The sequence below is a fragment of the Hippopotamus amphibius genome, chromosome 10 (genome assembly GCF_030028045.1).
Source record: "Hippopotamus amphibius kiboko isolate mHipAmp2 chromosome 10, mHipAmp2.hap2, whole genome shotgun sequence".
Classification (NCBI taxonomy): domain Eukaryota; kingdom Metazoa; phylum Chordata; class Mammalia; order Artiodactyla; family Hippopotamidae; genus Hippopotamus; species Hippopotamus amphibius.
This window is the reverse complement of record NC_080195.1, coordinates 75,374,904-75,519,082: the sequence shown is the minus strand read 5'-3', so window position 1 is coordinate 75,519,082 and position 144,179 is coordinate 75,374,904. Positions and strand designations below refer to the sequence as shown.

Here is a 144,179-nt window from a genome sequence, read left to right as displayed (position 1 = left end):
GGTAACAACATTTGTTAACCATCCACAAGTGTCTGCACTGCTTGGGGAGGAGGATGAAGAGGCGCTGCATTATTTGACGAGAGTTGAAGTGACAGAATTTGAAGATATTAAATCAGGGTACAGAATAGATTTTTATTTTGATGAAAACCCTTACTTTGAAAATAAAGTTCTCGCCAAAGAATTTCATCTGAATAAGAGTGGTGATCCATCTTCAAAGTTCACTGAAATCAAATGGAAATCCGGAAAGGGTCTGATGAAACGTTCAAGTCAAACACAGAATAAAGCCAGCAGGAAGAGACAGCATGAGGAACCAGAAAGCTTCTTCACCTGGTTTACTGATCATTCTGATGCAGGTGCAAATGAGTTAGGAGAGGTCATCAAAGATGATATTTGGCCAAATCCATTACAGTACTACTTGGTTCCGGACATGGATGATGAGGAAGGGGAAGGAGAAGAAGATGAAGATGATGATGGGGGGAGGAAGGAGGGGAAGATGAAGGAGAAGATGACTAATGGAACACTGATGGATTCCAACCTTCCTTTTTTAATTTTCTCCAGTCTCTGGGAGCAAGTTGCAGTGGTTTTTTTGTTTGTTTTGTTTTTTGTCTTTTTTTTTTTCTCCTCTTGTGCTCAGTTGCCCTGTTTTTGAAGTCTCTTTTCTCCTTTATATCATGATTTACAACCTATTTGGGGGGGATATACCTTGAGCAGAATTCAGTGGGAAAAGAATCTCTACCCCTTTCTGCTCCAAATTCATCTTTATCCCTGCCTGTCTTAACAAAAACTTTATGGAATCAACACCACCATGCTCTGTGGGAAAAAAAAAAAACCCTGCTTCTCCCTTGGCTCTGCTGGGATCTGGAGGGTGCTAGGCCCCTGTGTAGTAGTGCATAGAATTCTAGCTTTTTTCCTCCTTTCTCTGTATATTGGGCTCAGAGATTACACTATGTCTCTATGTGAATATGGACAGTTAGCATTTACCAACATGTACCTGTCTACGTTCTCTTGTTTTAAAAATGAAAAAAAACTTAAAAAAATGGGGTTATAGAAGGTCAGCAAAGGGTAGGTTTGAGATGTTTGGGTGGGTTAAGTGGACATTTTGACAACATCGCTTCTCCTTTGGCACGTTTAATAGTGATGTTTAATGGACATCCTTGCAGTTTAAGATGACATTTTTAAAATAAAATTCTCTCCTAATGATGACTTGAGCCCTGCCACTCGATAGGAGAATTAGCAGAACTTATAGGATCTTATTGGCAATTGCCATTCTCTATTGTAATTTTGTTCCTGTTTAATTTAAAATTTTTCTCTTTGTTTCACTGGAAAGGAAAGATGATGCTCAGTTTTAAATGTTAAAAGTGTACAAGTTGCTTTGTTACAATAAAACTAAACGTGAAAAAAAAGAAAAAAAACTAAATGTGTACACACACACACAAACAAGCAAACAAACAAACAAAAAAAAACAAGTACTAACGCTACTTAAGAGAGACTTTAGTTTGTAAAATTCAAAAACTGAATTTCAATAAGGTGGGGAAAAGTATGATAGAACCTTCAAGTTTAAATGAAAAAACTACTATTATCATAATCATAACTTTAGAATATACATTAGTTTTACAAACTCCAGGTTTAGCTAAGATGTAATTTGCAGAACCTGGATTGCAATAAACCAATAGCATTGTTTCACCAACAATGGGAATCAAAGTACTATCTTAAGCAGTACATTTCTGTTTCTGAGCCTTCTTAATTTCAAAACTTACATATGGAAAAGGAAGGAGTTGAATCATTCTTTGGTGGAGAAAAGACTTGGAAAATTTAAAGTACTTTAGTGAGCACATGCCGGCCAGACTGAAAAGTTTATTTGTGCCACACAAGAATTCTGTAGACTTGGGACAAATTGAATGAAGTCTCTGAGAAAGAAAAACTAGGACTGCCAGCAGTAAGTTACAGAGTATTTACCAGAAGTTTCTCAAGATATATACATTTTTTCCAAACTTTTCAAATTGGTGATACACTAAATTACTCAAAATGTCAAGAGTCATCTATGCATATAGCTTAATGGCATGTAGAGGAAATATAAAAAGAGATAGAAAATAAAATTGAAACTAGGGAGATGGGTGTTACGATGCTTCTCAGATGGTAGAAAGATAGTCTGAAGTGTTTACTTAGGAATCCAAGATACCAATGCTAAATGAAGCCTATACTTCCCAAACACAGGTTAGTCTAGGAAATCTGTTACTGTGTTATACATATGCATATCCTGAGCTCATGAAAAGTCTTAAAGGTGGTCAGCTGAGAAAATGTTCCAGAACCATCAATATTATGTGAAATAATGTTATGAAACATTGTTCACAGATCTTAAGAAGGCAATCTGACATGCAAAAAGGGGAGGGGGGAGCGTGAAGACAAACACAGAAAAGATAAAATAAATATCAAAGACATGGCACGTGTTAACCTCCTCTACTGCATGAATGTAGTGTTGAAGGCAGGATTTCCATTTTGCTTAAAAAAAAACCAAAACAAACAAGCAAACAAAAAGCTGAAAGCCAAATGCAGCAAGCTCCTGTGGTCAACTGGAGACAAAATCTCAGCAGGATCTTTTCAGATTGCTTACAGTTAACCATCTTTTAACTCCCCACAACCATTCTTTAAGCTGCAAATGGCATCCCTTTTTATCACTCCAGGCATTATTCAATTATATGTCTCTTTCTAAAAGCCACAGAGAGCATCCAAGCCAACCCTGGCACAAACGAAAGCTGGTTGCTGGAACTTGTTGGAATCCATTGTGGATGATACAAGGACAGAACTATTAGCCTCTAATAGGAGGCTGAATAATATAGATCTTCCGATAACTCTCATGTTTCTTTTATCCAAGAGTTTTTCCTGTTCTTCCTAATTTCAAGGCAGAGCTGCCAGCAGGAAACCAAGTAGACTGGTTTTAGTTTTCTCTAGTCTTTCCTAATTTAGTTACGAGAGAAAAGATTAAGAGTGTCAGAAAGCACAAAACATTATAATTAGGCATTGAATATTTCAGAATGGATTGCAATCAGACTCACTTCTATTTTGTTAGTACACAAAAATTCCCATGATACTTCAAAGATTCTGAATAAGGGCAGATCTCTATGGGCTCAGAGAAGACTCCAAGCAGCCTCTGTGTGAGTCTGCCTAATCTAAGCTATAAGCGTAACAGGCTTTTCATTCCCCGCCCCCCCACCCTTTTACGTCTTGGTTCAAACTTTGGAAATAGGCCAGCAAAAAAGTAACAATAATGAATATTTATTGAATCTTTAATGATGTGCTAGAGATTGTGCGAAATAGTTTATATGTTATTTCATTTAATTTTCAAAATAGCACTTTGAGGTAAATACTGCTATTCTATTCATTTTACAGATTAAAAAAAATTACAAAATAAGGATCATAAAGGTTTAGAGTAAAGTTACCTGAAGCTCTTCAGTGACAGAGTCCACCAAGGACAAGGCAAAGGGCACTGTGTTACCAGAAACCAAGGCCAACATAACACCAGTGCCTGATGATGGGCGAATAATCAAGGACACATTTACTTGCCAAGCCTCGGGACTGGATACAGTCTCTGTTTAAAGAAGGAAACAGAAGCAGGGTCAATGTACTCCTAAGGTGTACCAAAAGGAATCAACTGTAATCTTATTAATAGTCAAAACCATCTTTGTGTGATACTACAGATTTTAGTTCTCTTTCTCAGTGATCTATATAACATGGGCAAAACAAAGCAAAAGAAAAACAGTTTTTAATGCAGGCAAGAAACACACAGATGGAGCCTCATCCTTTTGCTCTTCTTCCTACAATAGAATTCTGGATTGTGGTGTTCAGGACTATCAAGAATTTTCCATTTGTTCTTTAATAGCTCTTCCTTCTGTCTTACATACTCTCCAGTGCTCAAATCTCAGAGTGGTTGTTATAAAGTACATGTGAGAAGAAAGTTCAACAAGTTTATTGCAATATTTCTGAGGGAAAATTTGGGTATAGCTGCCACCCCCACCCCATCACTCCTCTTTCATTTAGGGGTCAGATTAGAGCGGTGGGAAAGAAAAGTATGATTTCTATGCATAGGGGTGTGGGATGGTTTGATAGTAGAGAAATACTCTGAAGCCAACAGTTAACTTTGAAATTCTAATAGGAACTCTTCTGTGATTCTCTTACCATAATACTTAGAGTTCTTTTCCTTTTTTTTTTTTTTTTGTGGACATTTTTTAAGTCTTTACTGAACTTGTTACAATATTGCTTCTGTTTTTGTTTTTGTTTTTGATGCTTTGTTTTTTGGGGTTTTTTGTTTGCTTGTTTTTCTGGCTGCAAGGCCTGTGAGATCTTAGCTCCCCAACCAGGGATTGAACCTGCACCTCCTTCATTGGAAGGCAAAGTCTCTACCACTGGACTGCCAGGGAAGTCCCAACGTTCTTTTTCTTAATTACTAAGTCAATTGTCTACCCAACTAGAGTGCAAGCACTACGTGTCTCTACCATCTCTGTTTTCCTCAGTAGTCACTTAACAAATATTTGTTGAATTAATATGATTTTAAAATAGTTTGATTTCTGAAAATATTAGTTTACAATCTGAATGCAGTCTTCCTCACTTAATATAAAGTAATGTATAACAACAGCCCAAATACCACTGGAGGCTTTAAAAAGATGAATGTGAATGGAGAAAATAATTTTCCTTTGACAAGACGTTCTTCCGTTTAGCCACATCTAATGCTATTACATTTTTCTTTATAATCCTTTAATTTCCACCCAAGAGAAAAAAAAGTACATATAATCATTTCAAAGTAAGTAAATTTACTTTAAGATATTAACAAACTCAAACTAAAATGAACATGCAAATGTATAGAAATTATAATGTAAGAAATTACAATGTAACTAAATATTAATTATAAAGTAGGTCACTTTCATACTATCTACGAAATAACTAATTACTTATGAAAGTAATTTCTTTCAGGTGCAATAGAACTCTTATTTTCATTTTCTTTTCATAGATTTTTTTTCCTTTGAACAAATTGTGGGCCTAGTTTTTTCCTATATTCAGTCATCAACTCAACTTAAACATTTTTTTAAAAAAAACCTTCATATATAGAACAGGGCTAAAGTTAAAGACGTATTAATTTATGTTAGGAAAACAGAAAGCACTAGGTAACATGCTTCCTTAAAACTGTAGTAATACTTTTTAAGGCTGCAAATAAAAAATTTTAAATATGTTTTTTTCTTAAAGCAGGGATATAAAATTAACACTAAATTTATAATGCAAACTGTTTGTAGCTCAAATAATGAACTCCTAAAACAGAAAAATACATAAATGCCAGTAAAATAATTAAGATACACAAATACCTAATAAACATATGGTGAGATATTCAATGTCAGTGGAAACTGGGATAATAATTAAAACTATAAGATTTAATTTTTCAACTCTCAAATTAGAAACAAATCTCAAGCATAAACTTTCTTCTGTTAGTAAAAGTATAAATTGATAAATCATCTTTGGAAGAGAACCTGATTGAGTAGTAGGAATTACACCTTCGCATAACATTTGATGGAGAGAATCTCAGGTTTAATCACATAAGGGTACAAGGATATATGTCCAAGGATATCCCGGAAGCATTATTTGTAAAGATAGAAACCTGGGGTCAGTATGGCAAGAGTTAGAAAACTGCAGAGTACTGTTCCCATCCTTAAGACAACAACAAAAGACCAATTATCCATATAAACACAGCTTTTCTTGAATTATCAAAGAGCTGAGGTTACAGAGCAACTAACTAGAAACCTAAAGAAAGACAGGTGCTTTCAGGGAAAAACAGGAGGAGAGTACTCTATTACCCAAGGCAGAAAACAGACACTATACAATTTGGTAAAAAAAAAAAAAAAAACTAGATAAAAATTTTAACAAAACACTGCAGTCCAAGTAGGGGCTGATGTGAGAATACAGAAGCCAGAGAAAATGCAAACACATGGGAAATTCATAGCCATTCAAAGGATGTTACTGGTGCTCAAGAGAAAAACTGGGAGCAGAAAAAGAGATTAGAGAAAGTTTCCTTCCTAGTGTAGGCCCCAGGGGAAAGGAGCAGCACCCTGCAGGAAAGGCACAAAGTCTCACCCAGATCATTTTCCGTCTGCTCTAAGCAAGACTTAAAGCATTAGGGGAAAGGCAGCAAACTTTGTCACTATTAGGACATATGCAAAGACCCACTGTACCTACAGATTAGGGAATTAAAATAGCAAAAAACAAAGTAAACAACAACAACAACAAAAATCACTTACCCTGGGGAAGGAGCAGGAGTACACCTTGAGTCCTGACCATTAGATATCTCCCTTACTGGTGCGCAGGAGGCGACAACGAAAAGTCCACACCCCTGAGACCCAGGGATATAATACCTGTCTAAGACTGAATCTACACCAGAACATTAGAGAATGCTCCTCTGATCCCCAGACCCCTCTACCGTGCTAGCAAATGTCAAGTAATAAGTAACAGCACTCTTCTGGGAGTGAGACAAGACCAGGGAGAGACACTTTCTTGAGGTAAATGAAAGGACTAACTAAAGCTGAGGATGGATCAGCTGTTAAGAAAAATCCTCTGGCAAACCAGCCACTACCCTAAGCACAAGGTATATGAAAAGAATTTGAAGGGTAGTCATGGAAATAAGAAACTAAGCAGCTAAAGTCTTGACTAGATTGATTCAAGGTCCCTCATTAAACATCTAGCAGAAGGAGAGATGTGCTCATCTCCAAATGTAAATATTATTTATCTCAGCCTCTACTGTTTTATCTGACACCCATCGTGAGGCCAAAAATTATTAAATACAGAAGGAACCATGGAAAAACAACCCTTAGTCAAGAGGAAGAGCAACCAGTATGACCAGATTTAGATATGACACAGATGTTGGAACTATTAGACAAGGAATTTAAAATAAGTATGGTTAATAAGTTGAAGGCTTAGGTGGAAAAGATGGACAACACATAATGAACAGATGGGAAACTGTCACAGGGAGGTGAACATTTTAGGAAAGGATTAAATGGAAATGCTAGAAATAAAGATAAATCCTTTTGATGCATTAATCAGTAGACTCAACACAATTGAGAAACTGGTGAACTTTAAAACAGGTCAATTGAATTTACCCAAAATCAATCAGATTATGTGCCAATAAACTTTAAGTAATTACATAAGCATATTCAACTACATTTTTTCTCCCAATATACTAGGAAAATTTCTATAAAAAATATATAACAGTATGAATAAGCCTAACACTATGTCTGGCACATCGTAAGTACTCAACAATGTTTACTGAAGGAATTACTGCTGTTAATGAATAAATTTAAACAGCAATGAGAAAAGAAAGATAAAATGGGAAATCACTTACTATAATCTATGCTAAATTGAGCAACTCCAGAACCAGGATAGTAGGAACCCTTCTCCACAGTGACAAAACAATGCTTATTTTGTTTTTCTTGCATGATTTCCTTTACTCCTGAAGCTCCTTGATTCATCAAATTCCAGCCTCGAATACATCCATCTAGACGAGGGTTAATCTAACAATTTAAAATGTAGATCAATGAAAGCATGTTAAACTTAAAAAAGACAGGTTCATAAGTGAAGTGGCTTAATTGATTATAGATACAGGTTTTCACTTAGAGGCAAAATTCTTTTTTTGACATCTTAAAGTATTTAAAATATTTTGAATTTTATCTATATTTTTTTCAAGGTATCCTTCAGATGGACAGTCTTTTTCAGTAAAAGTGAGTTTATGTCATCAGAGACCTCCACTGGAATCCTAATGATTTTTAATACCTCAAGCCCCACCTGCCTCATCTGAATCATCCAGCACTATCTTTTCTGCTGTCAAGTTCCATATATGCTTCTAGCTATGGCCCTGAGTTCTAAGCTGCTTTCTGTTTTTCTCTAACTGCATTTACAACATAGGTTTGTCTTGCCATCAGTCACTAAGACTCTTTAGGAACAAAAGTGTTTGCATTCTTTAGTTTCACCAAAGCATCCAGCCACACTCAAGACATGTAGCCATTTCATAAATAGTTGATTCTTTTTGAATAATTTATTTTACTTTTAAAATGTCTTGATTTATCAATTTCAAAGGACAAGTACATTCACTCTGACATGGATTAACTAATTCAGGTTTTATATCATATCACAGAAATCTTTTAAAAGCTAAGGTAACTGAAAGATGGATATAAAATAGTAAATATTTAAGTTAATAACCAAGTGTAAAATTGGCAGACCCATGGCTTCCAATGAAAAATTTAAAACTCTTCAAGGTCATTGATTAGTCTTCTTCGTGAAACCTTTTCCATGGAAGTTAGTCAGACACCACATACAGAAAATCATCTATTATATGCAACTTCAGTTTATGACAGGCTGCAGTTATATTCCCACCAAAGATTTTTCTTTTTAAAATGTTCCACCTCATGTGCTATTCTTATCTCCCAAATTTTAGTCCTAAAACAGACCTAAGAAAGTTATTTGATTGGCTTCTACCAAATAATGTACTTTTGGACTCAAATATATGTATTTACATGTTTAATGACTCAGTATAGACTATTATGATGTTAATGTTGAACTGATGCTTGGAGAATTTTTAAAAATCTACTTCTCTATTAGCAATGCTGGCAATTTAAATGAGCTCAAAAACACTACATTCATCTTCTTATTTCCTTAATACAATTTCAAGGGTTGATAATATTATTTTTCCATGTTCAATTCAAGTTTTCACAGTTGGTGTGCTCAACAAAATAACTTCATTTGACTCTCAGAAAAACACATTTTCCAGTCTATTACAGATGAAGGAATTCATCCATGATGAATGATATAAGCTTGGATCATTACCGGTCTAATGAGTGAATTCTCCACTTTTCGAGGCATTCCCGCAAAGTATACTTTGGTTTCTAGAAACCCATTGGTAGCCTTAAAAAGGCTTGCAGGTTTATTTATATTCATTACAGCTTCTTTAGCTATTTTTACACTAATACTGTGTTCTAATTCTTCCACAGAGACCTACAATTAAAAAGACAAAAATTATCAAACAACCAAATATTAACCGCATTTCATTTGAAACACTAAGATTAAAAAATCCTGTTATTATTCCAGTACATAATTTTCCAAAGTAATCATTTTAATGTACTTGTTAATTTGTTCCAATACATTTGGAATATCAAATTAGTACAAGTGATAAAAATGTGTTTTAGCATGATAATTCTTGATCAAAAATTAAATTGACACCATATTTTAAAGTTTAAAAATCAGTATTTTTCTATTACATTTAAACTTCCATTCATAATATATATCTTTCAACCCCAGTGTGCCATAAAATTAACAGTTTAAAAAAGAAAATAACTCTACAAAATCTTAGAAAACTTTTAAGTGCCCTTATTTTGCATTTGTCTGATAGTATAAATATGAAATCAATAATGTAAATAAGTTTTTAATATAAATTAAGAGAAGTTAGTACATTCAGTATTCTGTTCATTACACATAAATTATATTTTATTTCAAAATTCAAAAGTAGTTGAGATCATAGGAAAGCACAATACATTAAATTAAATTGGATTTTTCCAATTTTGAAAGTAGCTTGGGTTCCTAAAAAAGATTGGAAGTAGTGGTCAATAGTGATTAAAAAAAAAAACAAAACCCTCCCATAAAGGCAATTTGAAGAACCATTGCTGCAATCTCCTTATGTAAAACTGTAGGACTCAAAATGCCAACTCTTCATTTACTTATCAATCAGGGAAGCCAAACAAAAGACACATTAAACCACTACTACAGAAAGGGTAAAACTATGCTCTAAAGTAAAATAAATTTGGTAATATTCACAGATTTATAGTTGGTCAAGGCTCTGTCCTTAATATAACCAGTTGGCATCATTTTATTCAAATGATTATTCCCTCCTTGAAAGATGTTCTTAACTTAGCCACCAGGACCTCATCTGACTTGCTTCTCCTCCATACTCTTAATACTCCTTCTCATTCTCCTTTGCTGGATCCTCTTCTTCTCCACCTCTATAAGAAGTCCCAGAGCTCAGCCCCCAGACCTCTTCCCTCTAGTCATGCAAATATTTTGAAATGGGGTTTTACTGCCCCACTCTAGGGCAAATTTGGGGGTGGTGGGCACTTTTAGTTTTCACAGTAAGAGATACGCTGACATTGCAAGATGCTAGACACCCTGTAATATGCAGTCTGGTCATGCAAATTAAATAATAAAATATCCAATATCCTATAAATTTTCTGAACATTTCTGCTAGATATCATGTAGGGTATTTATAATTACCTGTGTTTGTATGTAATATATACACAAAACATTTGTTGCACCATTTCAGTATTCACTGAATTTTTCAAAAATGTAATATTCTTGTAAACCAAGAATACACTGATGTTTGTTTTGTTTAAATCTTTATCAAGATTTTCTCACAATTTTGGAAAACTACTATTACTGATGGCAATATCATTTACGTACTTATGATGTTTAAGTTGCCAATACATCACCCCAGCATAAGTCTTCATTTGTAGCTTTCATGTTACTCTACATATAGGAGCAAGCTTTGACAAATACACTTGAACTTGAGCATTTACATATTGAAATATATATTACTTTTTACAAATTATTTTTTATATAATAGAGCATTATATTGGATGTGATAGAGTTTAAAACCACGGATTGACAATAACCAATCTCAGGGCCTTTAAAGCCCTCTTTATGCTGAATATCCAAGTTTTTATGAGCCTTAAAGTGAATGCTGGACCTTAAAAATATATACAGATTCTGACCACTTCTCACCACTCCCCCTATCAACACTCCAATCAAAGCTGCCATCTTCTCTCCACTGTGCTATTGCCATAGTCTGCTAACACCATATCCTGTTCTATCCTTACTCTACTGTTTCCACAAAGCCATTAGGTCCTAAACAGGATTATCTTTTAATGTGCAAATTAGATTATGTCACGTCTCAAAATCATCTAAGGTCTTTCTACTTAAGATAAAATCCAAGTCCTCACTACAGTTCTCGCGCTCCAACACGATCTTATTCCAGACCACATTTCTGACCTCATTTTCTACTCTCTCCCTCTCTCACTCTGCTGCATCTACACTGACCTTTGTGTTGTTCTTCAAATACAACAACACATCCTCTAGCCTGAGACTCTGTACTTGCTGTTCACGTGACACAGAATTATCTTTCCCCCAAAATTTCTCCTGTCTTGTGCCCTCAAGTCTCTGGTCAAATGTAATCTCATCAGAGATAGCTTTCCTGATTCTGTATACACACGCACCATCATCATTCTCTATTGCCTGGCCTTGCTTTTCTTTTTCCTCATAGGATTAATCACTATCTGACATATCTATTTGTTGATGCATTTGTGGTTTTTATCTCACCACCAGAATGCAAGCTCCACAAGAGCAAGGACTTTGTTTTATTCACTGTTGTATCCCCACCACCTAGAAGAAGGAATAGCACATAAAGTGCTCAATAAATATTTTGTTGAATAAATGAAATTATGATACAAATTATATACTTTCCACCAATATTATGATTATACCCAACTATGAAATATAATAATCACTTACAAGGTAGCAATATTTATTCCTACAGGTTATAGCCATTCTAATGACTTAATCATCACACATTCAATTTTATTTATATGAATTACAAAACAATTCTAAGTTACATATTTTAATTTTAATTTCTTATTTTTAAAGTATTTTACTTGAAATTTTAAAATAATTTAAAGTTTAAAATTACTGAAACAATTGCTATAAAGTGAATAGTCCAGTTTATAGATTAATTTAACTACTTTATGATTAATTAAAATTAAAATACTTAAAATACTTATTTATTCAAAATAATTTCTGTGCTGCATAAATTTGTTTGAAACAGTATAATTCATTAATAAATCATCAGCATTGTAAGCTGGTAAAACTACCATGCTACCATACTATCTTTTAAATATAAAAGATATGGAGTGAAAAAAGAAATCCAATTTATTGGGGAGGAGGGGTAAAATGCATAAATTGTTAAAATATTGAATTAGAATTTAAAGAAAAACAGCCAGTACCAAATTTATTACCAAAGTTTTTCTCTGACTTGCTTATTGTTCTTAAACTTTATTAAATAAACTTGTATTCAGTTTATAAAGGGAGATTTTAATTTAAGTGTTTTAATTAAAACATGAGCATATCATTACATAGCAGTTTCTTTTTAACAAGAATCATAAACATAGGAGACAAATGACTGAAACTGAACAGCTGCCTTCCATCCAGCCCGAATCCTGTCCTTAACAATATCACTCACGATACTTGCAACTCATGATAACTTCACAGATGAATATTTACCTTTTTCTTTACATATATTATATCCTACCTAGAAATTTACCTAAATTCACCTTCAAACAGCTGATATTTTCAGTTTGCACAAACTCATTAGAAAAATAATTCTGTTCACTCTCTTCCTGTAAAAGTGGTTTTAACGGTTTTAGATAGGTGATTTAGGGATGGTAGGCATTAAAATGTATTACTCAAGCACATTGGAGGAATAGCTATATGCATCAAATATTCTAGATACAGATGTGGTAGGAAAGATGGAGTAACAAATATACACTAATAAGCATCAGAAGTCAGAATTTTAGTGACTGCTCTGACAGTTGCACTTGACCTTGTGAAGACACTATTCTTTTAGAGTTAGGAGCCCTAAATCCATGGCTGCCAAATGACAGATAGCCCCCTTTTTGGTGACCCACATCTGCACCCAACTGTTCTTTACTACCACTTTCCTGTAACATATTTCACATTACACTGTATTAGTTCATAATGCAGCATCAGCTACTAAACTGTGAGGTACTAACCTCAAGAGCAAAGTCAATCTCTCGCAATAGTTTTAGTGCCTTGAACTCAGGAACGTAGCACTTTAAACATGCTCACTCCCAGAACCAAGATCCTTACACAGCAGATCTCAGGAGGGTCCAGAAATCTGCATTTATAATGAGCATCCCAAGTGATTCAACTGCAATTGATCTAGGACCATGCTCTGTCCAGAGCAGCGGCTTTCAAATGTCTCTCACTATAATCTACATTTAGAAAGAAATGTTATAGCATAAGCCATGTGCACACACACCCATGTGCACACACACACATACAAGGTAGATGAAAAAAAAAAAAACATGCTCACTAAAAGCTTACTGAGAATGACTGCAAGGGTGGATAAATATAAGAATGAAATAATTTGGTGATTATTTACGTGGCTACTCAGCATGGACCTCTCATCAGTTTCCATACACTTAGAAAGTGTCTCTTCGGGGCACCACATTCTAGGGTCAAGCTGATCTTCTCTCTGCTATTCGCTTCTGAAAGTAGCATTGATTTAACTGCAGAAAGGAACTCTCCCCTCTGTACACTAACAGTAATCCCTTCTCCAAGAAAAGTTCCATTTTAATATAGTAGATTAAAGTGCTGTTCTCGATTATTAAAATAAAGGCTCACTTTCAGGGATTATCTAAAAATGCTAGTTGCTAAGCACTCTGACTGGTGCTGTATCCTGTTTGTACAAATTGATTATATCTATACAATAATATTTAAAATTAAATTAATTTTTTTATTTTGTTACTATGTGTATTTCCCTTTTACATTAAAAATATTGATGGCTATCCAGTGTCGATATCCTTGATCAGTGTTGTCTTCGCATAACCCCTGACCAATCGGAGCAATATCACTGTTCACCCAGTGACAGCCACTAAGAAAGGTAAAAAGTTAAAGACAAAGTAGTTGTCCTTAGCAAAGCAAATAACTGAAAACAACTTCATATGGGAAATTCGCAATATATTGAGAGAGAATAATTTCTCAGGCTGTTTCAGGGATTTACAGTGTGTTGAATATACTTCACACAACATCAGATAAACCCAAACCTATTTTGGTTTGGTATCGCTATTAAAAAAATGATAAATGATTTCATACAAACTGTATCAAAGTGGAAAGTTTCTTTATGAATTCTGCAAAACGTACCATATTCCATAAACCATCATTAATAACTTTGCCTCCAGTTGTGGTTTTGGCTGCATATTCATTCTTAAACTGAATTTCAATCTTTCCCTCTCGAAGTGCAATCAGGAACCAAGCTGAGTGATCAGAAGATTCTGCATACAGGATAACACCTTCTGAATCATATGTCCGGAAATCAAATTCAGCTGAAAATCTGAACAATGAACAGAGAGAGAGCCTTAATAGCAAGAAATATTGAAAACTATGTTATTCTTTTTTTCTCATACTGGCAAACAGCAATATGTTGAAAGAGTCAACTGTTACTTTGCCTGGAAAAAAATAAAAGAGAAGAGCAGGATTAAGCTGTTCTTGTATTATCTCTGGCTTCCATGTGTGTTTAAAATCAAGGTATTACACTTTCTTGCTTATTCGTGGAGTCTTTTTTCCCAATGAACAGATGCTTTGATAATTTTTCATTTTTGGCATTTGTTTTGAAGACACTCTTTAAAATGTTGGAATACACATGTACAAATATTAGGCATAATGTCTCTCCTGGAGCCTTTTATGCACTATGTAATCTGATATTAAGATTCTCTTTTTTTTTTTTTTGCTGTATTGATATGTGATTAGTAAAAGATGTTACAAGTCCATGATTGGTTTATCCATCAAAAGCATATTTTCCCTATGATTTCACATATGTCAGGAAGGAATCACTCACAGAGATATACAAGATAGTATCTGGATGACTGCAAACATAATAAGTCTTCATGTGTGGTAAAGGAAGGTAAAGTCAAAAACTTTTAAATGTAACTGCTTGTTTAATTTCAAAAGCTCTCCAAAACTCTAATTGCATAAACCACTATACTAGAGAACATGGAAGGAGAGCTTAAAAGATACAGCCATGCAGTTAGGGCTATCTGAGCTTGCTGCTATTAAGACTCTGCACATATATGTAGCCACTACAGGGGAGGAAAAAATCTTAAGGATGCTGGACTAAAAAATAACATATATCAATTCAGTGCCCTTAGGATACTTTAATGAGAATCAGCACTAAAATTTCCAAGGGACCAGCAAAGATAAACAGGGAGTTAAGTTAAAATAAAGGTAATTTAAGTTAAAAAATCAAGACATCAGGTAATTACTAAATAAGGCAAGAAAGAATCCCTCACTCTTCCTTATTCCGCATATAATCAAACGGAACAAAGAAAAAGTGATAGAATAAACTTTCTAGTCTTTAGAATTCCAAGGAAATATTATAAAGAGGTAAATGTGAAGTAAAGTGTGTTGTGTAGATAACAATGTAGTAGGAATTTACTGAACTCAGATTATAATAAAAAGAACCATTTTGCCTCAAGTAAGGACTTCTATTCTCTTTCATATTCATCGCATTTTGCTGATGTGAAGCATATATCATCTTGCCAAAACCTGAATCTGTGTATGCTCAGGATCTTCTAGAAGTTGATCCTATTATGGAGATAATTTCCTCCTCTTTGTACAATCATGCTAAACCAGTAATTCAAAGAGTCACCTTCTGCATATTTTCTGTCTGGAATACATCAGCATACTGATTCATTACACTGGGGAATAATTCATTCTTTTTCAGAAGTATTGTGGAGTGAAAAAAAGTGAATTTGTTAACTTAGGGATAGGGTAGGTATTTGATCAAGGGAAACAAGCTGAAGGAATGTGAAAAAAAAAAAGGAAACAAAACCAAAAAGCATTAGCTGTTCTTTCTGTTCGTTACACAAGTGGCAGCTTATAAAAATTCATCAAGCTGTATGTGTAAGATACATGTATAGTTCCGTGTATATATATATATATATAATATATATATATAATGTATATAAAATACTTTAATAAAAAGTTTAAACTAAATATATAATAAACAAATAAATACTGAAAGAAATAACTGTTTGGCCAATTTGATTCAATGCTAGAGCCCAAGCTTCTGAGAACTGTGAGAAATGAATACTTCTGAAAGTGCTTGAAGGTATGTTATAATTAACTCTCTCTCTCATTCTTATTTTCATAGCAAGGAAAGGTTGTCTACAATCTGTATCACTAGAAGATATTATTTGCTTTGAGATGTTAAAGGGGAAAGCCACATCTTGGGGGAAATAAGAGTGTCGAAAGAGCACATTACATCAGTGAGTAAATTTCAGTGTTCCTTAATGATAAAATTTCTATGAATTGAGCTGAATTATTTAATGAATAATCACTCATATATCTAATGAATTAAATTCTAAATATGCATGCTTATCTAATTAAAATATTTTAAAATTTGGACTCTATAATTAGTCTCAAATGTTTCCTTTCTATTATTCCTACCAAATTCTGATTTTTCTTTCCTAGTTCTAACATGTATGCCTCTGAGAAAATTTGATAATTAGAATCATGACTCAAAAACAGAAGCAATTGGGACTTCCCTGGTGGTGCAGTGGTTAAGAATCCGCTTGCCAATGCAGGAGACACAGGTTCAATCACTGGGCCAGGAAAACCCCACATGCTGTGGAGCAACTAAGTCCGTGTGCCACAACTATTGAGCCTGCATGCTGCAACTACTGAAGCCCGTGCACCTAGAACCCGTGCTCCACAAAAATAGAAGCCACCACAATAAGAAGCCTGCACACCGTAACAAACAGTAGCCTGCTCTCCACAACTGGAGAAAGCCCGCATGCAGCAGCAACAAAGACCCAATGCAGCCAATAAAATAAATAAATAAATAAATTTATTAAAAAAAAAAAAAAAAACCAGAAGCAACTACTCCCTCCCTAAGGTCAATCTAACTACAGGAATAGCAGATAACGTGCTCAGATAGTCAACTAAAATCATGTGATGCATTTCTTTAAAATACTACTTAAGCAATCTTATATAGTTTCCTTAATAATTATGAGTATAACTATATTTTAAAAGCAATATTTTGAATATTTCTCATTAATTATTAATAACATATAAAGAAGAAAGAAAATTTCACAAATACATTAAATCTACTTTCCCAGCTTCTTAGTAAATAGGTATCCTCTAGAAAAGGAAAAACTATGGATTAAGATAAAATGATCATTGGAGAAGATCAGTCTAGAATGACCCCAAATGATTTAAGCATGAAAATTATGCGTAAAGGAAGAAATGAACTTTAGGGCACCTCATATCATCTGATTGATAATACACCTTAATTATCTGATTGTTAATAAAATTTCATACTTTTTAAACCTTTCAGTCACTTCTTCTGTCCTGATCTGCTTATCTCTAGAAATTATCATTGATATTGGTACCTCACCTGGTGTTTTCCGGCAAACGAAATTTTAAATACAAAACAACCCCTACAAACTGCTCTGCCAAGTAAAGCAACTCATAATTTTTGTCAAGGTTCAAAGGAAGGCACACTGGAACAACCTGGAGAAAAGGCAACAAAACAAACAAACAAAAAGCATAGGTTACTGCTTGGTGTTTGTGTCAGGATATTATTCTTTCTCTGTTTCCTGGTGTTCTCATCAAATGTATCCTCTGTGATACACTAAAATAAATTAAGACTATCCATGGCAATAATAAAGCAGTATCTTTTACTTCCTTACATAGTCCATCAGTATTATCTCCAAGACCATGTATGTTTTAAAGTCTTATTAAGCCAAAATTTTTCTGAGCAAAAATGTTCTATCTAGATAATAAAGGGAATGCTGGAAAACCTGAACAGGATAAATATAAAGTAAGATATCATTGAAATCACCAAGGAATCCACACACAAAAAAAGTGATTTAGAGTCATTTGATCTAATATTAAGATTTTTTTTTTCTTCTAAGAGTAAAAACAAACATTGAAATGGAAACCTTTTTAAGGGAGAAGTTCTTGGGCATACCTATAGGGATATTCTGGGGGGAATTGTGTAAATAGCACTGTGTTAAATTTGGTTCAGAAATAGTATCTCATTTCCTCTCAGAACTTTAATAAATCTATTCCAAGGTAGATGGTAATGTGTAACTACAACAAATAATGAAATAATAGGAAACCACGTGCACACAATACATTTCAATGAAGTACTGCCAAAGTTACTATGTATGCCAACTAGCTTACCTTAACTTCCTTTACCAAGTAGGTGGCATAATATGAAATGCTACATTTTTTGGACACACATAGCTTTTCCTCAGTAGCAGATATAGAGGTATGTGTAAATCCATGATTAAATCATTATTCAGTTTAGGGGGGTTTTTTGTCTTTGTTTTTGTTTTTTACTGTCTGCCTCATAAGCATATGAAATTTCACTTTCACTTTTAAAAATTCAAGAATTGGACTAAAGATCACTGACACGTGATCCTTATTTAGGAAAAAAAAAAAAGAGCTCCAAATGTTGACCTATTTATTTCAACGGAAGAAAAACTAAAACCTACCCCCACCATTCAGTTTCATTACCAGTTATGAATTGAATCTGAGTAACTAAAAGCAAGTTTGAGAGATACAGATTAACAAAACTGACCCCTGAATTTCACACACTGAAACCCCAACTAAATCCTACTCTGACAAAGTTGTTTCCACCTGAGATTTTATGAGCACTCTTGCAACTACTAACATGCCTACAGTATGATCAAACTTGTCAGAGTGGGATAAAGAAAAGTAGACGCTGGAAAATGTTTCCTCTAAAGTTTCTATGAAAGATTTTTTTCTCACAAAGAGGAGTATAAACCTCAGCTTTTCTTAGTTTCTTAAGTAAACACACTTTGCATTTTATAAATGTACAGGCTATACAGATGAGCACTCTCTGAACTGTGACCCTGCAGCCTTTTTTTTTTATCCAGTCACTAATTATCCAATGTTTACCACTTACGTGACCAAAATCAGTAAATAGATTGTGACTTATAGCCTGCTTTGAACTACAGCAATTATAGTAGACATCTGTATATTCTTGATTTACCTCATCTGTGTGGAAATAATTACCTGGTTCTCTCATTTTAAAAAAGAGATGGGAAGGTTAGCATTGCAAAATGTTACCTCACAGCTCCTATAATCTTGGGCAAGTTTGAATCCTTTCTTCCCATCACAGTAACAAGAGTAACCTCCAGGGTAATTGACACAAAGTTGAGCACACACGTTCTCGGTGCATTCATCCACATCTGGAGTAAAAGAGAACATAAATTTTAATATCTCCTAAATGTTCAATTCAACAGAAAAAGGACTATTTTGATTTTAGTATGAGATAATCAGTGATAATAAATCCTCAGCGAAAGAAATTCCTTTGACATCAAATCACATGTATTATACACTTGCCATGGAAATTTAAATGTTACAAGTATAATTTCTATTTATCTATATACCTGAACCAACAAATTTAATGAATAATTTTCAGTAATTAATAATTGATAAAGATATAACAACTATACTAATTTTATGATTTTGAAGGAAAAAAGACTGTCTCACTGTAACTGTCACATCTGATCATATGAATTTCACTGACACTACTTCTTAACTCTTTGAACAAAAGAAAAGGAAAGGAAGGGGAGAGGAGGGGAGGAGGAGGGAGGGGAGAAGAGGAAAGGAAGATAGGGAAGGGAAGGGAAGAAAACATCTTTTTAACTGAAGGTTGATATAATTGGAGATTAAATGATCACATCAAGAAAATTCCACTTTCCATAATGCAATGACTAATGGTGGCAATAAATTTAAGGGTATATCTTTATTTCTTAACTTATGTAAACAAACAAAAACAAACAAAAAAACCAAAAAAATAAAACCTCACTGTGCTATTACCTCCCATATTGTGAAATCTACGTGGCCTCAGTCCCCGCTCCATATTTTCAGAAAGTCATTCTTGAAAAGCTGTAATAAGATGCTTCAGCTAAAGTACACTTCAGAGCTACATAAGATCCTTGACCTTTTTGATGAATACACCCTGTGATCTTTGAAAATTCCCAAACTCATAAATACTATTATAGCATATAAGTTCCCCCTTAAAATGCCTTAAAATAGACTCCCCATATTAGTGAGCCCTCAGTACCATTAAAATTGAATAGTATAATTAAAGTAATAAAATATTATATATATGTCACATTTATATCTTTTTTTTAAAAACCTGTCATTCATTGAATATAACTACAATATTGATGATGAAGCTGGCTAATAATAAATCCACCCATGCTTAGGGTAACTCCCATCTGGAGTGGTGGGAGAGTAGGAATGGTGTGTGGGGGGGATATTTTTCAGTGAGTGCATGAGGATATAAGACATCAAAATCTCAAAAAAAGTATAAATAGTTGAAAAAAACCTATTCTAAGATTATTATCAATCTTAGGCAAATTCATAGACACAAAGTAGGTTGGAGGTTATCAGGGGTTGGGAAAGGGAGGAGGGGGAATTTATTGCTTAACAGTGACAGAGTTCTGTTTGGAAAAATTTTGGAACAGACAATGGTAATGGCTGCATAACTGTGTGAATGTAATTACTGCCACTGAATTGTACACTTAAAAATGGTTAGGACCTCCCTGGTGGTGAAGTGGTTAAGAATCCGCCTGCCAATGCAGGGGACACCAGTTCAGTCCCTGGGTGGGGACGATCCCACATGCTGCAGAGCAACTAAGCCCATGCACCACAGCTGCTGAGCCTGTGCTGTAGAGCCCGCGAGCCACAACTATTGAGCCCACATGCCACAGCTACTGAAGCCCACGTGCTTAGAGTCTGTGCTCCACAACAAGAGAAGTCACCGCGCTTAGAGTCTATGCTCCACAACAAGAGAAGTCACTGCAGTGAGAAGCCCATGCAATGCAATGAAGAGTAGCCCCCACTTGCCACAACTAGAGAAAGCTGTGCACAGCAATGAAGGCCCAATGCAACCAATTAATTAATTAATTAATTTTTAAAAAAGAGGCAAAATAACCTTCAGTGGCCATTGAATAGAGATTTTTAAAAAAATGGGTAAAGGGCACATATCTTATATATATTTTGCCACAATAGAAAAATTACTATTGATATGATTAGTTTTAGCCATGGTATTAAATTCATTTTGCAATTTTAAAAAATTCAAAGGAGGATGTGAGATAATATGTATATATCCATGATTTAAAAAAAAAATCCGTCTAACACATCTAAGCTACCCGAGGCACACACGCCAGCACCGCTGGAGCCAAACGAAGTAACCACAAATCTCCAAGGGGCTCTCCCAAATCCACAGGCACTGACATTACTAATCAGTACTTCTCAAGGTTTTAAAGCTTGGTTATCATTTGGTTATGAAGAGATTTTCTTTTACATGTATTCAATTATAACAGAACTAGGTCATTTACTATTTTACAACAAATGGCACACTGATATATGCACAGAAAATCATTGAAAAGTTTGATATAGAACTGAAGGTTTCTAATCACCCTTGTTGTAACACCCACGCGATTTTTAAACTTGCCTTTCTTGTGTGTGTGTGTGTTTTTCCTTCCAGCTTGAAGTTCTTTTTAGCTTTGGATATTATAAAATGTTTCTTTTGCGTCTATCATATATGGGAGGTCTCCAATTCATATACAGCTTAGAGGGCCAATAAGATTGCATAGCACTAAAGAACCAGTGCTGCTCATACCAAATCAGGGTGCAAACTCACCCTCTTCACCACCAGTGATACCACCAGAACTTTACCTTCACAAGACTTTGATAAGGGATTGTATCTGTAGCCTTCAGTGCATTCACATTCAAAATCTCCCTGGACATTCCTGCACATAGCTGTGCCACAAATGCTGGGCTTCACAGAGCATTCATCCACATCTATAAATGAAACCAGTACATTAAAAAACATTTCTTTCACACCAGAAGATACTAGCAAAGAACCCTTGATTTGTGTTTCCCGGACTAGTTTAATATATCTAATGAGACAACACAATGGCCTGGGAATAACAAAATATTAATAATCTATCATCATATTTTAGTTCACTCAATATGATTTTTTTATGCACATGTATAGGGAATGTAACTGATGTTTGCCATTTCCTTTGTAATCACATAAAAAAAAAGGGGGGGGCTTTAGTTATTTTCTTATCTACCAGGATACGGTATGAAAATAAACGGAAGAAGAGACTCATCATATTCTTAATATATATTCCTACATACGCGTTTCTGATATATGGTCTTAAAAGCATATTTACTCTATAATACAAATATAAAAAATGAAAATGAGATGGCTCATCTGCCTCATCTTTCCTTTGGAAATGGACAATAGCTAAACCTGCATACCAGTATTGCGGCTTAAAGTATTTGAGTGATTCAAATTTAAAATGGGATCAGATAAGGTCTTAAGGTATTTCTAAAGCCACAGCTAATTCAGCATAAATTTTAGTGTTAAATTACTACTCCAGAACTTTCAGATGCGTTTATTATATTACACAGCATAGGAGACAAAGTACTGATTGCAACTAGTTACTGAATAAGTACCTGTGAGAAAAGCAAAACAAGTGACAGAAATAGTTCAATAGAGATGTAATTATTAGTGAACTTTTCTCATCTGTACTCTCTGAGGAAAGACAAACTCAGAATGAAAAATATATTTTCTACTCTAAAAAGTTGATATTGATAGTTTAATTTTTCCACATACTAATAGCCAAATTTTCTAACACTTCTCTATTTAAAATAACCTGCACAAAAATAAATGAATCAATCCCTTGTGGTAAGTGAATTTTTCTGAATCTTGACTGTCAACAGAAAGTGAAAACATATGACTAAATTTACTTGGTTTGAAGCATATCACAAGGACTCATTTAAATTTAAATTATATGAGTGTAGGTTATAGCACATACATTTCATGACTCTACACTGACATCTAATGTCTGATGAAAATATTCTTGCATTTTTGGACACTTACTGGCAACTTAATCCCAACATATTCACATTTTAACAAAGGCCCTATTGTAACCGTTGTATACATATTCTTCTCCTAGTTCTGTACTTTATTACTTAGGTATCATGGATAAAAGACTATGTAAATGAAGCATATAAGAACATATATTCTGATCATCAGAGACACTCATTTATAAGAGAACTTTTTGTTAATGTGTATTAACTCAATGGATAAGTATTAAATTCCTATTAATTAAAAATATAAATCACAAATTCTTTAGCAGTACAGACTATTCAAGTATTTAAATGTAGAAGTATGAATGGGTATTATTTGCTATGGAATGCATATGTTATCCCTTCATTTTGATGGTTTTCTATAACTGGTGTTCTAATGATACTCGTATTCTAAATATCTAAACTCAAACGCCTTCAAATAGGCAAAGAAGAAAGATATATAATCTCAAATTGGTTAATTGTTCAAAACAAATGGTTAGTTTATACAGTTCACCTTAGAATCACTTAACTACACTTTGAATGATATTATAGTAAACTATGCTATACTAAACACTACAGTGCAGTGAGGGACAGACCACTCCTTGAATATGAATTTAATTTAAGGATTTACCAAAACAGATGTGAATAGACTTGAACAAGAAAACTTTACATTTTAACTTGCTAAAGTTTTTTACTTCATCACAAGAGGAGGTGGGGCGGGGGGAGAAAGAGAAAAAGAGATGGGGGAGAAGGAGGAAGAGAGGGAGGGAGGGAATAAGGAAGGAAAGAAAGAAGAAAAGAAGGGAAGGAGGAAAGGAGAAAGAAATAAAAACTTGCTCCCATTTTCTAAAGGCAAAATTTAACTCCCGGCTGGAAAATTTCATTTTTAGTCATCCACATACCTAGCACTTATATTTGAAGATTTAGTAAAGAGGGTTAAAGCAGTCTAATGGAAAAGGCATTATGCAGAAAAAAGAAAGGTAAAATTTGGGGGAAAGAGAAAAATAATTTAAAAAAAAATAAATACACCAGTAAAAGGACTTAAATAGCTAAGCAAACCGACAGGAATTATTTAAGTCTGAAATTAAAAAACAAAAAAACAAAAAAACAAAAACCAGTGATGTGATCTTATACGTATAAAGAGAAAACAAACCAGAGTTTCATCTTTTTCAAAACCACAACAGGAAATGATGTACAGGATAAAGGGTTTATATTAGAAATTAGAAAGGTATTTCTGACAAGGAAATATAAAATACAATGAAAGAAGTCATTAAGGATTGTGGTGATTTATTTGCAAACTATTTAACTTATTGAAATAAAAGATATTATAGTGTCTGGAAGAAAAAGGATAAACAATGATTTTGCAAAGACTGTAGTATGCAAGGACTTGTACTAAAACTTCACTTTATCACCATATAGCGAAATTCTTCATTAGAACACGTGCACATGCATGCACACACACACACAATAAGAAGACAACAAAACACTCTGTAAATTAAAAAAATACCCTATCAACAATAAACTAAAGGCAATCCCATAGTGTCACAAGGCTTCAAGGTGGAAAATAATGCATACTTATTACAAGCCCTTATAACCCAAGAATTTTCCATGAATTTCCTGGGGAAATCCTCTAACTGAATTTTGCTCTCACATAGTAAATACCTTTTTATTCTACCTTCTTACTCTTACCTTTGCAGTCCTTTTTATTTGAAAGCATAACAAAACCACGTTTACAGGAACAGTGGTAACTTCCAGGTGTATTATCACAAATCTGGCTGCAACCTCCATTTACATTTAAAGGATCTTTGCATTCATTTATATCTAAAAAAGGAGAAAATTAATTACTTTTAAAGTAATAAAGCCTTCGGAGAACTTTTCAGGAGGCCAATCCAGATGAGCTGGCTGGGTTTGTTATACATACCAAATTCACACTTCTCTCCTTGCCAACCTGATTTACAAATACAAGTGAACGTAGCTTGGCCATCTTTGCAGATCATATATCCATCTTCATTGCATGGCAGGGGATTACACTGGTCTGGAATGGCTAAAGGAAATATATATTTATTTAATTTTTATGACACGCTATGGTAAAATAGAATTATATGCCCTTGAATAGAAATCCTGTGCACAAAGCCTAGGGCCAATGGAAAAAATTACAACTCATTCCTTCAAATACTTTCTCATTAAGAAAAGTGGATCCATTAGACAAATCTTTACAATTATTTTGCAAAAAGGAACTACTTTTAAATTTCCAAATATACACAGTACCTTATAACTGTAATTTAATATTTTTTTCATATATTATCTTATTTGATCCTTAAAACAATGCCATGTGGTAGGCAGAACAATAAAACTACTCAGTATCAATAGAAAAATTTGGAACTTGCAATTTGAGCTAAGATAGAATAACAGGGATCAGGTTTATTCTTTTGCTTTAAATCAATAGAATTCTAGGCAAATGGTTTTCAGACACTGGGCAACAGGTAGCAGAATACTCTGACTCCAGAAGGAAGGACATTTTCTTCCTAAAATGTTACAGCACTTTACCACTATCTTAAACGATATGCCCATTTGTTTCTTGACTTATTTGTGGTCTTTCTCACCTCACTAGACACTGCAAAGGTCCCTAGCTCCTGCATGTCTCCACACCCATTTCTCCAGGCTTCCTAGCTGACTCTGCAAGTTCCTTCCATCCTTCCCTTACATTCTCCTTTGCTTAAGTTAGCAAAGCAAACAGTTATTTGCAAAAAAAATTTTTTTAATCTAACTAAAACATAACTACTGAATTTTTCAAAAAACGTCCTCATAAAATCAAGTTTCTTGAAAATTAGTAATAAGAAGGTGAGTCAAAATTATCCGCACTCCGGTTATATTAAAACTTCTATTGGCCGCACTGGCTTACCAGTGCTTTCCGTTCAAGGCTACTGTCTCCCCAGTCACTGCTGTGCAGGTGTGAACATGTTACATCAGTTCATCTGTAACTGCAGTGTGAGCAAAAATGGATGCCCCACTTGTGATTTGCATGAAAGAAGAGCAGCATGCAGTGATTTGTCTTTTGGGGTCTTCGGGTGTGCACGTCCACACACTTCTGCCCACACTGTCGACACTGCGAAAACTTCGTTTTGCGGTGTTAAAGCATCCTCCCTATAGTCCTGATCTTGCTGCATTGGACATTTGCCTGTTTGGTCCCCTGAAAGCAGCCCTACAAGGACAAAGATTCACTTCTGATGAAGAACTGAAGACAGCAGTGCATTCGTGGCTCACAGCTCAGCCTAAAACATTTTTTAATGAGGGAATACGAAAGCTTGTTGACAGATGGACAAATTGTATTGAAAAGCAAGGAGATTATGTTGAAAAATTATGTATTTGTCTTTTCTAAAAGTTAATTCAAATAAATTCTACAGCCAGAGTGCGGATAATTTTTGACTCACCCACGTATATCAGGTATTAGTTAAAATGATAGAAAACAGGCTAATCAGAAAATTATCAAATTATTTTTGTCCTTTGGTAAATTAAAAAAATAAAGTATGAGCTAAATATACATGTTCAGGCAAACTGTTTTATTTGCATAGTTACAACTAATGCAGATGAATAAATATATCAATAATGCCAATGCTGCATGTAAGATATTCACTGGACAAACATCCAATTTATATGTTGCAATTTCACCTTTTTCTCTCTAAGTCAGGAAATCGATAAACTAGACACAAATAATCTACCAGATTTATCACTAGGCCTTATGTGAACTTCAGAGGGGAAAGGCTAACTGAATATCACAAGATTTCCCACATTTATATCATTGATGCCAAAAGTCAGAAAAATAAACGTTTCCACTTTGACCTGTTAATTAACCGTAACATTTGGTCATAAGTACATGATTATGCAACAATAGCCAAAATAAAGCTCTCGGGAATAAAATTCTGAAGTCAATGACCTAAAGCTTGGCAAACAAGGAACACTTCAATTTAAATGTTAGGTGGAAAATTCATTTTAAGTAAAAGAGCAGCATTTACACCTAAAAAACATTCCTTCAGGGAGTTCCCTGATGGTCCAGTGGTTAGGACTCAGCGCTTTCATTGCTGTAGCCCAGGTTCAAGCCCTAGTGGGGGAACTAAGATCCCACAAGCTGCGTGGCCAAAAAAAAAGGAAAAAATTCATCTTACATGTACATTGCTATATCTGTATATACATATATATTTGATATTTTGATAAAAAGTTTAAGCTAAATAAATAATAAAAAAAATAAATACTGAAAGAAATAATTATTCGGGCAATTTGATCCAGTGTTAGAGCCATCTGGCAAGGCCAAAAAAATAAAAATAAAACAAATAAAAAACATTCCTCAAAATATATTTTGAGAATAATAACTCCTTGATGGGCCAACAGCCCTTCAAGGGCTCATTTGTTGATTTTTAAACATTAGTTACATTTATATGGGTGTACTTCACTTGTAGGTTTTTATTTTGCTTGTTTTTAAACTGATGGTAGTGGTGTTTACCATTGACACAGCTCCTTAGGTCAGGGTAAGCATTAGTTGACAGACGAGCAGCAGTGAATAACCCAGCTCTGAAAGAGCCAAGACAACCTGTAAATACAAACAAGTGTAATCTTAGAGTAGACACACTTATTTGATCTGAAATCATGGTAGAAATTATCCAAAGAGGTAGAATATTTATGCTTCTGTAGATTTACATGACTCAGCATTCAAATGCCAATCCTAAATGTTCCCATTCATTTCTTTGAAAAATTAAAAATCTACAAACAAGATTGCAATAAATACAGAATCATGAAAAATAGATTTATAGAAGCTTCTCTTTGGGAAAGAATCTTAAAGCCAGAAGTGAAAAATATCTTGAATTAGCAGGGAAACTTATTACCACATAAATCCATGTTCTTAATTCTGTAGTGGAAACCTAAATTTACCCTCAAATTTGTAGACCAGAGCCTAATTTAGAAATTGTCTACAATTAAGTCAATAGAATGAGTTAGTATTTCTGGTTGCCATAGGCAACTTGCAATTCTTCCAATGTTGCATAGAGACTAACAAAATAATATTTGTATAATGCCTCAAAATTACAAAGCAGGTTTACTTTATTCATTGTATTTGTCACTAGAACTCTGTGAAATTAGATGTAGCAATCTGGCAGAAATAACAGCTGAAATAGTAGAGATAAAATATATATGTACTTTAAATTAACCAGCGGTCATTTAGTATCAACAACATAACATTTCTTAATAGCCACTGAAGGCAACATTACATGTACCAGCTCATTGTTCAGATAGTCAGCAACTTACTAAAAAGTTGGTGTTTTGGCTATCTTTTGCTGAGTAACAAACAACTCCCAAAATTAGTGGCTTAAAATAATCATTCTATTTTTCTCATGATCTGTGGATCAAATAATTAGAAATGGTTTAGTTAAGCTGTTTGTCTCTGCTGCACATGGGACCAGCCAGTGTGGCTGGGTCTGGAAGATCCACCTCCTGGAGGGCTTTTCACTCACATGTCTGACAGCTCAGGCTCCTTGGCATCTCTATCTCCACACGGTATGCGGTGCTTCAGGGCTTCTCCATATGGTTGAGTTTCCCTGAGTACGCAGTCCTAAAGCAGTCCCTGGCACTGCTTTCATGGTACCTAGCTTCCAAGAGGAAGGAGGTAGAAGCTGCCAGGCCAGTTAAAAGGCATTGTATCACTTCCACCATAGTCTATTGATCAAAGCAGTCTCAGGGTCCACCCAGATTGGGGGGAGAGGGAAAAGGATAGATTCTACATAGTGATGGGGAAGTGGCAAGGTGACATTGCAGAAGAGTATGTGAGATGGGAGATATTTTTGCAGCCATCTTTGGAGAATGCAATTCATCACAGATGGGTTCAAAGGCTCATTTGAAGTTGATGTGGGTATTCCCTTCTCATTGCTTTTTTGACAAATCACAATCTTAGAGGCTTAAAACAACACAAATTTATTCTCTTACACGTACAGGGATCAGAGGTCTAAAATTAAGGTGTTGGCAGGGCTGCATTCCTTCTAGAGACCCCAAGGGAGAATCTATTTCCCTCAGCTTTTTCAGCTTCTACAAGCCACCTGCATTCCTTGGCTCATGGCCTCACCCTCATATCACTGTCAACTCTTTCTGCATCGTCACATATCCTACTACCAACTCTGATCCCTTGCCTCTCTCGTATAAGAACATTTATGACTACATTGGAACCACTCAGATAATAAAGGATAATGTCCCCATCTCAAGATTTTTAACAATCCTCAAAGACAACATTTTAGGTAACATTCAGAGTTTCTGAGGATAGGACACGAACATCTTTGGGGGGGTCATTGTTTAGCCTACCGAGGTAGGTTATAATATTTTCCAATACAAAAAGTACTTTACATCATCGTGATCTTTCTGGAGTCCCAGTGAGACCTAGGCAATCTTAGGTCTTGAGAATTCTTTCCCTAAATTCATTTGTCCCTCCTCTTGAATCACCCACTCCCAGAATTATCTTATTCTAGGTGTGAACATTTCATTAGGATTATTGTTTGTAAGAAAGCCTCATTCTGCACTTCTGGACAAATCTGACAGCCAAAATTCAAAACCCTTAAGCTACAGATTCAGGTGAAATGCTTCCTTTGGTGATTAGGACCCCAGGCCAGACTACAAAGTAGGTTTAACCCATAAAACATCTTATGTATGAGTCCATACTAATATACTCGATAATGTTTTTTTGGCAACCTGCATTTAGAATGACAGTGTGAAGAGCAGGCTGCGTGGCTACTCCAAAGCAGTGCAATCCCGATCCCTTACCTTCCCACTTCTCTTTCTTGCTGCCCAACAGGAATGGAAGACGTTGGAGAGAATGAGTAGGAAGGTGAGAGTTGGAGAGAGATTGTCTTAGTTTTTTGTAGCCTGAGCAGAAGCTCTCCTAAGAAACGGAATTAGAAATAGAAACTCAGGCCATCCGGGAGGAAAGCCTAAGAAAGAGGCACTTTCAGGAGAGGTTCCTGTGGTTGGGACAGAACATCCTAGAAAGAAATCTTGGTTCTAGACTACTACAGTTCCTATACCCATATTATCATATGATTATCTTTTGTAACACTTTATGATTATAGTTTATTTTATAATCTTTATTTTATGATTATAAATCCAATCTATGTTTATAGTACTTCCCCCTTTTATCCTACACTTTGTGTTTTGGCATTTCTTCTTTCCCTTTTTCTCTTTTTCCTTGATTATTCTTGCCAGAGGTCAGTCTAACTTACTTTCCTTTTTCAAAGAATGAGATTTTCTTTTATCAATCCTCTCTTTTGTTTTCCATTTAACTTATTTCTGTCCCTACTTTTGTTATTTTCTTATTTTTTGCTACTTTGGGTTTGCTCTGTTGTATTTTTAGATATATGCTTGATTTGAACGCTTAGTTTCTTTTTTAAATATCTAATCTGTCCTCTTACTGCTGCCTCGGTGGTCAGCACCCCAGGTCCCCACACACATACTAGGTCAAACAGCCTTCAGTCTACCCATGGGTTCTCATATTTCTTGTTGTTTTCATTTTATTTTGTTATTATTAGTGCCTGGAATGCTATTGTTTCTCTTGAGATGATTTTAAGAGAAGTCAGCAGTCTGAGCTAATCCATCAATTTGGTAAGAACTAGAAATTAAAAACTATTTCTGATATTTACATTTTGGCTCCGAATTTAGCATTCTTTCCAAGAACTTTTTCTCCCATTAATTTAATCATCCATTCTACTGGGTGATATTTTAAAGGCCTACATAGATGGCAGAGTTGTTTATTCCATTTTCTAAGGAAAAGAACACAACTTAAAAACTTATCTTTATATAATAAAACCCAGGGTATTTCTGCCCAAATTCCATGTTTTCAGTGTAGTACAAGGATAGAAAAACATGTTTTCTGACCCCCCTACAACTCTAAACCCAAACACTGCCAGAAAGTATGGGTTACTATTAGTGGTCTAATTTCTTGGGTGACCTTATCTCATGGTAAGGAGCTCCCAGCATGAGCTGTGGTAATTAGTAAAATTACCATTAGGTTTATTAGAGGCAGAATTATAAAGGTTTCCCCTCCACCTGCATTAGGACCATTAGCGTACAGAATATACACATCAAATGACAGAAAGGCTTAACTTAGAGTGTTTCTTTTCTGTTTTCAACAGTGAAATTCATCACATATGCTTATAACTAAAAACCAAAATATAAAATGTGAATCAAAAAATAAATCATAATAAACAGTATATTTTTGTTTCATTATATAAGTCAATTAAATAATAAAACTTTACATCTGAAGAAAGTTCAATATAAAAGTATCTATCTACATACATGTACTTATTTGGTATTCCCAACAGCTCTGAAGTTAGAAAATATAGTTATAGCACAACTTAAATACAGAACCTGAAAAGTTAAATAAGTTGCCTAACCTGACACAGTAGAAATTTTTAGGTCTGAGACTAGAGTCCACATATTATTATTATTATTATTACTATTATTATTATTATTATTATGACTTGGCTTTTCTATCATGCTTCCAAATAAGATAGGCAAAGAAAAGAGAAAGTTGGGTAGAAACAATGGAAGTTGAGAGAAATGGAAAGAGAAAAAGAAAAAGATTTTATCTAAGTTTTTCAAAACACATAATGTTGTATTAAAATGTTATTTATGTTTATCCAAATGTACTCTGTAATTAAAGGTATGTTATTTTCCAGAGTGTTGATGCCTGCAGAAGCACTGCCTCTTTACATGGACCTAAGAAACATGGATTAATAATATATTTTTAATGTAAGCTTACAATTTTTAGCAGCCAAATATTGTCTATTTTAATTACAAAGTATTTAAATTCCTACCTATAATGGAGAGACTGAAATAGTCTTGCTAGTCTCGCTTTTCTTGACTTTAACAGTATAAACCCTTAATTTTTGCTTTAGAAAGTAAGGAGTCAAGGCTTAACTTTACAAAGATGAAATGTTTTTCATGGGTGTATATCTCTATTCCATTGCCCTCTTAAGATGCAGCAGCTAAAGATTTTAGAAAGTCTTGTTGAATTTTCATATCTAGACTCATAAATAATATCACTACACAATTTTTGTAGTATCCTCTTTCCAAATTTGAATGAAACTGCCTAAATCTGTTATTAGCATCTAGAAAAGGGAAGGGAAGGAAAGAAAAGAAAATGGGACTAGAGGAGAAGTTAGGTGACAAAAATGAAGAGAACTAGCATGACATATTTTACTAAGCGCTCTGAAAACACTACCTCATTTTATTTCTTGCTAGAAACTTATTAGGTAAATTGTTACTACCCATTTGACAAATGGGCAAACTATAGCTCATAGAGGTTAAATAATTTTAAGATCTTGCAGGAGATAAATGTTGGATTGGAATTAATTTAAAAAATTGTAAGAAGTCAACTGGAAAACACCTAGCAGCCTAAGAACAGAAAAGGGTCATGCTACGGAGTTCTAAAGAGAGATACCACTGAACCGATGTCCTGCAGTTGCTGAGAGGGTGAAATGAGAGGTAGTGTATTACAGCCGGGTCTCCTTGACTCAGGATGTGTCACACAAATAAGATTCCCACCATCGTGGACACTCAAAAACGAAAGAGTAACCGCTTCAGGAACTATAAAAAAAGAGTTCTTGGTTCAGAAAGGGTCTCCTACCCAATAATGTTGGGCTCTTATCTTGTTAACTGTCCTGATGGATAAATGTAAGTACATACCATCAATTTAATGTAAGCCTCCCTAGGAAAGGGGGAAAGGTATAAATAATCCCCTACCTACAAATGGTCTCTGGAATCTCTGCATGGCTAATCAGAAATAAAACAAAAACAAAATGTAATACCCTAAACTGTAATTAAACCCTCAAATTTCAAGAGAAATGAGAGTTTAATAGAAAGAGTCACTTATTAAATTATATTAACAATGTTATGCTGCATAGTTATTAATGTAAATCAGAGTACATTCCTACTTTTTCTTTCAAGGAAGATTTACTTTTCAGTTTTGCAGGCCTTGGAGTCTCACGTTGGCTGGCATGAAAGCGGGGTAGAAAGATGCACAGATGGGGACTATTCTGAGCATAAGGGAGGAGGGAGAGCAAACCTCTGTGGGCTGGTCCTACAGAGAATCTCATCAGAAAGAGGTGTACAAATTATACTCCATTTTCATTCTTCGGAAATGCTAACAAATCTCCCAAAAATATTAATAAAATATTTTTATATTTGTTTAGAACAAACTGTAGCCTATTAATTGACATTTAGTTGAAATCATCTAATCTCTTTAGATATGGAAATATTACCTCAGAGACCAGAACTGTATCCAAAAGCAAAACATGAGTGGGATATTATAGGAAATGAGGAAATGGTGTTGCAAAGTGGGAAGCTGTTAATAATTTCTATCGATATTTAAATGATAATTATGTCATAAGCTCTGGAGAGTACAGAGATCTTTCCTTTCATTAAAAGATAACCCATGAAAATGCATGTACTTACAGAGAATATTCTGGTACCTAAATATGACTTTGCATCAGCTCAATGACTCTTTATGAGAGAGACTAAAGAGTGAAAAAGACTAAAAGTCAAAATGTCACATAGTAATTAAAAGAACCATTCCAAATTTGTCTACATGACTTTAAACAAAAGGACAGAAAATCTTCATCTAGGATGAGATCTTACTCCCAAGGCTCGTGGAATTGTATTGGGTGGAATACATACGAGTGGAGGATTGGACTTCATCATATTTAAGTTTTCTTCCATTTCTAAGATTATATGATTGAGATCTTTTGAACTTACCTAAATATTTTGGATAAAAATATTCCTAGAAAACAAAAAAAAGAAAAAATATATCTTAGCAAACCTAAATTTCACTGTAGAGTTAAAACTTGATTTTAAAATGTGTTTTTACATTAAAGATGCAATAAGTTATATATAACTGTCATTTCCACATTACAATATAACATTTTTTTATAGTAAAATGTATACCAGGAGTAGATGACTAATAACATTAAGCCATAAGATGCTTAGGTGTAAAGCAATACTGATCAATTAAATCACGTTTCAAAGGTTTCTAAACTGAAAACAGGTTCCGCTGAAGATGTTAAATGTGACTATATATGCCCGCTTTTTGTAAATTCTTTAATTTTTCCATGATGATTAGATGCCCATTTGATATATTTCACATCTGCTGATTACACACACCAGATTCATTGCTGAAAAACAGTAACATAATTTGAATTGAAGTGGACACTTATCTTTTAGCATCTTATGTACACGTGTTACCTTATTTACAAATTGGTTATGTACCAAGAATTCTTCTGTATTCAGTCATTTGGACTAAGGAATGAACTTTAGCAAAAGGAGAACAATGTTAAAAATGATTTCTGATGGTAAGGCTCCCAGGCTAGTTCACAAAAGCCTTCTTAAGTCACAACACATCTAATGTGCAGCATTAAGAACTCCTCACGAGAAACCAGTGTTTCTACACAAAAACAACCTCAAGTGCAGAACATAACTTTCATCCAGGACACAAAATTAAAGTCCTCATTCCTTCCTCCTCTCACGTGGAAACTTACACAACACTTATCTACTAGTTTATAAGGATGGTTCAGACTGAGGTGTTGTCATCTACAGAACAAAAGCCAGGACAGAAACAATGATGAATGGGTTCAAGAGGAGATGATGTAGTGGTGAAAGGACTATATTAGGGACAACGGGGAGATAAGCAATAGGTGGTGACTAGGAGTGTGGACCAGGCTAGGAGGGATGTGGGCAGGGAGTGTCTGGGATAGGATAGAAAGTGAGAAGCAATAATAAATGTTGTTTTTGGTTTTTTTTTTTTTTTCATTTCTCCCATTTCTTCCTTACTCTCTCCATCACCTCCTTCTCTTCTGTCAATAACACCATTGTCAGAATGAGTGCAGGAGAGGAAGCACATAAATGAGTTTCTTTTCTCTACTCTTTTCCCGCCCCTCCATGTCTTCTGTCTCACTCCCCATTTGCTACTCAGAGGCTAAGCTATGAGGACATATTTACAGTGTTAGAAATACATGCTCAAGTATTCATGGGTGATATAATAAAATGAAATCTTGGGTATGCAGGCTTGCCTTAAAATGTTGCAGCAAAACAAAAATTAGAGTGGGTGCGGTAGAGAATAGGCAAAATAAGAATGGCAGATTTTTGATAATCATTGAAAGGGAAAGTAGATACATTGGGGTTTAATATATTGTTCTCCCTACTTTGGGATATATTTTCAAATTCAGTAATGAAAAGAAATACGTGTGTCTATGTGTGTGTATGTATCTGTTTCCTACACAATAAGAGTACACTGTTGTATTGTGTGAATACAATATTATTGTCTTGTCAACTGCTTTTCCACAAAAGGCAACAAAACTAAGAAACGTTTTGATTCTATCTTGGAGAGTGTTAAAAAGGAATCTTGGGGGCCTTGGGAAAAATTGTCTTCAAACCTATTAGAATAGGTGGAGGTAAAAGGATTAAAGGGCAATCCCAGAAATTATTACCGTCTCGGACAAGCTCTCTAACTGCAGACAAATGGTTCCTGCTTGTTACTGCTCATCTAGTCTCATGGTCCCAGGAGGTAAGGCAGAGGTAAAGGAGGTACTTTGTGTATGTTTTCTCCCTCATTTCCTTTTGATTATATAGCTCACCTCAGGAAAAAAATCTGAGATAACCCTGAAGATTATCAAACTTGAATTCTTCATGGTAATTCTTAGAGGCATTATTTATATTCTGCTACCTGCAGAACATGTTAGAGAACACCCTTCACTAGGAAAATTAAGGGACTAAAGATCAGACCTAGGGGTCTCATATTTCTGTATTGGTTTTAGGGGTCTTTGTGATTATTTTATTCTAGCCTAACTTGGAAAAATTTAGACACTAAAAATGTAAATTCTAACCCCAGGGATTATTGATGATTTACAGCAGGTTCGGGAAACTTCCCAAGAGCTTATGGAATAAATTAAAAGTACTCTCAGGGAACACAGTACTGTAATGGTTTCTTCAGTAAGCATTCACTGAGTAGCGATTATATGCTAAGCTCTGAATTAGAGGCCCTGTTTTCTAAAGCTTGGTTAAAAATGGCAATAGAGGGAATTAACAAAGCATACTAATAGCAACGTAGTCTCTCTCTCTCTCTCTCTCTCTCTCTCTCTCACACACACACACACACACACACACACTTGAGACACCTTCCCCTGACCCAACACTACAAAATCCTGGTTGGGAGAAAGTAGTTACAAACCATGAGTTCATACTATTTGTGGTAATTAGGTATAAATGAATTACTGTTTGGTCAGAGCACATTGCTTTTGGCAAATAATGTCTCCCTAACAAGCCCACTTTCTTTTGAAGGTAATTCCTCCTGAAATGCTCCAGTGGGTACATGTGGAAGGTGATATACACAATCATTAACTTTAAAAAGGAACACAAGGGGGGCTTCCTAGGTGGCGCAGTGGTTGAGAATCCACCTGCCAACGGAGGGGACACGGGTTTGATCCCTGCTCCAGGAAGATCCCACATGCCGCAGAGCAACTAAGCCCCGTGAGCCACAACTATTGAGCCCGTGTGCCACAACTACTGAAGCCCACACACCTAGAGCCCGTGATCTGCAACAAGAGAAGCCACAACAATGAGGAGCCCGCGCACCACAATGAAGAGTAGCATCCAGTCACGGCAACTAAAAAGAAAGCCCGCGCACAGCAAAAAAGACCGAACACAGCCAATAAAATAAATAAATTAATTAATTAATTAAAAAAAAAGAACACAAGGGAACACAGACTCAAGCTGGAAACATTCCGTCTGTAACTGTAAATCTAGGTATGCTAACTTACCACTTTTCATGAATTCTTACCGTTTCAGGGTCATTTTCAAAGACCTCCCTAGCTTCTTCTTTACTGCACAGTTCTTCAATGCATTCTCTTTCAAGATTACCCTGTTTCGTTTCTTCAAGCAAAGCATTTGCACGGCGTTTCCTAACCAGAACTTGTGAAGCATGTTCCTTCGACAAAACTGAAGGAAAAAAAAAATGTTTACATGAACAAATCTTTCATTTATCCACCTAAAATATTTTATTAAACAATGAGAATTTAAATTATTTTCTGCCTGTAAACTGTATGGCATTTAAAGTTAGTAGGGTTGAACTGAGGAAAAAATGCAGATACATAAGCACATTGGTTAACAACTCAAAGAGCAGTTTCGTGTGTAGCTACAGCACTTATCTAATGATCTACACAAATTATTCACATTTATGCTTGAGGTCAAATACACCAAATGATAATTTAATGTTTACCACATTATGACTACACTGGAAAAAGCATCATGCTGAAATGACTATGTCAAAAGTCATAGCCATAGCATCTTTAAAGTCAGAGTAAAAAACTTTCTCAATTTGAATGGAAAACTTGTATGATCCCTGTGGAGACAGAGAAATGCAGGAGTACAGTCCAATCAGCTATTTGAAAGACACTTGATAGGCTAAAACACTTGGTTATCTATACAAATAAGAAAATAAAAATCCATGGCAAAAGGAAGACTTTATGCAAAGCACAAAATACAGACGGCAACGAGAAAAAATTGGTAACTTTGAGTATATAAAAAAATTTAAGCAGTTGACAAACAACAATAGAAATAACAAAGTTCAACATCAAGCAATAGACTAGAGGAAAATATTTCCATCATATATAATAGAAAGGCTTCCCTGGTGGCACAGTGGTTAAGAATCTGCCTTCCAATTCAGGGGACATGGGTTCCATCCCTTGCCCAGAAAGATCCCATAAAATAAAAAATAATAATAAATAAATAAATTTAAAACATATATAATAGAAAAAATAACATCCAGACTTTATAAACAACTTTTGCAAATTAAAGAAAAAATAAGACAATATGCCAACCAATACAGGAATGCGTGCAAGGTTAAAAACAAAATAAATGATATAAATAAAATATAAACAAAACAATACCACGTAAATATCACTACAGAGAAAATTTAAAGTAGCCAATAAACATGTGAAAAGATTTTCAACACAAATTTTTTTAAAAAATTAGATTTTTGCTGAATAGATTTGCAAAAATTAAAAGACAGGTAATATCAAGTATTGGTGAGTATAAGAGGAAACAAGTATTCCAGTACAATAGTGGTAGGAATATAAACTGATAAGTGTTATTTGAAGATAATTTGGTAGTATCTGAAAATTAAAAGTACATACACTCTTCACTTCAACAATTCTGCTTCTAGATATGGCCTACAGATATGCAAGTGTTGCTGAAAAAGGTATGTATAAAATGTTTATTGAAAGATTGTTTGTATTATCAAAAAATTAGAAATGACCTAAATAACTATCAAGAAGGGAATGAAAAAATAAACTATATAATACATAATGTACTGTGGAATAATATGCAGCTATTCAAAAGAAGGAAGATACTCTTGCACTGAAGATCTCCAAGGTATATTATTAAATAAAAAAGTGCACATTGCAGATGCCACATCTATAGCATAATCCTACGTATACCAGCCATACTTGTAGATGTGTAAACATCATGTGGACAAATACAGAGAAAAGAGCTTAGAAAGACACTCAAGCTACTATTTGCAATTATATTTGAAGAAAAGAATGGAGAGTATGAAGTTTGGGCCTTATTTTAGTATACGAATAGAACATTGTTTTTTAATGAAAACATTTTAAATCACAAGCAAAATCTACAAGTAAAGTTTTTAATCCTGATTTTTAACTACAAAGGGTTCTTTCACTGGGAAGATAAGCAAATAATATAAATAACTGAATTTATTTGCCTCTTATTTCTCTTATGACCCAGTAAATAATAGGTGTTAAGTAATCAAAAGTTGAAAATAGAATGAAGAAAAGGAAAAGCAAAAGGACTAATTAATCAACACTCACCATAATTATCAGTTGAATAACTGAACATCTCTCAAGAGTGAATTACATTTATTTATTTATTTATTTAAATTTTATATGGGTTTTCTCACTTACCAAAACAGAAGTGTAAATGTGATGATTAACTTATGCAAGTGTTTGAGTTATATTTTTAATGCTGTCCCTCACCATCTTATCACTGCTCAAGCTCAAGCTCAAGATTAAAGCAAGGCTGTGTGCACCTAAAAGATGCTATTCTGTGAGCATGCCACACGCAAAGTGTATTCCTAACTGACGAATGGCACAGTGAAGAGTAGCCCCCACTCGCCGCAACTAGGGAAAGCCCTTGTGCAGCAACAAAGATCCAATGCAGCCAATAAATAAATAAATAAATAAATAAATAAATTTATAACAACAAAAAAATTGATAGGGTCTGCATTGCGATTATTTCATTTATTTGAAATAGTTTTAAGCATGCTACTTGATAACAAATATAGTAAAAACTTGGCCCTTCTGGACATCAAAGCAAACATGTGAGTCTTTCTGAAGAAAACAATAACACTTCGTATTAAAGATGAATATATTGATACAATAATAACACAATCAAGGTCAAATGCAGTTGGAAAACAAATCATAAACATCACTCCTTGGCATTTCTACCTTACAGAATATTAAGTTTTAGAATTCAGAGGTGAATATTGATATTTAAGAATATCTCTTTCCCGGGCTTCCTAGGTGGCACAGTGGTTAAGAATCCGCCTGCCAATGCAGGGGACACAGGTTCGATCCCTGCTCCAGGAAGATCCCACATACCATGGAGCAACTAAGCCCATGTGCCACAGCTATTAAGCCTGCACTTTAGAGCCCGTGAGCCACAACTATTGAGCCCATGTGCTGCAACTACTGAAGCCCACATGCCTAGAGCCTATGCTCCGCAACAAGAGAAGCCACGGCAATGAGGAGCCCGTGCACCACAACAAAGAGTAGCCCCCACTCACCGCAACTAAAAGAAAGCCTGCGCACAGCAAAAAGACCCAATACAGCCAAAAAAATAAATAAATAAATTTATAATAAATAAATAAATAAATAAAGTGAATATGCTACTTAAGTGCTTCAGGGATTGAAGACTTGTCTTTAAAAAAAAAAAAGAATATCTCTTTCCCTATAAGGGCCCCAACTGCAGGACACAGACCAGGTATAATAACACATGCTATATTCACGTTTGGGGACATTCTCAATTGTCCAGGCAGAACAACGTGGTGGTTTAAAGGAATGCCCACATAAATTTATAAAACTGGAAGGAAACAAAGTAACCTCCATTATTTCAGAGATAATGATAATCAGGAGCATACAAGATATTTGCTCTAAGTTATAAAGCTACTAAATACCAAAAGTACAGCTTAGATTACAGGCATCCCAAAGCTCAGACCTGTGACCATCCATTACTATTTGCTGCTGTTTCTCAGAAAAGAGGGAAAAGTCTCACTGTCTCCAATGATGAGAGGAATATTAAAAATGAAAACTGTTACACCTCTGACCTAAAGGATAATGAAGCTAGTAATTTAAAAAATAATTTTGTCTAAATAAATTCTGTCTGAATTTGAAAGTTTATGTTTTAGTTCATCTAGGTTCACCTCAGTGATACTTCCAATTGGTATGGTACTTAATAATTTTCAAAGTGTTTATTAATGATTTCCTTTGATCCTCACATAAATAAAGAAATAGATTACAGGATAGAATTATCATCCCCATTTTCCTATTGAAGAAATTGGAGCTGAAAGAGGTTACATGGTTTTTTCAAGGTCATACAGCTACAAAGTGGTGCTAATGGGACAGGCATTTAAATATACCCATCCTCCTAGTCCAGTGCTCTTTCTTCTGTGTATTCTGCCACTTAAATGCCCACAAGGTACTTGATTTAAAAAAATAAATTATGTGGTTGTGTAGTGGACATGTTTGGTACCTTAAATAAGACATTTACTGTCTTTTATAAAATAAACCCATCCAACAGAGTGTGCTTTCAAAGGAGTCTACTATTCTTCGTCAAAAAGATAAAAACATGACATCACAGATTCAAGCTAAAAGCTACATAACTGTAGGATGAGACAAATATATGTTCCAAAGTGCTTTTATTATCTGGCTCAAAGTCTATCTGCCCAAAAATATCTACCCTGCTTGCATGCAGAAATGTCTAAAAAGTTCCATTGTTTATCATAATAATAAATACGGCACCATAAGCACATCAATGCTCTTTCTGCATTATCTCCCATTAATCCTACCATAACTGTTATGCACACGAACAAACTAAAACTCAGAGAACTTGAGTTTAATCTTACCAAGTCACACAACTGAGAACAGATCATTCAAGCCTGCCCCCAAAACCCATTCTCTTTTTGCATTACCACACTGTCTCTAATTATTTGCTTCACTTCTCTAGCTTAAGAAGTTTTTCAAGAAAGTCTTTGTGAAAACTCAATTATGTGCTTGAAAAGTGTTACACTCAGATTCAAATTTTTAGGTTATAATGTTTAGTTATGAGTCTTTCAGGATTAGAAATATGACTGAAACTGCTTGATTTTTTTTCAACTTATCTAAGTCATCCCTTCTTCAAAATAGTGACCATAGAAGTTGAACAATTATGTCAATAACATAACCATTATGCAAATGTTAACTAGAATTCTTTTTCAAAATCGCCTTCACAGGCTTGACATGTTCCCTTCAATATTTTCTGTGGGGACAAAGTTTTTTTCAAACATATATTTGATTATACAACAAAAATAATTTATTGTTGTTGGTACATCATTTAAGCACCAGTAATAAGGATAGTGGGGTTAGCATTGCCTCTATTCACAGGAAAATTCCCTCACTGTTCAATTCAGTTCAACTTTGGCCAAAGGTTAATGAAAAATGTTAAAAGCTCCTTTCCACTTAGTTGTCCAAGCTGGCCACTCTCTGTTCAGAGAGGTCAGGACCACAGAGCTGCAGGCTGTAGAAAACTGATCAGTCAAATGTGGGTGAGGTGGCAGATGGAGGAGGTCTAAGCTTTGGGGTAGTTCATCCTCTGAATCTCTTCCATTCTGCTCTCGTCTTTGCAAAGATGGTTCTCACATTCCTCCCTCCAAAAGCTCATCTCTTTTTAAATTATGCTTTCTGTCTCTCTTTTGGCCCTTCTTATTTGGCATCTCAAGAATGAAAATCTGTCCCTAAAAGAATGTGTCTGAGAAGGGAATTTTAGGTTAGCATTTGGTTTGGCAGAGTGTTTGAATCTTTGTTTCGTCTTCAGTGTGGGACGGGGTCAGGGAAAATGGCATTCAATGTACCAATAGAATGATTAGATGATACTCTGAGACATAATTGTGCCTCCCATGTCTCAACTGTTGAAATGGCATGTTTTGCTTATACAAAGACTGATAAAAATGGAATCCATGATATAGGAAAACCATTAGTTAATAACAATGGGAAATTTTATTTTACAATTTTACAAATTTTATTTTCAATGATCATATATGTTAAGTGTAAAAATCTTTCATTTTTATTATAAAGATATATACCATAGAAAATTTACAATTGAGGAGGGGTATTTAAAAATGTGAAGGTTGCAAGGAGTAAGAAAAAACCAAAGATAGATGTTTAATTAGGCACTCATCAGCTTCCATAATTATTACCAACTTTCAGAAAAGTTTGTTAGCCTTCAGAAATAAATGCTATGTCTGTATGTATGTTATACTTCAATTTTTTTAAAGTTTATTTTGTTTAAAAGAGAGCTAATATACTACCTAATACACTTCTCTACATTTCACACTTTGCTTGGTATTGAGGACTACACTGCTGAGCAAGTGATTCTTCTCATATTATTATATTAAGGGTTAGAAAATCTTTAGAAAAAGTATTCTGTAAAGGTGAACCATGCCTCTGTCCTTCAAGAGGACTAAGCAATAAATAGGCTGATGAGAAATAATTTAAGAAAATCAAATATCATAAAAGGTAGGTCTGGATAGGGTTTAAGTTTGGGAAAGAAAAACAGGAAATAATCTGTGAATTATATGCTGCACATATAAAAGTGAGTCCTATAACATTCAGATTAGGAGGCATGAGGGTTGGCATTTAGGAAATGCCGGTGACACTTAAAAAATGTGACTACTGATCCCCATTTTGGAACAGATCAATGAATGAGTAGGGAAACAATGCTTGAACTGTTTAGCCACAACAGAAGTGAAATGGACCTCTCCTTACTTGAAGATTTAATTGTAACTAATTTACAGCCCCTAGTAGTAAAAAAGAAAAAAAAAACAAGAGTAAATCAAACACTCTACCAATTCTCCCCAAGATTAAACCTTTGCTTTAGCCACAGGCAGAGAAAGCAGTACATTTTAGTTATTCCTTCCAAAACAACAAATACTTGTACCCAAAAGATAGAACAGGCAGCTTATTACCCAGAAAAAAGCTACACTGTCCATTCTGTTATCTCATGTGTTTGCTCTTGGTAAGTGATAAATTAAGGTACTTCTTTTGAAGGAACTCAGAGTTCAGATTTTGGCAAGGTCTGAAGAGGACACTTCTATAGCCCTCTCTTTCCTTCCTCTAGACCACCACCCTGCAAACTGGCTATATTTTCTGAGGCTACAATGGGAGGTCTCTTTTTAGGATGTGCACCAAGATATTCATGGAGTCAGCTTGTTTTGTCTTTTTTATCTCCTACACATTAGGACACCAAAACACCATCTGATTTGATGTAACGTAACAAGAGGTTACAGCACAGTAAATGTTTTGTTTTTGTTCTATTTGACCTATTTCGTTAGGGTGGCATCAATTAATATTATTAGTTCACTGGCCTGTGTCCGTATTTATGTTTGGAAAAGCAAAAGGCAACAATAAGAGAGCTGGCCTAATTCTGCAATACCCCACTTCCTACAACATCTTCCAGATCTCCCCAATAAGCAAGTCTGAAGCGTGTTTAGAGGCTTAGAAAGACTCTAAATCTTAATGGCTTCTCTTTTGACTCTTAGGATATTACTATTTTTAAGTGCTGATGTGGAAATGAGATTATTTGGAATACTGGTAAAGCATCGAGTAGGTGTTTATAATTCAATATAATTTCTACCAGCCTTTCAGAACTCCCTGTCGACTTTCTAAAAGGCTATAAGACACAGTCTAAATAACAATGGAATAAAATAACTTAGGAAAGGAGAGAAAATTACTGGGACAAGGAGTTGAGGAAAAGAAGGAAAATAAAACAAGTAATAAGGAAAGGTGCATTTAACACATACTGTGTGGGAGAAAGTTAGTAGCACAACTAGAAAGAGTCATTTTCAAAGAGTCATGCTCTCCTCACCTTGACAATTGCCCTCAACCAACTTCCACAAAGGCTCCTAAAGAGAAGCCTGCCCAGTTACCTTGGACTGATAACAGGTTTCCCAAACGCAATGTCCTATTAGAAAAACAGATCTCAACAACCATAGTAGAACCCTAAGCCAGCTACCTAGTCAATCTAATCAACTTAGGATCGTCTTCAAAAAATATGAAATAACAGCTAAAAATCACTAGATATTTGCATAAAGTTAATAACATGAAAGAGAAGGGCAAAAGAAACATACAGACCCCAAAGGAAATGGAGGTAACTGAAGATACAGTAGGTAATTTTAAAAAATCTATAACTAATATCCTAAATAAATTGAGAGAATCTGGCATCCTTATAACAGAAATATGGTATGAAAGAGAAGTAGAGAACTAAAATATGATTTCAAACTAAAAAAGTTAATGGATGAACTAAAAAATCGAATGGACTACTCCCCATACCCCCCAAAAGCTCTTTTTCATTCCTATAGCACTGACAAAGATTTGAAAAGTTAATATCCAAAGTTGAGAAAGATGAGAGGAATTAAACACTCTTAAAATCTACTTTTAAAATCAGATTTCCAAGGGAAATCTAAAAATATGTGTCTAAAAAATCCAAAATAGGTGCACTCTAAAACTGTTATAGGGACTTCCTAGGTGGCGCAGTGGTAAAGAATCCACCTGCCAATGCAGGGGACACGGGTTTGAGCCCTGCCCTGGGAAGATTCCACGTGCCACGGAGCAACTAAGCCCGTGTGCCACAACTATTGAGCCTGTGCTCTAGAGCCCGTGAGCCACAACTACTGAGCCCATGTGCCACAACTATTGAAGCCCACGCACCTAGGGCCTGTGCTCCACAACAAGAGAAGCCACTACAATGAGGAGCCTGCACACCAAAATGAAGAGTAGCCCCCGCTCTCAGCAACTGGAGAAAGCCCGTGTGCAGCAACGAAGACCCACTACAGCCAATAAATAAATAAAATAAATAAATAAATTTATTAAAAAAAAACTGTTATATATGGCATGGATAAACAACAAGGTCTTACTGTATAACACAGGGAACTATATTCAATATCCTGTAATAAACCAAAATGGAAAAGAATATGAAAAAGAATTGTATATATACATGTATGTATAGCTGAATCACTTTGCTGTACACCAGAAACTAACACAACATTATAAATCAACTATACTTCAATGCAATCAAAAAAAAAAAGAGTAATTGGGGGCTACCTAGGAAGCTGTCTACCTCAGGCCAAAATGATTTTTCCCTTTGGGTGTTTCCTGTATTTTGTTATCCCTATTGTGTTTTTCCTCTGGGTAGATATTTTTAGAATTTTTCATTACATTTGAGGGTAAGATTTTCCACCAGTTAAAAAAAAAAATAGGCGCACTCTTCAGATATTCAGCTAACAATTCCATTGCTAGGACGTTAAACTGAGGAAATGAACACAGACATATGTAAATAAAAATATATGAATACGTTCATCACAATATTGTTGATATAAGCAAAACACGGGAAATAATTTAAATGTCCAAAAATATGATTTTGGTTAAATATATTATGACGAGCATATATAAAGAAAAATTATAAATCTACTTTAAAGCGTGACATACATTTTAATTTATTAATATAAAAATTATTTTAGGTGCAATATCGAGTTACAAATAATATGTAGAGCAAAATTCCATTCTTTTGCTTATATATTTTAATTTCTAAGAATGTATATATACAGATAAGGGGCTTAGAAGAATATAAAATGTTACACAGTTCTCTTGCTAGTGAAACTACAGATGCATTTTTTTAGCACATTATATTAAGCCTGGATTACTTGAATGGTTTAAAAATGTAAGGAGATAGTAGGATATAGCTAGTAGTTTAAGTTCAGAAAGACTTCCAGTAAGGACAGAAGGTCAAAATGGAACCCCAGGAAACTAACATTTAAGGAAAAGCAGAGATCATTAAAATAACAGAAAAGAATTAATAACACATATGTAGAGAGAGAGAAAATTTGAAGATAATGCTTATAGACATAAAAGGCGGTCAATTTAAAAAGATATGTTTCAAGTGTCAAATGTTGTAAAGAAGTTATTAATAAATTATTATAATTACTACTATTTAGGATGAGAGCAAAAATGTATACAGTCGGTTTAACAATAGGATCACATTAACATCTCAGTCCCCAAAACCAGTGAGAGGGTGAGGAGAGGAGATCTCCAGAATAAACTATTTCTTCAAGAAGATCAAGTGAGAGTAGGAAGAGAAAGAGTGGGTAATGACTTTCAACAGAGGCAGAGGAAAGCTAATGTTTTCCAAAAGTCAGGAAGGTACATCACAGAATAGCTGTGAAACTCAATGAGAAAATGCCAAAGGTGATTTTGAAAGATAGAAAATACCATGTAATTGCAGGAAGTTACAATTTTACCATTTCTATGGAGACTTAAAAGCCAGTGTTCTTGAATGTGTCCTTACTACATTTAGAAAAAACGAAACTGCAACTTTTGAAAAATTAAAGCAACTTTTGCAGTTTAAAGTTGAGCCTTAGAAACCCCAGTTCCTACCAGTCCTCTGTTCACCTCACATCTAACAATTTTTTACTGGAGACCTTCCCTACAGCTGCGTTCGCCAGCCATGTGGCTCAGCTTCTTTCTCCCTTCCGTGACATCCCCTCCCCTTCTCTCACCCTGGCCACTGCCTACTGCCACCCCTGCAAATTTCTGTTCACTTCTTATGCAGAATCATTCATCTATCTTCTCTGCTATGACCTTACAGACCAGAATGATTCAAACTCGATGTGTAGGAATTACCCGAGGGTCCTGTTAAAATGCGTATTCCGAGTCAGTGGGTCTGAAGCTGGGTCAGAGATACGTCATTTGTAATAAACGCCCTGATGATACTGCTGCTGGTGCATGGACCAAACTTGAATAGTAAAGCTAGAGACCATGTTTTGGGGACTTTACTTTCTGAACCTAAACTCATTTTAAGGCAATTTCTGAAATAATAACAGTTCTCACCATAGGGATAATTTCAATATTAACTGTTACAATATATTTTTCAACCTGCCATATTACTAGCCAACTTAATGTCATGATACTAAGTCCTCAGCTGGTCTGTTTGTAGGCATAGTTAATTATGCTCTCTCCCTATCACAGACTTTATTCAGAGAGTTAAAGCAACCTCACATGGTGGAATACATATCACCAAAAGTTTAAATGGGCAACAAGTATTTGTGCTTCTCTTAGAGGAAGAAACAGTAATCTTAACCTTGGAGGAAAAACATCTGTAACAGACACAATGCTGATCAAATATTCCATGTGCTTGCTTGAGTTGGAAGCAGATGTGAGGTTTTGTCACTTCCACACTAAGGCAGTTAAGAACAAGTACACCTCCTCCATTGCTTTCCTTTCTCACAGGGACATTGGAGGCCATGTGTTCCAGATGGTACAACTAGAGATGTAAGAGATTTACACAAGCCACATTGGACTTTACCTGACTAAAAAATAAACTCTTATTTTGCTAAGTCACTAAGATTTGGTGGTTTGGATATTAATTTGAGGATTTGTGGATTAAAGTGTTATCACACCGTAGCATATCTTATCCATATAAGATTATGAAAAATTTAAACTAATGCCTATTACAGGGGCTATTCAAAAATGTGCTAATTTGTTCCTTCATTAATTCTAAAAATAAGAGAGTTCTAGTGAAAGCAAAAAACACATAGATAAGACAGAGTACTTCAGCTTATTCCTTGAATAAAATAACCAATAAAGCAAAAGAATGAAGAAAAGCCCTAAATATATTTAAATATTTGAGAATAACATCAAGAAAATACCAGTTTTCTAAATTATCCTATAATGTAAATGGGGAAATAAAGATCTTAAAAAGTTTCATCACACATCACTCCATGACACACACACACACACACACAAAAAAAGGAACAAAATCTTATAAAGTATTCTAAAGACCCACAAGGCTTAGGACAGATCACCTGGGATAGCTGGGGAGGACAACAGACAGAAAGAGTCTTTCAAACAGGAGGATTGGCATGTGAAAAGACCACAAGGGAGGAGGACAGAGAATGACCCTTTTTGAGAAGAGGGGCAGGGAAAGCTCATCTGGAGGAAAAGACCAGGAAGCCCCCAGATCATGAAGGTTGTACACCAGGTTCAGACTTCAGAAAAGAAGAGACAAAAAGGAGTCACAGATGCCTCCTATTTATTGATCTTTTAGAAGCAAACTGCCATTCTGTGGAGAGGATCACAGGGTGGAAATGGTGGGTGCCCTCAGCAACGGAGGGCCTGAGTTCTACAGCTGCCAGAGACAGAATTCTGCCAATAATCTGTGAGTTTGGAAGAAGGTTCCAAGCTTCAAATGGGATCTCCGCACTGGTGATCCCTTGATTTTATCCATGTCAGAACCTGGAGAGCTCCGTGAACTTATGCCTGGGCTTCTGACCTATGAACCTATGAGATAATAAATTGTGTTGTTTTAAAATGCTAAGTTTGTGGTAACTTGTTATGCAACAATAGAAGACTAATACACAAGGCACATATAATTTTGAATCAGGCTGAATGAATTAATATTGCTAATTTTGTTCCATGTGCTAGCTAGAGCCCCAGCTTCAGTTCTGACAGCTGGCTTGGTTAGCTAATGCTATCCCAGACAAAACCTTGGCACACACTGAACAACACTGAAAAGCCAGACGTTCCTTGACATAATATCAAAGAAAGAATATACAAATAATAGGAGACAGACGTTCTGGCTTGAATCGTTTCTGTGGTTCCTACGTATTCACCTCCTTACATATCCACCCCACTCCCTAATACAGAGAAAAGAATATTATTTTCATGATTATCATAGATTAGTGAAGAAATCACTGGAATTTTTAAAAAGCATTGTACTGGGGACTTCCCTGTTGGTGCAGTGGTTAAGAATCCGCCTGCCAAAGCAGGGGACACAGGTTCAAGCCCTGGTCCAGGAAGATCCCACATGCCATGGAGCAACGAAGCCGGTGCGCCACAACTACTAAGCCTGCATTCTAGAGCCCGCAGGCCACAACTACCGAGCCCGTGTGCCACAACTACGGAAGCCCACGTCCCTAGAGCCTGTGCTCCGCAAGAGAAGCCATTGCAATGAGAAGCCCGTGCACCACAACAGAGTAGCCCCCACTCACCACAACTAGAGAAAGCCCATGTACAGCAACGAAGATCCAACACAGCCAATAAATAAATTAATTAATTTATCAAAAAAAAAAGTATTGTACTGGCTGTTCTCCCTAGATAGGAAGTCCTGTTGGGAGGGGCTGCAGGGAAAATGGGATCCCAGATCTCAGGTGGGATGGGACGAACCTGGGTGGCTGAGTTTAGGTACGAGCCTGTACTGACCTGAATCAGTCAGTAAGTCAGTGATCAAATCTTGGAGAAAGGATTAACAGGCAAGGCTCTCTCAAGATTAGATGGAAAGACAACCCACAGAATTCTTCACTAAGTTTTTCACCCCAAAATTCTCTGGGTTAGCAAATAGAGGCTGTATAGCCACAACACAAAGAAATCACCATCTCGCCTTAATTACCAATCTTTTTTTTTTTTTGGCTGCATCGGGTCTTTGTTGCTGTGCACAGGCTTTCTCTAGTTGCAGCAATCAGGGGCTACTGTTCATTGTAGCGCACGGGCTTCTCAGTGCAGTGGCTTCTCTTGTTGTGGAGCATGGGCTCTAGGCACACAGACTTCAGTAGTTGCGGCACCTGGGCTCAGTAGCTGTGGCTCATGGGCTCTAGAGCACAGGTTCAGCAGTCATGGTGCAGAGGCTTAGTTGCTTCATAACATGTGGAATCTTCCTGGACCAGGAATCGAATCTGTGTCCCCTGCATTGGCAGGCAGATTCTTAACCACTGCATCACCAGGGAAGTCCCTTACCAATTTTGAATCAGTAGATGGATCCAGAACTTCTTGAATGAAGGAGAAGAAAGACATCCTTGAAGAAGCATCTGTAAACTTTTCTTCTAGTTTTCTCCAAAGCAAAATAAATGCACTGGGTAACTGCACTAAGGAAAAAGACTACCAAAACTTTAGTCATTATTACATACCTAAGATCTAAGATCAAAACACCTAAGATCTAAGGTATGCTGTTTAGAATTGAGGTTTATGAGGCTCAGTTGATAAAGGGAACTATAGGCTCAATCTTCAAACTGTGATTCCCTTCGGGCTGCTTCCCCAGGCCTGAGAGCACTGAACTATTTTCAGCAACAATCTGGTCATGTTGGAATATTCCTGCTCAAGTGGGAAACAAGTTGTTATATACCTGGGTGTCTGTCACTAAGATGGAAGAATAGATTTTGATGGATCTCTTATTTTTGAGGCATGTTCCACTTTTAGATGTTGTACTCTGAGCTTTTTACCATGAGTCCAAAAGCTGCCAAGTGTAGGTGGGAACTAAAATAAGTGAATGCTCTCTAGCTAGTTCAAAGTTCATTTCAAGCAGTCTGTCATGTAGCCGAGCCAATGACTCATCAGATCCAATGGGCTCAAATGGTCCATAAGATGGCAGGGTACTCTTGAGATACTGTAACTAGTTCCAGAAGAATTTCAGTAGCGATCGCTTTTAGTTGGGAACAAGTCACATTTTTTTTTTTTAGCAATTATTTTCCCTTTGAGAAACTATTCCTGGTGTCCTTTTGGACTTTCGTGAGGTGGAGATCTGACCACAGGACACTGTGATTTGAACAGCTCATCATGAATTAGACGCTATGTTTTTCTTCTAGCCGTGAATTTAGTTATGACGGCAGTTCCATTGTGAAATGTTCAAACGGTATGAACGGGATGAGCATAAAGCACAACCAAGTGGCCTAGGTCAGCTTGAGCAGCTCACTCTACTGACTTCTTTTCCTCCCTCCAGCTCCCTTTATGGGCCCATGAGGAAAGACCTATGGCCAAGAACGAAATATGCCTCAGTGTGATGTACTAACATGAGCCAGAGGTAGACCTGCTACAAAGCTAGAGCCGGAAATGAACTACAGCCTCTCTCAAGGGTGATCCTGAAGAGCACAGGAGAAACAAAACCTTCACAATGGCCAGAGAGATAAGCAGTATTTCTCATTGTCCACTTTGCTTAGAATGAGAAATCATCTGAGATCAGGATCTTTGCTACTTTCTCAATGGTTACAAATGGTCTGACCAGTTGTTCAGAGACCTGTTAAGAGGTAGATCTCCGGACTATAAGTAAGGAAGTTTGGGCAAGCGTTGCCCCAGAGTTGAGAATATTTGTGTTCCAAGTGAATGTTCATAACACAGCCCCATACCAGAGAAGTTCTTAACTATAAAAGGGGCAGAATGGCCCACTTAATGATTGTCAGTTGTGTTTCTTCTCAAGGTAATCTAGTGCAAGGCTCATAAACTCAAAAATCAACATGTGTCAGGTACCATAAATAAGGGAAGAGAATTTGGTGACAAACAATGAGGAATGCTTGGAACTATGGCAAACTGGAGACAGTATGTTTTATCCAAAGAAAGTAGTTCTGAATCAGCTCTAGCCGAATCTTTTTTTTTTTAAGATTTTTTTGATGTGGACCTTTTCTTTTTTTTTTTTTTCTTGGACCATCTTTAAAGTCTTTATTGAGTTTGTTACAATATTGCTTCTATTTTATGTTTTGTTATTTTTTTGGCCATGAGGCATATGGGATCTAAGCCCCCCGACCAGGGATGGAAACTGTACCTCCTGCACTGGAGGCGACGTCTTAACCACTGGACTACCAGGGAAGTCCCAGTTCTAGCTGAATCTTGCTGTGTTGGAATGTGGGCCCATACAACCAGATCTTCCTTTGTTTTTCAAAAGAAGTCATAAAAACAAGTTTTTAGATGAAATTTTCTGATTTTTAAATTGCTATGAGGACCAACACACAAGTCTGTGGGTATATACGGCCTTCACAGGCTATTGCTTTGTGTCACTCAATTTACTGTCGGTTCAACATTTATAAAAAAAACAGCCACGGTGGTAAGGATGGAGACGACATGCACACTCAACCTTTCCCTCATAAGGGCCACCAGCCTTTTGCTACTAAAAAGAACACCAAATCTGTTCGCAGAACTGCCATTCATTCAGTTGTTGGAAATTGGACAGAATACAAAATCCACCAGTTACCTGATGAATGGCTGACTCATTAGGGTACTTTTCTTATCAGGGAGCAGCAATTTGTACTCAGAGGTGGAGACATTTATTCTTTATTCGTATTTAATTTGTCCATCAGCACCACTACTGGTAGACTTGTTCAATGGTTTATGCTAAGCCACACAACTTTAGAATTAACTCCACAATTAAAGAAATAACCTAATGGGATGATTATTATGGTTTTCATTGGTCTTATTGTGTACTCTAACACTGGAAAGAGCTAGCCTTATGGAATTACAGACTGATCAACTATTGAGGGCTCAGTTATTACCTTTTGAGACACAAAACTATCTTCCAAAATGTGTTTTCTTTTAAAAAGTGGTAGATTCTCTGAACCAAAAATCATTAATATTTGGTGCTCTTTTTCCTAAAGCCGAAATACACAGTCAGGAATGAAAGTAGAAAGGGAAGAAGTACTTGTCATGATTTGATGGTTAGTGACGGAGTTGGATTGCATCCTTTATAAAAATGGTGAGGTCCTAATCACCCAGTACCTATGAATATGACTTTATTTGGAAATCGGAGCTTTGCAGATGATCAAGTTAAGAAGAATAAGAACAGGCCTTAACCCAAAATGACTCTTCAAAAGGGGAAATTTGGAGCAGAGACAGACATGTACAGACGAAAGATGATGTGAAGACACAGGCAGAATGCCATCTACAGGCCAAGGAATGAGGCTACCAAACGCTAGGACAGAGGAATGGAACAGGCCTCAGAAGGAACCAACTCTGCTGACACCTTGATCCCAGACTTCTAGTCTCCAGAACTGTGAGACAAGAAGTTCCGTTGTTTAAGCCACCCAGGTTGTGGTACTTTGTTATGGCAGCCCTAAGAAACTACAGTAAGTCCCCTACCTTTGAATCTTGAAGTTGCGAACTTTCAAAGATGCAAACACATGTTCGCATGTCCAATCACGTAATTTAGTTCACGTGTCTGGCATACAACATGTGTGCATCCTCTACAAGTGGCTGTGCTTTTGTGTACTTTACTGTACAGTACTGTATAGAGTAGAGTAGTACAGTATCTTTATTTCAAGCCCAGGCTGTCTGGAAGCTAGCGTAAAAGCAGCAGTAATGTAGCTGGTACAGCTAAGAAGAGATTCACGACACAGGAAATGGCAAGGGGATTTTCTTTATCTGAGGAGGCACTGTTAGTTTTTGAGGCACAGGACCCAAACATAGAACTGTACGTGAAGGTTGCAGCAGTCATTTAGAAAGCAATCCACTGCTACCATGTCATCTATGATGAGAAAAAAAGAGCTACTACCCAGACATTACTGGATCATTTTTTTCAAGATGGTAGATAGAATTGAATCCAGCAAGGAGCCAGAACCTGTGCCATTAACGTCAGGAGTGAATGAAACTGCAGCCTGTCCTCTGTCTCTTATTGCTGATGATCCTTCAGCTCTACCATCTCCCACCTCCTCCCCCTCCTCCAATCAGTAATTCTTCTTTCTTGTTCACTCAATGCCAGCCCTTGTATGCCAGCTGTTGTACTGTACTACTGTACTTTTCAAGCTCCTGTACTGTAAGATTAAAAATGTTTATTTTTTGTTTGTTTTTTATGTATTATTTGCACGAAAAGTATTATAAACCTATTACAGTACAGGACTACACAGCCGATTGTGTTCGTTGGGTACCTAGGCAAACTTTGTTGGACTTACAAACGAATTGGACTTACGAACTCGCTCTTGGAACACAACTCGTTCATGTGTAGGGGACTTACTGTAATTGAATGACCTATTCTCAAATTTTTTGCTTTCTTTTTTCACAAGTAGGTTCTGTTCATCTAGAAATAGGGAAACTAAGAAGGAATGCATTCACTGTGAAGCCTAACATATTTTCCACTGAATTAGACGCTGAGACTGCTATGCAGCCATTTCAAGTTCTTCACTCCTGTTGGAAAAAAGGAGAGAATTATGCTGGAATGACAATAATCAAGGCAAAATGGTGTTGTTGCCACATACAAATCAGGGTTAGAAGTGCTGATTCTCTAGCATGACTTCTATACACAGGAGAAACTGTAAAGAAGGGATGGATTCAATCATCCATTGGTGGGAACAACGTGGCTCAGATTCTTCCTGAATAAGGGTGTGGTACATCTCACTGAGCAGACAGAAAAATCGAACATGAGGAACTGCCTAAAAGCAAGAGGCATATGAATTGGGTAGTGAAGAAGAAGTCATAAATACCAGCTCTAGCTTAAACCCAAGAGAGACAGGCAAGCACTACAGCCAGTACCTGTATTTCCTTGCTCGTCTTTTTTAAATTATTTTTTGGTATATAGGATGTGTTGGTATACTACAATGTATCATTTCATCCACAAAGCACAGCACATTGACACAGAATTGCGACAGAACTAGAGGAGGCATGGACATCACCTGACGATACTCAACTAAGAAATGGTAGCCTTGAGCCTTCCTCTCTGAGTGTGAATCTCTCAAGAGGAGATCCTTTCTGCTGTACCTTAGTTATTTGCATTATATTAGAAATATCTGCATTATATTTGAAATGTTTTTCAAATGGTGTTCATGGAAAGAAGGGTATGTGTGTATGTTGTACAGCCAATGATTGGAATATGCAGACGTCTCTTGTTTCTGCTTCCTTCCCAGCATCCATTCCTTTGTGGGAGCTGTCCTTCTGGCACTCTACCTGATTCTAGTGAGCTGTCAATGACAGGACTCCAGAACCAAGCTAAGCCAAAATAATAAGGCTCTCTTTTCTAAGAAATTCAATCGTGAACAGGTATATACAGACCTAGAAGGCAGTTAGAACTGAGTCATCTAATGGCAGCTCCTAATATAGTGAGCATGTGGGTTCCCACTATACAGATCACCTAATGCCCAAGTCTCAGCTTCCCTAGGTCTGGTTATTCAACATGCCATTAAGTAGTCTTCCAATAAATCCATTCAGCTTTTTGTTTTTCTCTATATTTCTTTCATCTTTCTTTCTTCCTTTCTTTCTCTTTTTCTCTTTTTCTTTCTTTCTTTCTCTTTCTTTCTCTCTTTCTTCCTTTCTGCTTTAGTTAGCAAGAGTCTTTACTGTTGCTTGTAGCTAAACATTCATTAATATACGTATTATCGGGCTTTTCATATTTTTTCTCACAGTATTTTGAAAGTTTAAATATGCAAATAGATCAATTAGCTATTAAAGAGGATACTGAACTTGATGGACACAAAAGGTCTATTATGAAAAGCATGAGTGTATATCCTAGATAAGATTAATGGCAAGAGAATATGGCATAGGGTGTTGTTGCTGTTGTTGTAGATAATGATGCAGTAAACAGATATTGTTTCTAACTCTTCCAACACCAGCCCCAACTCTAATCTAAGCTTGATAAAATCTCTCCATCAGTGCAACATTTTGGACTCTGAGATAAAGGAAGTTTAAGAAAAGACAAGGATAGATAAACAGTAAAAGAAATGGTCAGAGAAGGAAAGAGGAAAGTAAAAAAGACAAGGAAAATACGAGTCAAGTAATGTCAAGGGTAGACTGCACCTAAGCAGAAGTGGAAGTCTGGAAAGGGCCAAATTAGCACAGCCAGAGGGGACATCCCCTTTCTTCTATTTTTCTTCCCATGGCCTTTAGTGTGGTATACAATATATAGACAATATAAAATTTAAATCCATAGATATATAGATACAGATATATATACAAGCATGTTTGAAAAGTCAGTTCACATCTCTGAACAATTTCAAAAAACTTGAACTGGATGACTTCTCAACTCTCTCAAAACTAAAACTGTGATTTATAAACTTTTTCTTCAAACAGCGACTACATTTCTATGGACTAAATAAATCAAATATTTAGAATTCTAATTCTATCTCAGATTTAAAATCTTAGGGAGTAAACACATTCCATCTGTATCTCAGTTTTCTCATCAGTAAACCAGAAAAGATTTTTAATCCAATTAAACTAGAATTAAAGAATTAATTTATATACTCTATCAGTGTCTATATATAACAAGTGTATTTCTCTATATGGTTTGATTATCTGTGTATGATACACATAGACACACACACATCATTTTTAACTCTGCCTAGATCCAATGAAAATGTAACAACCTCAACAATCTCTACAAAAGAAAGGGTTTAGCAAATTCCTGTGGTGACAAGCAGTAAATGTGGCAAGCCATTTTTGCCTTTTTCTTCTCTCCAAAACACTGGTTATCAGACAAATAAATATTTGATTGTCCTACTGAACTATATAGATAATGAATTAGTGTATGTGGTCCACATATAGGCTTAATGACAGATTTGTAGGTTGAAGTTCTGCTATTGTGGGTCTTTAGTGTAAAATCAACAAATGTTGTTTTAGCCTTTAAATTAGAATTTTAAATCTCATTCATCCTGACCTGTAACTAATAAAAACTAGTAGAATGTTAGTAAATTCCTATTTAATTCTCCTGAAATTATCATCTTTGAAAAGTTTACATTGGAGCTTTAACCAATCTAAAAGCTATGGTGTAATTCAGAGTTTATCTCTCCATTGCCATTTCCTGAGAATAAAACATAGCACAAGTAAGCATTTTTGACCAGTGAGTATGCTTAAACTTTAGAAAACAAACTAATTCACTGACAGCTAATATGTACTAAATGCCTTGATATCCCTACATATATATAGATAGATAGATATCCCTATATATATTTTTTTCTTTTTTAGAGAAAACTCAATATCCTGCCTTGAATCCTGGCATGGGAACATAAAGAACAGGAAACACAAAGCTAAAGTCCAAAGAATTTATGCGACGACCTCAGATCAGTGGCACTCAGTGTCAAAAATACTCAGTACAAAATGATCTGAGAACTACAATATTTAACAGTTCTTTTGATTTCAAGGTTAAAAGATGACATCTCCGTACCGTTATGCAAACCCGCAGTCATCCCCAAACAATGTTGAGATAAGCAAACCAAGCTCAAAGTCCAGGCATTGCAGCGGGGAGGTAGGTTGCAGCATGGGGTGGTAGCTGGGGACAGGCGCTTGTCCAAGGGGAAGACAGAGTGGGTTGTCTTTCCTCTCTACTTTTATACTGGAACGTGCTCATCCTTGTCCTCTGACTGGGGACTTCAACTGCTTGGGGCTCATGAGTACGTGTTCTAACTCCTTCATTGATATTTAGTATCACTCTTGTTCCAGAATCTGTTCTGTAACAACTTGATTCTCAGAGCAGGGTAAATATTGACCCTGCCCCACCATCATACCGCCCGCTAGACCCACGGCTGATGGAAGCGCTTACTGGAAACCTTCTAGGAGGCTGCAGCTCCAGAAAACAAAATCCTCCCAACAGGGCTCCTAGTTCAGCAGGCAATGCTGAGGAAAGCGGACAGACGCTATCGATTACTCACAGTTCGCCTCCAAGACGGGAAGCACTAGGGCGAGGCACGCCAGCAGCGCCCCGGAGCGCCCACCCAGGACCCTCATGGCGAAGCGGGCGGAGGCGCGGGCGGGGACGGCGGCGCGGCGCGGCGGGGACCCTTGCGCTCGGCGTGCCGCTGAGCTGCGACCCGAGCGGTGCTCGCTGAGGACTGCGGCGCGCCGGCGCCTGCGAGCGAGCGCGCCCGCGGAGCAGCCGAGCCGGGGGCGGAGGGGACCGCCCGCTCCCAGCTCCCAGCTCCCAGGCCCCAGCCCCCAGCCCGGCGGGGAATTGATAACAAGGACATTTCCTGGAAGCTTTTCTTTTCGGAGCTGGGGGCAGGGCTCAAAGAGAATGTTGGAGGCCTAGGAAACACTGTCGAGACATCCTTCCTCGCCCTTTCCCAGCCTCCAGCCTTGCGTTCCGATCTCCGGAATGTGAAGTTTGCCAAGGCAAAGAGGAAGCAAACGCAGTGAAAAAAAAAAAAAAAAAAAAAAGACAAACAATCAAAACCACAACCTCCAGCGAGCTGGAGTGGAAGGCTGAGTGGCCAAGAGAACTTCGAGGACTCAGAGGTCGGGGTGTCCAGGCTTAGAAGGAAAAAATCATGAGAGGCTGACGTTGGGGATGAAAATGTTAATCAAAACCTGGAAGCGAACGAGAACCCTAGGAAGGCTACAGAGAACAGAGATAATGGAAGCAAATGTGATAGTTTTTGATCATCTACATTTTTGTTTTGTTTTTGAATTTATAGTGTAAGAAAAGACTATAGCCAGAAAAATGATTGGGGAAAAAAGAGAAAGTATCAAATTCTGTCAACTTCAAACAGCTCGTTTTCGGTTCTTGCATGTGATCTCTGCTTTTGGTGCTTGGGCATGCACATTTGAAATATGTTACTTAATGTTGAAGGCTGCCTTTGGAGCTAAACTGCCTGGATTCAAATGGCAATGCTCTGCAGCTTACTAGTTGTATTATCTGTAAAATGGGGATAACAGTAGGTTTTCACAGTGTTCCCGGAAGAATTTAGAGATAACACATGTGAAGCAATTAGTATGTTAAAGAGTAGCACAAGGACTTCCCTGGTGGCACAGTGGTTAAGAATCCGCCTGCCAATGCAGGGAACATGGGTTTGATCCCTGGTCGGGGAAGATCCCACATGCTGTGGAGCTACTGAGCCTGTGCTCTAGAATCCTCGAGCCACAGCTACTGAACCCATGTGCCACAGCTACTGAAGCCCAGGTGCCTAGAGCCCGTGCTCCACAACAAAAGAAGTCACAACAATGAGAAGCCCACACACTACAATAAAGAAAAGTAGCCCGCCCCCCCCCCCACAACCAGAGAAACCCCGGGCAGCAACAAAGACCCAAAGCAGCCAAAAATAAATAAATAAAATGATAAATAAATCTTTAAAAAAAAAAAAAAGAGTAGCACACACTTAAGGCACTTAGTAGTATCACTTCCGGTATATCTGCCCAGTAAACAATATCAATTGATTTCCTGTGTGGGTGAGTGAAAGTTAATAGGCTGACGATCTTTAAAGTGTGTCTTCCAGCTCTAGCTTTCTGTTGTCCTGTGATCCAGCTGGATGGAAGTTGATATTAGAGTCACTTTTTCTGATAAGAAAATTTGTAAAGGAGTTGTTGAATATACCCACATTCTTCCCTCTTTTAAATTATCTTCCTTCTTGCTATGTCTGAATGTACCATGTCTATCTATTCACCACTTTATTCCCACCCCAAGTGATTTAATTATAAACATAATTCTAATCTTGGTAGAATTGTTTGGTGGGCTAGCAATCACAACATAAAATAAAATGACCTTTACATACTATATTTAATTATTGAATACTTAAATGCATTTAGGCCATAAGTCTTTCCTCATTTGTGAGGAAGAATTACAAGTAGAATATCAATTATGAGATCTTAAAATTTCACAAGGAAGGAAAACTTCCAAAATCATGAATCAACAGCATTCATACCAAATCATCTCCCATACAGATGTTAACAAATATAGAGTATGAAGAAAGGAAAGCTGGAGAAATGCAAGATACTTAAAAGAAAAATCTCTATCTTTCAAAGACCTCAACAGAATGTGAACTTTTAAGTCATTTTAAGACCACAAATGTACATCACAGTGCTAGCAATTGTTGCCAATGCTGAAAACTTGTGTCCTACCTACACTGTATTGTTGAACTTTGAAAAAATAATACTCTGAAATGCTTTAAAATGAAATTTAATAATATATATTTAGGTAAAATTTTCAGGTTTTTGTTTTATTGCATGTTCACTCAGTGAAGATGATTTTGCTTTAGCTTAATATTGACTAACATTTGGTTGATTTCACTTGGTCAAAATTTGTTTTCAGTACCCTTCTAAATATGCAATTAAATCTTATCCAAAATTTACCTGCGAATCTAATCCCCTTTCCTAGTCCTAATTCTAATCCCTTTTCCTCACCCAGTTTTATGTTTCTCCATGTAATCTTTTACTCAAATATTGTCCCATTTACTTATTAATTATGTCTATTATCTGCATCCTCATCCCTCTCCACCATGCCAACTAAAGTATGGCACTTGCCACATGCCTCTACAAAGATTAAGTCGCTCACTAGTGCAGCCGATGACCTTCAGCATACCCTGAAAGGAGTTCAGGGTGGAGATCAGGAATGAGGCACTCTGTGCTCTGGGAAAAACTGACAGAACAAATCTTCAGATAGTTAGATATTTTCAGAAGATTTTATGAACCCAAATTCTTGCATCTTCTCATACCTAGAAAAGCAGTAAAATCATTAACAGTGACACCTGCTCCTCTTCACTAAGCAGCAAGCCTCTGTCAAGGTGTGTGCTTGATTGCAAGTACCTGCTACCTCCTTGAAGCAGTTCCTCAGAGTTATCTGAGATGCTCTCTCCTGGGCTTTAGTCTCATTTTGTCCCAAATAAAACCTAACTCGCAACTCTCACGTTGTACATTTTATTTTCAGTCGACAACTACTAGAATGTAAAATCCATGAGGGCAGGAATTTTTTTATGTTTTGTTCACAGCTGTATTCCTAGTGCCTAGAAGAGTGACTGGTACATAAATATTCAACTAAATTCAATATAACAATATAAGTCTGGGAATATCAACTGGTCATTTTCAGTGGTGGGGTAATGGATCATTTTCTTTCTGCTGATTTATGTATTTTATTTTTCTACAGTAATCTTTAATACTTGTTTTGTAAAAATTAACAGATACTAAAGTAGTTAAACCACAGACATTGAGGACCTGTCTTTTTTATTTGTTTGTTTGTTTTAGGTGGAGTGATTTTTATGGTGTACTTTAAAAATGTTATCTTGTTAAATGTTTACAAATTGGATCAAATTAGAAACCAAGTAACATTTTTTTTAACGAATGTAAAACTATCTATTGACCACTGTTCACCTGTATTTACAATGAAGTAAACAATATACAGTTGAATAACATTCTGATTACTACAAAGTTATTGTATTTCCTGGCTTCTGCTGAACCAGTAACCCCAAATACTGAGAAGACTGAGTGTACATGTAAGAAATGGGTTGGGGTAAAGTTTGAAAAAAACATGCAGATCAAGTTTAGGTTAGAAAAGTTTGTTTACTCATTTATTCCTGCAGATCCTATATTTCCAACATCTCTAACCATCTGATTAGGTTTCCATGAACAAGTCTGAGACATTACATATATCACAGCCTTTCAGTAAATATAGCACAGAGATTTCAACTTCTTGTAAAAGAATGGTTCACCAAAAGGAAACTTTAAACCTCCGTTTAACTGTCTTTCTTCTTTTGGGTTGGGAGGTTGTTGATAGTGATAAAATTTTCCTTTTAGGGGTTTTGCATATAAAAGTACATTTATATGACTGTAGATATGGATGCAGATTCTGATAGGACTGCTTTAAAAAATTATCCAATTTAAATTGTTTACATTAATTTGTCCACTTAATTACAAAATTATTTAATTTGAAAGGTTACGACTTAAATTTTTCATTTTAAGTTGAAGTGATTTCTTGTACTGCTCAAAATGATGGAATCCCAGAAACATGGGCTTATTCATGGTTGTGAAAAGCTGTTTTTGTTTTGGTAAATGTATTTAAACAATAACAAAAAACAAACAAACCCCAAACCATTTACATATATATTTTATGTATACACATACAAAAAATCCAGAATGGTCCTTAGGCATATATGAGTTAAATGCAAATTATAAATTCTGATTGAGTAATGACCATGGAGACTTGCCCAAACATTTAGAAAAACTGTTCTCTAATGTAGAGGAAATAACATACCGTGGTATCAAATGTTCTTTTCTGCTAAAGGAAGCAACTACAGAAAGCTTTTATTTGTTCAAAGTAACCAGTGCTACAGACGCAAAAAGCAAAACAAAAACCCAACAACTTCCCCAATACTACTTTAAAAGAACATAAACTTGATTTTCATTAGAATGTAGATATTTCTTCACACTAATAAATCAAAAAACCAAGACACAGATTTTATATATATATAAATATATATAAAAAGAAATGCAAACAATTATTCAGCTTCATCTTCTGGACAAGAATGCAAAGTTAGTCTCTCTTCATAAAAAGCAATTAGAATTTGAGGACACTTCATATTTGCCTCTTTTGCCAGCACCAAGTCTGCCTCATCTGAATCCTTCCATTTCATAAGAAACATTAATTCTCCACTGCTGTCTGTGGCTGTCGTTCTGGATCAAGACCTCTGGCAAAACCTCTTAGTTTATCAGCAACATCTCTTTTCTTCTTTGATTTGGTATTATCAGATTCACTGTCAGATAAAGATTTTCTTTTTGTTCCATCTTTTTCTTTACCAGCTTTTTGAGAATTAAGAAATGCTTCAATTAACTCTGGACAATCTAAATTTTCTTCAGGTTCCGAAGTATTGTCTGCATCTGTAAATGCCTTCCACTTCAGGAAATACTTCACCTTCCCATTCACTACACGTCGGTCCAGTACTTTTTCTACCACAAATTCTTCAGGTTCTGCCTCTTCAACTTTTTTACTCATTCCATTCTGTTTCTTTCCCATTTTTTGCAATGCAGTTTTTTTTTATAAATTTATTTATGTATTTTATTTATTTATTGGCTGCATTGGGTCTTTGTTGCTGCACATGGGCTTTCTCTAGTTGCTGTGAGTGGGGGCTTCTCTTCATTGTGGTGTGCAGGCTGCTCATTGTAGTGGCTTCTCTTGTTGTGGAGCACGGGCCCTAGGCATGTGGGCTTCAATAGTTGCGGCACATGGGCTCAATAGTTGTGGCACACGGGCTTAGTTGCTCCGTGGCATGTGGAACCTTCCCAGAGCAGGACTCGAACCCATGTCCCCTGCATTGGCAGGTGGATTCTTAACCACTGTGCCACCTAGGAGGTCCTGCAATGTAGTTTTTGTTTGTTTGTTTGTTTTATTTGTTGGCTGCGTTGGGTCCTCATTGCTGCACACGGGCTTTCTCTAGTTGCCGCGAGCAGGGGTCTACTCCTTATTGTGGTGCGAGGGCTCATTGCAGTGGCTTCTCCTGTTGTGGAGCACAGTCCCTAGGCGCATGGACTTCAATAGTTGTGGCACACAGGCTCAGCCGCTCTGCAGCATGTGGAATCTTCCCAGAGCAGGGCCCGAACCCGTGTCCCCTGCATTGGCAGGCGGATTCCCAACCACTGCGCCACCTAGGAAGTCCTGCAATGCAGTTTTGTTGGAGGCCATTTTTTATTGCAGATTTGAAGAGCTATTATTCACCGCTTCCGAGCTGCTCCGGTCCTGGGTCTGAGGCGTCTCCGGCCCTGCGCGCCTTAAGCTCCAGCCACATCCGAGGGGGAGGGGGCTCCCAAGTAACATTTATACAAGAGATAACAAGTGTTGGAGAGGATGTGGAGAAAAGGAAACCCTTGTTCATCGTTGGTGAGAATGTACACATCGGTACAACCATTATAGAAAACAATACAGAAGTTCCTCAAGAAATTAAAAATAGGACTACCATATGATCTGTAAACATGGAGTGTTGACCACTATTCCAGTTCTACAAGTATAAAGTCATTAGCCACTACATTCACTGACTTACAAGTACAAGCTGAAGGGAATTCATGATAAAGTGTTCTGTGTTTTGGACGTATTGGCCCCTAGATAGTTAAGATGCATATCTAAGGAAGAATTTCAATGACCCCAGATTCTTGAATCTTCCTATACATAGACAAGCGCTTACTAAAATCCTTAACTGGAGGTATATGTTTGTGTGATTAGTAGTAATCTTTTACCAAGATGTATACTTGACTACATGTATTTTCCAGCCAAAAAATTCATATATATACTGGCTCCTACCTCTTCAGAGCAGTTCCTCAGAGCTGAGAGGCTGTCTCCTGGGCTACATCCTCAGTAAGACACTGAAAAAAACTAAACTCACAGCTGTTATGTTGTGAGAGGTTATTTCCCAGTCAACAGATCCAACAATTTCACTTCTGGGTACATATCCAAAGGAAATGAAATCACTATCTTGAAGAGGCATCTGTGTGCCCAAGTTTATTACAGCATTATTCACAATAGCCAAGATATGGAAAAAACAACCTAAGTGTCCATCAACAGGTGAATGGATAAGGAGAATGTGAAATCAATCAATCAATCTATCTATCTATCTATCTATCTATCAACTATCTATATGGCATTAGGGCATTACGCTAATTGAAATAAATCAGACAGAGAATGACAAACACTGCATGTAATCACATGATCACGTGTAGAGTTTTAAAAAGTCAAATTCATAGAAATGGAGAGTAGAAGGGTATTTATAGGGGTTGAGGGGGTGGGGAAATGGGGAGAGACTGATGAAAGTGTAAAAACTTTCAGTTCTAGGATCCATAAGTTTTTAGGATCTAACCTATAACATGGTGACTATAGCTAATTATACTGTATTGTATACTTGAAATTTACTAAGAGAGTACCAAATTCTCACCAAAAAAAAAAAAAAAGAAGAAGAAAGAAAGGTAGGGAACTATGTGAGGTGGTGGATGTGTTAATTAACTTGATTGTGGAAATCATTTCACAATATATACATACAATACATCAAATCATCAGATTAAGCACTTCAAATAGATTACAATCTTATTTGTCATTTTTACCTCAATAAAACTGGAGGAAAAAAGAGAAATCAGGTAACATTTAGGATGCAAATTCAACAAATTCTGGGAGATGAAATAAGGGTCTTAATTAGAATGATGACAGCACCATTGTTTTTTTTTCATTTAGAACAAACTAGATTGTACTGTCGTAAAACAGCCACAAAATTATAGCAGCTTAAAATAAGTGTTTATTTCTTGCTCATAGGAAGTCAACTACAGGACTTTCTAGGCAGCTGTCTTCCATGTGTTGGCTCAGCATTCCATGTTGTTTTTATATTGTAATACTTCAGAGCTAAAGTAGGCTTCCACAGTTAACCATTGCAAGGGAAGACAGAACATGGAGAATCGTGGGCCAGCTCTTAGATGCTTTCACCAAGAAGTGTTATAGGGACCTCCCTGGTGATCCAGTGGTTGAGAATGTGTCTTCCATTGCAGGGGATGAGGGTTTGATCCCTGGTCAGGGAACTAAGATCCTACATGCTGCGGGGCAACTAAGCCTGTGCGCCGCAACTACTGAACCTGTGAGCCACAACTAGAAAGAAGCCTTCATGCTGCAACAAAGATCCTGCAACTAAGACCTGATGCAGCCAAAAAAAAAAAAAAGTGATATAACCACTACACTCACATTTCACTGAACAAAGCATGTCCCATGACTTCAGGAAGGTGGGAATAAAAACTATCTCATGTGCTTGTAAAAGAAAAAGAGAACTGGAAATAGAGAGCAGCACATATGTCTACCAAATCACTTAATATATTGAGAAACTAACAGTCAGCTAGTTAACTAACTGACCTGTACGTTGGTACCAGAAATGTTTGGTAAATATATCACTATCAGAATTAGGAAAGACACAAAGTAGAGCAGGGGTTGAGTGTAGTTCCAGAAATGCTCAAGGATAGTAAGTAGTAAGGCTCTTCAGGCACAGAAGTGGTTATTAGGCCCTCCAAGAGAACATGTTTTTTAAAAGGGAAAGCAGAGGGATAAGGTCAGATCTTAGAGAATACATACAGGAAGCTGAAAGAGGAATAACCAGCCAGATCAGAAGATAACCAGAATAGTATATAATTGTGAAAAGCCAAGGGAGGAAAGACTTTTAGAAGAATTAACTATATTAAATATAGTTACAGAGGTATTATAGTGTCTGGACAGGACAGTCTGGGCAGAGGCAGCCTAGCACTGATGAGGAGGGGCTAGTTCAGTTAGGAAAACCAGCAGCGATCATACAGCCTTGAGCAACTGGAAAGAAAATTAAAGTTATCAAGGCAGGACAACGAGAATAGTGAACAAGATCCCTAGCAGTTTGAGACAGAGGTAGGGGGATATGTACCATAAATATTATGGGACAGGTGACACCAACTTCAAAAATCTGCTATCTATTATTTGCTAGAAATTGCACCTGAGCTTTATTTTTATTATTTCATCATCTTAGCAACCCTGCAAAGTAGGTATTTTCATGCTCATTTTACAAATAGGGTACTTGAGTTCAGAGCCAGTAAGCGATAAGAGATGTATATGAGTTTGAATTAGGGTTACATGAGTGAGTAAAAAGCAGAAAATAATTTTAAAACTACATCTACCTTAATCCCAAACCATTATTTTCTCTTGGATACACTGGGCTTCCCAGGGCCCTTTCTCCTTTTACCAGGATTTGCAAATATATATTTAAGTGGAGACTGAATGGACACACGATCCCTACATATAATGCATTCACTTTTTTCTATAAGAATGTACTTGTCATTTACTTATTTCCAAAGAATGTAAAGGAAAAGCAGATATTACATAACTCTTTAAATAAAATAAAACATGTCACAAAACAGCCAGTAGATCATGATCTCCTTCTTGCAAAAACCAAATAGCTAGCAATCTATGTAACTAAAGACCCTGGAAAGAACATACATCAAAATGTTAACACTGATTATCTTTGGGTGGTCAGTGTGAGAGCTTATTTTCCTCATCTTGTTCCTTTTTCAGTCTTTTTCACATTTTCTACAATGAACATATTTCTTTTGTAAACATAACCTCACATACAATAAATATCATACAATTCCACTTCACATTTTATGTAACAAACAGCAATAAACGTTATACAGATTAAAACGCCACTCTCATCTGAACTATTGGATAGTTAGCAAATGAGTTTTTCCCTTGTTCTTAACTTAATTGCCCCAGTGTATTTTTTCTGTAGTTGTGCAGCCAGAGTTTCCTGGAATCCCATAGGATCCTCGCCCTTGCTCCATGAAACAAAACAAAAGAAAACATGCACAAGACCTGAGATCTCTGGATCTCAGTTGCGGTTGGAGACAGACGGGGAGCAGGACTCTTGCACAGCTTGGATGGGTATACAGATAGGTCTTAGCCTAAGATCTGTCGGAAATCCCTCATCTCTGGACGCTTCCGTTGCCTAGCTACGAGAACCCCCTTCGGCTCCGCCTCCACCTCCCTCTTCAAGGCCACGCCTCCTTCTTCCTCCCACCTTTCTGGCGGGGGCGGGAGCCAGGCCGCTTTAGCCACTCAGAGCCCACCCCTCGCGGACCGTCGGGCGGTGATTGGAGAAGTGCATGGGCGGTGCTTGAGACGGGCCTTCGGCGCCTGGGAGGAACGTCAGCGCGTTGACGCCGGGGTTTTCTCTGGCCCGCCCCTCTAACCCTGCTTGGGTGTGTGTAAGTGCGCCTTTGGCCCCGCGGTTCTTGGGCGAGGAGCGCAGTCTTTAGCTCGCTGGCCGGCGTGGCTATTGGGCCTGGTTCTCGGCTGACCGCCCTCACCTCCCTCCCGGCCTCTTCTTCAGGCCCATCCTCCTCAGGGGCGCCTCGGAGCGGCGGTGGCCCCGGGACTCGGCCCAGGACAGCTAGCGGCCCATCTCCGCTCAGGGCTCGGATGGGAGGCGGCGGGAGGAGCGGCCTGGGATGTTCAGTCTGATGGCCAATTGTTGCAGCTGGTTCAAGCGGTGGCGGGAGCCCGTCAGGTAGGCTGGAGCCGGTTGGCCGGGTGCCTTCCTAGGGGAGGGGGACAGCTGCGCCCCGAGGCTCGGACGGGGCGCCGCCTCTCCTCTCTGCGCCGGGAAGAGTCTCCCAGGCCGCAGGGGGATGCTTTCGCTCCTAATTTGATTAATCCCCTCGGGGAGCGATAGGAGGACGTAGCAGTTAAGTTCTCATCCGTAATGCTTACCGTTATAATTTAAATGGGTCCTAATTTCTTAAAAAGTTGTGGATTTTTTGTGTGTGTGTGGAATTGTGTATTTTTCCTCTGGAACTTTTGTAATGGGGATTTCTTTTTTAATAGGGACGCATGGGATAGAGTTTTCATAACGTCCACAAACCCCTTCCAAACACACACACAGTTTTGAGAACTTGGGCTTGAAATCTGGCTCCACTACTTAGTAATTATATGACTTAACCACTTTTGGCCCCACCCTCTTCGTATTAAATGAGAGTGATGATATCTATGCTTTAGGAGTTTTGTATTAAATGAGAATAATTGATGGTAAGTGTTCTTAACTGTCGTGTAGCTTCCATTTTTATGTGAGATCTAGTTAAGCCCTTTAGTTGAAAGAGCCCACTTATTAAACATTTCGTTTTAAATGCTAGATGTATTAATATTTAGAGTCTGCTACTTGGTATTCATTCATTTGTTGAGAAGATACCATGTGCCAGGCACTATGCTAGGAAGAAGTCAGTGAAAATGATGCTTTTAAAATTGAGCTGCTCAACCTATAAAGAAACCTTAAGTTCATTAGTCTTTATAAATAATGTTGATTTTTTATAATTCTGCTTTAGAGTTAGGCCAAGGGTAAATTATGGCAAAAGTTTTGTGTTTTATTAATCATTAACATTTCAAGTAAGTGTTTGCTGTAAGGATGAACTATCCTTTAAAGAATGACTCTGAAAAGCTACACTTACAAGGAAAACTATATGTCTGTATTTGGAAATTTGTTTTAATTGAAACTTTTGAATTCTTCTCCCATTATTAACTCTTAAATGAATGTGAATCTTTTAGATATAAGTGATATATCAACTTATAAGACTCAAAGATGTGTTTGAGTGTGTAGACTCTGATTTAATTTGTTTTAATCATGTTCTGGTCTGATTGCAGAGTCTCTGTCTCTACTAAGACTGGAGGGTCATTCATAATAGATGGCCCCATATGTTTTTCTCTATGTCTGGTTTTTAAAAAATATATATTATTTTTGTAAGAGTACAGTAGTAGCATGTGTCTTTTAACTAAAAAACACTCAAAGACTTTGCACTCCAAAGGAGTTTTCAATTTAATTCATCATTCTTTGTGTTTGCTTCTCTCAGTAGCTATAGCATAATAATCTCTGGGATGACTAAAGAAAAGAGTTTAGAGAACAGAGAATGTACTGATTTCCAAGTAGAACAGATAACTGGATTTGTTTAATAAAGCAGAATTGAAATTTAACCCTATAACTCAGAGTTTATTTTCTTCTTTAATAAGTAGTAGAATCAAGATCTGTGCTGGTCAGTAGGGTAGTGACTAGCTATATGTGGCTGTTGAGCATTTGAAATGTGGCTAGTCGATATTGAGATGCTGTACGTGTATAATTCATAGTGGATTTTGAAGATTTATTATGCAGAAAGGAAAAAGGTAAATATCAGTCTAAAAATAAACCAAAAGAAATGTTTCCTAGTGCTGCTGTAACAAATTGCTATTAATTTAGTGACAAACAAGTTTATTATCCTGTAGTTCTGAGATCAGAAGTCTGAAGTGGGTCAGCAGCGTTGCTTACATACTTTCTGGAGGCTCTAGGGGAGAATGTTTTTCTTTGCCTTTTCCAGCAAAGAAAGAGGCTGTCTGCATTCTTCGCTTGTGACCCTCTTCCTCCATCTTCAAAGCCAACATTATAACATCTTCTCTCTTCTGTGCTCTCCTGCTTCTTTTTCATAAGGAAGGACTCTTGTAATTACCTCAGGCCTACCTGAATATTCCAAGATAAACTCCCCATCCAAGATCCTTAGCTTAATCATATGTACAAAATTCCTTTTGCCATATAAGTTCATATAGTCACAGGTTTCAGGAATTAGGATGTGGACATCTTTGGGAGGTTGTTATCCTGTGTCCCTGCAGCCCTACCCTTCCTCCTTCCCTGTACTCCAGACTTAACAATTGACCGTGGTTGAGTGATACTTTCTCAGCTTCCTCCCCTCTCAAGCATTCCTTAAATTCCTGCATTAGAAGGTTTTCACCCAGACCCTTCAGTTTTTCTTGCTACACCAGATGGTGCCTGGTTATTAAATGCAATTGATGCTTTTCGATCTTTTGGCATCAGTTGACATTTAAGATCACTCTCTTCTTGGAATTCTCTATTTATTTTTCCTAAATTAAATTTTTTTTTTTTTTACCTTTCTGCCTATTTCCTTTTCTCTCTCTTTTTGCCAGTTAGCCTTTCTTCATCTGACTCCCAAGTCTGCTCCAGGTTCTGTCTTCAACTCTCTTTTCTTCTTCTCTATATTCTCCTTTATGGTCAGTCTCAGCATATAGAGGGACTTCAGCTACCACCTCAACACTGACTCTCAAGTCCATATTTCCTACAGAGACTCACCTACCACTTAAGACATATATCCAGTTACCACAGAATCTTCAATCCCAACGTACCCAAAACTGAACTTACATCTTCTCTCATGCTGAATTGCTTCTGCCTTCCTCTTTACCCATGTCAGAAGCCAAGAGTCATTCTGGATACCACTTTGTGCTTTGTTGTGTCAAATCATCAAATCCTTTGGTTTCTACCTACTTAATACCACTTGTGTCTTGCACTCTTTAAGCCTTTCCATACCCACTGCTCCGTTCTAGATAAGGTTTCCATTATTTCTCTCCCAGATCTCTTTGACAGACTTTCCACTATTTCCCTCTGATTAATGCTTGACACTGTCAGTGATCTTTTTAGTATGCAACTGATTTTAAATCTTGAGTCTTTCCTAATTGCTTTCAGGATAACCTCCAAACTTATTACTTACAGGATACTTGCGATTTGACCTGAGCCCGGCTATACTGACTCATCATAAGCCATTTTTTTTCTTCCTGTCATTACAGATTTGGGGTATTTAAGTTCTCTGGTCCCTCCATTCCTCCCTGAATGCCCTTCTTTTTTTTTTTTTTTTTTTGGCTGTTTCTAATAATGCTTAAATCCCACTTAGGAGATTCTCTCCTTCAGGAAACTTTCTTTGAATTCCAGCTAGATTTTCTACCTTGCCTTGTGTTTGCTTTATTAGCCCCCTGTATTGGTCTCTACTTATCCATGTATTGTAATGTTTGTTCAATTTCCCTAGTCCTCCAGCTTGTCTTGTGGACAGGAGCTGCTGTTATTTAAAAAAACATATAAAAGTAATGTATGTTTATTGTTATTTAAAGGTAATGCATGTTTATTGTAGAACATTGAAGGCACAGTTAAGCAGAAAGGGGCAAATTTAAGTTAACTCACAGTCTTACCTGCCAGAGATTGCTACTTTTTGTATTTTGGTGTAGAATCTCTTACATACATGTAAATTTCTTTTAAACAATAGTGAGATAATAGAGTGCTCTTTTACAGCTTTTTATTTATTTATTTTGCCTTAATGCATAGTTAACATCATTTTGCATCATTACATATTTTTGTTCAACATCTTTTTAGTAGCAGCAATGTGTTGTATAGATTCACCAAAGTGTTTTTAATCATTACCATTATTAAATATTTAGAATGTTTAAAATTTTTACTATTATCAACAATGCCTTGGTGAGCATCCTCATATAAATGTCTTTGGAAATGCAATTCTAGCTCAGATGATATGAAAAAGTTTTAAAGTGTGTGGTATATATTGCCAAATTGCTCTTCAGAAAGGCTCTTCTTATTTTTTTTAACCAATTTCTACTCCTGCCAGCAAGGTATGAGAGTGCTTTTTTTCCTCAACAAAATAGGAGCCATCACTTTTTCCAGCTTATAGGGGGAAATGTTATCTGCTTTTAGTTTCTATTTTCTTGATTACTGATGAGGTTAAAAGTTTTTTCCCTTGGGCATTTTTATTTCTTCTTTTGAGAATTTTCCCAGTGATTCCCTTTGCTGTTTTTCTACTGAGACAGGTCCATTTTCTTATTGATTTTTCTAAAAGAGGTTTTAAGTGTTTATACTAGTAATACTTTCTCTCTAGTATATGTTGCAGATATTTTTCTTTCTTTGGTTATGTTTTAAATTTTTTAGTGTTTTTTTGAAGCATAAACATTAAATTTTTTTATTCATATGTATCATTCTTTTAGTGTAATATTTAGGAAGTTCATCACCATTCCAAGATTATAGTTACTTATACTTTTTTTTTCCTAGTACTTTTATGTTTTAATTTTTAACATTTGAATCTCTATTGAAATTTATTTTGTGTATAGGGAGCAGCCTTCATCCAGGGCACAGAACACAAGGTCTGTCAAGCCATGGTTCTCAGTAAATATCTGGACCCGCTCAGCAGGTCCTCACCCTTACATATTATCATCTACATACTCAGAACTCCTATTATTTATACAAAGTAGCTTCTAGTTGATGAAATAGTACATATAACATATGATAGAATATATGAGTTTAAAGATGATTTCCAAGATTTCTAGCAAGGATTGTAAGCAGAATTCTGGAAAGGGTGTAATTTTACCTGGGTCTTGAAGAAATTTGTGCTTCCTGTGCTTTGCATGAGTATGATTTCAGGAATAGCCTACTTAGAGAGGCAGAAAATTAACATCAATTTAAAGGAAGGAATTTTGGCAGCAAGAATTATGTAGTATAATTTAAAATAGTAAAAAAAATTTTTTTAACCAGTATTTAAACAAAAAGAAAAATATAATAAGTATTCATGTGCTCACTACCTAGATTTTACAGATATTAGCCTTTGGTCATCACATTTTAGTTTTTTTCCTAAGAAACAGATAAATCCTCAAAGCTCCCTGCACCCTATTCGTCTCATACCATCCTTTCCCAGAGGTAATCACTAGCTAGAACTTGTTTCTTGCCCTTCTGTGTTTTTCCTTGTAGCAATTCAGCCTACCAAAGCTTTACTTCAGATTTATTAGTAAATTGTTTTTCACTGTGGCTAAGTCTAAAAGAAGAGACTCAGATATCACAGTAAGTAATGTGGATTGGTGCTTTCTATATATCAGTGTGGTATCTGGTAAAACACACCAGGAATTTTTTCAGTGGGGAAATAGCACCCTATTAGTCATTTTTCTTGGTCTAAGTAAATATAACTGTAAATCCTAGACTATTTGTAGAAATTGCTGGTTCTTAATTTCTTAATTAAGCTGTACATACAGATTAGCAAGGATTATCTGATGTGCTATGGGCAGAACTAGAATATCTTACACTTCTTTTTATCCCCTTACAGTTTCTTATTTAATCACAGTAAGAATCTCAGAATTTTAGGAAAGGGATCTAAAGATATTTTGATTCTACCCCTTTATATTTTATTTTATTTTTATTTTTTATTTTTAGATTTTAAAAAATAGTCTATATTTTTAGATCAATTTTAGGTTTACAGAAAAACTAAGCAGAAAGTACAGAGAGCTCCCATATACCCCCCTCCTCCTAGTTTCCACTATTATTAACATCTTGCATTAGTGGGGTACATTTGCTACAATTGATGAACATAGTGATAGATCACTAACTAAAGTCCATAATTTACATTATCCCTTTATGTTTTAGAAATGAACAGACAGTAAGAATTTCACTTGATCAAGACTTCAAAGCTAGCATAAGACCCCAAGTTGCGTCCTCTTTTTAGTGCTTCTTAAATCTAGAGAGTGATTTTGATGCAGTATTATCCTGGACTCTACAATCTGAATTGAAATGTCAGAAAATAGTGCGTTTGTATAATAAAATCACATCATAAATGTTTTTGGTAAATTTTTTTCGTTTATGTTTTTTTGTGGTAGGTTTTTTGTTTTCTCACACATGTATCATAAAACAGTGTTTCCAAGTCCCTTTTCATGTGTATTTGTTACTTGTTACATTGCTCCATGTAGTTTTAAATATTTTAAGTAATAAATATCAATTTTGATGTGTCAAATTTTGCTTCATAGTATTTCAGTGAAGTGTATTATTTTAACTTGTATAACATTTTTGAAGTTAGAAATAGCTTTACATAATTATCTCATTTGAAGTGTTGTCTTCTGTAGTCAACAGATGAGGAAGTTGAGAGTTGTAAATGTTCAAAAGATTATAATAATATCATTCAGAAAAGATTCAGAATTCAGATGTTTTCTCAGTCTAAGTTCAAAGTGCTAATATTATGTGGCTTTTATTTCTGACATACTACTTTGTATATCTGTTGTATAAAAAGGGACCCTGAGACAAAATATATAAAACAGCCTTTGGCTCTCTTATCTCTTAATCCCTCATTTTTTTTTTTTTTGGCACACGGGCTTAGTTGCTCCGCGGCATGTGGGATCTTCCTGGAGCTGGGATCGAACCCGTGATCTCTGCACTGGCAGGCGGATTCTTAACCACTGCGCCACCTAGGAAGCCCCCTCATTTTTTTTTTAACTCAGAATTTTTTTAGTTTTAAAAATATTTCTCACTGTTATTGTCTTGAAACCATATGCATGTAAATTTACTCAGAAAACTTCAGTCAGTTTGATGTAACAAAATAGGTAATTTTAATTACATTCTTTAATACCGAACTGTTACTTTGATGTGAAGATTTATATAAATTAAATCCATTACAGTACGCTCTCAATTTAAAGTTATATATTTTAATTTTACTTAGTGTTTTCTTAGTAAATGGGTGATCAGAAAATATGTTTATGTTTCATTCAGTGAAGATGCATGATATGTGCTCAGCATATTTGATCCTGGGGCTGCAGAATTAAGACAAGTTCTAGTTGGGAAAACTATATGAAAAGTTGCATGAGAAAGTTAAGGTTTATTTGCTGTGATAACATGCATGGTCAGAAAGGATTGGGGGAATCCCCAGCCTTAAAGGCCTGCTAGGGAGTGGCAGAAGAAGAGGCTGCAGAGTTTGGACTTGATTCTGTTTAAGAATTTTAAACAGAAAAATGCCATTGTTGGATTTTCATTAACATCATGGTTAGGTTTTATTAACAGCATGCAATTCATAACCTTACTTAATCTACCTATTACTAGGTAATCTACCTTCTCTTAGCTCTAGGAAGTAGGTTATGATTGTGATAGACTGAACTGTAGGGGGAAAATTCCAAAATATTCTGATGAAAATGAGCCAGACTACCTGGCTGTCTGGTGTATATCTGTCTGTGTGTGTATTTTATCTATATCTATATCTACATAGATATAGATGTATATAAATGTGAGTAAATTTTAGTATAAACAGGATGGTTCAAGTTGCCCTTTAAAATAATAATAATTATTATTTTTACAAACCACTGTATCTAAACTTCCCATGGAAACTGCTGTTGACTAACTTTTATTAACACTGTAACCAGTGGGTAACTTGTATCTGCTCTGCTTGCAGGGACAGCATGAAGATAAATGATAGGCTAAAATAGCTCTGACCTATCAAGACACACTATATAAATTCAAAGCATTGGTATTGCAAGGTTTGAGAAAAGCTGAGAGCATTTATTTCTGAAGTACTTAATTTGTGGCAAGTACCAAAAAGATACTTTTATTTTACAAAACTCTGTAGTATTTGATATTGTCCATCTCTTAACCTTTCTAAAAACTGTTCCCATCACTGCCATTTCTTTGGTGTCATTTCTTTCTGGGTACAATTTTAAAAGTTTCTTCAGAGGTTCTTGGGGTTCTGTTGTCCCCTGTCCCCTGGCTCTTCTTCCTTCTGTGCTTTTTCATCTGTTCCTGTAGTTTTAACTACCACATATATGTCTCATAATCCCAGTCCAGATCTCTCCTCCAGCTTCAGACTTCAGTGTGAGATAAGCACTACTGTCAGCATGAGCAAAACTGAACCCATTAATCCTCCTCCATAATCTGGTCCCTGCCCATCTCTCTGGCATTATTTTGTAGACTCCCTGTCTTGAATTTTATGCTGTAGTACGAGCAGCTATAGGTTGAGCACTTACTGTGTGCTACAGGCATTGTATAGCTTACTTTCATGTCTTATGTAATTTCACCACATCCCTACGGGATGGATATTTTTATTATCCCATTTTGCTGATAAAATTGAGAAGTTAAATGACCTGTCCCGGGTCATATAGCTTAGAATGGCAATTCTGGGACTTGAACACAGGTCACTCTAACACCAAGCTTGTGGCTATTTATCAGAGTACCCACAATCCCTGTTACGTTACTTATTACTAGTACGAACATACTGTACATCTTACAACAGAGTCCTTTCCATATCAGCCTTTCTAGTTTGGTATATAATTCAAGACTCACCGATAACTGTAATAAGAGTGAAGTGATCATTTTCAGCTTCTGGGAAGGTCACATTATTAACTGTTTGATGATAATGGTTCCTTAAGCCAGAAGTATGTCAGGTTCCCTTTAGACTCAGTAGATAGTTGTATTGAGTTGTGATTGTCTATAAATGTAACAAGCATGTTCTCCTTTTATTTAAGGCTGCTATCCTGAGGTGTGCTCTTAATGCTTGGGTCTAATGGGTCTAGCAGCTCAGCACTCTGCCAGTTCTTACCTGCTTGGTGTGATGCCTTTTCAGGCAGGGTTCTTAGTCTGGAACCTCTTCATCCTTCCTCCTATTTTCCCCTTCCCTTTGCTTGGCCGACTTCTGCATTTTAAGAACTTAGCTGAGGCATCATCACCTTGTGTAGGAAGCTTCCCAGACCTTCTCCTGTATCTCTAGACTAAATACAGTCTTCTTGCTCTGTATTCCTTTAGTATATGATGTAGATGGATAAGCATTTTAAACTGTCATAGTGTCACAACGCACAAATATTTGTTTACATTTTAGTCACTCTCATTAGAGGCATTTTTGTGTCCAATATACTCAAGTGCCTGATGTACTTTTATTGAATTACTCTCTGACCAAATGACTAAATGATTGCTTTTATTGCTAATGTCAACTTTCTAGACACTGTAAACCTAAGAACACTGTTTATTATTTTTTCAATTGAAGGTCTGATGTAGTTGATCAATAATCATAAGACTAAAAGACATAATCTTTTATTTCTCTGTTGTTACATAGCATCACAGCCAAACTGTTCCCAGTCAGTGATAATTTATCTTATTTTAAAAACCTGTAATGACATGTACATTTTAAAATGTGTTAGATTGAATATATTCAATGTTTAAAGAGCTCCATAAAATTTTGAGTGCTAGGTGATTGTTAACCTTTTAAACCCATTCTGTTCTGAAAATATAAACTTAAGGCTTTGTTATCAGGTGTTGCAGTAATTCATGCTGTGATTTTCATTTCTACTGCTAATGTGATTTTCATTTGTACTGCTAATTTTATGTTTTTCATTAAGGCTTTAATTACCTCATATATTTAATTAAAGCCATGTTTTTAAGTATTTGGCATAATGATTTTAAAAATTAAGTATGTACTTGCAGGCGTAGTCAAAATAAAAATAGAAATCCAGAGAGGCTTATTTCATGCCAGTCTCAGCATGATTATAATTTTCCAAAGTGATTTTCATGTTTGAAGAACTTTTTTTGTTTGAACCTAAATATTCTGTTTAAAAAAGGAAAGCTTTTAAGGTAAAATCTAACATCCTTCCTTGGTAGCTGCTTTAAGATTAATGTTTCAAACTGTGTAAAAATAATTATTTGGAAAGTGTTTTTTTTTTTTTTTAAACGAAATCTTGACAAGAATGGGGGGAAGACATAAGATGCTACCTGTGTAACAGACAATGAAGGGCCATTTTCCTTAAAAAAGGTATATTTGAGGTGTTTTTACTCTGGCTCATAAGGGATGGGAAAAGGATCCATGATGTTCCTAGGAACTGCTAAGCCATTCGATGTACATTTGTGGTGTGGTCTTCCGTGACTTCTAGGATAGGCAGGGTCAGCTGCTCTGTCTCCCTGTGGCTGCCTGTGCTCTCGCTTTACAACAGTCATCACACATACATCTCTAATACCTCTTTTCTTGCTAGGCTGTAAGGTTTATGATGGCTAGGGATTGTGGGTGCTTGTTTGCTACAGTGTAATAGGTGCTTAATCAACATTTACAGAATAAATGATGCAAACAAGCAGAAAACAGGGATTTGTTCCCCAGAAGTAATTGTTTTGTCATGGTGATGTGTGAAGCACTGTAGATCTTGAAATAAATTATTAAAGAGCAATTGAATTAGCTTTAATATTATGGTCTAATTCATTATATATCTAGTAACCTGAATTATCCAAAATATTGTTTAAATGCTATATTATCCATCTTTTTTTTTGGATAGTCACTTATTATATTTTATTTAAGAAATTATTTTGTACTTAAATCTTGTTCTTTGATATTTGGAAGTTATGAATTCTTCAGACAAAGTAGTGAAGTTATACTCTACATATCTCAAAGCTTCCTTAAGAAGTTAAACATATTTTTTAAAGTTGATAATGCAGGTAAAACTTTCACGTGGATAGAAGTACCTAGACCTCACATACTACCTCAGCCCCATAAATTCATAATCTGCTGTGTGCCTCTTTGGCATTTCCACTGACCCCACTAGTGGCTGACTGAGAATGGGGTGTGAGGGTGCTGCTAATTGTGACTTACTACTGACTCAAGCGTAGATGTACTTTCATTTATTCTTCCTGGTGGATATAGGGATGGTTGAAGCATTTAGAAAAGACTAAAGCTCCTGGATAACAAAGGAAATTAACATGAAGGGTAAATTAATTTTACTCACAAAAACCAAAGTCCTCACCATGGCCTACAAGGCCCTGCGTGATCTGGCCTCTCCTGTGTTTCTGACCTCCTGGCCTTCTTCCCTGTCTCACTGGGCTTTACCATTACTGACCTCCTTGCCTTTGCCCCAGCTGCACTCTCTTGCCCCAGATATTTGCATAAGTAACTCCCTCCTTCAAGGCCTTGCTCAGACTTTACCTTCTTTCTCAGTGAGGCCTGCCCTGATCACCCTGTGTAAAACTGCAGTCCACCTCCACCCCCACTCCTGCTCCCCTTTATCCTGCATTACTTGATTCTTTTCTCTATAGTACTTAATCACCTCTAACATAGGATATAACCTATAATTTACTAATTTCTTATATTTATTATTATTGTTTGTCTCCTGCAACTAAAATGTAAGTTTAATAAGGGAAGGGTTTCTCTATTAGTTTTTATTTTTCATTGTTGTTGTGGTTATTTTAGTAAACAGGTATATCTCAGGTACTTAGAACACTAGTGTATGGTGTACAGAAGAACGAACAGTAACTATTTGTTTAATAAATAAGTCCAGATCCAAGAGAGCCAGGCCTTGACAGATGAAAAAACCCCCTTTCTTGCCATCTAAGTTCTGTTTTTTAACCCTTGTTGGAAAGATTGCCAGTGAAGAATGACTGTACTTGGCAGAAACCCTGACTCTACCCGGTGGGAATGTGGCCTAGTTTGCTGTGGGTTTCTCTCTATATTTCCAAATCTATGGTGTTAATAGGTGGTCTCACCACTTATACCAAGTAGTAGTTAAGCATGAAACAGAAATGAGCTTTAGTGGTGGACTGAATCTCCAAGATGATAGGACCAATATAGTAGGTTTGCTCCTTTATAACCTGCCCCAGGTTTAAGAAGTCCCTAGGAATTAGGTGAATTAGGTTTTGGTTCTGACAGTAACTAGTTCGTTGTCTTATTTTATGACTCTGGGCTTGTGTTTCTTCAGTTGTAAAATTGAAGTGGATTGTATACTTTTTCTAACTCTGTGAAGTTTAGCTGTATCATCAGGAACATTTTCAGCTTTATAATTTAGGAACCCTCTTTCAAAATACACTAATTCTTAGGTTAATAATTATGTTACTATACTATATTTAAGATTTATACTTGGTAAGGTGCTGCATATATAAAAACAGTTGAGCCTGCTAGTAGTGTCTAGAACCTAACAATCATTCTTTTCTTATGTAATTTCACAAGAAAAAACAAATTTGTGCTAATTCTTAGATTTCAATTAACTAGAAAATTGAGTCTTTAGACAAGATAAATAACTCGTGCTAGAATCCACCTCCCTCACTCCCTTTCTCTCTTCTTTCCCTTATTTCTTCTCTATCCTTCAGGTTACCTACTGTACAGTTCCCTTTTTTTTTTGTTTAGAGAACAAAAGGATGACACGTTACAGGTATTTCTCAAGAATTTTGCTTTTTGAATATGTATTTTATTCATCATTGTACCCCCTAGCATCCAGCACATTGTCTTGTATATAGTAGATGTTCCTTAAGTGTTGCTTGGAGGAATGAATTTGCTTTTATTTTTCTCCCAATATTTAATTAACTCAGAAAGTGATTTTTAAATTTTTATTATTTTAAGAAAGGTGACTCTCGTGATGGTGGGACTTGATAATGCTGGTAAAACGGCAACAGCGAAGGGAATCCAAGGAGGTAAGCTTGAAAAAATTTATTATTAAATTATTCTGATTTATTTAAATTGTTTTATTACATATTCATTGGGTGCAGATACTGTGCACTCTGTTACTTTATATTCTTAGTATACTTGTGGCTAATATGGTGAATAGACTCTGGCTTAATAGTACCAGCCTGTTATGTTTCAGGTTTGAATGAATGCAGAGATGCAGAGGCTCCTCGAGGTCTTTAATCAGCTAAGAGGGATCACAGCTGTCTTCTAGCCAGTAGGAAGGAAAAAATTAAAAAAGGACATGCCAGGACTTCCCTGGTGGCTCAGTGGTTAAGAATCCTCCTGCCAAAATCTGGAAAGTGTCTCAACAAGGGAGACTCAAGGGATTCAAAGGCTTGATTAGTCATAAATTGGTTTTAGGGCAAAAGCCAGAGATTGGTGAGAATTTGTAAACTAGGCAAGTTTCTCAACCAGTCAGTGGTCTTTTGAACCCATGAGCCCTGTTAAATCAGTTTGTCTGTGATTTTATCTTGGAGTATGTGAGTCTGAACTAGTTGATGTTCAAATAATTAGAACTTTGTTTGTGCTACATGCCAGTTTCAGAATGTTCTTCTGTTTTACAAATCAGTATGTGTTTACAAGTTGTGGTTTCTTGTTCATTCCTGAGTGGTGTCAACTTTTTCTTCTGTCACCACCTTCTTCCAGATATTTTCGTGGCTCACTCCCTCATTTACAGGATTTCCTCAAATGTCACCATCTCGGTGCAGATTATCCCAATCACCCTGTTTAAAAATCCAACTCTCCCCATCACCTCTGCTCCCAATTCCTTTTATTCTGCTCCATTTTTCCAATAGCACTTACCACCTTCTAAAATCTAACAATTGTATTTGATTATTATGTTTATTGTATGTCTACCTGCATTATGATGTAAGCTCAGTGAAGGACTAGGAACTGTTTTTATCTTTGTTCATTTATGTCTCCATTAAATGCTGCCTGATGCATGGAAGTGCTTAATAAAAAAAAAAAAAAAAGAATCCACCTGCCAATGCGGCGGTCATGGGTTCAGTCCCTGGGCTAGGAAGATCCCACATGCTGCGGAGCAGCTAAGCCCTTGTGCCACAACTAAGAAAGACTGCACACAGCAACGAAGACCCAATGCAGCCATAAATAAAAGAAATAAATAAGTTAAAAAAAAAATACTTAAAAAAAATAAAAATAAAAAGGGCATTCCCTTGCCTTTAAGGATGCCTATCTTCTACTTACATTCTCTTGGCCAGAATTTAGTCACAGGGCTACAGCTAAATGAAAGGGAGTTAGAAATATAGTTAGGCAGCACTGTTCTTTTTGCACCTCTTTTTTTTTTTTTTAACGTGATGTGTAATTTTTACAGTTACGTTACAGATACATTAAAAGATTTTATGTCATTTATATTGCATCTCATTGGATGTATTTATTTAGTCTTAATTTAGTGCTTTGTAACTACAGTATAGAAGTTACTATACTAGTGAGTTTGTTTTGTACCCAGAAGATGTAGCACAGGCCAGGCATTTTGAAGATATGAATTGGGAGAAAACCTAACATATATTTGTTCCTGAAAATGGATGTTGCAACAAGATATCATGCATGACAAATAGGGAGCTTTTATTTATGGAAGTTTATGAAAGAAAATTGACACCTTGCAAAACTTGCTATTGGAGAAAAACATTTTGTCACCCCCAATTCTGCCATGTAACGTAGACACAAACTATATATTATTGTTTGAGGAGTCTTCTAAAGCCTTTTTGTACCCCTCATGCTGTCACCTAGGTTATATCCTTGCAGGGCACTGTCACCATCTAAACCAGGGGTTTGCAAACTTCTGTAAAGAGCCAGATAGTAAATATTTTAGACTTTGAGAGTCATATGGTCCCTTTCTCAGCTACACAGCTCTGGCATAGTAGTGCAAAGTAGCTCTAGAAAATATGTAAACAAATGGGCATGGCCCTGTTCCAATGAAACTTCATTTATAGACACTAAAATTTGATGTGTTATGGAATATTATCCTTTGGGGTTTTTTTTGGAAATTATTTTAAAATGTAAAACACCTTTTTAGCTTGAGGGTCATGTAAAAACAGGTGGCTAGCCAGATTTGGTCTGCAGGCCATGAAACCTTATGTTTCAAAGTCTTCTCTTTTATTCCTTCAAAGCCTTATATTCTAGGGAGCAGGATCCAGGAATTTGCTAATCAGACCATCCAATTATTTGCATATTCTTAGAACATCCTCTTTCGATCAGGCCTTTTTCTTCTGAATCCCACCTTTATATCCATTAGTTTCTGTTTCTGAGTTTAGAAAATGTTCATGGTGTCACTTCATGAACAAAAAGTCAAAGCTGCCTTCAACTTTGAGCTCCCCTCTGGCTCTGTTTTTTTCATTTTGTATTTACTCTTCAACCTACTCCAGTGACTGATTTCTTACCTTTTTTCTTTTTAAAGATTTCAGTTACATGTAACTACTTGAAGTTTTCCAAATTGAAACTTGTGATACCTTTATGTTTTTGTTTATGCTGTTCCCACTTGCCTTATTAAAGAGAATATCAACTTATCCTTAAAGGCAGAATATCTTCTTATCTCTAAAGATGCTTATTTGTCATACAGTCTCCTTCTTTATGAAGTCTCTTCTGATCTCCTGCTGCCCTCACCTCTTAAGACCACCATCAGTACAATTGACTATGTCCTCTGTTTTTGTCTACTCTTACCTGTGTCTACTTGTATCACTACTTAATTGCCCCTCTATTTATGTATCTTGCTACCTCTCCAGACTGTAAGTTCCCCACAGGCAGTTTTATTTATTTTGGTGTCCCAGTTCAGGCCATGCCTCAGGCGTAGTAGTTAGTCTTCCTAAAACATTTCTCCCATGGCTTCTCTTAGCTTATTGCTGGCTCTTCTCAGTCTTGTTTTGTTTTTTTTTGTTTTTTTTTTTTTTTTATTATTTTATTTTATTTTATTTTTTTTGGGGGGTACACCAGGTTCAATCAACTGTTTTTATACACATATCCCCATATTCCCTCCCTTCCTTGACGCCCCCCCGTCGATTCCCCCCCACCCTCCCCGCCCCAGTCCTCTAAGGCATCTTCCATCCTCGAGTTGGACTCCCTTTGTTATACAACAACTTCCCACTGACTATTTTACAGTTGGTAGTATATATATGTCTGTACTACTCTCCCGCTTCTTCTCAGTCTTGTTTTGTTTTGTTTTTAATTAAAAAAAATTTTTTTAATCTTTATTGTAAAATTCCTCCTTTCTTTTCAGATAATCTTCTTTTCTTACTGTCTTTCCGCTAAGTCCAAACCCTGGGTTTAGTGTTTCATCTATAATTTTATCATAGTTTCCTAATCTAAGAGTACTTTCCCTATCTTGAGCTTTACTTCCTTCAGTCACCTTCTCTTCATGGCTGTCAAAGTGATTGCATTAATAGGGTATAGGTTCATTCCTACTAACAAAGGCCTAAAATAACAGTGGCTTAACAAAGTAGAAGTTTATTTCTCTCTCATATTACAGTACAGGCAAAAGTAGTCTAGGGCTGGCATAGCAGCTCTATGGTATTAGGGACTCAAGTTCCTCTTCCTATTTGCTTTGCCATTCCTAGTGTTCTCCCTTGGCTATCTGGTCCAAGGCGGCTCACTACTACATGTGCATTTCAGCTAGAAGGAAGAAGTAAAGGACAAAGGGAGTTTTAAAGTATGTGAACCAGAAGCCACCACATTACTTCAGTTCACAGGCCATTAGCTAGAACTCATGGTGTTTCAGAGCTGGCTCCTACTTTCTCTTATTGGCTCATAGTTGTCAAGGAGAGCCATTTAGGCACCTCTCTTCCCAACTCTGTTCAGATGCCTCATATTGGTAATTTGAAACTGGCCATAGTGGGAAAATTGGCAAACACTACATATCAGAGTTCCACAGCCTCCAAAGCCAGTTAAACATTTAACAGTATACCACAAGCACACCATCTAGAACCTGCTCTCATGGCCACCCCTAGCTGCCATAGAGACTAGGAATTGCATTCTTTATCCTAAACAGCCGGGGGCACAGCTAAAAAACCCGGGATTCTCTGACTTTCCGATATTATTTCCTAATAGTTCTAAGGAACTGTTGTTATTTTGGGTGGGAAAATTCTTCTTTGTGTAAATTGGTCCCTAGCATTATTGACGTTAACACATCTTTATTATATTATAGTTATTTGTGTATATATTTCATCTTTTTCCCTCTATATAGGTGCTCTATAAGGTCAGAAAATATTAATAGATCTTATTAATCTTTGCATATCTAGGACCTTAGGTAGTACTTTGCATATAACGTAAGCTTGATAAATAGTTATTGATTATATATTTTCACTTTATCTTGAACTTTCTAGGCATTGTCTTAACACATATGCTTTACTGAAATCCTCAGGATTAGGGACCGTATGTCTTACTTGGTTCCTGTATGATGCCTGGTTTATAACAGGCCCTCAATAAATGATTATAAGCATGGATGGATGAATATGAAGGCGAATCAAAAATTATCTGCACTTTGGCTGTAGAATTTAACTTTCAGAAAAGACAAATACATCATTTTTCAACATAATCTCCTTGCTTTTCAATACACTTTATTCATCTGGCAACAAGCTTTCGTATTCCCTCATTTAAAAATGTTTTAGGCTGAACTGCGAGCCACGAATGCAGTGCTGTCTTCTCTTCTTCATCAGAAGTGAATCTTCATCCTTGTAGTGCTGCTTTCAGGGAACCAAACAGGTGAAAGTCCGATGGCGCAAGATCAGAACCATAGGGAGGATGCTTTAACACCTCAAAACGAAGTTTTCGCAGAGTGTCAACAGGGTGGGCAGAAGTGTGTGGACATGCAAACCCAAAGACCACAAAAAACAATTCACTGCACGCTGCTCTACTTTTGAGCAAATCACAAGTGGGGCATCCATTTTTGCTCACACTGCAGTTATAAATGAACTGATGTAACATGTTCACACCTGCACAGCAGTGGCTGGGGAGACAGCAGCCTTGAACGGAAAGCACTAATAAGACAGTGCGGCCAACAGAAGTTTTAATATAACCGGAATGTGGATAATTTTTGACTCATCCGCGTATATGGAAGAATGGACATAAAGACAGCAGTCTAAGCTGTCTTAGCCATCTGGTGTTGTAGTATTGAGCAGTGATATGCTTTGAGTTGAGTGCTGAGGATACAAAGATAGTTCCCAGGTATTGGGAAGTTATAGGCTATTGTAGAGACCAGCAAGAAGGCAGAATATTATGATAGACAGTGTAGATGATATTGAAAGTAGGAAGGAATCATCAGAGAAGGATTTGTAGAAAAGGTTCTAACTTTAACATTTAGTCTTGAGTCTTGAAACACAGAATCATGAGTAGGAACCAGAGGAAGGAATAGAGAAGTTGGGGAGGGTGTTCCTTATACCAAAAGAAACAGGCTTTTAAAGTCCTGAATACCTGAATTTGAATCTTGGCTCTGTCTACCATGTAACCTTGAAAAAATTACATAGTATGAATTGGTTTCCTGGGAATAGTGCCATAATTTAATCTGTGCTTGTGTTACTTCCCTGCCTGGAATGTTCTTCTCCCATCTTTGTTATAATTTTTTTTATCTTTTAAGACTTTACTCCCATTTCACTTCCTTTCTGAAACCTTTCTAGGCCATAGCTCACCTCTCCCTCCTCTTTACCCCTTTTCTCTTGAATGCCCTCCACCTTACTTTGGGCTGCTGTAACAGAATACCATAGACTTGGTGGCTTAAACAACAGGTATTTCTCACAGTTCTGGAGGCTGGAAGTCTGAAGTCAGGGTGCCAGTATGGTCGGGAGCTGAGTGAAGGCTCTCTTCTTGTTTTACAGACAGCCATCTTCTCACTTGTATCCTCATGTGGTAGAAAGAGAGAGAGGAAACAAGCTCTCTTATGTCTCTTCTTATAAGGGCACTAATTCCATTATGAGGGCTCCATCCGTGTGACCTCATGTAAATCTGATTACCTCCCAAAGGCCCTACCTCCAAATACCATCACACTGGGGATTAGGGTTTCAACAGATGAGTTTTGGCAGGGAAATAAAGGTGCAGTTCATAACACCTTCACACTGTCCTCTTCAGACTTGTTCACAGAACATATATGTTCTTGTGTTATTCCCATTAATATTCTGTCTCTCTGAATTGTACTGAATGTTCTTTGAGGACAGCAACCCTATTTTATTCATCTTTACATTCTAATGCCTAACAAAGTCCTGGTACTGAGTAAGTATTCTGTATGTGTTATTTCCATTATGTCTTCCTCAGGATAGTTGATTTATTTTCACTGATAATTTCCTGGGGGGTGCCTTTCAAGTTGTACTCAAAGACAGCTGCTTATTTTAAGTGTGAAGCCAGTTTTGGCCTGGACTAGATCCACATTTTTAAATATCTAGTTTAATTCTGTTTCTGGAGTATACGGCCGCTTATACTGCTTCTAAACCTGCCTTTTCCTCCTCAATAAGGCAGGTATTTTAAAAATGTGACTTGTGACGTCTCTGTTAATTTTCTAGGGAGGTGTGTAAACTGCACTAAGATGCTTGCTGAAAGGGAATGGTACATTGCAAGTCTCTTTCTCAGTCACTGCTAAGCCTAGTAGCAAATGCCTTTCAAATTTATCTTTGTAATGGCCGATGCTTTGCTGAATGTGGGAATGATAAGACCCTCTAAACCAGTGTTGTTCAATAGAGCTATTTGCAGTGATGGACATGTTCTATATTGGCTCTGTCCAGTAGGGTGGGCCACCAGCCACACGTGACTTTTGAGGACTTGAAGTGCAGCTAGTACAACTGAGGAACTGAATTTTTTATTTAATTGATTTAAAATTTAAAAGCTTCATGTAGTTTGTGGCCACTGTATCGACCATATAGCTGTAAACAAAGTTCATTGGAGTAATATTTGTTGTGAATTCCAGCATGAGAGAATGGAAGAGACAGACATGAAGTTTGAACTCTTTTCTATAACCATTGAGTCACTTGGTTCTATTAATCTTTCATGAGTTCTCTCTTGCCATTCTTCTATTTTTATTTTTGTACCTCTCCAAAAAGTGGCTCTCACTCTCATTTTCATTCTGTTCTAGAGACTTTTGCAAAGATGAATCTCAGTAAAGGACTACTTTAGTCACCTTAATTATGTTATTGGTCTGCTGAAACACATTCCTTGGCTCCCAATTTTCTATCTTCAGAACCGTCTTCAGTGTGCATTCAGTCTTAAGGATTTACTCCAACTACGATGTTCAACTTGTTCGTACTTCTTGCCTTTGCCATTTCTATTACTTAGATCACTTGTCTGACTGTCTAAATCCTACCTAGCTTTAAGGCCTAGATTCCAGCTCCTAGTGCAAGTCTTGAATCTTAATGATCTTCTTGGTCTCTTTCATTACCACTCTTTGGCAGTTATAATGGTATACATCCCGTACCTTCTTCTTTGTGCTGTCATATGCAGAAGTCCAAAGAAATTCAGTTGTAAACTTATGAAAATATCCTGTATTCTGTTCTTGTAGAAAAAAATAAAATCTACTCTTTATATTTGCAAGCTGTCCTTAAAAGTCTCTTTATTCCAATTATAGCTTTGAGTTAATTAAAAAAGAAAGGTCCTATACTCTTCATAGCTTTTCCCATTATTTGGTTGTTCTAGACTATTCTCTAAATGTTTAGTTTTTCTTTATAACTTCACAGAGGTTGTAATGGTCCCTGGGGATGGCTGTGGTGCTGAAGGTTGAAATTTTTATTGTTTGTCACTTGCAGAGTCAGTAGCCTTAAAGGCAAGAGTTCATTTGTTTATTCTACAGATCCTTATTAAGTACCTGTTCTATGATAGGTATTATTTTAGGAGCTGGGGTTATATCAATAAAAACAAACAAGCAAATGAAAAACAGACAGAAATTCCTATCTGCAAGTAGTGTAAATTCTAGTTGGATATTTTATAGTATCTACCTTTACCCCAAACCAGTGTGCTTAGATGTAATGCTTATTGTGTAAGCAAATAATAAACATTCTATTTAGTACTAAAGTATGATGAATAACCCACTTATGTCATTTAAATTGTGAAGTTAAGTTAGTGTTATTAATTTAAGGTCTAAAGATTCTTTCTTTTATATCATTTGAAACAGAGTATCCTGAAGATGTAGCTCCTACTGTTGGATTTTCCAAAATTGACCTTAGACAAGGAAAGTTTGAAGTCACCATCTTTGACTTGGGAGGTGGAAAAAGAATTCGGGGAATCTGGAAGAATTACTATGCTGAATCTTATGGGGTAATATTTGTTGTGGATTCGAGTGATGAAGAGAGAATGGAAGAGACAAAAGAGACAATGTCAGAAGTGATAAGACATCCTAGGATATCGGGAAAGCCTATATTGGTGTAAGTAATGTTGGTGTCATTGCAAACGTTGAAGCAGCAGCATTAGTCATTAAAGAAATTTACCTAAGTTACAAAATACTGTATAAGCTAAATTGTCACACCCTCGTATAGTAAAGTCTATGTAATTTACTGGGAGTTCTTAATATACCAAAGCCTTATTATAGTGCTATCTGTAGGGATTAAAGGCAGAGGCTATGTAATGAAGAAATCTTATAATTAGATCTCCTGGGTTTTCAAATATAAACTCTTTGTTTTATTTGATCATTTACTTTTGTCAAATTTTGTGAATGATCTGTTAATGAGATTCTAAAATGTTTTTCAATTTATTTTCCTCTTTTAATAACTTATTTATGTTTTGCCTCTGTCCTTTTTTTCTTGAAGAGTGTTCTTGTTTGAAATTTATTTAGATGGTTTATTCTTCTAATGCCATGTTGATTTCTCAGTTTTTATATTTCAAAATTGAACACATGATCTGTCATTATCAACTTAGTTGTATGCTTAGTGTCATTTTGTCCAGCTGCCTGAACATTTAAAAAAAAATTAACTGACAAAGGACTTTTGCACTACCTGCCCTCGTAGCATTTCTGGATAGTAAACACTAGATGGTAGTATAACTTTGAGACATTACTATGTGAAAGTAGTTTAAATGGCTCTTAAAATTGGAGTAAGCAGAATGTGTGCTCTTGCCTTCTTGTCCCTTTTCCCTCGTTCTTGTGTTTCATTACTAATGATTAAAAAAAAAACCCAAGCAACCTATCACATGGTTAAATAAGAAATTGTAAGCAGAGTTTCTCAGTGGTCTTCAGTAATAAAAGAACATTTTTAAATGAGGCAGTTGGGAAGCTCTGATTACAAAAAGTAAAAGTTTATTATATCATTTATTGTTTATTTAGTTTTTATACATTAATTAGAGAAGTTATTTGATATATGTAATCCTCACCTTTATTGAATATGAAATAAACTTTAATAGATATGTACACAAAGAGTAAACTTTGTTGAACCCCATAGGCTGAATTAGTCTCTACAGTTGTTTAAGCAGAGAACCAGTGACTTCTAAAGTGAAAAGTATTAATGACTGATGTTCATTTGTAAAATAATTGTTTGCTCTTTTGTAACCCAATAGTCATTTATTCTTTAATTCATGTATTCTTTCACGCATTTATTCATTCATGCGTACTAATTCAGCAAATATTTATTGAACATCCACTATGTGCTAGGCATTGTTCTGATGATAGGGATACATTTGGGAACAAAAACAATAAAACTCCATGTATGATCTCAGGAGCTTACATTCTAGGAGGTGAGACACACAATAAATGTAATAAATAAATTATATTATACGTTAGGTGATAAGTATATTGAAAACAAGGCAGATAAAAGAAGATCAGGAATCCTGTGGTGGCGGTGGTGACAGGGGCATATTACTCTTACAATGAGGATAATCCTAGTAGGTCTTATTGAGAAGATGATACTGGAGGGGAGGGAGTCAGTCATGCAGATGTGTGGCAGAGCCCTGAGGCAGAGGCATGCAGTTCGTAAGTATCTGTAGTGTTTACTGAATAATCAAATAACTGTCAGCGAAATATCTGCTTTCAGTTCTGTCACCTGTCTCAGCTAGTCAATTCCCAGTATTGGAAAAAAAAGAAACAATTCACAGCTAGGATGATTGCTCACTGTTATAATTTCATAGTCAGTGAGATCTCACAAACACATGAGAATTAATTATGGATCATATAATATGTTTATGAAATATAGAATGGTTTGCCATTTGACCAGTTTTTCTCAAAGGAGTTTTACAACCGTAGAATTTTTATTAATAAAGGTAAACTTTTTGAGATGTGTGTGCTTCAGATATATACAGAATGTACCAAAAAGTACATATTCTTTTTCTTTTCCTTTTCCTTTCCTTTTTTTTTTTGGGCACACTGCGTGGCATGCAGGATCCTAGTTCCCTGACCAGGGATTGAACCCATGACCCCCCGCACTGGGATCACAGAGTCCCAACCACTGGACTGCCAGGGGAGTCCCCCAAAATACATATTCTTAATAAATTTAGAAGATGTAGGAAAGAATGAGGTTTAAAAAGATGATTGAATTATCATGCAGAGCCAACCACTGCTATCATTTTGATGAGTTTCTTGTGCATATTTTTATAAAGCATGTAATGTATACAGTGTTCATATAATACATAAAATTTTCTATCCCACCCTCTTTTCTGTTTATAAATCTCTCTTGAATATCCACCCAAATCTCATATTTGGAAGTTCTCCTGTTTACCTTTTTTCTTTCTGACCTACAATTAATTTGTCTTATTGATGTTACTGTCTTAATATCATTTGAGTCTCTTTACTCCTCTCTATTCCCTTTAATGTTACCTCCTTTCAGCCTTTCTTTACTTTTCCCTTGGTTACCGATTACTCTCCTAACCAGTCTCCCTGCTAGCAGTCTTGCCTATTCTCTAAGCTCTCCTCTATATTGCTAACTGGAGCCCTTTTCTTTATTTAATATTTTTCAAATTACAAAATTGGTACACGCTTTAATAAGTGGAACAATGCAAGAATAGATAAAGTACTTGAGAGCTCCATTTTAAATGCAAATTTGATCATTTTACTTTTCCTCTGCTCCAGGTCCTTCAGGTTGCCTCCATAGCTCCACGCAGATAGGAAAGATTGTTTTAACTGATATAACCCTAGCACACAATAGGTATGGCATTGAAAAGGCCATTGGATAGTAAGTGGGAAGGGCCTCCTGTAGAGCCCTGCTAAGCTGAGTGCTAGGAGCTAGTGGGTGTGGAGCAGTAGGGGAGGATCCCTGAATTAGGAGGCCTGCTACAGTGCTCCTGTTGTATGTAGCTGCTTTCTTTCTGCCAACAGACATCTGGACCTCTCGTTTGCAAAATCCTATTATGGCATCTAATTTCTTTCGTTTGCCACTTGTGTGAGCCTAAGCTAGTTGATTTAGGACCTACAAAGCCTCTTAGAGCTCCGACCCCTTGCTAATTTTCTCTTCCCACCCTCTAATAATGAGCAAACAGAGAACAACAACAGACCTCTGAGAAGATTGTCATTCAACAGAAGGAAATAAATCTGAAGAATTATTATCTTGTCTGTAATCACAAAATTACAAATTGGTAGAGCAGGATTCATTCCTGCTATGGGAAGCAGCATAGAGGACCACGATAGCAGGTCCTGGACACTAGCTCTGCCTGACTTGATTCTGCATGCCAAAATTTGCATGTATCATTGCAAATGAAGCCTCAGTCACATTTCAAGGTTTCTCTTGAAAGGTCAGAATCATAGATCACTAAGGTTCTGTGTTTTATTAGCTTATAAGTTCTTTTTGGCAGTACTATAGTATTTACTGCTTAGTTAGCATAATATTCTAGTCAAAATCTCTGAAATAAGTGGTGAAGATTTGAAAAAACATTGCTTTGGAGAGAAGATGGAGAGTCTGGAACCTGGATTCTAAGAGCTATTGTGTATTTGTTTATGACCCTGGCAAGTCACTTTACTTCTTTGGACTTAGTGGTTAAATACCTCTTCTTTATTAAAAGTAACTGTAAAATACTGTGATTCTGCATTTGTATTGAGCTGTATATTATAATGTGGACCATAGTATTGTCTATGCCAAGAATCCATTTCGGTAAAAAGGTAAAAGTGATTTGTATTCTTTTTAAAGAAAGTAAAAATGGATGCCATGCAAATATTCTACTCTGTTATCATGTTGAGCTGTTTATTTACCTGGAAAAAAACTTTTTTTCTCTCATGTCTACTATAGAATAACTTGAACCTATACTCTGATTAAGATATGAATTATATTACCTACCCTCATATTCTCCCCACCACATATGTACTCTTGCTTTAACCATTTATAATTTAATTATTTATTAAAAGCCCTAATACTAGATAGTCTTGACAGATAAAGAAGACCTTTCCAAGAAAAAAAGTAAACAACCTTTGCAGTGGTATAAATAACACTGAAATCAGTAGTAATTTCAAAATTTAAACTCAGCATTCACCATAGAAATTTTCCATTAATAATACAAGGCACTGTATTTTGATTCCTTGTGGAAAGGACTGAGCTGGGAGGTATTTTAAACATCTTAACCTGTTGAAATTTCCAGCAGCCCAAGGTTACACCAGTGTTATAAGAAAGCACATGTTCTTTCTGCATCTCTTCTTTCTAGTATAGTCTTGAAAGCTGCCCTCAGAGCAATTGTAAATTACCCTTCTTTTTTTGTGGTTGTATCTCCTAATACTTATAACTGAAATAACTTTTTAGATCCACAGGCTAAAATTTCCTCCCAGGATAATAACAATTTTACTTGTGTTAGCGCACTTGAACGCTTGGAGTGGTGCCACTTTCTCATTACGTACTGTCTGCTTTTCTGTGGTCAAATCTCACAAATTAGATGCTTCACAACAAAAGTGTTAAATATATAGGAGTTTCACTCAGGGAAGAAAATATATTATCTCATATGTGATCCGACTAGATGTTATGAACATCTCAGTAAAAAAGAGTATTTTGACCTGGAGGTCTTTGCACCATGGGTGGCTTCCCAGGGCCCTCTGAAATCACATACACAATTCTGAGTGTGTGTGCATTTTTCTTGGAGCAGATTCTAGCTCTCATCAAATACCTAAAGGATTTAATGGCAAGAGAGATTAAAAAAATAGCAGTGAGTTTTTATATTAGGAGAAATAATAAGCAGGGTTTTATTATTGATATTTTTCGGTATGGGATTTTTGTCTCCAACCTCTACGTGCCTACTTGACTCACCTTTCTTCCAGACAGTATTACAGAAGACTGTTAGTTTGCAAGTTTCTTTGAGTCATATTCTTTCTTATAAGTGCCCAAGAGAAGTTAATTAGATTATGGATTATCCTAATACTGTGCTGTCCTTAGAACTTGAGTCAAATGAATGTTTACTAAAGTTAGACCTTTCAGTAAGAAATAGGAGAACCTGGGCCCTTTTCAGAATTCTGGAAACCCATAAGTATGGAAGTATGGACTACCTATGTCACTTAAACACTGGATCCTTAGTTATAGTGGTGAGTCCCTTAATTTACTATTTTTACCATCTGAAACCCCTACTCACTTTATTTATAGGGCCCATTGGCTCAAGATTTCTTTTTTATCAGTCCAAACTTAACCAAACTGTCATCTTTGTCAACTTTACTTAGTTATACATACTGATAACTCACCTCTACATTTCCTTACTGAGGGCTTCGTTTTGTCTCTAATGGCATCCAGCTTCACTAGTAGCAGCTGTAGTTTACAGTAAAGCTTCTCAGATTGTTGACTTCCTAGGTAATTTATGCACAGAGAGCCTGTAGAGGTTCCCATCCTTTCCCTCCCCTGTCCCAACACATTCTTGTAAAACAAAATAACGAAGAAAAAAACCTGCTGACAGTGTTGTTAGGCAGTAAGATGTTATCTAGGGATCACCTGTATCAGCATCAGATCAGACCTGCTATATTTTTTAGGGTGGGGCCAAGGATGCTTCTGTTTTTTCCCACAGGTTCTCCAGATCCCGTTGATGCACAGCAAAAATTGGATCTGGTGGTTTATGGGAAAGCATGGGCTTTGGAGTCAGCCAGGCCTTGAGTGCGTTACTTAATCTTCCTGAGCTTCTATGTCTCCACTTATAAATAAGGATTTTTATATTTGTGTTGTCATGTGAACTCTAAAATAATGTATTTAAAGCATCTAGTGCAGTGCTTTACTAGTGTTCTCTGCATGTGATGGTGGATATGAATAGTAATTGTTGATGATATGCCATGTCTAGGTAGAGATGAATTAGAAGAGCCAATTTTAAAGTGTCTTATGTGAATTCAGGCTACATGAAGCTTTTGATTACAGAAAATGACATGGCTTAGTGGGTAAGAATATGAACCCAAGTGCTCAAAGTAATTTTTATTATTTTTATTATTGCATACTTTCTGAACTGGTAGATTCCTAATAGTGTGCCTCCAATGGTTAAGAATTTTTCCTTTAAGGTAGTAATTTTAAGGAAAAAATGGCTACTTTTAGTGCCTATTGTGTGTGAATGAAATGTTCATCAGCTAGTTAGTTAAATATGTTGTTTTCGTTGCGTAGGTTAGGGTGCTTTTGAACTATAACAGTGAAAATTGTATGTAATATATTGCTCTGCTATGAATCTTTCTGTGACTAAGTCTTGCTTTAAAAGCAGTATGTTCAGATATAAATGCTACTAGAAAATTACTTTTCCGAACCCATCTGGATATAATTATGCTAATAAATATTAAATAGTACTTGATATTCTCAGTTTTCATGATAAACAATTTAAGAACAATTATAAACAAGTATCAGTAGGCACTACATAATCGGATATAGCACAACTTTAGAAGGGACAGAAGAAATATCTCTCACCACCTGATTAGTTGGGGAATTTATCACTAGTTTTAAATTTATCTCTTTTGTAATGTTCCTTAAACATTTGAAGCTGGCCTATGGGGAACATCTTTTTGTCCAGTAATGCTTGTAACCGACACACTAGAAAACTCTTCAATTTCTTTATATTTTATAAGTTAAAAATTATAGTGTTAGGAGGGATATGTATATACATATATACTCATATTCCTGTTCACATAAGAATTCTCTCATTTTCTCACCACCAAAATTTGCACAATTATCTGCTTTTATTCCTAACCTTGTCTTCCCTCCTATAATATGGAATAAGTGTTTCTGCTCCTGTCCAAGGTCAACTTCTCCATTTTTACTCCAGATTCCACCCCTTTCCACTATTGTATAATACATTATTCCTTCCCTTTTTAAAAAAAATTTATTTACTTTAATTGGCTGTGTTGGGTCTTTTTTGCTGTGCACTGGCTTTCTTTAGTTGCGGTGAGTAGGGGCTACTCTTCATTGTGGTGCACAGGCTCCTCATTGCCATGGCTTCTCTTGTTGCGGAGCACGGGCTCCAGCGTGTGGGCTTCAGTAGTTGCAGCACATGGGCTCTGTAGTTGTGGCTCATGGGCTCTAAAGCGCAGGCTCAATAGCTGTGGCACACGGGCTTAGATGCTCCGCGGCATGTGGGATCTTCCTGGAGCTGGGATCGAACCTATGTCCCCTGCATTGGCAGGTGGATTCTTAACCACTGCGCCACCTAGGAAGCCCCTTCCCTTTCTTATATCAAGTTTCTCTGGATCATTTTCATCTGCAGAATGTGCTCTCATGTTTCTTTAAGTATTGTGGAATCCTCTGACTCTATATGTCTCTGCATCTGTTGACTCCTTTTGATAGTATTCTATTCAAAATACTGGAAAGAATTGTCTGTAGTGGATTCTGTACTTATTTATATCACATTCTTTCCTCAAAATACTCCATTTGTGCTTCCATTGCTACAACTCTTGAAACTGCTCTTTTTTGAGTCAACAAATTATCTTCATGTTGCCAAATCCAGTCACTTTGCTGTTCTTATTTTACCTGAAACTGTTTCCTCAGCTTTGTTTTTCTTTAAACACTTTTGCATTGCAGCATACTTTGCTTGGCTTTTCTCCTCCTTCATTGATGGTTTCTTTTTAGTCTTCTTTGTTAACTCCTCCTCTGCTTTAAGTCTAAATTTTAGAATATCCCAGGCTCTCTTCTGGATTTCCAGTTTTTTGCATCTAGATACTTTTGAGACCTTAAATACTGTTTATTTACTCAGATGAACCAAATCTATAGCTTTGACATCTCCCAAGAGTTCCTGCTGATGTAACTAATATCGTAGAAACCTCCACTTACACATTTTATGGTCATCTCAGATTCTACTGGCCAAAATAGAATTTCTTGATTTCCTTCTCACCCCTGGTTTTGAAACCTTCATCTCTGTCCTTTCCTATCTCACTAAATGGTATCATAATCTAATCAGTATCATATAGAGTCTACCTCTTAAATCTATCACATTTTAGTCTAATTTTCCATCACTACAACATGGTATGTAGTAGTTAAGAACTGGTTCTGAAATCAGATTGCCTAGGTTCAAATCCCAGTTCTCTGTGTACAGTGTCTGTTACCTGAGTCAGGTTATTTAACCTTGCACTTCAGTGTGCTTGTCGGTAAAATTGTAAAATTATTAGAACAATGCTGGGACATAGCAAGTATCTTCTTTATCAGCCTTAAGTTGTCAGTACTGCTGCTACCACCATCACCACCTCCATTCCCATCCTAGCCCAAGCCTTCAGCATCTCTTAAGTGGGACCATTGCATTAGCTTTCTAATTGTTGTCTATACCTATGTGCTTGTTCCTCTACTCACCTGTCCCAAATCCATTCTAATCCATTCTCCATACAGTAGACAGGATGATTTTTCTCAAATATAAATTGTATAACATTATTCCCAGGCCCAAAACAGCTTTGCATTCATTACACTTGCTGTAAACTTCAGACTTACAGAGCTTTACGTCTACCCCCTGCTGACCTTTTTTAACCTCATCTCTCGCCTCACTGCTCTTTTCCCACTGTGATGCAGCTATATTGCTCATTCTTCTGTGAACAGAGTAAGTTATACTCTCCTCAGCGTTTTTGTACTGTTGGTTTCATATGCGTGGAATATATGCTTCCCTTGTCCTCATCACTCAGATCTTCATTTATATTGCCTTTTAGAGGGGCCTATATTGACACGCAATCAAAAGGAGCCACTCTGACAATCTCTGTCTTATCATCCTTGTTTAAAATCTCTGCCAGGAACTTAACATTGTCTAATATTTGTATTTGTTATAGGCTTTCTCAACTAGAATGTTAGTTCCAAAACTCTGTCCCCATGCAGTTCAGACTGTATCTCTAGCCCGTAGACTTGTGCCTGGCTTCACAATAAAGTGATGGAGAAACTTCCAAGAATACACTTGCCTTTTATTTTTTACTTTATTTGCCAAGCCTCTTAATCTGTAATACAGTGTCCTGAATGGACCCACGTTCAGGAAAACAGTGCCTTAACTTAGCTTTTTAGGCCTTAAGTTAGTTACCAACTAGACTCTTCATTAAGTACCTAGTTTGGTTTTCCTAGGATTTGTTGACCACTGAGTTAACTGACCTATCTGAACATGAAAGATTTGATACAGCTTCTGGTTTGATTTTGATTTAATATAGCACCCCTTGAAGTCTTGTTTTATACAATTTTTAACAACCAAAATGCTCTTAAATGAACCTAAAGCATTAAGTACTTGTGACTTATTGACATTCATCTTGTTAAGGCATTGGAAGTTACAAAAATATGTAATAGAGCTCGATACCAGTCTAGAAACTTAAGATCATTTATCTCATTTTCAGTAGTCAACCCATGAGTTTAAAGCTAGCATACTATTTTTAGTTTAATAAATGAAGACTTGTTTTATGTCACTAGCTTTAAAAATTTCTGTAATTCTAGTGGGTAAGAGCGAAAGGGGAAAATTATAACAGTGATGAAAGCATGTGAATGGCTCTAGGAAATGAAGAAAAATGATACAAGACACTAAATTATGGCACATCCTTCATTCTAAAGCTGCAGAAGTTTCTAAAATAGCTTCTTTATTTTGAGCTACAGCATGGACAACACCAGCAACATAATACCCTGCAAGGATTTCTTTTTTTGTATTTTACAGCTAGTCCAAATTTTTCTTTAGTAGTGTTAACATACTCTTTTGTGCCATTCACTATCACTTCAATATTGTTGATGCTTTCTCCCTGCTCCTCTACTAAAAGAAATACCTGAATGAAAAGGTCCCTTAAATCCTTTATTTGGTTCTCCAAATTAACAAGTTCTTTGTGTCTCTGTTCTATCTCTGAGAGTTGTGCTTTAGTGATACTGGTTTCTGTAAGTAAGCTTTCATTAAAAACTTCCCATTTTCCTTGATGAAGCATATCATTTACTTCTTCTTCTGGCATTTCTTTTCCAGCAACTTCAAGCTGACGGAAAATAAATGTCCTGCACTTCTCTTGCTTTGCTGCTATTGTGTCATTGTATATAAACATAGTTTGCTGAAAATGGCGAACCATTGCAGCATGCTGAGATTTGAGTATCCTTGTGACCACTGATGATGGGCCATTTTCATCCTCTGACTTTTTAACTTCTTTTACTAAATCATCCAAACCTCTATTAATGTGTTCTGCTTGGATTTTTATCTCTTTCGTAATGCTAGACTCTCTCTTAAGTAGACTAAACCTTCTCATTGAAGCCACCAGACTTTTCTGCTGCTGCCCAAATTTTTGAACATCATCTGTCAAATTGTTAATACTCTCCTGTAGTTTTTGTATCTCATGTAGGTGTCTCTCAGCTACAGGCTCTCTTTCATAAATAACAGCTTGCTGCAGAAACAGCCCTTGTTCCTCTGCTTCTGTAGTTGACACATCCTTGTCTCTAGAGAGCTCAATTTCCTTTGTTCGTTGCTTTAGTTCTTGAAGTCGGTCTTTCATCTTCCCTTTCCTCCTAAAAGCAAAGATGATTGTGTTGAACAAAGAAACATTTGGTATTTCCCCCCAACAGCAGTTGGCTTCACACAGCTAATGTCTGTCTCTCAGGAAAAATCCTCCTAGTTTTCTGAAAAGATGATTAAAATTTAGAAAAACCTATAAGAATTTCCTCAGAAAGATCACTGAAATAGGAAAAGTAATGTAAAATATTTGGTAAATTACTTTACACAATGCAGGGCTTCTATGAGTACCATACAGTGGAGTAAAGTAGCTGAGTAAGCAGTGATAGAGAAATAATTGCCCCCAAATAAGTTCTTCAGTGTCATGATACTGCCACAGAATGGATTTTTCTTGATTTAGGAAGGTATGTCTTAGAATGGAAGATTTGACCATATCTTTTTAGGATTAAAAGGTCTCTCTGAATGTGTCCTTATTACTAACGATACAGTTCCCAGTTAATTTGATGTATGTAATGTTAAAAAATACTTATTTTGCTAAATATGTGTAGTTCATCTAAAACCAATATAGTGAGAGGGCAGATTCCATATGAGAGCTTTAAGCAGTATAGATAATGTTGAAATTATCTTAAAATTTCTCAGGCTTCTGGATTGACTAACACATTCTTTGACATAGCTTTGTTTTCTTATCCATTGCATATACATAGATCTTTGGTTTGATCATGCTGATTTCTCATCATTAGCATTCCTTTGCAAAGATCCAGACTGTCTTAGAAAAAAATTTGTATCGATTCATAATAAGTGATATTTTTACAAACATGAGACTATATAAAATCTTATTTGGGGGACACTAAAAATATTGACACTTATTGTATCCTGTGTTGGTAGTTTTCCATGGAATCAATTTGATGTACAAAATTATATATAGTGATATACATACACATGTATAATTGTATGCATGTATATATATATATAATGAAGTGAATAAAAAGAAATTCTTGTTAATAAAATACTTTCTTTTCACAGCACATCTTGAGTTTAGAAAGGCATTTAAAATGCCTTTCATGATATTTTTGTGGATGAGAAGAAGCTGTTAGGGAGTTACAAGTAGCTCATTGAACCATGCGTAATATCAGTTTCAACTAGAGAAAAAAGTCTCTAATGTTATGCTGTTATGCTATGGAACTCAATGTTTGATATGTTTATGCAAATATTTTTATCAGTTATTTGGATGTCAGAAGGCATACTTATCAAACATTCTGATGGTGTAAAATGTGGAGAGCTCTTTAGTATGTTGAAGTACGTACAGAATTGGGATTTGAAAATTAAAATAGCATAGAACACTATACTAAAATAACAAAAATATATTTAACTGGATAGATGTAAAGTATTGCACCTAGTTGTTTAGAAAACACCTTTTCATGTGTAAAATGGAAGACCCTTGAATTCATAGCAGTGCTTATGAAAATCACTGGAGATTTTAGTTAATTTTGAACTTTACTCAGAATATCAGAATAGTTATTATGCTTTCATGAAGAATAGTATGATGTCTAGATTGACGAAGAGAGATATTTATTCCACTGACTCTATGCTAGTTAAAGCAAATGGGAGAGGAACTATGTTAAGTATGAGGTGAAAATTCATAAATTGGGAATTTCCAAACTGTCATGGAAAGGATGAGATTGGAAGACCATAGTATATGGAGGGTTGTTGAAAGAAATGGACATATTTGCTCTGAAAAAGAGAAGGTGTAGGGAATATCTACAACTGTTTTCTAAAATCTGTAGGTCTGTATGTATAAGAGGGATTAGATTTACCTGGCATAACTCCAAAGGGCAGTAGGTGGAAATTACACGGAGTGAGGTTTGATCTGGTGTAAAGAAGACTTTTCTCACAAGCAGAGCTGTCTGAAGCTGGAATGAACTGCTTCATGAGATAAAAACCTTGCCATAACTAGAGATGTTCCAGATGTTCGTGAATGATGATCCAGTCAAGGATAGTGTAGAAATGATACCTGTATTACATAAAAAGTTAAACTAATATTGTGATAATATTCCTTTGATTTTAAAGAACTAACATTCTGTCAAATAATTTTTGACACTTACTATATGCAAAGTTTTAAATGCTATAGCGTGTATTCAATAATACCTGTCCTTGAGCAGTTACTATCTGAGGGGAGATGGACAATATACAATTAAACAGATAAATGAGATAATTTTAGATCTTGATAGATCAATTAGGCAAGGCCTCTCTAAGGAGCTGTATGAGTGTAAGACCTGAATGTTGAAAAGATGAAGAGCCAAGAAAGTGTATCCTGAGTATTGGAGATGGGGTGCCAGGGCAGTGAGTAGAACTGGTATGTTTTAAGAACAAAATTAATGCCTATGTAAATAGAAATTAATATGAGCATTGGAGGAATGAAGTCAGGATGGTAGTCAGGGATCAGATCACAAAGGGCCTTGTGGGTCAAAGTAAGGAATTTAGATTTTATTCTAGATGCAGTGAAAGGATAAATAGGGTATTGACATAAGATTTATGTTTTTTAAAAAACCACAGTATAGAGAATAGTTTCCTGATGACCTTCAGGAGAGGAGAGATGTGGATGGAAACTAGATGGAATACATGGGAACCATTTGGGATATATTTTGGAGGTAGAAGCAATAGGACTTTAACCCTTCAGCAGCAGTTAACCACCATTACTTCTTGAAACGCTTTTAAGCGTTTCTCCTGGCTTTCCTCTTGCCTCTTTGGCTCTTTCTTCATCATTTTCTCCTCCATGGTTTCTTCTTGTCTTTCCTACCTCTGAATACCAGAATGCTTCCCCATACAGTCCTCTTTTTATCCACCATTCTTTTTCAGTCTCACAGCATTAAATGCTGTCTGTTAACTGATGACTCAAAGCTATATCTCAAGTCTAGACTGTTCTCATAACACCTGTCTGCTCAACAGCTCCATTTGAATGTCTGTGTCTCAAATAAGTTCCTGATCATTCTCCCAACTCCTAAACTGCTGCTCCACCTCAGTAAGCAGCACCACTTCTAGTCTCTTCTTCCAGTCTTCTTCCAAGTCACCAGGCCAAAAACTTTGGAGTCATTCTTAATTACTTGACTACTCTGTTTTGTGTGTTGTCCGCACACCTCCCCTCCCCACCACCTTGTATTGAAACTAACAGCAAATCTTCTCAATCCCTTTTCCAGAGTACATTGGGAGCCACCTCCCTGGTTCAAGTCACCATCCTTTCTCACCTGGTTTATTGCAGTAGTCTCCTACATGGTCTCCTTGTTTCTTCCTTTGTATCCTCGTCTCCTTTGCTCCTTTGGTCTTTTCTTAACACAGAAACCAGGATTAAAATGTAAGTCATATCATTTCATTCCTATGCCTAAAGCCCTCCTTCAGCATGGTCTCTCAGAGGAAAAGCCAGAGCCTACAAGGTCCGATATGATTTTGCCCCTCTGACCGTGCCTCCTACTGCTCCCCACTCCCTTTGCTTCTACCACCCTATGTTCCTGGTTATTCCTCACACAGACCTGGCAGGATCCTGCCTTAGGGCTTTGACACTTGCTGTCTTCTCTGTTTCGAATGCTCTTCCCTGTGTAGTGCTGTCTTATTCCCCCAGCTCCTTTAAATCTTACTGAAATTACAAACCTCTCAGTAAGGCTGTGCTTGGTAACCCTATCTAGAACTGCAACCACCCTTCCCAGCTTTAGTTTTCTTCATAATACTTTTCACTCTATTTTACTTATCTTACTTTATTGTGTGCTGTCTTCTCCAAATATAAGCTCCATGAGGGCAAGGATCTTTATTCATTGTGGTATTCCCAGAACCTCGACAGGTCTCATTTATTCAGGTTCTGATATTGAGCTCTTTATAGTTCATATTTTCTTGAGTTCTTAATATGTGACAGGCACTGTTCCAGGTGTATTGTATTGTTCTTTTAAGAACTCTGAATTAAGTACTACCATGTTCTCTGTTTTATAGACAATGATGTTAAGACCTGATCTTAAGTAACTTAACCAAGATATCAGTTCGTGGTAGAGTTGGGATTCAAATTCAGGCAGTCTAGTTCAAAGGACTCGCTCTTTAGTATGCTATAAAGCCTTTTTCAATGGTGTCAGATGATCTGTAGAGATCAGTTCAGATAAGTTCTGAGAAGAGACAATTAGGTAAGTGAAGAGGTTAGGAAAGAAGCCAGATCACAAAGGATAAGACCTTGAAATCTGTTTTTTTGATGGAAAAAGTCTTTTATAGATATTCAGAGTTTACTCGAGATGTTTGCTGTGTACCTGTATTGCTGAGCATTTTAAGTACTGGTTAGAAACATTTAACAGCAGGTTTTTGTTGCCTGTAGTGCACTTATAGTTTTCTGCTGTTTATTTTAAATTATCTAAATATTTAATTCAAATAGCTTGCAGTCTTTTATTTTACCACGGATTTGCTACATTAAAAGTAAAAAAAAGTTTGTCTGTACAATTTATGCAAATAAAAGACAGAAGAGTAGGGAAAGGGTTTCATTTCCTCTGTCACCCCACCTTTCCATTGTCTGTATTCTACCTTACTTGCAAGGAGTAATATCTCTACCTTAGGAACAGAACTAAGCAAATCTAGTGGTTTACTAAGATATGTGGGAAAAAATAATAAGCTATAATATTAAACCTGGAAAATTTGTGAAAAGATTAGTCAAGGAGGACTATGAGAAGATGGCAATACAGACTGCAGACTTTGGGTGTTAGGAAAGTAGAACAATATAAAACACTTAGTAGATATTGATCCATGTGTTAAGCATATCTTCTAGGAATGTACTGACATTTACTGGCCTTTGTCCTCACAAGCAGGAAATAAGCAAAATAGAGGAAATATATTTAATAGTATGTGAGCATACTATTTTTTAAGTCCTTTATTAAAGTGAAAACAAAGTGATTTTAATTGAGAAAGATTTCAGTACTAGAGCAACCAATTAAATGTGCAGAAAATTTGATATTATCATTTTTAATATTTTTCCCACCTTTCAAATTATAATAAACAAGTTAATTTATAAGTATATATAATTTCATATAATTGTTATTTATAGTTAATTGTAATTAACCTAATATAATCCTTAATATAAATTTCAGATTTTAAAAGATAAATTGTAAAGATTTTTAGCTTTATAAACTAATTTAGGTTGGAATTTCTTGTGAGTTTTAAATATTCAGTTTATGAAAAACTCTGCCTGGTCCCATTTTTTTTTTTTTTTTTTTTTTTTTAATTTTTTTTTTGGGGGGTACACCAGGTCTGCCTGGTCCCATTTTATCAGTCAAGATATGCCTGGTTATGCCACAGTAATATCCAGACACCAAATCTTGGTGGGCTGCAACCACACAGATGTATTTCTCGTTCACATTTCATGTCCATGTTGGGTTAGCAGAGGCTCTGGTTCCCATCTTGGTCTCGCAGAGACCCAAGCTCCAGCTTTCTGGATGTGGTAGGTTGGTAGGGCAGTTGGAAGTACTGGAGAGTCTCTCACTGATATTAAAATGCTATAGCCCTGAAATGATGCATGTCACTTTCCTTTACAACTCCTCGACCAACTGAAGGAGGATGGTATTGATATGTAGACCTCACCCATTTTCCAAAGGAGAGGTGAACCTGGTTTCTTCCACATCTATTGAATGTTGTAATTTGATTCCAAAAATAATCCTTAGAGGTTAACTAATCAATTTCTCGTTTTTCTTATGGGAAAATTGAAAATCAGAAAAGTTAAATGTTTTACCCAGAGCTTGTTGGTAATAGAACTGGTATAATAATGCAAACTTCCTGGCTGCTAGACCAGTGCTTTTTTCATTTTAAGATGTATAATATAAATGTCCTAGAATGTATATGTTATGTAAAGTTGGGGTCATTTGTTTGCTCTTTTGTATTCAGTATTTTATAAATATTTGATGATTATGCTGGTACAGATTTTTAAAAACACCTAAAAACATTGGGAAGTGATTGTAGAAACTTTCTCTCATGTGATAACTTCGAGAAAGCAGAATTACCACCCATGATTTATTATATGCTTCTGGTAAAGACTAATCTTTTCAGTATAGAGGGAGGTAATTACTAAAGTTGGTTAGCTTAATGATATATCTTGAGTAGCTCAGTACTGTTCATTGTTTGGTTTAGTGTTTAATCACTTCCTTATCTGTATGCTCCCCCTGGTATTACCATATTAATGCCGAAAATAAATTCCTCTGCAGAGTGTTTAAAGTGGATGTCATGTTGCTCTTGGTATAGCCATAAGCTTTTTCTTTTTTTCCTTTTTTTCCTTCTCTTCTTTCTTCCCTCCTTCCTTCCTCCCTCCCTCTTTCTCTTAAGAAAGCTTTTCATTGAAGAATTTACACATATACAGAAAGTGTATAATTTGATGATTTTTCACAAAGTCAATGGACCCACGTAACCACTGCACACATTAAGAACCTTGTAACGTTTAAATTTTTCTTGAAATTATTAGTTACCTAAGTTTTTCAGTTGCTTCATTTTGTACATATGTATCACTAATTCATGCTAAAATTCTTCTTTTGAACTGAAAATATTCTCTTAATGTATATACGGTAGATATTCCTTTTCTTTTATTTCATTTTATTATTTTATCTTTTGAGGCTTCTTTCTTGCAACCCTCTAGCATGACGTGAGTTACCACACAGCTGTTGTGTTGGGATTTTTCTCTCCTTCTGTGTATTTTCTTCTTCTTATTCCTGGTTCCTAATCTCTATTTTTGGTTTATCCCCTTGATTTGAGGGCATATCATAGCTTCCTTTTAAAACATCGGTGTGGTGATAACTTGCATTTCTGAAAATGTTTTTATTCTGTCCTTATATCTGAATGATATATTTTCTGCAGATACAGTTCTTACTTGGAAATTGTATTCCCTTAGAATTTTGAAAATTTTTCTGTGTTTTCTTTAAACTTTCTTTGTTACCCGTGAGAAATCTGCCATCTGATTCCTATTTTGTATAAGATGTGTTGTTTTTTTTTAATTTCCTTCCATTAAATTCTTTCCCTTTTCTCTTTATTCTTCATGTTTTGAAATTTTGCAATAATGTGACCTAGGAACATCTTTCTGCATGTATTTGCTAGACATTTAGTGGCTGTTTCCAATTTGGAAATTCATATACTTATGGTTTCTTTTGGAGGGGATCTTAACTTTTAAAAGAACTTCATCTTCTCCATTTTTTTTGTATTCTTTTCTTTGAAATTCCCATTATTTGGATGTTGATTTTCTTACCTACTCCTCTAATTTTCTTAGTATCTGAAAGGTAAAGTGACTTTCCTGAGGTCACACAGCTAAAAAGTGGCAGAGCCTATATTCAGACGTAAGTCTACTTGATTGCAGATCTGTTATTTTTCTCTATTTCATAGTGAATAGAAATAGATTATCCTAGTGAAATATGCTACCAGTGAAGCTGATCTGTATCAAATATTGCATTATATTGTTAATATAAATGCTATGTTTAAAAGAAAAAAGTTCTTGCAGGAGGTAATATAGCATGTTAGAATTATGTTAGCCAGCAGTATTGGGACTTTTTGTATAACCAGACCAAATTAAACACTTTAAAATTTAGAAAAAGAAAATGAATTCGTTCAGGGACTTCCCTGGCACTTCCACTGCAGGGGGCATGGGTTCCATCCCTGGTCAGGGAACTAAGATCCCTCATGCCATGTGGTGTGGGCTGGGCACCCCCCCCCCAAAAAAAAAAAGAAAGAAAAGAAAAACAAAAAAAGAATTAGTTCTGATCTCATTGACCTGTGTCACGGAAAATCTAAAAAATTTTGAATCCTATCCTTGGCACCATATAGATACTGGGATTCTTGTGTTTTCTTCTGCTGTACCTCATAGTCATAGAATGAGATAAGACAGATAGGAAGTGAGGTGTACTGCATTCACCTTTATGTACACAGATTTCTGTTCCCTATTCATGTACTAACCTGTTACTCTGAATTCTTACAACTACAGTATATATAATAGATATGATGTTTGTTGGACTATTTTTTTTTTTTAGTTGACTTGTGTTCCTCATAATATGGGAAAAAGAGTGACAGTATTGGAGGCTCAAATGAGAAATTAGGAAGGTATCAAAACAAAACAGATTTTGATTTTTTTATTTGTGAGAATTAAGTCTTATCTAATGCTAAGTGGCCTAACAAATTTTAAATTTCACAGTTCTCAAGAATTGCAGTGTCTCTAACTTTGTCTTTGGTTGCATAGCTTGGAACAAATTCCAAAATGACCCCTTCTAATATACTTACGGCTAGTTAGGTCTTTCTTTTTTTCATTTTGATTACAAATAAATGAACAATGCCATCAAAAGCCTTTTCCTGAAGCATCATAGTTTAACATTTTTTAAGAAATAGAATATTTCAAATTGATATTCTAACACAATATACTTTTGCAAAGTCACTGATTTTGGAAATGAAGATATTTGACTCTCCCTTATAAAGGTGGTCTTATCCTGGGTTTCTGTGTTATTGGAATAACAGTTTCCTGAAGGAATACCACACTTTCATATTTGAATAAAAGATACTTTAAAGAACTCTTTCAAATATATTGATATGTATTTTATATTCATTAATCTTAATACATTTGCTAGCAAAAAGAAAGTAAATATTCTGAACCTCTTTTTTTTCCCTATAGATCTCTATATGTTACTGATATTAAAGGAGAAACATACTCAGATTTTCTTTCAGTGCTATATATCATGGCATGCATATTATAGTAAATGATGTTTATATAAAATCCATTGTAAAGTTCATACTGTGTTCATCTTGGTGTATGTCTTCATTTCTTCTGAACATTTAAACTATATTTATGTTCAAGATCCTTTTACATTTTTAGGTTATTTCTGGTTTCTTAGAAATAATTCCTTTGTTTATTGTGGCCAACAACTGTTTTTCATAGTGATGGGCAAGTGTATTTAATCAACTTAGTTAGCAGAAATCTTCAGTGGAGAATCATACAAGAATACCCTGAGTGCCCTGCATTATGGATAAGTTCTTAACCCCACTTTTGTGGTTTGGTTGTCACTACTAGGGCCCCATGGAGTTTGCCCATCATAGCCCAGGCAGTATAAATACAGTTAGTCGTCCCTCTATATGTGTGGAGAATTGGTTTCAGGACCCCCACAGATACCAAAATCCACAGATGCTTAGGTCTCATGTAAAATGGTGCAGTATTTGCATGTAGCTTATGTACATCCTCCTGTATATTTTTATGTACTTTAAAAGTATACTTTAAATCATCTCTAGATTACTTATAATACCTAATACAATGTACATGGTATATAAATGGCTGTAAATAAAATGTAAATGCTATGTCAATAGTTGCTGGTGCGTGGAAATTTCAAGTTTTGCATTTTTGGAACTTTCTGGTTTTTTTCCTGAATATTTTCCATCTGAGGTTGGTTGAATCTATGGTTGTGGAACCTGCAGATACAGAGGGCCGACGGTATGGGCCTGATCTTTCTGTAGTGATTTCTGTAGCCCCGGTAGTATAAATATGGGCCTGATTTTTCTGTAGTGATTTTGTATCCTGAGTGAATACCTCACTCCCTGCTGTACTCCTGGACAAGCCAACAGAGACTTTCCTGTTTCTGTGTACAGGCTATGTTCTATTTTTTCTGGTTCACTGCTTCATATAGGAAACTCAGTTTTAGTTCCCAATTATGCAGAAACTCTAAACCCCAGCCTCTAAGATAAAAATGTTTTCTTCTTGTAGCCCATGGAGTTAGCTTTAATTCCTACTCTCCACCTTGGCTAAGCGTGTGTTCCCTCTTCACTTCTGGCACCTGGAAATTTCCCTTCCTTACTTCAAATGTAATGATGTAGTTTAGAAATTTGTCTTTTTTTCCTTCTTAAGATTATATCAAATACTTCTCTATGTTTCTAGCAAGAGGAGGAATTTCTGTATATGTGTATCTTTACTTAAACTCATAGGTGATGATCTTTATAAAGTTAACATAATTCAGAATGTTCCCTAAATCCCTATATTCCTCTGTGAAGAAATTGACTTAATATAGGTGTTCAGGTACACTTACATGCTATATATAAATTGCATTTTCCAGTAGTGGCATACTCATAACTACATGTATAACTGTTTCCAATTTAATTGTTTAATCTTGTATCTTCATAAATTATAATATAAGCAAGGTGAAATATCTAAACATATTAGAATTTAAAAGTTGGAAAAGGCAGAGTTCAAAGGCATGAAATATTAAGCGCATAGTTGTGAGCTCATTTAATTGCTTAGGTAAGTGAAATTGATGATACTACCACTTTGTGCAGTCTTTTCTGTATCTTAAATTTATTTTCTTAATATCAGAAGAGTTCTGTCCAAATATGAGGCATCTTTCAGTATGTTTAACTTGCTTTGATATACAGTTTTGAATTATACTGTTAATAACTGACTATATCTTTGAGCTTAAATGTGATATTTGCAAAAAGAAAGAACACTAATTTATAAATATAGTGATCAAGTTTGACAATTTGTTCTGGGAAATACAAAAGGAAACTTGTATGACTCAAATAAAAGTTTCTCCACTCTATCACAGACAGGGAACATTTCCAGGAACAGAAATACGAATAAAAATTATCTAGTGCTTTAAGAATTATGCCCTGCGATAGATACCTTATAGATTTATATATTTTTAAACTAAGACATTTCTTTTTATAGTTACTATATTGATTAAATATTTTAAGAAATGTAAGCAGTTTTTATTTAACGTAAAATGGAATATTATTTTGCTTTTGTACGTGAAGACATCTTGCAACATTTCTCTAGTTCAAGGTGAAAGGAGCTGTTGTTGGAATATTCACCTCTTTGGCTACTTAAATGAAGAAAACAAACTAAAAAAAAATTATTGCAAATTGTATACATACTACCTAAGTTTAAATTATCAGACTTTTTTTGTAATGCAGCCTTTCAGTGCTTTTTAAATTCCACTTTTTATTTAGTATAAGTTAGTTGTTAAATTAACTCATTTAATGTAACAATAAGACCATTTCTGTTTAAATATTGACTCATGTAATTTTGAACTCTCACTTATCTGATTAAAGTAAGCTGTACATATATAAAATTATTTTTATATTAAATTTAAAACTACGTAGCCACAAATATAATGTGTTCTAGGTATTATATAGCCAACTTTCAAGTTTACCCTTAAAACATTTATTAATAATAATTATTTTGATTTGAAATGGGTTATATATTAAAATCTAACATAACAATTGTAAATAACTTTGAGGAAATATCAAAAAATAAAACATGTTTTGGTTAAGCCTTTATACATTGTTTAATTTTGAAAGTATCAGACCTATCTATGTATGTTGCATTTAAATATTGATTTAAATTTTTTAATTATCAAATCAAATATAATATTGATATTAAATTTTGTAATTTAAGTACTTTCAGTACACTAGCTGAAACATTTAAAAATTGAATACTTAAATTGACTACTTTGGTATTTTACAGTAGTCCTTTTACAGCAAGATTATTTTTTAATTTCCTCAAATTAATTTTAAAAGATTCTGGGAAACAACAGTGAAGAAATTAATTAAGGCCTTGTGGAAAATTATCTTAAATTTTTAAACATACATATGTGTCAAATTGGGCATAGACTTCCTTTCAGAATTAAATGGAAAAGTGTTCTCTGAAGGAAGCACAGTATGACTAATTTATATAGTCTGTTCATGGAAGAAAGAATTTTGTTTGTTTTTTATAGGATCTGATTTTCTAGTGTTTCCAAAATGAAAAGATAGTTTTTTTAAAGGATTTAAAATAAAAAGTTGATTTTGTTTATAGTGGTCTATATCTAGGAACTCTAAACTCAAATCTCATTCAGCATATCAGTACTGTATATAAGCAGATCAGCTGCCTGTACCCTGGTCCAAATCTGAGCAAAACAGGTAACTTTAATTATCTGTTGAGCTCTTTTTAAATGTCACAAATTTCAGTCTCTGGATGTCTCACATTAAAAAGTACAAAAAAGAGTGGTTTGTTTACCTTTGTCTTGTTCCTTTTGTTGCTTTTCCACCTGAGCAGTTGGAGTCCTGCCTGTGAGAGAAAAACTGAGTATCATCTGTAACGTTTTATTCAAACTTTAAGTCTCTGTCTTATAGTTCACAGGATAATTTCTGTATGGTTTTCATTTAGTTAACTTAATTGAAAGCCACATAATGAAGTCAAATAAGTTAAAGGTGTCCTTTTGCTGTTAATATCAAACGAGAAAAACAAATTGCTTACCTCACACCTGGAGAATCCGGTTCTGCCTGTTAGCTGCCTATTCTTTAGATTAAAGGAAGATTGTTTTCATTTGAGCTAGTTGGTAACAGGAAATCCTTGTTAAACTGCCTGCAATGGAATACTTGGCACAGGCTCTGTAGTTCTAGTCTTATATTATGTATAAAATATATTACTCACAAAAGAGGGGGTTCGTAATTAAACAAAGATTACTTTGTTTTCTTTAGGTATGAAAACTTGCTAAATGTATGGAATTTGGAGTAAATAGGAATGGAAAGAACCTTGGATAAAGGCTTTTTTTCAGTTTACTTTAAAATGATTGAATTCCATTTTATTTTAGGGAATTCCAAGGGCTTAACTAAGAAAATTACCAAATATCAGAAATACAACAGCTAGAAAAGAGTTCATGTCTTTAAACCTACCACATTACCTTTCTTTTTAGTATGCCTGCTATTTTTATTTTGTTTCATTGTTTTCAATATCAAAAAATTAAAATTGTGCAGCACTATATGTTACGCTGTTTATTATATCAATATAACAATTTAAAATTAATTTTTACCAGAGTGAAATATTTGTAGGAAAAATCAGAAGTGAAATTTCTCTTGCACAGCTAAATTTTCTTACACTCTCTTTTTCTCTGAGTTGTTATGATTTGAAAGTGAGACATTGCTATAATATCCATCAAAATAACATTTGTATTTATTCTTCGGTTTAGTAGTCCCACTTCCTGGAGTGTGTTCCCAAAGTAGAAAATAACACCTTCACACACTATATTCCTCACAGCCCTCTTTGTAAGAGCAAAACATTGGGATCAACCCATAAGTACTTCAGTGTAGTTCTTCAGTGGCTGAATAAACGACGAAGCATCCATATAATGAACATTCTGCTCACTGATAAAGAATATGGTAATAAAGAAGATTTCTGTATCTGCGGCTGCAGAGTAATTTTAGGATTTACTGTTTTTTGAAAAAGCATGGTGTTGCACAAAAGTGTATATAGTATGCTAACTTTTGAGGAAGGAAGGGAGGGTAGAGATAGACACACACACATAAACACCCTGTAACCAGCCAATAGTAGTGAATATCCATAGTGCCCAAATTATGGTCTTTAAAATACCATTTCCCCCATGTACATGTTTATATTATTAAAAAAAACAAAAAAAACAGTGGGAGAATGAATTAAAAACTAATGAAAGGGAACCCCCCCCCCCATACTGTTGGTGGATGTGAATTGGTGCAGCCACTATGGAGAACAATATGGAGGTTCCTTAAAAAACTAAAAATAGGGACTTCCCTGGTGGCACAGTGGTTAAGAATCCACCTGCCAGTGCAGGAGACACGAGTTAGATCCCTGATCCGGGAAGATCCCAGCCCTTGAGCCACAACTACTGAGCCCACGTGCTACAACTGCTGAAGCCCACGTGCCTAGAGCCTGTGCTCCACAACAAGAGAAGCCACTGCAGTGAGAAGCCCACGCACCACAGCTAGAGAAAGCCTGTGCCCAGCCTCAAAGACCCAATACAGCCAAATTAATAAATAAAATAAAAAATGAAAAAAAAATTAAAAAAACAAAAAATAGAACTACCATATGATCCAGCAATCCGACTTCTGGGTGTACATCCAGAAAAGACTGAAAACTCTAATTTAAAAAGGTACGTGCACTCCTATGTTCATAGCAGCACTATTTGTAATAGCCATGACATGGAAGCAACTTAAATGCCCATCGAGAGATGAATGGATGAAGAAGATGTGGTACATGTGTACAATGGAATATTACTCAGCCATAAAAAAAAGAATGAAATAATGCCATTTGCAGCAACATGGATGGACCTAAAAATTATCATACTAAGTGAAGTAAGTCAGAGAAAGACAAATATATGATATCACTTATATGTGGAATCTAAAAAACAATAACATATAAATGAGCTTATTTACAAAACAGAAATATAGAAAACAAACTTATGGTTGCCAAGGGGAAGGGGGGGAGGGATAAATGGGGAATTTGGGATTAACATACACACTACTATATATAAAATAGATAAAACAGAAGGACAGGGATATAGCACAGGGAACTGTATTCAGTATCTTGTAATAAACTATAATGGAAAAGAATCTGAAAAGTACCAGAGTGAGTCAAAAATTATCTGCACTCTGGCTGTGGAGTTTATTTTAATTAACTTTTAGAAAAGACAAATACATCATTTTGCAACATAATCTCCTTGCTTTTTTTTTTAAAGAACTTTTATTGGGATACAATTGACATACAATAAACTGCATATATTTAAGTGTACAATTTGATTTTTTTCTTATTAGTAATGTATATATGGCAATCCCAATCTCCCAACTCATTCCACCCCAAACACCCCACCCCACCCCTGCTTTCCCCAGTTGGTGTCCATATGTTTGTTCTCTACATCTATGTCTCTATTTCTGCCTTCCCCAGTTAGTGTCCATATGTTTGTTCTCTACATCTGTGTCTCTATTTCTGCCTTGCAAATGATTTGTACCATTTTTCTATATTCTGCATATATGTTAATATACGATATTTTTCTCTTTCTGACTCACTTCGCTGTGTATGACAGTATCTAGGTCCATCCATGTCTCTACAAATGTCCCAATCCTTGGTTTTGAATACACTTTGTACATCTGTCAATGAGCTTTTGTATTCCCTCATTTAAAAATGTTTTAGGCTGAGCTGCGAGACACGAACGCACCTCTGTCTTCACTTCTTCATCAGAAGTGAATCTTTGTCCTCATAGGGCTGCTTTCAGGGGACCAAACAGGTGAAAGTCTGATGGAGCAAGATCAGGACCACAGGGAGAATGCTTTAATACCTCAAAATGAAGTTTTTGCAGAGTGTCAACTGTGTGGGCAGAAGTGTGCGGACATGCACACCCTCAGACCACAAAAAGTGAATCACTGCATGCTGCTCTTTCATGCAAATCACAAGTGGGGCATCCATTTTTGCTCACACTGCAGTTACAGGTGAACTGATGTAACACGTTCACACCTGCTCAGCAGTGACTGGGGAGACAGTAGCCTTGAATGGAAAGCTCTGATAAGACAGTGCAGCCAACAGATGTTTTAATATAGCCAGAGTGCAGATAATTTTTGACTTATCCTCGTATAACCAAATCACTTTGCTGTACACCTGAAACATTGTAAATCAACTATACTTCAATTAAAAAATAATATAATAAAAATCAATAAAGAAAAAAGAAAACTAATGAAAATGGTTACCTGTAGGAGATTAGGGATAATAGTGGAAAGGAGATTTAGAGGGAAAATAATTTTTTTTGATTTCAGTTTGTTTTTATAGTTTGAATTTGGAACCATACAAGTGCTTTAAAAATTAAATCTTGACATAAAAAGTAAAACTATCTTTAAAAAACAAAAGCAGCCTGAAATAAATGAACCTAGTTATATATCTAGGTGGTGGCATAGTCACACAGAGAAGGATTATTTCAAGTAATTTTAACACCAACATTTTAACTGCATCCTTGTGGGATATATCTTTTTTTTTTTTTTTTTTTTTTTTTTGTGGATACTGCCTTCTTTCTTCTTAGGTTTTTTTATTTTATTTAATTAATTAATTTATTTTTTATTTTTTGGGGGGGGTGGGATATATCTTATAGACAAGAATAACCACAAAGGGATCTTAATGTGCCTTTAGTAGTGTTATTTTTAGTAATAATGTTGGTATTCTGTTGAAACTCATATATTATAGGAGACAGCAAATAGTTGATGACATTATTAGAAACTATAGTTTTCAGCATAAGGAAAAAGAGATACAAATTAAGAAGCTAAGTAAAAATTTGGTAATATTTGATTTAAAATGGAAAAATTAGTGTGACCTCATGATTTAATTTTTTTCTTTCTTAAAATCTCTATTTTTCCTAGCTTTGTCCACTAAAATGGTCTAGAAGCAATGGAAAGTCAATAGTGGTAAATGTCCAGAGTGCCCAGGTTGTGGTCTTTAAAATACCAGTTCATACTAGAAGGAGACAGGACTCCTTAGGGAAATGGATGAGTCCAGGTCTGGGTCATTGTTTCTTACATAAAAGCAAAGAAACCAGCAAAGACTTGTTGGAGTTGCACCAAAAGAACACAGGAGCCAACACAAAAGGGATTGACACTGACCCAAAATGGGTAACTTTAAGCCTCAAAAAGAACAGTAACTATAATCCATTGAAACATCAAATATATTTTAAAAATCCATGAGCTCATAATGATATCCCCCACAAACCAAAGACAGCAGCTTGATCACCTTTGGAGGTTAATTATTATTATTAAATTAGGAAATGAAGGCAAAGGATAAAATATTTGTCTTGACTCTTCTCTGAATTGTATTTAAATGAATCACCAAGTAGTTGATGAAAACTTACTTTTTAGCAAAAATTCAGCTAGTTAATGCAGATGGAATACAGAGCTAAAAAAGTCATAATTTTATAAACTCATATAGTAATGGTGTTAAACACAGGTCATTAATGGTTGCTAAAACCATTAGATGAAAGGTTTATGAAGAATTTTATTCTGGACGAATCAGTCTGACTCCAGCCTGAATCCATGGATCCATTTAACCATCACTGAAAGTGGTACAATCAGATATATGCCTCCTAAGTGCTAGCACCATTTGTGAAATATGCTTGCCAAAAGATTTCAACTTGAAATGACCTGTATATTTAACTGCTAGATATAGGAAGTACAGGGTATGTATGTTAAATGACTTCATAAGGAAGATGTCAGCAATATCCTAACCGTGGGAGATTCTGTAGGAAAATGACTTTTGTTTTACAGACAGATGTCATGGCAGAAAAAGAGATGTTGGTTGTAGTGTTGCAGGAGTGGCAGGTGTTGGCGTTGGGGGAGATATTGATTCAAAAACACTTAAAAGAATAAATTGTAATGTGTATCTGGCTTAGATCTGAATTTGGACATAAAGCTTGTAAAAAGTTATTGAGGAATATTAATTGTTTTTTGGAACTTAGGTGTGATAGTCTTGTAATATTTTTTAATTTTCAAATTATGGGGTGAAGTGATATGACTAATGGGGAAAGGAGAAGATACAGAGATGAGCAAGAATGGTATAAAACTGATAATTTTTAAAGACAGGTGATAGGGTTCATTATATTTATTATTCTATATATTTATTAAATAGTATATATTTGCCTGAAACATATATCAAACCCTGGCCAAGAGAGTGTTTTATTCAACTTCTTGACCTCTGCCACCTGATAGACAAATAGTGGTATTTTGTGATAATTCCTATTATTTTTCCTCATAACTTATTTTGTTTTTTTTAATTTGTTGTTCCCCAGTTTGTTCCTAATTGAGTCTAAAGTTTTCTATGCACATTGCTATGCTAAATAAATTAGGTAAAAGTGGCCTCACTTCTCCAGTAATTGCACATTTATGTGGTCACATTCACACACTGGAAATACAGGTGAGCTCAAATAATACAAGCTCTGAAAGAATATTTGGGTATTTAAAACATGATACAGTTTGTATTCTAAGAAGAACAGGACATGGGATAAGAGCCTTTGTATCATGATGCAGTGTATTTTAAGAAGAGAAGGGTATAATTATGTGAAAGTTGGAACTGATGGCTGAGTGCTGTGAAAACTAGTCCACTTCTTTTTCTGTTTCTACTTTTTTTGGTGGCCTATTGACCTATTGCTTGTTTTCTTGACACTTCTCTTTACCTGATTTCCCTTTTATAGGTCAATTCTTACAAACTTATTTTAGCGACAATAAAGGAAAAATTATGAAATTAATCGTATACTACTCTCTAAAATCAGTATTTTCTGTAATCAGTAGGGTTAAAACTTTGGAATAAGATCATGGTCAAAATGTCTAAGTGGCTGTTTGATTATATATTTGCTATAAAACTACTTCATTTACGTCTCTCTAGGTTGGCAAATAAACAAGATAAGGAAGGGGCTTTAGGAGAAGCTGATGTGATTGAATGTCTGTCTCTGGAAAAACTGGTCAATGAGCACAAGTGCTTATGTCAAATAGTAAGTTTTGGGGTTTCTTTTGCCCTATGAATTATGTTCGGTATAACTTAGTTTTTGTAAAGGTGATAAGTAATTAGGGGGTAGTTAGCTAACAAAATAATTTATTACTGTTTTTAAACATGTTTTTTGACCCAGGAGATCATGTTCTCACTGTTCATTTGATATTACTTAACACAGTGATATTTATTTTCTGTTTAGTTGTTACTGACTTCTATAGACTATCTTTCATGATTTCAAAGACTTCAGGTTTGCTTTTTGTTTAAGACACTGCTGATAGGACCTGTAAGCTATAGAAACATGTCATGATATAAGTTTTGTAAAATGGTGAAAGTATGAATACAAAATTTATACTTAGGAGAAGTTTATAATGAATTTTGAAAAATCACATCAGGAGTCTTGAGAAAGATAGATTGAGGATTTAATCATTTATTCTGGTTTCAGAAGAGATTATATTAGGCTGTCAGTCTTAAAAGATGCTTATTGGGAATTCCCTGGTGGTCCAGTTGGTTAAGACTTTGCACTTTCATTGCCGAGGGTGCAGATTTGATCCCTGGTGGGGGAACTAAGACCCCACAAGCTGTGTGGTGCAGGGAAAAAAAAAAAAAGATGCTGCCATAAATTCCCTGGTATAACAAATTAAAAGTTACTGCTATTTTTAGAGACGCAGATGTAGAGAACAAACATATGGACATCAAGTGGAGAAAGCGGGGGGGGGGGGTTTGAGGGGGAATGAATTGGGAGATTGGGATTGCCATATATACATTATTAATAAGAAAAAAAATCAAATTGTACACTCTAAATATATGCAGTTTATTGTATGTCAAATTGTATCTCAAAAGTTTTTAAAGAAAAAACAAACAATAAAAAAGTTACTGCTATTTTTAATAAGTAGCAGTATTGTTCTTCTGTAAGTTCAATTTTGTCTGTCAGTGAGTTTGTTTAAAATTTATCTGTCAACTTCTTGTGTCATAGTCACTCTCAAGGCTTACAGATATCCATAAATTATTTCAACTCCTACATATGTACTAGTGTGGTGATCATTGCAAAGGTGTGTTTTGTAAGTTAAAGAAGCAGGTGCTTCATATCATTGATTTAACGGGTTAATTAATTTTGATTCACCACTATTTATACTTAATGGTTTATGAATAAATTTCTGTAGAGATCTTTTAGTTTTAATCTTTAAGTCAAATAAATTGCTATTTTTAAGGAACCTTGTTCAGCAGTCTTGGGATATGGAAAGAAAATTGACAAGTCCATTAAAAAAGGCCTTTATTGGCTGCTACATAACATTGCAAGAGACTTTGATGCCTTAAATGAGCGCATCCAAAAAGACACAACAGAGCAACGTGCTCTTGAGGAACAAGAGAAACGAGAACGGGCTGAACGTGTACGAAAATTACGAGAAGAAAGGCAAGTAGATTAATTTTGCAGCACAGTGCATATGAAAACTCAAAAACACCACACTTTTATGAATAATTTTTTAGTTTTGTCTATTTAGGTTCCTCTTTTTATATGAAGGAAGACACTAGGTAAATTTTTTATTTCTGTAGACCTACAGAACTTTGGTTGATCGGGTTCTAACTTTCCTGGTGGTATTACAGTAGTTGAATTTATTCCTGAGGTATTTATTACATTTCCCACAGTTTTAAGATTATTGTCTCTTATTTCTTATGAGTACCTTTAGTGCAGTGGTTCTCAATCCACAGGGTGATTTTGCTCCTCAGAGGACATTTGGCAATGTCTAGGAACAGTCTTACTTGTCAGGGCTGTGCAGAGGTGAAACACAATTGGCACCTGGTGGGTAGAGACCAGGAATGCTGCTCAACGTTCTGTGATGCACAGGACAGTTTCCCATAGCAAAGAATATGTCAGTAGACTGAGAAACCCTTCATTAGTCTCAGCAAAGATAGAAGGTAAGCAGTTAGTGGATCAACCAGCTGAAGCAAAATCTGATCTTCAACACTAGGTTTGTTGAAAGTAGACTGAAAGGCACTATTTTAAAATTATTTTAAAAATATGTTCCCTAAAAGGAAATTTTTAGAATAAGTTTAGCAAACTCTAAATCAAAAAAAAAATGTTTATGTAAATTCTACCACAGAATCAGGTATAATAATCTTAATGCCGGAAGAAAGTACTCAGATTTGATTAGACGTTCAATTTAGCTCTTAATCCCAAGATTTCTCTTTCTTTCTTCCCTGGATTGTTATATGGCGGGGGAGGGAAGAAACAAAAAGATTTCTAAGTGAGCTCCCATGAGATCCAAAGTTGTCATCCATCTACCTAAGTAAGATTTGCCTTCCATGTGCTTTAACAGTTGCAGCCTGGTAGGCAAGAACCCACACACTGCCCTTGATGCTGCCTTTGTGAGGTGCTTCTTTACACTGTCAAGGAAGTCCTCTGATTACTGGTATCTTTCATTTAATTCAGAGATAGGACTTAAAGGAAAATATTTGGAGAGAGAACTCTTCTATCCTGAAGTGCTCAATAACATGAGCAGGTCAAAGATCTAGGTCTCTCTTGATACCAATATGAGGTTTTAGTTCCTATGAGAATCTTTGATTTCCTACTCTAGTGTACATTTTCATGATATAAAGCTCAGTACAACCAGTCATTCATACAAATATATTTTCTATGTATTTATAAAAATAAAATATATGGCCACACTTTTCTAAGGCTTCTTTGCTTTTCCACTACTTAGAAAACAACAAAAAACTTGAGTTGGATAAAAGAAATCTAATTAGTCGTTTTTTTTTTCAATTTGTTACTTTTTCCATAAGGTATTCCAGATCATGCTATGGCAGGCTTTTCTGGTACCCCATTCCCCTTTCCTCCTTTCTCTTACCTGTGCCACTGGTGGTCTGAGTCCTCTCCTGTTGAACAGAGACTCCATAATTAAAAGTAAATTTAGACAGGAGTAATTAAAAAAAAACCCAACTTTTTATTGTTAAATACAATGTAATAGGTTTGGATTTTTTTATTCGTTTGGATATTTTTTAAAAAACAGTAAAACAAGCTATTATTGGTATCTAAAAATAGTATATTAATACCAGATACCTGAAATTCCTTACTAATAAATAACATTAATAGTAATGACTGTCCTGTAAGTATATTTATATACACAGTGCTTTCACATATATTACTTTATCTGAAAGAACTCTATGAAGTATGTGTTTTATCCACATTTATGGGAAGTCTGAGGCTTAAATATCTGGATAAATGTCCAAGGTCACAGAAGTAGTAAATTGCAGATCTCTAAATTTTGGCTTCCTAGGTTCAAATGAAAAGATACATCTTTCCATTATAGAACTTAATTAATAAATGCCATAGTAATGAACATTGACATTGTTATACTATTGTTATACAGTCTAGTTGCAGACCTATGATAATCATGTTTCTGTCTTCAGCTGCTGCTTTTCGTAACTTACTACCTTCATCTATGGGGCAACATTAACTTTAAATCACAGAGTAATAAAAGTCTCAGTAGTAGCTAATATAGAAATACTTATTTAATCTGAGTGATATAGGGTAACTTATTTTTATAGCCTTTTCAACTTTGCAAAGCAACAGTTGTTATCTAGTTCATTTATGATAATGATATATAACTAGACACAGCTTTTAAGATGAGGGTTAACAATTGGACTTATTCATCTGGTTAACACCAGTGAAGAGGACAGCATTTGTTTGGGAGGGTAATTAATAAATTGATAAGTGTAAACCCTTGTTACATAGAAAAATAATTAGTATGTATCACTGACATTAAGAAGTCAGTCATAGAGAATGTCATTTTTGTCAGCATTTCTTTCTTTTAAAATTCAAATGATTAATCTTTACATGGGGATAGTGGCCTGTTACCTAGGATATCTGAAAATCTCTCAGTAATTCAAAGCCATGATCAGATGCTTAAAGTACTGAATTCAATAGCCTTAAACCTGTTGCAAATGTTCTTAAACATGGTTCAGCATTTTCTCATAAAGAATTCCAAATTTTTTCCCTCAAACAATAGAGAACAAAGAGAGCGAGAGCAGGCTGAACTCGATGGAACCAGTGGTCTGGCCGAGTTGGACCCAGAACCAATTATTGTTAATCCTTTCCAGCCAATAGCGTCTGTAATCATCGAGGTATGGATGGTGGCAAATGTAATTTTTATATCTTAAGTTAAGAAGTTGGAAGTTAAGAAAGGAGGCAGGGAGCTGGGAAAGGAGGCAGGGAGGTAGAAGTATTTCACCAGAGGCTGATTATTTGTAAAAGAAATTAAATGGGGGAGATGGGTTAGAGGTTTGCTGCTTTTTCTTCCTCTTCAGATTTACCTTCTGCTCTAGTATAAAAAGGGAAGATAACTTCAGAATTAACTGAAAGTGAACATAAAGATTGAATGTAGCAACTCTCATAGTTACTGTTACGATAAATCTTTTCTTGGTCACTTATTTCATATGGTAGTAGTATGTTTACTCTTATTTACATTGTCTTTATCCATGTGTTGCTATTACTATTCCTTTACAGTAATATTTAGATGCTTTGATGCATTATAGGACATAAATGATTTTCTAGTTATTTTCCCAGGATAATGTTTGAAACTATAATAAATTCTCTTATATCTGAATATCATTTATTTTAATTTTAAATGTCAGAAATTTTACCAAAATTAATGTGTAGACTTTAATTGTGAAGAAGTTATGGGGTTTTGTGTGTGTGTGTGTGTGTGTGTGTCTTTGTCTGTGTATCTGTGTCTTTGTTTTCACTTTCTGCTGGTGTTCAGAGTTTGCATTGGCCCTGCTTTAATCACCCTCAGCAGCTATGCCTCCTCAGTGGCAGAGCTTCCTAAACCTCCTCTCCATTCACTCAGAGCTTAAGGTGACAGATGGCTTGCTGGACCCGCCTGTATGTTCTCCATTCCTCTTCCCCTGTCACTGCTTCCTTCCACACAGGTAGTCATCTGGAAAGGTGGATGATTATTTCTTCCTTGGGGCTGCTGCTGAGGAGGGAGGCAGCTCCTCAGGTAAGAAGATGATTGTATAGATTTTGGTATTGCTTTATTTTTGCAAAAATAATTGGTAATATGAGATATTTGGTCTTAAGTTAGATACTAGAAGGTTAAATGTATTTAATCTTTCTATTAACCCCATTGTATTTACCTTGTGTGCTTTTCTAAGTACAGTAAAGCAGTCTTAATAACTTGAGCTATTGTTTTGTGTCCATCCTATTAAATATTGTTTGTCAAATTTTATATTCTTTTAAAATATTGGTAGAGAAAAAGGAAATCAAGTTTGATATTTCACTTTAATTAATTAATTTATTGGCTGCATTGGGTCTTCATTGTTGCACACGGGCTTCCTCTAGTTATGGTGAGTGGGGGCTACTCTTCATTGTGGTGTGCAGGCTCCTCATTGTGGAGGCTTCACTTGTTGCAGAGCACGGGCTCTAGGCACGTGGGCTTCAGTAGTTGCAGCACACGGGCTCAACAGTGGTGGCTCATGGGCTCTAGAGCGCAGGCTCAGTAGTTGTGGTGCACAGACTTAGTTGCTCCAAGGCATGTGGGATCTTATTGGAGCAGGGATTGAACTTGTATCCCCTGCATTGGCAGGCAGATTCTAAACCACTGAGCCACCTAGGAAGTCCCTGATTTTTCACTTGAAACATTAATTTACTCTATATGTGTAATAAAGCTCACCTTATAAATAAAGACCAATTACTTTATAGTACCATGGTTGTAAATTACTTAGAAGGCCTTAGTCTTCTACCAACATTGTATTTTTTACAATATAAAGATATGAACAATACTGGTATACAGCAGAGACTATTATGTGGAAGTCCCTGAATTAATTAGTGGCATGGGGAAAGTACAGTTATTATGCTTTTAAAATACAATAATTTTAAGATCAGTAAAGAAATGAAATAAATGGAAATAAATTATCCATGTCTCTTTTTTACCAAGCAAATTTTCTTTTCTTCCCCATAAAACTTCTCCTTTAAAATGTTACCTTACATTCATTCCTTTGATTTTATCACAGATAAAAATGGTGAGGGATTGGTTCCCAAAAGAGATCAATGAAACAATAGTAACAAACCGAATTATGTATAAGCATTTAGTGTAAGATAAAGGTGGCATTTCAAGTCTGGGAGAAAAGGATATTGGGACAACAGAACAGTCATTTGGAAAAAAGTAAAATTATTGAACACTGTATATCAAATTAGATTTCAAAAGAGTTAAATGCTTTAAAAAAGAAGCCTTAAATATACTCGCACATAATACAGTTAGACATTTGTATATACTTGAAGGGAGTTGAAACTTTCAAGGCAGGACAATGAGGCCACAAATCATAAGGTGAAAAATAGGTAGATCGTATTATATTCAGTTTTTAAATAGATGTTCTACAAATTTAAAAACAAAGACAAACAACAACAACAACAATAAAAAAACCAAACTAACCCCAATGAAAAATATTTGAGACCCATGGGACAAAAAAAAAAAAAAAAAAGACCCTTTTACTGTGTAAATAATAAGACTGTAATAGAAAAATGGGCAATGAGCATAGTTCCTTAAAGAAAAAAATGGCAATAAGGGTATTTAATAACATCTTCAGTAGTAATAGAAATATTCAATAATAAATCAAATCAACACAGGTAAAAAATATTTATTAGTTTGGTGGAGGTATAATATAAAAGATTGATAATGATTAAAAAAGCATTAAAAAGATGTGGCGAGGGGACTTCCCTGGCAGTCCAGTGGTTAAGACTCCGTGCTTCCACTGTAGGGGGAGCGGGTTCCATCCCTGATTGTTCGAACTAAGATCCCACATGCCGAGTGACAAGGCCAAAAAATATATATATATACATATGTACATATGGAATATATATATATATGGAAATGGCACTCTCTCAACCCTTTGCCTGTGATGTAATTTGACTTTAGTTTTTCTGAGGGAAAGTTTGTAGTATTTCACATTTTAAAATATGCTTGCCCATTAATCCAGCAGCTTGACTGTTAGAAATTTATTCTAAAGAACTAATTCAATAATGTATTCTTATAACTGTGAAAAGTTGAAAATGACTTCTTTGTCCATTGATTGTGAATTGGTAAAGTAAGTTATGATACAACCATTCAAAATGATAGTGTAATTGATGAAAGTAATAATAGCTTACACATATAGCATTACATACTTTCATAGCTAACATTGTACTATATGTCATGTACTATTCTAAGCACTTCATATATTCATTGACAAAGAAAGAAATGTATATTCTTAAATTAAAATTTCAATTCTTTTTGTCTAAAAATATACATAACTATGTATGTATAGATAATCACCTTTATGTATGTTTGTGCATGGTGTATGTCTGTACACGTGTGGGGTAGGCAAAGAAAAGCACCTCTTAGTGACTATACATCAAATAGTGGTCATCTCTAGATTGTGGAATTACTGGTAATATTTGTTTTCTTTCTTTATACTATCTCTGTTTTCTGAATGTTTGGCAATTAACATGTTTTAATGATATATTCAACAAATAATTTTTTAAAAGAAATATCACAGTGCCTGGAAGTTACAGAATGCTCTTGGATTATTTGATTTCTCCCTTAAAACTATCTTAGATATGAACATCATATTAAAGATGACATATTTCATTTTTGTCAGAATGAAAAAAAACTTGAAAGAGAGAAAAAGAGGCAAAATATGGAGGAAGACAGTGATGGCTGCCCCCTGAACCATAAATTGGAGCATGAGCAAATAGAGACACAGAGCCAGATCAGTGACAGTAGCCAAAAAAACAATGAGTTTGGAATAGTAGAAAATTATAAGGAGGCATTAACAGAGCAGTTGGAAAATGAAGATGAGACAGACCAGCGATCATCAGAATCAGGTGATAAATACAGTTATTAAAATATATATATAATTATTTATTTGCATATTTATTTTATTTATTTTTAAGTTTTATCTATTACATATAACATAAATAATGTATATAAAACTTAAAAATACCTCTTTCATTTGTCATGATTATTTTCACAGAAAATGTATTGCAAGATTTTTCATCTTCAACTGTGATATTTATCATAGTTTTCTCATGAATTTTAATCATTAGTGAGTTTGCTAATTTATGTTTTTATTCTAGTCCTTTGTAACTTTTAAGTTACTTTTAAGAATTTCAGCTGAAAATTCCATTTTCAAAAATTTGGAATATTGCATAGCCCCAGGAATCCTTGGAGTGTATTTAAAACCTTTAAAGTTTTTGGAGGGTTTGTTTTGTTTTGTTTTTCTTAATCCTCATAGTGTTACAATCAGCATGATTTACTTTATTTGCATGTTATTTCTGTAGGATGCAGACAAAATCAATTGAACATTTTGAAAGCTTTATCAAATAGCCATTTTACTCTTATTTTATTATTATACAATATTTTCAATTCATAATTACTTTTCTTTTTCTAAGTGCTTATGTGATTTAACAGGAAGTTCATGTCTTTTGGTGTCACAGAGAGAGAGAGCCCTTTGGACTCAGACAACCTGGAGTAGCATCTAGACTTTCTCATCTACTAGATATATGTTACGTTATATAGTGTTCTTCAGTCCTAGTTTCCTCATCTCCAAAATGGGGTTGTCATCTTTTCTTCACCAGGCTTTTAAGTTTGCTTGTAATAAAAATAACCCTATAATATTCCTGGCACAGGGCTTGACAAATGGAAAATACCCAATAATCATTGCTTCCTTGCCATTCCTAGTTAGCAATATGGTTCCATGGTATGTAAGAATTTTTTGTATAGTATCAAAGAGTTTATGAAAATAAGATCTCAGTCCCTGAGATAAAGGATGACTAACATGGATATTTGCTATGTAAAAATAATTAGATTTGAAAGTTATGCTTTTTGTAATTTGGGAAGTTAGGGTAGCCACATTTGTACCCATATTGCTCTTTCAACAGAGTAAAACAAAAAGTAGACTTAAGGTGGCCTCTCAATATATTGGAAGAATTCTTTCTAACACTAGTATGTTGTTAAAGAACAAAATGATTTGGTAGATGATTTGAAAATATTATTTAACACAGCATTATGTTATTTACCATAGCAATTCTGGGGTATATTGTTCTTATTGTATAGAATAGGAAACCAGGGACTTGGGAGAGGTCGAGTAATTTGAGACCATATGTCTCATCCGTGGCTGTGCCGAGACACACTCGCCTCAGCTTCAGGTCATCTGCTCCATATCCTGTGCTCATGCATGACCCTGTGCTACTGCCCATCCTAAAGTACCATATGGTTCTAGAGGCTCTTTTTCCTTTCTCCCAGCTATAAAGCTTACAGCTTTAATTGTAAAAAGATGTCTCTGTTTCTGTCTAGAGTAAATGTCTCAAGTGGTATTAATTTATTTAGAAAAGCAATGTTTCTAAATATATTTGTATTTCTCATTGCTTTATAGGTTTCATAGATGTTGGCTGTTTCTTGTGTAACAGATAATTTCCATTTTAGAACATGTATTATATGTATAAATTTAGCAATTTGGCTTTGTCAGTGAAAATATTTCAGTGACTTTGGAGTTTGGTTATTTAACTACTATGCCATTCTGGTTTACGTTGTTAAAGTTTACATGTTAACAACATAGATGCACTTAAAATGTTCATAAGTGCTTAAGTGAGAATATGTAAATAGTTATTTTTAGAAAGATTACTCTGTAGGGTCTAATAATGTGAGTTTTGGTTGTATATATTTATATTGCGCATATCTTATTTGGGGGTTATTTTCATTGATAATGTGCTTAGATTTGATTGGGGTCTTTTTTCACATTTTAAAGGATTATTTTTGGTCTTATATCTAGAATCATTCTATATATCCTACTGAGACAAACCAGTACCTCTCCTTTTCCCCCAGGTCATTCTGAGTTTTATGGAAGTCCCTGCAATTAGATATTTCCATTTACTTAGTATGACATTTGGGAAAAAAATATGTTACTTTTGGAAATATGGACTTTTTTCGTATTCCAGATTACCTCTCATAGAACTGAAAATATGGCCTTTTGCCATTTGTGTCATATTCATTACTCGTTCATTCAATAAGCAATCAATTTATTCTTGGTAAAGGCAAGTTCACAGTTCATTAGTGGTAACAGTTTTGAAATTGAATTGAAGATATATTCCTATGGTAATAATAATATCAATATTCTAATTCTATTATTTATTTTCTATTATAGAAGTAACTTTTTCCCAGAGGCATAAAATTTCATGTTTACATTCTTATAGATAACTGTAAAAAGAAAACTAAGAAACTAAGAATGAAAAGAAGCCACCGTGTAGAACCTGTTAACACAGATGACTCTGTTCCTAAGAGTCCAACACCACCCCCACCTCCTCCTCCTGGTGAGAAAATTGATATTGATCCTGAATTTAGAAATACTGCTTTAAATATTGAAGAAAAAGAAATAAATTATGTAGTTTTTGTTCGGTATATTTATTATCTTGTGAATTTGAGAAAGGTAGAATTCTTTGTTCCCCATACTTTGTTCAGAATTTATCAACATAAATATCTATTGTTTTCTTATTCAGAAAAAAGGTTTTATGAAAATAAAAAAATAAGTAAAAATTAATAAGAAAACTTTACTTAAGCACTTCCTATAATGGATTCAAGTCCTATTTGAAATATTAGTACCCAGGTTGCTAAAAGGAATTTAAGTTTAATAAGAGCGTTTAAAAAATTAGATCTTTCATCCTAAAAGTTAACATTTGAAACAAAATATGTGAGTGTTTCCATTACATTTCCAACATACATCCCGACCTTCTAAGCTGTTAGGAGGATTAAATGGAATGCTGCATATAAAGCACTGGGACATACTCACTGCACAATAACTGCGTACTTTTTCCGCACTAGGCATAGTACCTCACATACTCAATGAATAACTAAATGTATATAGTTATGTTTATAGTTTCCTTTTAGCCCTGCTAGAAAGCTTTAGATGGTAACATTTTCCTTTAATAAGTGTATACTTCTTTTCGCCTCTGTTGAGGGTTAGAATAGTAGTCTAAGGTTAGTTATGATGGTGGAAGGATGCTTATATTTTTAACTAAAGATAAATAAAAACAAAGCAGATATTACCAACCTGTAATTACTTTTTTAAGTAGGAGCCGTTTAAAATGGGTTTATGGTTATTCAGTACTGCGTCACTCAGCATGTATGAATTGACATTGAAGTTATATACATTCCTTTCAAGAGAAGGATTCTCTCAACAGACCTAAAGAGATATTGTTTAACAGTGTTTTTAAATGTTTTTCTTTTTCTTTAGTTGGCTGGGGGACCCCCAAAGTCACTAGACTTCCAAAACTTGAGCCTCTTGGTGAAACACGTCATAATGGTAATGCAGAAGAATCCGTTTTCAAAGCTATACGTTATCACATTCACTTTTCTTTACCTCATTACCTCAACAAACTTTTACTTTTGGAAGCCTTTCAAATCCACAACCATCCTTTTTCATTATATGTCACTTTTTTTCACGTATTTAATTTTTTTATTCTTAAGTGCCCTTTGCCTCTGTATAGTTTAATTTGATGTTTACTTTAGTATACAGAGGTAAAGACCATCATAGCTTGTGTTTATCCATTATATATTAATGTAAATGGTTGTAAAAGGGAAAGATTTCAAAACAACTTAAATATGAGACAGTAAAATTATAGTGTTAAAAAGTTCATTGTCCTATATATGCTCAATATACTCAATGATAGTGCCCCATAATTGTTCTTTCTCTGCTTCTAATGATACTCAGCTGCTGAATATTACAGTGAAGTAAAGAGTAACACAGTTTGTAAGATCAGAGACCAAATTTGTAAACCAAATAAAGTTCAGCCAAATAGAAAGAAAGTTACTAAAGGCTTTAGTAATAAATACATGTGTGCATGTATTTATACACACATATATTAGCATTACCTAATTATTTCTAACAACACAGTGAATGTATATAAATACACATATACAGAGAAAAATATTAATTTCTCATATAACAGATGCTATTTTTTCTTACTGAATTAGGCATCCAACACACAACTGTTTTGTATTTGACACCTCCTAAAACATTGGTGATGACAAGATGAATAACACATAAATTCTGCTTTTCTGGGGATCCTAGTCTAATAAGAAAGACAATACTCCAGCTTACTATAGTGTATATGACAATTCACAATATGTGGTATAAGGTTATATGGTGTAAAATTGGAGTACTGTGCTCAAACTGCTTAGACAGTGAAAGTGGTATTAGAACTGGGTCTTTGAAGAACGAGAGAGTCAGTAAGTAGAAGAAACAGACTATTGAGAGGTGGGAAAAGACATTGCTTATTTGGAAAACAGTATGACGTTACTTGTGACTAGAGGTTAAGTTTTTGGGTAGAATGGGTGAGAAAGAGGAAATTTAAAGTTATAGAGAGTGTTGAAACTGGAATTATGGCCAGATTGTTTAGGGCCTCACATATATGTTAAGATGTCTGGACTTGCTATAATTTTACAAGAGGCACTATACATTTTTAGCAGAGAAATAGTATTACAAGATTTATTGTTTAGGAAAATAATTTTTGTCACAATGTGAAATGTAGACTAGATTTATGTGGTCACACCTGAGGTAAGGATCCCAGTTAGAAGCTGTCACAGTAGTCAGAGTGAGAAGTGAGGAAAAGAGATTGGAATGGAGAATAAAAATGTATGCAAGGAATATCTGAACAGTTATAACTACTACATGACAAATGGATGTATGGGGTGAAAGGAGAGAGGAACAGAAAATTATTTGGCTCAAGGGGCTAAAAGGTTGTTGCTGTCTCTAAGACTGAAAATTCATGAGGAGGAAGGAAACCTGCTTTGAAGGTGTCTGTGGGCTTATCTATTTGGAAATGTCTATAAGCCAATACAAGTAAAATTCTGGAGCTCTGGAGAAAAGGGACCCAGGTGGGTGGGAGGGTATATAGGTAGATTTTTTTTTTCACTTGTCATCACACACTAGGACTGCTTTGTTCTGTAACAGATGTTCTGTAATCGTTTACTGAATGAATGCAGTTGAAGGAATGATAGTTCCCTGTTTCTGAGGGAAAGTATGTAGAATAAGGAGAAAAGAACTAATGGTAGCTTGTAGTGGGGACATTATAGTTAAAAGCAAGTGAAAAAAGAGGTTGAAGATGGGCTAAGAAGATTGTTTTTTGTTTGTTTCTGTTTGGTTTTTCTTTGCTTTTCTGTATTTATTTTTAATTTTATTTATTTATTTATTTATGTACTGCATTGAGTCTTCATTGCTGCGCTTGGGCTTTCTCTAGTTGTGGTGAGCAGGGGCTACTCTTTGTTACAGTGTGTGGGCTTCTCATTGCAATGGCTTCTCTTGTTGTGGAGCACAGGCTCTAGGAACTCAGGCTTCAGTAGTTGTGGCACATGGCCTTAGATTGCTCCACGGCATGTGGGATCCTCCCAGACCAGCGATCGAACCTGTGTGCCCTGCATTGGCAGGCGGATTCTCAGCCACTGTGCCACCTCGGAAGCCCCTGTACTTATTTTTAAATTAGAACTCTTGGGAAAGAATTAAAATCAATTAGTTAAGTTTAAGACCACCATTATTCTATCAGTTAACTTTAACTATGTATCATTGAATTTAACTTAGAGCAGAGAATTAAACATCCTAACTTCACAAGTTTTAAAATATCTTCATTATTTTTTCCCATAAATTTTAAGTCAAAGTATACCTTACCTGGGTAAAAAAAAATATACAGTCAACTCTGCTTTCATTAATGGAGGAGAAAGTAGGTATAATAAATTTAAGATTTTAATTAAAAAGCTTAAATTAGTTTTTAGTGTTGATCATGAGCTTTTCATCTGAAGATGCTGATAGCTGCCAATTTTATAATCTCATGCTCTTTTCTAACTTGGTACACATCCATTTGCACGTGGTTGATGGCAAGTAGACAACAGATACATGACGAACAAGGGTAAATAATTAAAAGTTAACTGCATTTGTGTTTGGCACTTAAAATTTACTGAGATGAAAAACAATTTGTCATAGTCAAATTAGGAGTTGACAGATTCTTATTTGTTCTTTGACTATAGACATTTACCTTGATGACAATTTGATTTTATTACCTTTCTAATTGCTTTTATTTTCTGTAAACCTCACTCTGTGTAACAGGTAAGACAGATGCATTCAGAAAAAGTGGATCTATATTCGCTTTGTAAATACTCTCAATCCATACTTCATCAATATGTTGTGTGATGCATTATGAGAAATAAATCAAAGATTCTGTTAGCCAAAAATACAAAGTGCAAAACTAAAGAATATTTTCAGATCTTAAAATATGAATGAAGGTTAAATTTTGTATGTTAAAAAGTTGGAAACCCTTTATAAAAATAGGTATTAATTAATTTGTTCATTTCAGTTGGGCACTGTGATCAACTTACATCCCCTACAGTTAAGGCAGTAAGAAACCTATTTTGTATAGAATGATTTAATTTTCTGGCAGTGAAGTAGTACAGAATTAACTGCAAAAATAAAATTTCTTTGGAGGGAAAAGAGATTCTTCTTGCATGTGATTTATCTTTTTAGTAGGGTACTTTTAAATTCCAGAAGTAAAACATGACAGAAACTGTATTCATTCTGGTTTAATTATGAGTTCTGTTGTGTGTTAAAATTCTCATTAATTTTGAAATCAAGAAATTAGAAAAAGCATACTTTAAATTTATCAAAATAATTGTCTCCGTTATAATTTTAACTTATAGCAATAATAACTGTATATAGTATGTACCTGGCATATTGCTAAACACTTTAGGTACATTATCTCAATTTAATTTTTCTAATACCCTTTCAAGATGGGCAATTTTGTGTTGAGGAACCTACACCCCAAGGTCTCATAGCTATAAGTGGCAAAATCAGGATTTGAACTTAGATGTATCCAGCTTTGAAATCCATACTTTTAATTCATTATATTATACTATGAGATCCAGATTTGTTAGAGCATCATTGCAGCTTAGTAGTTGCTTTAAGTTTATAGTTGCTTGACCAATCATTTTCTCCTAATCAAGAGTATACAGTTTATTAAAAAAATTTTTTTGTTAAGTAATGACATAGCTGTGGCACATCAGGTATTATCTATGGTACACTCTGGTAGAGGCTGCAAACTGATGACACAAGAGTAAATCTCCCTGTTTCACCAAATTGATATTCAAATGTTTGAAATACGGGGTACATGATGTTGATATGTCTCATAACTGGTGATGTTAATTAACCTTGATCATTTGGATAAGGTGGTATTTGCCACACTGTAAAATGTTCTTATTTTCCCTCTTTGTAATTAGTAAATATCTTAGGAGTGATTCTTTGACATTATGCAAATATTCTGTTCTCCACAAACTTTAGCCTGCTAGTTTTAGCATCCGTCATTGGATTGTGTCTGCAATAATTATTAATGTTGTATTCGCCTAACAGTGATTTTCTATTTCGCTTTCTTACATTGAAATTTATCCAAGTACATTATTTTATTCATTTTTTATTTTTTCCTTCCAGTTTTATTGAGATACAATTGATTTAAAGCATTGTATAAGTTTAAAGTGTACAGCGTAATGATTTGACTTACATACACCTTGAAATGATTGCCACAATAAACAGTGAACAATCATCATCTCAAACAGATAAAAATAAAAGAAAAAGAAACCTTTTCTTTGTGATGAGAGCTCTTATGATTTATTCTAACAACTTTCATATGTAACATACAGCAGTGTTAACTATATTAATCATGTTTTACATTATATGCCTAGTGCTTACTTATTTTATAACTGGAAGTTTGTACCTTTTGACCACCTTCATCACCATACAAAGATACTATGTTATTATTGACTGTACTCCTTACTCTGTACATTTCATCCCTGTGACCGGTTTATTTTGTAACTGGAAATTTGTACCTCTTAATTTCCCTCACCTATTTCACTCATCCCCTGCACCCCACCCTACTGCCCTTACCACCCTCCCCCCTGTGCGGCAGCCATCCGTTTGTTCTCTGTATCTGTGACTCTGTTTCTGTTTTATGTTTGTTCATTTGTTTTTTTCCGATTCCACATGCTAGTGACGCCATACAGTATTTGTCTTTCTGTCTGACTTGTTTCACTTAGCATATCTAGGTTCATCCATGTTGTTGAAAATGGTAAGATTTCCTTTTTTTTTTTTTTTATGGCTGAGTGATATTCCAGAGTGTGTGTGTGTGTGTATCACATCTTTTTTATCCATTCATCTACTGATGGGCACTTACGGTTATTCACAATAGCCATATCTTGGCTATTGTTAATAATACTGTAATGAATATAGGGGTGCATATATCCTTTTGAATTAACATTTTGTTGTTGTTGTTGTTGTTGTTTGGAAAAATACCCAGAAGTGGAATTGCGGGGTTGTATGGTAGTTCTATTTTTAATTTTTTGAGGAACCTCCACACTGTTCTTCATAGTGGCTGCTGCATTGCTTACATTCCCACCACCAGTGCAGCAGGGTTCCCTTTTCTCCACATCTTTGACAACATTTGTTATTTGTGTTTGTTTTTTGTTTTTTTAAAAATACATTTATTTATTTATTTTTGTCTGGGTTGGGTCTTTGTTGCTGCGTGTGGGGTTTGTCTAGTTGTGGTGAGTGGGGGATACTCTTCATTGAGGTGCACAGGCTTCTCATTGAAGTGGCTTCTCTTGTTGCGGAGCACAGGCTCTAGGCACACAGTCTTCAGTAGTTGTGGCGCGTGGGTGTAGTTGCTCCATGGCATGTGGGATCTTCTCGGACCAGGGCTCGAACCCATGTCCCCTGCATTGGCAGGTGGATTCTTAACCACTGTGTCACCAGGGAAGTCCTGTGTTGTTTTTGATGACAGCCATTCTGACAGGTGTGAGGTGGTATCTCGTAGTTTTGATTTGCATTTCCCTGATGACTAGTGATGTTGAGCAACTTTTCATGTAGGCCATCTGTCTGTTTTCTTTGGAATAATGTCTGTTTAGGTCCTCTAGGTCATTTTTTAATTGGGTTGTTTGTTTTTTTGATGCTGAATTGTATGAGTTCTTTGCATATTTTGGTTATTAACCCCTTATTGGATATATCATTTGCAAATATCTTCTCCCATTCAGTAGGCTTTAATTTTGTTGATAGTTTCCTTGCTATGCAAAAGCTTTTTAGTCTGATGTAGTCCCATTTGTTTATTTTTGCTTTTGTTTCCCTTGACTGAGGAGACATATCCAAAAAATATTGTTAAGATTGATTGATGTCAAAGAGTGTACTGCCTATGTTTTCTTCTAGGAGTTTTATGGTTTCAGGTTTTACATTTAAGTCTTCAGTCATTTAAGATTTATTTTTGTATATGGTATGAGAAAATAATCCAGTTTGATTATTTTGCATGTAACTCTCCAATTTTCCCAACACCATTTATTGAAGAGGCTGTCTTTTCTCCCTTGTATATTCTTGCTTCCTTTGTCAGAGACTTTTTTTAGTGGCAGCCCTAGAGTTTGCAGTATACATTTACAACTAATCCAAGTCCACTTTCAAATAATACTGTACAACTTAACAGGTAGTGTAACTATAATAACCAAAGAATCCCAATTCTTTCCTCCTGTCCCTTGTTTCATTGCTATCATCCATTTCATTTATATATAAGCATACATAAGCATATATATGTACATACATAAAGCATATATAATCAAATACATTGTTGCTATTAGTATTTTGAAAAAACTGTTATCTGTTAGATGAATTAAGAATAAGAAAAATGTTTTCATTTTACCTTTACGTATTTCTTCTTTGATGATTTTTCTTTATGTAGATCTAAGTTTCTGATGTATATTATTTTCCTTCTCTCTGAAGAACTTTTAACATCTCTTGCAAGGCAAGTCTACAGGCACAAATTCCTTCAGTTTTTATTTGTCTGAGAAAGTTTTTATTTCTCCTTTACTTTTGAGGAATAATTTTGCAGGGTATAGAATTCTAGGTTGGTAGGTTTTTTTTTTTTCCTCCAAATACTTAAAAAATTTCACTCTATTCTTGCTTGCATGGTTTCTGGGGAGAAGTTGGATGTAATTCTTACCTTTGTCCTTTTACTTGAAAAGTGTTTTTTTCCCCTGTGGCTGCTTTCAGGATTTAAAAAAAATTTTTTTCTATGATTTTCTGTAATTTGAAAATGATAGACCTAGATGTAGTTTTGGAGACATTTATCCAGCACAGTGTTCTCTGAGTTTCTTGGATCTGTTATTTGGTGTTTGACATTAATTTGAGGAAATTCTCAGTCATTATTGCTTCAAATGTTGCTTCTATTTCTTTCTTTCTTCTCCTTCTGGTATTCCCATTACATGTATGTTACACCTATGCTTGAACAGTTCTTGGATGTTTTCTTTCTTTTCAGTTTTTGTTCTTTTTGCTTTTTAGTTTTCAAGGATTGTATTGATATATATCTCAGAGGTTCTCTTCTCAGCCACGTCCAGTTTACCAATTAACCCATCAAATGCATTGTTCATTTCTGTTACAGTGTTTTTTCCTTCTTTTCCAAAAGCATTTCTTTTTGCTTCTTTCTTAGGACTTCCATCTCTCTGCTTACATTTCCCATCTAATTAATCCATTAAAGCCCTTAGTTTATTAATCATAGTTGTTTTAAATACCTGGCCTCATAATTCCAGTATCAGAGCCGTGTATTGCTCTGATGCTTGCTCTGTCTCTTCAGATTGTGTTTTTTGCCTTCTGGAATTTTTTCTCGATAGTCCAGCATGATGTACTAGGTAGAAGGAACTACTGTAAACAGGCCTTTAGTAACGCCATGGTGCTGCGTGGTGGCAGGGGAAGCGTTCTGTATTCCTGTGATTAGGTCTCAAGTCTTTTAGTGAGCCTGTGCCTCTGGAGTATTAACTTCATAAGAGTTTCTCAAGTTTTTTTTTCTCCCCCTTTAAGTGGTACAGAATGGCTAGAGCCAGCTGGAATTGGTTATTTCTCTTCCCCAGGTGGGTTAGATTCTGATAATACCCCAGCAGGTTAGGCTCTGGTTAACTAGTTTCCTCTGAGTGCAGGCCTTGTTAGGAAGAACAAGATACTCTGAGGTATTTCATAATGGTTCCTTTTCCCTTGCTCTGCTGTGAGCAAGAGGGGATCTTTTCTCCAGTATTTACTGTGGGAATTTGTTCAGGCTCCTGGAGGTGAATCTTACAATATCATGGGTGGGATGGAGGGACTGTCCCCTTATAACTTAATTTCCCTGGAGTTTTTAACTCAGACTTGTCCACACTGAGCATCCAGCATTTTGTTAATCACAGTTCAGGTTTTCCTACCTGGGCACCGATTCCCTCAGCAGTTTCCATTCATCGATGACTGGCCTGGTAAACTGAGACTTCCTTAGTTTGCCTGTCTGTCTCTCCAATACTGAGGGCAATGGTTTGTTCAGTGACCTCCCCTATCCTATGGGTCCCAGAAGAGCTGGTGATTTTTCAGTTTGTTCAGCTGTTTACTTCTCGTTAGCATCAAGTGACTTCCAAGCTCCATAAATGCTGTTATGACTTTGCTAAATTAACATTTGTTAAGTAGAGCCCTTGGATACGGGATGGTAAGCCTCAGTTCAAAAAGACCAGAAGAGAAATTGAAATAGAAAAATGACTCACAGGTCCTGGAGGAAGTATATGACATGCTTCAAGGGTTCTACAGTGGGAGGTGGGAGGTCAAGGCAAGGTACAGGCCAGAGGAGCTGCAGAACCTGGGCTGCATGCCTCTGTTAGGGTCTGTGGGTAGAGTGCTTTGCGGTTCCCAGGCTAAGGCCAGACTGGTCAGTTCAAACCAAAACAGCAGAATTTTGGTAAGTTCCTCGGGGGTCTTATCTAAGGGAAGGCGGGGAAGACAGTTGATCATGAAGGCCATTGAGGAAGTCATATCAGGAACTTAGCATGTACTTGAGATTCTGCAGGCTGTTTTCTAGAGCATGTTCTTGCATGAGGTGCTAGTATCTATTTAAGGCCCCCATAGTTCACTTGACCAGACAAAATAGATCCCGAGGCAGCAATACCATGGAGTAGCTTAGCTAAACGCCAGTGCATGCAGAACTGGAAATGGACCCCTAAATACATTTTTAATATATTTATTTCAAGTGATCTTCTTATCTTCTAGAATAATTTTAAGGTAATAGGCCAGGCAATAATTACTTATTGAAGGTTTCCATGTTATTAAATTTATAAACCAGCTTATGATTATTGAGGTCTAGGAACTTATGAAGTACAAATTAAGACTTTTTGTATCAAAATATGCCCTAAATCAGTGAACTGTATTGAAGCTTCATTGTAAAAGACTCCTACATACTATAACACTAAGATAATTAATGAATTTTTCTCTGCAAATTCCTAGAAGTAATAAAGCCATTGGATGAGAACATGGACTGTACAAATATTGATTTTTTTCAGGGCTTTGGCAATAGGTTCCATAAATTTTAGATGTTTGTTGTTTGTTTTGTTCTAATGTGAACACTTAATTGGAAACAATAATAATACATACATACATTTGGTACAGCTTTTTATTAAATCAAGTAGAGATTAATTTATAACCTAGAGTTAAGAATTTACCCTAGGGGTTGTGTTTTGAATTTATTCAAGTTTTTTTGGATTCTGACTTTTTTTCCCCTATCCTCCGCAACCATTGCTTCACCTGTAAAGTCAGAGTATCTTACTGTTTTCAAGGTGTTGGTTGGAAATTAGTGAATTGTGTCATAATCTTGATTTACCATAACAGTTATGTATTTTTGGTATCCCTTCTTTACATAGATTTCTATGGGAAGCCACTGCCTCCCTTGACTGTACGACAGAAACCTAACAGTGATGCTCATGATGTCATCTCATAACCAGGTCATATGGATGCATGCTGTTAATGTCGGCAAGATGAACTGGAGGACCTTCTTTCTCAAAGGAGAAAAACCCTGAACATCAATGACTGGGGCAAGACAACCGTAGCAATATCAGTGAGCCAAAGACCTGACTGTTCTGATAATTACTGATCCATGGTCTTCATGATTTAAAGAAAAAAAGAAAGCAAAATGACCAGCAAATGGGACAAGCATTGGGACCAAGTTAGCAAAAGTTACTGTTGACTCTGGGTTATACATCCCCACTCAGGGGCATGGCATATTCCTGAAGGAAAACCTCTTCAGAAAAAGAGCCAGTGGACTCTGTACACTTTCTTTACTATTTGTTTAATAGTCTTTATTTCTGTATCTTAAACATTTGTAAGATATATGTGCATGGAAAAGGGAATTCTTGGGAATTTATAACCTAAATTTTTAACTTTTTATATTTTTCTAAAACTTTTGTTTAAGAATTTTAATTACTATGATATTGACTGTGCACTTTTCTATAGATACTTTGTTTAAATTGTGTCTGGGAAATGCAGTTGATTTACTTGACAGACGAACTATACAAACAGGATATATTTATATGGTTTGAGGTATGCTTTATAATAGTATTGTTCTTGAAGTATACATCCTAATTTGACCTTACTTTAAGATAATATCTTTTTAAAATAGATTCTCAGATTTTTATTTTACCAAATTATGTTATGTTGAAAGCACTAATTAATTAATTGAATTTTTGTTGTTGCTGTTTGTTTTCTTTGGTGATGTTCCCAATAAATGGAAGACACTTGCAATACGTTTTGACTTAAATGCTTTTTAAATTAATAAAAATGTTTTCTGAGATATTATTAAAAGTCCCAATAACCACCTCTTTCAAAGATAAGATCTTTTCAGAGATCAAGGTGCTCCTTATCACGCCCTCATTTTATCAGAAGCTTCAGTGGCTCTTTTAGGATATTCTAATTCTTTTGTGCCTTGAAATTAAAGACAAAAAGACCAGGAAAGCTACTATAGTCCAGAGACTTTATTTTATAACTGGGAAATGCTTGGGTACTAAATAAATAAGAATAAAATCTTGGTTTAAATTATATTTATAAAGAAATAATTCCAAAATAATTACTTAATTTAAAATAATAGTACTTCTCTTGCACTGAAGAATGGCATCTATAGGATTCTCTCTTTGTCTGGCATTTAGACAAATTTTTAGATATTTTATTTTGAATAACAGATTCAAACGTTTAATTAAAAGTATCCATTTACATCAAGGTGAAAATACTCTAAATAAACAGTACAATAATCACCTTGTTAAAATCAGTCAGTCAGTTTGGCAGCTTGTACTGATAACAGAGATATACTGGTATCTGACAATAACATGACTAAGTATGTCTAAGGCAGTTTAATATGATTATTTTAAAATTTTCCTTTTAAAGCATCACATTTTATTCATTTTTTTAACTCATTGAACTTTGATTAATCAGGTCACTTATTACTGTAGTCAGCATTATATGCAGTTTTTTGGAGTTTTGTACATGGGACCTACCTAGCATACTAAGTAGAAAGCATTCTATTTCAGATACAAAATTCATAATAACCTAAATTTGATTGGTGGCTGAAGTGTAATGAAAACAACACAAAAAGACAGAATGTAAAGTTTGAATTGGATTTTAGAGAAAAAACTTGTTTGTATATCTTTTTGGTTCCTTTTTGTAAAATTTACATTTATTCATTTTTTAAACCTAAACTAATACTTTTGCCATTTTTTATATTCATCTAGTTTGGGAATAGATATAAGTCTTTAAAATTTTTGTCTTCTACTAGTGATTATTATAGTGTACAATAATTACAGAGTCCATTTAATAAAAATAAGTAAAAATCATTTTCAAGATTTTGAAATTAAATATATGATAAAATGGAGTAAATGTTTTATATCTCTCACTCAAAAATTAATTTGTATTCTTGAAGCATTCTAAAACTATTTTAAGTTTTGTAAATCCAGGTGGCTTTTAACAAGTAAATGCTTATTTAGTATATGATGCATTTTTATTCTTAATCATTATGAATTATGACATTTTCACACAATAAAAATAATTTTATCAGTATGCTGTTTTGCTTTTCATTTGAGAAACTTAAATGATTTCTTTTTGGTAATAAAATGAAGGATTTTTAAAAATATGATTGTTGACATTTTAAGTCGACAGATTAAAATAATAAATTTTTCTTTATTTTACACGAAAATCTTTTCTCTGCACACATTTTTATGTGGGAAAGAACATTGTCATTTTAAAGGCAGTTAAAAATAACATCATATCACCTTACGATTCTAGATGATGATGTCTGTCTCTTGTTAAGATGAAACTACTAACTAAAAGATATAGTTTCACTTATTTGAAAGATAATTCTATATACCTTTATATAAAATGCATATATAACATATATACAGTTTTGTATGTATTTGATTTAAGTATAAAACTATTTCTAGAAGCAACACTAGAAAGAAATGTTGCAACATGCCAATAGTGCATTTTTTACTTATTGGTTGTGTGTTCTCTTTAATTTTTCAAACTAGTTTTTTTTCATTTGCCTTACTTTTATAACGGAGGAAGCAAATTCATAATTTTGTAAAAATTAAGTGCCATGTGTTCTGCAAGTTTAAAATTAAATGCTCTTTTAAGTGCCAAAGGATGGAATAGAATTCACCTAATTTGTAAAACTTCCTGTGAATAATCGAGGGACATTCAAGGATAGAATATGCCATTATATTTGAGGCTGATCTCTTACTAAGTGTTCTTTTACTTTGGCAATATTTTATTTTATTTTATTTTATATTTTATTTTATTTTATACTTGGTTCTATATGCTATGCTTTTTATGTTACTTAGTTTCTCCCATTCCACGCTAAAGAAATACTGTGCTTCCAGATGGCAAAAGCTTATCAAAAGTGAAACTGCTTAGACAAATAAAGCTGTAGGTTATACGTTTTGTTATCCTTGGCTTTACTACTTAAGTTTTTCTCTAACTGAAGTATACTTTGCAATTGAGATTCTGGTAATACTGACTTTCTAATTTATCAAGAAATACATCCCCCCCCCCCCAAAAAAAAAGAAAGAAAAAAAAAAACAAAAAATAAATACATTCCAGTGGATCCAAAAAATAAATTCATATATTTCAAAACTTAAAAGAATGTTATAAATTATCAAAATAACAATAATCCATTGTCTTTGTGGAAACTAAGAGAAGTCTTTTTTTTGGGAAAAATATTAAATCAGAAATGAATTTCCTTTAATGAAGGAGATCAGTTTATATTAAAGGGAAAATATGAAGAAATTCATTTGCCAGTTTAGAGCATGAGTTGTGAATTCCTTTTGTGTGCTGATGAGGAAACAGTTTATATTCTGGATAAATGAACCAGTAGTGTCCAAATTTTATACATCCTTTTCAGTAAACATTTTTAGTATACGTTAAAGTTACTGCATTAGTTTGCTAGGGCTGTCATAAAAAGTACCACAGACTGGGTAGCTTAAACAATAGAAAATTTTTTTTATTAATAATTTGTTGGTTGCATTGGGTCTTCATTGCTGCACATGGGCTTTCTCTAGTTGTGGTGAGCAAGGGCTACCCTTCATTGTGGTGCACCGGCTTCCCTTTGCAGTCGCTTCTTTTATTGCAGAGCACAGCCTCTAGGTGTGCAGGCTTCAGTAGTTGTGGCACACAGGTTCAATAGTTGTGGCTCACGAGCTCTAGAGTGCAGGCTCAAAACAGGCTTAGTTGCTCTGTGGCATATGTGATCTTCCTGCGACAGGGCTCGGACCCGTGTACCCTGCATTGGTAGGCGGATTCTTAACCACCACACCACCTAGGAAGTCCCAACAATAGAAATTTATTGTCTCATAGTTCTGAAGCCTGGAAGTCCAAGATTAAGGTGTTGGCAACCTTGCCTGAAACCTCTCTCCTTGGCTTACAGATGGCCTCCTTCTCCCTGTGTCATTCTTCTGTGTGCATTTGCTGCTAGTGTCTCAGTGTGCCCAGATTTCCTCTTTATAAGGACACCAGTTAGATTGGATTAGGACCCAGCCTAAAGGACTCCTTTTAACTTAGTCACCTCTGAAAAGGCCCTATTTCCACATACAGTCACATTCTGAGGTACTGGGATGGGAGAGGGGGGTAGGGGAAGGGGGGAGTTAGGGCTTCAACATAAGAATTTTGAGGGGAAAAGTTTCAGCCCTTAACAATTACATACATGTTCTCCTGTATTTTGTCGTATACCCCCTAACATTTTTTTAAAGATTAGAAAAATTAAAATAAAAATACAAGTTATTATATTCACTTCCCAGTCTGAGTGGATTGCCTGCTGGAGTTTGCACACACCACCTGGAGGTCTATGATTAAAAAAATGAGAGTCTCAGCTAACTAGCTACTCACCTAAAGGCAAGTTCAAGATTGCCTATAACTATGCTTTGTTCTCTTGCTTTTTTGTTTGTTTGTTTGTTCTCTTGCTTTGATGGTAGGTTTCTCTGTTGTGTTTTTCTGCCATTCAATTTAAAGAGCTAACATTCTCTTGATGTCAGATTGTTTTACTACAAATCATGTCTTTAGCTTTTTGACGCATAAACCTGAACATGAAGGGCTTTGAGAGATGTTTTATATAAATGTGAAAATTCATAAAGTTTATTCTGAAACACTTCTTATATCAAATGACTTCACAATAAAATTGCTTAGGTATGTAAAAATTATTTTCCTGTATAGCAGTAAGTCCTTGTATTCTTAAGCTGCATGTCTTTAAAATAATAATAATAATAATTTAAAAACCCTAGTACAATTTCTGGTATTTGTGTCAGCTTACTTTCTTATCTCATGTCTGCAGAAACAAGTGTGCCTCTAGCAGTTTCTATTCTTAAAACTCAGTGTGCAACTTTGTTTATTCTTCAGTAGCTATTTGGTGTTGGTTAGGGGAAGTCCATTAATATTCTCATGATACACTAATATTGATTCTAGATATATTAGCAAGTTAAATGAGAAAGATCAAACTAAAGAAAAAAGGGAAAAATAGAAATAGCTTCCCTCTGTGGGAAGAACTTCCCAAGCAATGGAATCAATTATAAACTCAAACATAAAAATTTAAAATATTTTCACACTTAAAATCAAGTGGCTGTAAGAAAAATTGGCAAAGGACTTGAAAATGTGATATGGTTAACATCTCAAATATAAATAGCATTAAGACAGCTCTAGATAAGTGGATATGAGCAGGTAATTTACAACACAGATATAATAATGAATAAGATTTGAAAACCTACCCAGACTAAGGACATAATTAAAAATTATTAGATTATCAGACATGCAAAGATTCATGAGCTAAAATGTCTATCAATAAGAAGATAGCTAGTAAGTATGTTAACCTCCATACCTTCAAATACTATGTAACTTCTAGAAATTATGTATTATATATGAAGAATTTTTAATTTGAAAATGCTTATAAAAACAGAAGAGGCTATTGATAATGTGTAAAATAAGAGAAACACACCAAAATATTAATAGTGATTATCTCTAGAGGCATCATGCATGATTTTCATTCTCATAGGCTCTAAAAATATTTTTTCTTCAATGAGCATTAGTTTATTTAAAATTCAGAAAACAGAAACATGTTAAAGTCACAAAACAACATAATAGCACTAATGTGACCTCTTTCCAAGCATAACATATCCCCTTTCCCCAATAGAAAAATAGTATATATGATTTCCACTACCTCCTTAAAAGTTTTTTATATGTCTACATTGCAAATAAACTACCACATTGATTCACTAAATGCAGCAATCTGTAATGGGTTCAGAAAAAAAAAAAAAAACTATGTAAAATCTATCAGAGGCTGAAAGGTAGACTAATGACTTCTTAAACTCACAACAAAGTAATGCATTCAATCACCTCACTCCTCAATACTATATTTTCTTTTGCACCAAATGTAAATTCATTTTTAGATTATTGGGTAAGTTGTTTAAATAAATAAATATATTAAGCTTCAAATCACATTGGGGTAATAAAATTTATCTTTTTACATGGTCCTAAGATTTGCACCTATAGTATACACCTATACTGATATTATGAGCATCAAGTGTCTCAAAATGATGATGTCATTAAATATTGGGGACTACTTTCCTGAGGACCAGTGACACTTCCCCTAGTAAAGATGGGTGAGGACGGTCATTGTTTTAGGGTGCAGGGTGTAAAGTCATTTTGCTTGTCAGGCATTGGTATCAGAATTTCATAATCAGGAAGATCAGGATAGTGAAAATAATACACAGTAG

General features: G+C 35.5%; 3 protein-coding genes and 2 pseudogenes across 6 annotated transcripts in view; 2 read left to right on the top strand and 3 right to left on the bottom strand.

Moving 5' to 3' along the window:
* The window catches only part of LOC130830457 (protein SET-like), an 894-nt pseudogene extending 345 nt beyond the window's left edge, over positions 1–549 (top strand).
* PROS1 (protein S) overlaps positions 1–57,798 on the bottom strand; it is a 62,360-nt gene extending 4,562 nt beyond the window's left edge. Inside the window, exons 1-13 of one of the 2 annotated variants that reach the window (XM_057697092.1) lie at positions 57,497–57,798; positions 36,635–36,792; positions 33,559–33,583; positions 27,275–27,361; positions 24,698–24,820; positions 24,466–24,597; positions 21,592–21,717; positions 18,967–19,088; positions 17,264–17,379; positions 14,011–14,200; positions 8,854–9,021; positions 7,376–7,544; positions 3,438–3,586 (exon numbers count right to left, since the gene is read on the bottom strand). In XM_057697092.1, coding sequence (XP_057553075.1) covers positions 3,438–3,586; positions 7,376–7,544; positions 8,854–9,021; positions 14,011–14,200; positions 17,264–17,379; positions 18,967–19,088; positions 21,592–21,717; positions 24,466–24,597; positions 24,698–24,820; positions 27,275–27,361; positions 33,559–33,583; positions 36,635–36,792; positions 57,497–57,572 — 1,641 coding nt within the window. In that variant the 5' untranslated portion in view covers positions 57,573–57,798. The remainder of the gene's footprint in view (positions 1–3,437; positions 3,587–7,375; positions 7,545–8,853; positions 9,022–14,010; positions 14,201–17,263; positions 17,380–18,966; positions 19,089–21,591; positions 21,718–24,465; positions 24,598–24,697; positions 24,821–27,274; positions 27,362–33,558; positions 33,584–36,634; positions 36,793–57,496) is intronic. The other variant, XM_057697093.1, reaches the window with a different exon arrangement.
* A 4,249-nt stretch (positions 57,799–62,047) lies between these two features.
* On the bottom strand, positions 62,048–62,574 carry LOC130830569 (chromobox protein homolog 3-like; annotated as a pseudogene).
* A 4,679-nt stretch (positions 62,575–67,253) lies between these two features.
* On the top strand, positions 67,254–138,053 carry ARL13B (ADP ribosylation factor like GTPase 13B). 2 transcript variants are annotated; one of them, XM_057696952.1, is made up of 10 exons: positions 67,254–67,594; positions 79,992–80,062; positions 88,192–88,441; positions 116,953–117,058; positions 118,266–118,468; positions 121,062–121,176; positions 124,690–124,915; positions 127,283–127,399; positions 128,320–128,388; positions 137,802–138,053. In XM_057696952.1, exons 1-10 carry the CDS (start codon positions 67,536–67,538, stop codon positions 137,876–137,878), a joined length of 1,293 nt encoding a protein of 430 aa, XP_057552935.1. In that variant the 5' UTR covers positions 67,254–67,535; the 3' UTR covers positions 137,879–138,053. The 2 variants fall into 2 exon arrangements, with proteins under 2 accessions (XP_057552935.1, XP_057552936.1); XM_057696953.1 differs by having other exon boundaries at positions 67,276–67,594; positions 79,996–80,062.
* Positions 97,935–111,096, bottom strand: STX19 (syntaxin 19). Of its 2 annotated transcripts, XM_057696954.1 has the most exons (5): positions 111,046–111,096; positions 110,806–110,856; positions 102,035–102,115; positions 100,607–100,803; positions 97,935–98,848 (listed from the first exon to the last, which is right to left on the bottom strand). In XM_057696954.1, exon 5 carries the CDS (start codon positions 98,833–98,835, stop codon positions 97,951–97,953), a length of 885 nt encoding a protein of 294 aa, XP_057552937.1. In that variant the 5' UTR covers positions 98,836–98,848; positions 100,607–100,803; positions 102,035–102,115; positions 110,806–110,856; positions 111,046–111,096; the 3' UTR covers positions 97,935–97,950. The 2 variants fall into 2 exon arrangements, with proteins under 2 accessions (XP_057552937.1, XP_057552938.1); XM_057696955.1 differs by lacking the exons at positions 100,607–100,803; positions 111,046–111,096 and having other exon boundaries at positions 110,806–111,031.
* Positions 138,054–144,179: the final 6,126 nt, after the last annotated feature.

Coding starts and splice junctions, on each gene's coding strand:
- ARL13B (XM_057696952.1), top strand. CDS start 67,536: ATGTTCAGTCTGATGGCCAATTGTTGCAGCTGGTTCAAGCGGTGGCGG. Junction 67,595..79,991: donor CGGTGGCGGGAGCCCGTCAG/GTAGGCTGGAGC, acceptor TATTATTTTAAG/AAAGGTGACTCTCGTGATGG. Junction 124,916..127,282: donor CCAGCGATCATCAGAATCAG/GTGATAAATACA, acceptor ACATTCTTATAG/ATAACTGTAAAAAGAAAACT.
- STX19 (XM_057696954.1), bottom strand. CDS start 98,835: ATGAAAGACCGACTTCAAGAACTAAAGCAACGAACAAAGGAAATTGAG.